General features: G+C 46.5%; 1 protein-coding gene across 3 annotated transcripts; it reads right to left on the bottom strand.

The window, feature by feature from the left end:
- Positions 1-62,360: 62,360 nt before the first annotated feature.
- ERCC6L (ERCC excision repair 6 like, spindle assembly checkpoint helicase) lies at positions 62,361-120,152 on the bottom strand. 3 transcript variants are annotated; one of them, XM_044305894.1, is made up of 4 exons: positions 119,978-120,105; positions 93,415-93,505; positions 79,303-81,862; positions 62,361-63,742 (listed from the first exon to the last, which is right to left on the bottom strand). In XM_044305894.1, exons 1-4 carry the CDS (start codon positions 119,982-119,984, stop codon positions 62,462-62,464), a joined length of 3,939 nt encoding a protein of 1,312 aa, XP_044161829.1. In that variant the 5' UTR covers positions 119,985-120,105; the 3' UTR covers positions 62,361-62,461. The 3 variants fall into 3 exon arrangements, with proteins under 3 accessions (XP_044161829.1, XP_044161830.1, XP_044161831.1); XM_044305895.1 differs by lacking the exon at positions 93,415-93,505 and having other exon boundaries at positions 119,978-120,152; XM_044305896.1 differs by lacking the exons at positions 93,415-93,505; positions 119,978-120,105 and adding an exon at positions 103,446-103,526.
- Positions 120,153-144,179: the final 24,027 nt, after the last annotated feature.

Below are 144,179 nucleotides of genomic sequence, written 5' to 3'. Positions count from 1 at the left end.
CATCAGGCTTCAGTGTGTGTAATCTGTGTATCCACATCTTTCCCTGCTACCTCTCCTTTTGAGTGGGGGGATATGATCTATCACCCTGAATTTAAGGTCCCTTTCTCTGTGCCCTGCCTCAACAAAGTGCTTCGGCACCGGGAGGTCTCTCCTCTTTTGACGGATCGAGTACCTGTGATAGTTCATTCTGGTCTTGACCTCACAGATGGTTTCCCCTACATACAAGAGATTGCAGGGGCAAGACAAAAGATAAATCGCAAATGAATAGGGATGAGCGAACTCGAACTGTATAGTTCGGGTTCGTACCGAATTTTGGGGTGTCCGTGACACGGACCCGAACCCGGACATTTTCGTAAAAGTCCGGGTTCGGGTTCGGTGTTCGTCGCTTTCTTGGCGCTTTTGTGACGCTTTCTTGGCGCTTTTTGAAAGGCTGCAAAGCAGCCAATCAACAAGCGTCATACTACTTGCCCCAAGAGGCCGTCACAGCCATGCCTACTATTGGCATGGCTGATTGGCCAGAGCACCATGTGACCCAGCCTCTATTTAAGCTGGAGTCACATAGTGCCGCCTGTCACTCTGCTCTGATTAGCGTAGGGAGAGGTTGCGGCTGCGACAGTAGGGCGAGATTAGGCAGATTAACTCCTCCAAAGGACTTGATTAATCGATCGATCTGCAGCTGTGCATCATTGAGCTGCTGAAATTCAATTGCTCACTGTTTTTAGGCTGCCCAGACCGTTTGTCAGTCACTTTTTTCTGGGGTGATCGGCAGCCATTGTGTGTCTTGTGGTGCGCCAGCACAAGCTGCGACCAAGTGCATTTAACCCTCAATGGTGTGGTTGTTTTTTGGCTAAAGCCTAAATCAGGGTGAAGCTGTCACACCAAGTGCATTTAACCAGCAATAGTCTGTTTATTTTTTGGCCATATACTACATCAGGAGAAACCAAAAAAGGGGCTCAGTCACATAACAACCGCAGGAGCACATTGCTGGGGCAGGGAAATAACATGAAAGACAGACATGCAATGTGACAATGCACTGCAATATATAGTACAAAAATTGCATGGAAATAAGTGCTACACTATAAGTGCGAGATACTTGGCAAATTATTTTGTACAAAATTATTTGAGCCCGTCTGCCAAGCGTCAAGGCGTTCTCTGTTAGACGGGTTCCTACGCTAAATTCTACCTGTTGGGTGCCATAACGGCTACCATACACTTCAGGGAGTGTAGGTTCCACGTACCTGCATTGTAACCTACCTGTTGGGTGCCACATCAGGGGCAAGCTGCGCCCGTCACCAAGTGCATTTAACCCTCAGTAGTGTGGTTGGTCAAGCTGTCACACCAAGTGCAATTAACCAGCAATAGTCTGTTCATTTTTTGGCCATATACTACATCAGGGGCAAGCTGCGCCCGTCACCAAGTGCATTTAACCCTCAGTAGTGTGGTTGGTGAAGCTGTCACACCAAGTGCAATTAACCAGCAATAGTCTGTTCATTTTTTGGCCATATACTACATCAGGGGCAAGCTGCGCCTGTCACCAAGTGCATTTAACCCTCAATGGTGTGGTTGTTTTTTGGCTAAAGCCTACATCAGGGTGAAGCTGTCACACCAAGTGCATTTAACCAGCAATAGTATGTTTATTGTTTGGCCATATACTACATCAGGGGCAAGCTGCGCCCGTCACCAAGTGCATTTAACCCTCAGTAGTGTGGTTGGTCAAGCTGTCACACCAAGTGCATTTAACCAGCAATAGTCTGTTCATTTTTTGGCCATATACTAAATCAGGGGCAAGCTGCGCCTGTGACCAAGTGCATTTAGCCCTCAGTAGTGTGGTTGGTCAAGCTGTCACACCAAGTGCATTTAACCAGCAATAGTGTGGTTATTTTTTGGCCATATCCCAGTCTAATTCTGTCAGTAAATCCATACCGGTCACCCAGCGCCTAAATACTAGGCCTCAAATTTATATCCCGCTAAATCTGTCGTTACCGCTGTACTGTTCTGGCTGGGCAAGTTATTTAGTGTCCGTCAAAGCACATTTTTTGTTCTGGGTTGAAATACAATTCCCAATTTAGCAATTTCATAATTTAGTGGTTTCTGCTATATCAGAGCTATTTGAAATCTATCCCTAAAAGGGTATATAATATTCAAGGTGCACATAGGGTCATTCAGAATAACTTCACACACACGCTACTGTGCATTTCCAAGTCTAATTCTGTCAGTAAATCCATACCGGTCACCCTGCGCCTAAATACTAGGCATCAAATTTATATTCAGCTGAATTTGAATACAATACATTGGGCCAAATAATATTTTTGTTGTTGCGGTGAACGATAACAATGAGGAAAACATCTAGTAAGGGACGCGGACGCGGACATGGTCGTGGTGGTGTTAGTGGACCCTCTGGTGCTGGGAGAGGACGTGGCCGTTCTGCCACATCCACACGTCCTAGTGTACCAACTACCTCAGGTCACAGTAGCCGCCAGAATTTACAGCGATATATGGTGGGGCCCAATGCTGTTCTAAGGATGGTAAGGCCTGAGCAGGTACAGGCATTAGTCAATTGGGTGGCCGACAGTGGATCCAGCACGTTCACATTATCTCCCACCCAGTCTTCTGCAGAAAGCGCACAGATGGCGCCTGAAAACCAACCCCATCAGTCTGTCACATCACCCCCATGCATACAAGGGAAACTGTCTCAGCCTCAAGTTATGCAGCAGTCTCTTATGCTGTTTGAAGACTCCGCTGGCAGAGTTTCCCAATGGCATCCACCTAGCCCTTCCCCAGCGGTGAAAGACATAGAATGCACTGACGCACAACCACTTATGTTTCCTGATGATGAGGACATGGGAATACCAACTCAGCATGTCTCGGATGATGACGAAACACAGGTGCCAACTGCTGCGTCTTTCTGCAGTGTGCAGACTGAACAGGAGGTCAGGGATCAAGACTGGGTGGAAGACGATGCAGGGGACGATGAGGTCCTAGACCCCACATGGAATGAAGGTCGTGCCACTGACTTTCACAGTTCGGAGGAAGAGGCAGTGGTGAGACCGAGCCAACAGCGTAGCAAAAGAGGGAGCAGTGGGCAAAAGCAGAACACCCGCCGCCAAGAGACTCCGCCTGCTACTGACAGTCGCCATCTGGGACCGAGCACCCCAAAGGCAGCTTCAAGGAGTTCCCTGGCATGGCACTTCTTCAAACAATGTGCTGACGACAAGACCCGAGTGGTTTGCACGCTATGCCATCAGAGCCTGAAGCGAGGCATTAACGTTCTGAACCTTAGCACAACCTGCATGACCAGGAACCTGCATGCAAAGCATGAACTGCAGTGGAGTAAACACCTTAAAACCAAGGAAGTCACTCAGGCTCCCCCTGCTACCTCTTCTGCTGCTGCCTCGGCCTCTTCCTCAGCCTCTGGAGGAACATTGGCACCTGCCGCCCAGCAAACAGGGGATGTACCACCAACACCACCACCACCTCCGTCACCAAGCATCTAAACCATGTCACACGGCAGCGTTCAGCTCTCCATCTCACAAACATTTGAGAGAAAGCGTAAATTCCCACCTAGCCACCCTCGATCCCTGGCCCTGAATGCCAGAATTTCTAAACTACTGGCCTATGAAATGCTGTCATTTAGGCTGGTGAACACAGACAGCTTCAAACAGCTCATGTAGCTTGCTGTCCCACAGTATGTTGTTCCCAGCCGCCACTACTTCTCCAAGAGAGCCGTGCCTTCCCTGCACAACCAAGTATCCGATAAAATCAAGTGTGCACTGCGCAACCCCATCTGTGGCAAGGTCCACCTAACCACAGATACGTGGACCAGTAAGCACGGCCAGGGACGCTATATCTCCCTAACTGCACACTGGGTAAATGTAGTGGCAGCTGGGCCCCAGGCGGAGAGCTGTTTGGCGCACGTCCTTCCGCCGCCAAGGATCACAGGGCAACATTCTTTGCCTCCTGTTGCCACCTCCTCCTACTCGGCTTCCTCCTCCTCTTCTTCCACCTGCTCATCCAGTCAGCCACACACCTTCACCACCAACTTCAGCACAGCCCGGGGTAAACGTCAGCAGGCCATTCTGAAACTCATATGTTTGGGGGACAGGCCCCACACCGCACAGGAGTTGTGGCGGGGTATAGAACAACAGACCGACGAGTGGTTGCTGCTGGTGAGCCTCAAGCCCGGCCTGGTGGTGTGTGATAATGGGCGAAATCTCGTTGCAGCTCTGGGACTAGCCGGTTTGACGCACATCCCTTGCTTGGCGCATGTGCTGAATTTGGTGGTGCAGAAGTTCATTCACAACTACCCCGACATGTCAGAGCTGCTGCATAAAGTGCAGGCCGTCTGTTCGCGCTTCCGGCGTTCACATCCTGCTGCTGCTCGCCTGTCTGCGCTGCAGCGTAACTTCGGCCTTCCCGCTCACCGCCTCATATGTGACGTGCCCACCAGGTGGAACTCCACCTTGCACATGCTGGACAGACTGTGCGAGCAGCAGCAGGCCATAGTGGAGTTTCAGCTGCAGCACGCACGGGTCAGTCGCACTGCAGAACAGCACCACTTCACCACCAATGACTGGGCCTCCATGCGAGACCTGTGTGCCCTGTTGCGCTGTTTCGAGTACTCCACCAACATGGCCAGTGGCGATGACGCCGTTATCAGTGTTACAATACCACTTCTATGTCTCCTTGAGAAAACACTTAGGGCAATGATTGAAGAGGAGGTGGCCCAGGAGGAGGAAGAGGGGTCATTTTTAGCACTTTCAGGCCAGTCTCTTCGAAGTGACTCAGAGGGAGGTTTTTTGCAACAGCAGAGGCCAGGTACAAATGTGGCCAGCCAGGGCCCACTACTGGAGGACGAGGAGGGCGAGGATGAGGAGGAGGTGGAGGAGGATGAGGATGAAGCATGGTCACAGCGGGGTGGCACCCAACGCAGCTCGGGTCCATCACTGGTGCGTGGCTGGGGGGAAAGGCAGGACGATGACGATACGCCTCCCACAGAGGACAGCTTGTCCTTACCCCTGGGCAGCCTGGAACACATAAGCGACTACATGCTGCAGTGCCTGCGCAACAACAGCATAGTTGCCCACATTTTAATGTGTGCGGACTACTGGGTTGCCACCCTGACAGATCCACGCTACAAAGAGAATGTGCCCACCTTACTTCCTGCACTGGAGCGTGCTAGGAAGATGCGCGAGTACAAGCGCACGTTGGTAGACGCGCTACTGAGAGCATTCCCAAATGTCACAGGGGAACAAGTGGAAGCCCAAGGCCAAGGCAGAGGAGGAGCAATAGGTCGCCAAGGCAGCTGTGTCACGGCCAGCTCCTCTGAGGGCAGGGTTAGCATGGCAGAGATGAGGAAAAGTTTTGTCAACACGCCACAGCTAACTGCACCACCACCTAATACGCAACGTGTTAGCAGGAGGCAACATTTCACTAACATGGTGGAACAGTACGTGTGCACACCCCTCCACGTACTGACTGATGGTTCGGCCCCATTCAACTTCTGGGTCTCCAAATTGTCCACGTGGCCATAGCTAGCCTTTTATGCCTTGGAGGTGCTGGCCTGCCCGGCGGCCAGCGTTTTGTCTGAACGTGTATTCAGCACGGCAGGGGGTGTCATTACAGACAAACGCAGCCGCCTGTCTACAGCCAATGTGGACAAGCTGACGTTCATAAAAATGAACCAGGCATGGATCCCACAGGACCTGTCCATCCCTTGTGCAGATTAGACATTAACTACCTCCCCTTAACCATATATTATTGTACTCCAGGGCACTTCCTCATTCAATCCTATTTTTATTTTAATTTTACCATTATATTGCGAGGCTACCCAAAGTTGAATGAACCTCTCCTCTGTCTGGGTGCCAGGGCCTAAATATATGCCAATGGACTGTTCCAATGTTGGGTGACGTGAAGCCCGATTCTCTGCTATGACATGCAGACTGATTCTCTGCTGACATGAAGCCAAATCCTCTGTTACGGGACCTCTCTCCTCTGCCTGGGTGCTGGGCCTAAATATATGCCAATGGACTGTTGCAGTGGTGGCTGATGTGAAGCCTGATTCTCTGCTATGACATGCAGACTGATTCTCTGCTGACATGAAGCCAGATTGTCTGTTACGGGACCTCTCTCCTCTGCCTGGGTGCTGGGCCTAAATATCTGACAATGGACTGTTGCATTGGTGGCTGACGTGAAGCCTGATTCTCTGCTATGATATGAAGACTGATTCTCTGCTGACATGAAGCCAGATTGTCTGTTACGGGACCTCTCTCCTCTGCCTGGGTGCTGGGCCTAAATTTATGAAAATTGACTGTTGCAGTGGTGGGTGACGTGAAGCCTGATTCTCTGCTATGATATGAAGACTGATTCTCTGCTGACATGAAGCCAGATTCTCTGTTACGGGACTTCTCTCCTCTGCCTGGGCCTAAATATCTGAGAATGGACTGTTCCAGTGGTGGGTGACGTGAAACCAGATTCTCTGCTATGGGACCTCTCTCCAATTGATTTTGGTTAATTTTTATTTATTTAATTTTAATTCATTTCCCTATCCACATTTGTTTGCAGGGGATTTACCTACATGTTGCTGCCTTTTGCAGCCCTCTAGCCCTTTCCTGGGCTGTTTTACAGCCTTTTTAGTGCTGAAATGTTTGGGTCCCCATTGACTTCAATGGGGTTCGGGTTGGGGACGAAGTTCGGATCGGGTTCGGATCCCGAACACGAACATTTTCGGGAAGTTCGGCCGAACTTCTCGAACCCGAACATCCAGGTGTTCGCTCAACTCTACTAGTTTTAAATCTGAGTGAAATGAAATTCCCTCAGCATCCAGAGGTGGCTCTTCTTTCCCTTCTACCATCTGTTCTAACCCAGAAGAAGAACCTGATTAGGATTTTATTGGCAGCAGCAAGATTGCTGATCGCCACATTCTGGAAGTCAGAGGATTTACCCTATAAGGCCTCTTTCACACTTGCGTTGTCCGGATCCGGCGTGTACTCCACTTGCCGGAATTACACGCCGGATCCTGAAAAACGCAAGTGTACTGAAAGCATTTGAAGACGGATCCGTCTTCAAAATGCTTTCAGTGTTACTATGGCAGCCAGGACGCTATTAAAGTCCTGGTTGCCATAGTAGGAGCGGGGAGCGGGGGAGCGGTATACTTACAGTCCGCGCGGCTCCCGGGGCGCTCCAGAGTGATGTCAGAGCGCCCCATGCGCATGGATGACGTGCCATGCGATCACGTCATCCATGCGCTTGGGGCGCCGTGACGTCACTCTGGAGCGCCCCGGGAGCCGCACGGATGGTACGTATACTGCTCCCCCGCTCCCCTATACCATGGCTGCCAGGACTTTAGCATCCCGGCAGCCATGGTAACCATTGAGAAAAAGCTAAATGTCGCATCCGGCAATGCGCCGAAACGACGTTTAGCTTAAGGCCGATCCGGATCAATGCCTTTCAATGGGCATTAATTCTGGATCCAGCCTTGCGGCAAGTCTTCTGGATTTTTGGCCGGAGCAAAAAGCGCAGCATGCTGCGGTATTTTCTCCGGCCAAAAAACGTTCCGTTCCGGAACTGAAGACATCCTGATGCATCCTGAACGGATTTTACTCCATTCAGAATGCATTAGGATAAAACTGATCAGGATTCTTCCGGCATAGAGCCCCGACGACGGAACTCTATGCCGGAAGAAAAAGAACGCAGATGTGAAAGAGCCCTTAGGCTGGTTTCACACGGGCGTGACGGATTGGGGCTGGATGCGTTCAGGGTGCGTTCAGTGAAACTCGCACTATTTTGCAAGCAAGTTCAGTCAGTTTTGTCTGCGATTGCGTTTAGTTGTTCAGTTTTTTCCGCGCGGGTGCAATGCATTTTGATGTGTTTTTCACGCGCGTGATAAAAAAACTGAATGTTTACAAACATCTCTTAGCAACCATCAGTGAAAAACGCATCGCACCCGCACTTGCTTGCGGATGCAATGCGTTTTTCACGCAGCCCCATTCACTTCTATGGGGCCAGGGCTTTGTGAAAAACGCTGAATATAGAACATGCTGCGATTTTCACACAACGCAGAACTGACGCGTGAAAAACAACGCTCATGTACACAGACCCATTGAAATGAATGAGTCAGGATTCAATGCGGGTGCTATGCGTTCACTTCACGCATTGCACCCGCGCGGAAAACTCGCTAGTGTGAAAGGGCTCTAAGTCCCAGTGGGTTAGTAAAGTTAATGATATAGCCAGACTGGAGGAACTCTCACATTGTGAACTTATGATGACTTCTAAGTTCCCAATGATTTGGGAACCCTGGAAGAAGAAGCATATGGGATCTCCCACTGATAGCAGCCCTTCATTGCAGACCTAGATAATGTTGAAATCACTTTTTTACTGTTTGACAATTCATCCTGCAAAGGAGTTGCCTGTACCCGCACGGAGCTCTGACTATTAAAGCATGAAGCTGATGAACTAGGTCAAGCTGAGTTATCCCTTTAGAGTACTTTGAGGTAATTGAGTAATGAACACCCCCCTACCCTTTCTCCCATGCCTACCCTTCCCCATACCTCCCTCTACCTACTCCCTATCTCTTCCCTACTTTCTTCCACCCCCCTCGACCCTCTTCCCTCCCCATATTTACCCCTGTTAATCTCACCTTATTCCATTATTTTCTTCTTTATCAACTATACTGTTGTTCGGTCATGTACTTATTTATGATACTGTCGCATTTAGATTGCATTGTGCGTGCTGAACAACGATATGAAGGGTTCTGGCGACTTATATGCTAATATCCACTGCCATGCAGTATCATGCAACATGTTTCACCCACATATATTGCCGGACACAATGTAACGCTATAGATCATATATGTAATGGTACTGTACGTTTACTACCCCTACGTGCTATGATGATATTGTCCATACTTCTCCTGTATGTTCCCCTGTTTGATGATAATAAAAATAATTTTGAAAAGAAAAATAAGGCGACTAGCACTGACAGTCACCGAAACCCACATTCTTTCTTCTGGACTGTAACCCTTCCAATGTACGAGGTACTGAAGGGAACCATGAAGAATACGCAAGTTAATTATTCTGAAGATCTGAAACTCCAGATTACCATCTACCAAGACAGGAGGAGGTGGCATTGGAGATGGTTCAGCAGGTTCGACATAGTTTTTCAACAAAGACCTATGAAAAACATTATGGATCTTTCAAGCCTGCGGAAGTTTGAAACGAAACGCAACTGGAGAATCTTTCCTCTTCAGGTATACCAGAGGACTCAGTCCCAGAAAAGGTACCAAACTGAGGGTGAAACCCATATGCTAATAAGCAAAGTGAGAGCTCTAAAATGTATAGACTCAAACACTCCAATATTCAAGCAAAAGGGGACCCTCAAGGGAAGAGTGTCTATATGTAAAACATAACTTTTTATTGATGATGAAATAAAACACACCACTCTAAAAATGTAAGGGGTCCAAGCCTGGTACCCCAACAATACTGGTAGACAAAGACAAATCCTGCTCAACCCAGTGAAAGGTTTGAGCAGCCTTACCAGACCAATGGATATCTTGGGACCAGGAGAGAATCTGAGGAGGGCGAATCTGATGGACATCAGGTGTAGGTCTAATGGAGGATCACAGTGGTGGACAGGGACAAATGAAGATGGTGGAGCTCTGTGCCCTGATACACCCTAATGAAGGTGAAGTTTAATTCTACCCATCTACACAGAGCACAAGCCCTGAGAGGGGCCACGCCTGATCCCTAAATCTAAAAATAAAAAATATAAGTAGCCAGCTAGTGCACTCCTGTTAGTATCCCGACGTGGCATGTATCTGTCCGTGTCGACATTTCAGGGGAATTCATACAGAACTATACAGACGCCGCAGGTAATAACCTGTGTCGACAACTGGGTAAAAAAAATGCCTCTCAGATGGGAGGGTGCCATTTGTACAAAGGATTGGTAATCCTAGGCTGAATGGTCCAGAGGATATGATAGTCCACCGCTTTACTGAACCCCTATGGTTGAGGGAATCAAAACTACCAGCAGCGGTTGTACACCTAACTAGTGGGTTTTTAAACTTTACCTGTCCGCGCTTCTCAATGAGGAACGCACACCCCCCTGCATACAGCGCTGGCATTTGATGTCAGATGCACGCATTGTGACGAAAGCCTCCAGCGCCGGGGTCATGTGGGTTGGTGTGGTCAGTGGCAGAGTCAGGAGAGGCGGTGCAGGTGGTTACAGTCTCTGAAGACAATAATGGCATTATTGACAAGTATGAGGACAAGAGTAGAGGCAAAGAATAGGCTATACGTACAAAGATGTTAAACAATAGGCAAACAATTATAATGAGCAATTGACCTTGTTGCTTATGCCTAGTGTTAAACAATGAGAGAAATAAAATGCTGGACAGGTTCATATGAAGCAACCATAATTAAGTCCCTCATTAAGTCCCATGGGGGCTGATGTTTTTTTAGGTAGATTCCTATCCCAATCGCCCCCTCTGGGTGGAGATTTGACCGGGTGAATGCCCACGAATCGTAATTGGGCTCTCCCTTCATGTATTAGATGCACATGTTTAGCTACTGGAGTATCTTATGCGAGATGTCCCCCAGATGTTTGCCCACCCTCCTTCGAAATTCACGTATGGTTTTACTGATGTACTCCATGCCACATTCATACAAAATACGGTAGATCACTCCTTTGGATCTACAGTTAATGAACTGTGATATGTAGTAGGTTTTGCCGGTAACCGAGTTGGTAAATCTTTGGTGGTCTGTATATGTTTGCAAGCCACACAATGGCCGCATTTATGACAACCCACAACATTAGACCGCAGCCAAGTTGGTTGTGTTTGAAGGGAAGAAAAATGGCTGTGGACTAGTTTGTCCTGTAAATTGACAGACCTTCCAAACGCTTAAGAAGGTCGGTAGTATTCCTCGCATGACGGAAATTCAGGCGGATCCAGCATGTAAGTGGAACCTGCACTTTCTGAATTGTATGATAGCCGCTATGGCACATAACAGATATATTTAGTGTTAGGAACCCGTCTAACTAGAGATTGCCTTGACGTTCGGCAGACGGGCTCAAATAATTTTGTACAAAACGATTTGCCAAGTATCTCTAACTTATTAGTTCAGCATTTGATATTATGATGCAATTTTGTACTTTATTTGGTTTGCAGTGAGCTGTTGCATTCCTTGTTTTGTTTAACAGTCTTGTTCTCAGCCATAGCAACGTGCCCCTGCGCTTTGGGATGTGCTGACTGACCCCCTTTTTTCTCTGCAGTTTGTGCTGGAGGTGTGGCTGCCTCTTTAGTCGTGCACTCCTGACCAGCTCGTTTGTCCCACAGGTTGATTTTAATTAGTGTTAGTATATAGCCTGGCCCGCTCCCCATCACTCACTGAGGCCACATGGCACCAGGAGAGAGATAGTGTGTGGACTCTCATTGCAGTCCTTGGTGACCATGTGGCGCCGGGGGTGGTGTGGAGTGGGCCCGGCGTGCATGCTGGTGACTGCTTTCCCTGGATATAGTGGAGGCCATTTTGGCACCGAAAATGACGGAAATTCAGGCGGATCCAGCATGTAAGTGGAACCTGCACTTTCTGAATTGTATGATAGCCGCTATGGCACATAACAGATATATTTAGTGTTAGGAACCCGTCTAACTAGAGATTGCCTTGACGTTCGGCAGACGGGCTCAAATAATTTTGTACAAAACGATTTGCCAAGTATCTCTAACTTATTAGTTCAGCATTTGATATTATGATGCAATTTTGTACTTTATTTGGTTTGCAGTGAGCTGTTGCATTCCTTGTTTTGTTTAACAGTATTCCTCGCATAAGACTGTAAAGCCGTGACGAAGGGAGCCAAAATCCGGTCAATGTAAATACCAAGATTTTGACTCCTGTTACCTACGCCGGATACTATTGGTCTCCCTTTGAGGGGTGACAGCCCCTTGTGAATCTTGGAGAGACAGTAAAACATAGCCCTCCAGGGATGGAGAGTAAAAAGAAAAGTGTATTCTTCAGGTGAAATTACCCGAGAATCATTTGCTTCATCCAGAATAGACTTCAATTCGCGCTTATATACATCAGTGGGGTCTCTCTCCAGAGTTTCATAGGTCTCCCCATCGGATAGTAGAGATTGACACATATTCTTATATGACCACAATGTCGCCCCCTTTGTCTGCAGGTTTGATAATAATGGAGGGATCATCAAATAATGTAGAGATAGCAGTGGTCACTGACTCAGTTAGAATAATGTGATGACAATCTCAAATCTTCCAGGTCCTTAGTAACCATATTCAAAAGAAATGTTGCAAGAGCGAGGTGGCATTTTTATACTTTTCACTTTAAGACTGGTGAATTGACCAATGCCTGAAGTGGAGTTATCATCTAAATCCAAGGAGTGCAATAATTACACATCCACTAGTAGATCCACAGGGATCTCCAACTCAAGACATTGGCGTCTGTCCATATATTTAAAATGTTTGTGCGACCTCAACTTTCGAACAAACAAATTAAGATTAGAGTTTAGCGGACACCTGGATGTTCGGGTTCGAGAAGTTCGGCCGAACTTCCCGAAAATGTTCGGGTTCGGGATCCGAACCCGATCCGAACTTCGTCCCGAACTCGAACCCCATTGAAGTCAATGGGGACCCGAACTTTTCGGCACTAAAAAGGCTGTAAAACAGCCCAGGAAATGGCTAGAGGGCTGCAAAAGGCAGCAACATGTAGGTAAATCTGCTGCAAAGAAATTTGGATAGGGAAATGAATTAAAATAAAAATTAAATAAATAAAAATTAACCAAAATCAATTGGACAGAGGTCCCATAGCAGAGAATCTGGCTTCACGTCACCCACCACTGGAACAGTCCATTCTCAGATATTTAGGCCCCGGCACCCAGGCAGAGGAGAGAAGTCCCGTAACAGAGAATCTGTCTTCATGTCAGCAGAGAATCAGTCTGCATGTCATAGCAGAGAATCAGGCTTCACGTCAGCCACCACTGCAACAGTCCATTGTCAGATATTTAGGCCCAGCACCCAGGCACAGGAGAGAGGTCCCGTAACAGAGGATCTGGCTTCATGTCAGCAGAGAATCAGTCTGCATGTCATAGCAGAAAATCAGGCTTCACGTCAGCCACCACTGCAACAGTCCATTGTCAGATATTTAGGCCCAGCACCCAGGCAGAGGAGAGAGGTCCTGTAACAGAGAATCTGGCTTCATGTCAGCAGAGAATTAGTCTGCATGTCATAGCAGAGAATCAGGCTTCACGTCACCCAACATTGGAACAGTCCATTGGCATATATTTAGGCCCCGGCACCCAGACAGAGGAGAGGTTCATTCAACTTTGGGTAGCCTCGCAATATAATGGTAAAATAAAAATAAAAATAGGATTGAATGAGGAAGTGCCCTGGAGTCCAATAATATATGGTTAAGGGGAGGTAGTTAATGTCTAATCTGGACAAGGGATGGACAGGACCTGTGGGATCCATGCCTGGTTCATTTTTATGAACGTCAGCTTGTCCACATTGGCTGTAGACAGGCGGCTGTGTTTGTCTGTAATGACGCCCCCTGCCGTGCTGAATACACGTTCAGACAAAACGCTGGCCGCCGGGCAGGCCAGCACCTCCAAGGCATAAAAGGCTAGCTCTGGCCACGTGGACAATTTAGAGACCCAGAAGTTGAATGGGGCCGAACCATCAGTCAGTACGTGGAGGGGTGTGCACACGTACTGTTCCACCATGTTAATGAAATGATGCCTCCTCCTAACACGTTGCGTATCAGGTGGTGGTGCAGTTAGCTGTGGTGTGTTGACAAAACTTTTCCACATCTCTGCCATGCTAACCCTGCCCTCAGAGGAGCTGGCCGTGACACAGCTGCCTTGGCGACCTCTTGCTCCTCCTCTGCCTTGGCCTTGGGCTTCCACTTGTTCCCCTGTGACATTTGGGAATGCTCTCAGTAGCGCGTCTACCAACGTGTGCTTGTACTCGCGCATCTTCCTATCACGCTCCAGTGCAAGAAGTAAGGTGGGCACATTGTCTTTGTAGCGTGGAACCAGCAGGGTGGCAACCCAGTAGTCCGCACAGGTTAAAATGTGGGCAACTCTGCTGTCGTTGTGCAGGCACTACAGCATGTAGTCGCTCATGTGTGCCAGGCCGCCCAGGGGTAAGGACAAGCTGTCCTCTGTGGGAGGCGTATCGTCATCGTCCTGCCTTTCCCCCCAGCCACGCACCAGTGATGGACCCGAGCTGCGTTGGGTGCCACCCCGCTGTGACCATGCTTCATCCTCACCCTCCTCCACCTCCTCCTCATCCTCGTCCTCCAGTAGTGGGCCCTGGCTGGCCACATTTGTACCTGGCCTCTGCTGTTGCCAAAAACCTCCCTCTGAGTCACTTCGAAGAGACTGGCCTGAAAGTGCTAAAAATGACCCCTCTTCCTCCTCCTCCTCCTCCTGGGCCACCTCCTCTTCCATCATCGCCCTAAGTGTTTTCTCAAGGAGACATAGAAGTGGTATTGTAACGCTGATAACGGCGTCATCGCCACTGGCCATGTTGGTGGAGTACTCGAAACAGCGCAACAGGGCACACAGGTCTCGCATGGAGGCCCAGTCATTGGTGGTGAAGTGGTGCTGTTCTGTAGTGCGACTGACCCGTGCGTGCTGCAGCTGAAACTCCACTATGGCCTGCTGCTGCTCGCACAGTCTGTCCAGCATGTGCAAGGTGGAGTTCCACCTGGTGGGCACGTCGCATATGAGGCGGTGAGCGGGAAGGCCGAAGTTACGCTGTAGCGCAGACAGGCGAGCAGCAGCAGGATGTGAACGCCGGAAGCGCGAACAGACGGCCCGCACTTTATGCAGCAGCTCTGACATGTCGGGGTAGTTGTGAATGAACTTCTGCACCACCAAATTCAGCACATGCGCCAAGCAAGGGATGTGCGTCAAATTGGCTAGTCCCAGAGCTGCAACGAGATTTCGCCCATTATCACACACCACCAGGCCGGGCTTGAGGCTCACCGGCAGCAACCACTCGTCGGTCTGTTGTTCTATACCTCGCCACAACTCCTGTGCGGTGTGGGGCCTGTCCCCCAAACATATGAGTTTCAGAATGGCCTGCTGACGTTTACCCCGGGCTGTGCTGAAGTTGGTGGTGAAGGTGTGTGGCTGACTGGATGAGCAGGTGGAAGAAGAGGAGGAGGAAGCCGAGAAGGAGAGGTGGCAAGAGGAGGCAAAGAATGTTACCCTGCGATCCTTGGCGGCGGAAGGACGTGCGCCAAACAGCTCTCCGCCTGGGGCCCAGCTGCCACTACATTTACCCAGTGTGCAGTTAGGGAGATATAGCGTCCCTGGCCGTGCTTACTGGTCCACGTATCTGTGGTTAGGTGGACCTTGCTACAGATGGCGTTGCGCAGTGCACACTTGATTTTATCGGATACTTGGTTGTGCAGGGAAGGCACGGCTCTCTTGGAGAAGTAGTGCCGGCTGGGAACAACATACTGTGGGACAGCAAGCGACATGAGCTGTTTGAAGCTGTCTGTGTCCACCAGCCTAAATGACAGCATGTCATAGGCCAGTAGTTTAGAAATGCTGGCATTCAGGGCCAGGGATCGAGGGTGGCTAGGTGGGAATTTACGCTTTCTCTCAAATGTTTGTGAGATGGAGAGCTGAACGCTGCCGTGTGACATGGTTGAGACGCTTGGTGATGGAGGTGGTGTTGGTGGTACATCCCCTGTTTGCTGGGCGGCAGGTGCCAACGTTCCTCCAGAAGGAGAGGAAGAGGCCGAGGCGGCAGCAGCAGAAGAGGTAGCAGGGGGAGCCTGAGTGACTTCCTTGGTTTTAGGGTGTTTACTCCACTGCAGTTTATGCTTTGCATGCAGGTGCCTGGTCATGCAGGTTGTGCTCAGGTTCAGAACGTTAATGCCTCGCTTCAGGCTCTGATGGCACAGCGTGCAAACCACTCGGGTCTTGTCGTCAGCACATTGTTTGAAGAAGTGCCATGCCAGGGAACTCCTTGAAGCTGCCTTTGGGGTGCTCGGTCCCAGATGGCGGCGGTCAGTAGCAGGCGGAGTCTCTTGGCGGCGGGTGTTCTGCTTTTGCCCACTGCTCCCTCTTTTGCTACGCTGTTGGCTCGGTCTCACCACTGCCTCTTCCTCCGAACTGTGAAAGTCAGTGGCACGACCTTCATTCCATGTGGGGTCTAGGACCTCATCGTCCCCTGCATCGTCTTCCACCCAGTCTTGATCCCTGACCTCCTGTTCAGTCTGCACACTGCAGAAAGACGCAGCAGTTGGCACCTGTGTTTCGTCATCATCAGAGACATGCTGAGGTGGTATTCCCATGTCCTCATCATCAGGAAACATAAGTGGTTGTGCGTCAGTGCAGTCTATGTCTTCCACCGCTGGGGAAGGGCTAGGTGGATGCACTTGGGAAACCCTGCCAGCGGAGTCTTCAAACAGCATAAGAGACTGCTGCATAACTTGAGGCTCAGTTTCCCTGATATGCATGGGGGTGATGTGACAGACTGATGGGGTTGGTTTTCAGGCGCCATCTGTTCGCTTTCTGCAGAAGACTGGGTGGGAGATAATGTGAACGTGCTGGATCCACTGTCGGCCACCCAATTGACTAATGCCTGTACCTGCTCAGGCCTTACCATCCTTAGAACGGCATTGGGCCCCACCATATATCACTGTAAATTCTGGCGGCTACTGGGACCTGAGGTAGTTGGTACACTAGGACGTGTGGATGTGGCAGAACGGCCACGTCCTCTCCCAGCACCAGAGGGTCCACTAACACCACCACGACCATGTCCACGTCCGCGTCCCTTACTAGATGTTTTTCTCATTGTTATGGTTCACCACAACAACAAAAATATTATTGGGCCCAATGTATTGTATTCAAATTCAGCTGAATATAAATTTGAGGCCTAGTATTTAGGCGCTGGGTGACCGGTATGGATTTACTAACAGAATTAGACTTGGAAATGCACAGTAGCGTGTGTGTGAAGTTATTCTGAATGACCCTATGTGCACCTTGAATATTATATACCCTTTTAGGGATAGATTTCAAATAGCTCTGATATAGCAGAAACCACTAAATTATGAAATTGCTAAATTGGGAATTGTATTTCAACCCAGAACAAAAAATGTGCTTTGACGGACGCTAAATAACTTGCCCAGCCACAACAGTACAGCGGTAACGACAGATTTAGCGGGATATAAATTTGAGGCCTAGTATTTAGGCGCTGGGTGACCGGTATGGATTTAGTGACAGAATTAGACTGGGATATGGCCAAAAAATAACCACACTATTGCTGGTTAAATGCACTTGGTGTGACAGCTTGACCAACCACACTACTGAGGGTTAAATGCACTTGGTGACGGGCGCAGCTTGCCCCTGATGTAGTATATGGCCAAAAGATAAAAAGACTATTGCTGGTTAAATGCACTTGGTGTGACAGCTTCACCCTGATGTAGGCTTTAGCCAAAAAACAACCACACCATTGAGGGTTAAATGCACTTGGTCGCAGCTTGTGCTGGCGCACCACAAGACACAAAATGGCCGCCGATCACCCCAGAAAAAAGTGACTGACAAACGGTCTGGGCAGCCTAAAAACAGTGAGCAATTGAATTTCAGCAGCTCAATGATGCACAGATGCAGATCGATCGATTAATCAAGTCCTTTGGAGGAGTTAATCTGCCTAATCTCGCCCTACTGTCGCAGCCGTAACCTCTCCCTACGCTAATCAGAGCAGAGTGACGGGCGGCGCTATGTGACTCCAGCTTAAATGGAGGCTGGGTCACATGGTGCTCTGGCCAATCACAGCCATGCCAATAGTAGGCATGGCTGTGACGGCCTCTTGGGGCAAGTAGTATGACGCTTGTTGATTGGCTGCTTTGCAGCCTTTCAAAAAGCGCCAAGAAAGCGACGAACACCGAACCCGAACTTTTACGAAAATGTCCGGGTTCGGGTCCGTGTCACGGACACCCCAAAATTCGGTACGAACCCGAACTATACAGTTCGAGTTCGCTCATCCCTAGTCCTAGCCATGACTGTAGCAGCTATGGCCGGGCAAAAGGCTAAGGTAGAGGCCTCCGAGGCACCCCTAAGGAAGGTTTCGGCCTTTTTGTCTAAAGGCTCCTTAAGCATACCCGTATCCTCAAAAGGAAGAGAGGACTTCTTTGACGCTTTAGAGATGGCGACCTCAATTTTAGGGGCTTTCCCCCAAGAGGAGGAAGCTACTTCTTCGAATGGATATTTACGTTTGAAGGCCCTAGAGGCAAATACCCTCCTGCCTGGCTTCTTTCATTCTCTCTGAATTAAAAAGACATGATGCTAGCGTGTACAGGAAAACATCGACCCTTCTTCTCCTGTAATCCTTCAAACAAGGAGTCTGCTACAGACTTCTCCTCCTTAACATCCTCAATGTTCATGGTGGACCTAATGACTTAATAATTTATCCGTGTCTTCAGCGGGAAAAAAGGTGTTGGACATGGACTCATCTTCCGATGAAGAACCAGACGAGGACGACCCTGATATATCACTGCCTTTCGACAGTGGCGTCGCCAGGGGGGGCCCCAGAGGGGGCCACGGCCCCCCCTACATCAAGCTGTGCCCCCCCAACTAAAATGTCTCCCATTCATTTTGGTAATAGTTGGTCTATGCTGCGCTGCTGTGCACTGTGTAGGCACTAGGCAGCCCTACCGGACATCATCTTCACATCTGATTATCTGAGTCTTGGACTCTGTGCAGTTGCGGTCTCACTCTCTAGTCTCCACCCACCGTGCGGCGTCCCTGGCTCCGCCCACAGCTCCGCCCCGGCCACGCCCCCAGCTCCAGGACCTGACCAGATTCATTCATCTACTGGCAGCAGCTGCTTAAAGTCATTTTTTTTTTTTTTCCCAACTTAAATTCCTTATAATGCGATATATTAATATATAGTGTTCTTACTCATTTTGGTTGGGTCGTTTCTTCAAAAAACGGACTTTTATAATATGTAAATGAGCTCTCTATCAGCAAGTAGGGCGGCTACTTGCTGGTAGCAGCCGCATCCTTCTTTCATAAAGACGCCCCCTTCGCATGTTGGTTGACAGGGCCAGCGAACGTGCTCGTCTTCTGGCTGGCCCTGTCTGCATTCAAAATCTGGTGCCTGCGCCGTACTGGTCTTCAGTCGGCGCAGGCGCACTGAGAGGAGGACGCTCGCTCGGCCGCTCCATCCTCAATGCGCCTGCGCCTGCGCCGATGACGTTACATCTACACCCAGCGCAGGCGCACTGAGGAAGGAGCGGCCGAGCGAGCGTCCTCCTCTCAGTGCGCCTGCGCCGACTGAAGACTGGTACAGCGCAGGCGCCAGATTTTGAACGCAGACAGGGCCAGCCAGAAGACGAGCACGTTCGCTGGCCCTGTCAATCAACATGAGGAGGGGGCGTCTTTATGAAAGGAGGATGCGGCCACCCTACCTGCTGGTTTTTTTTTAAGAAACTACCCAACCAAAATATATTAATATATCGCATTATAAGGAATTTAAGAAAAAAATAATATGACTTTAGTGGGGTGACAGAAGCCCTTTAAGCCAGCCAGGCCCAGACTAGAGAACAGACAGTGTGTGGCGTGGCGTGGCCCTACCCTACCGATACCGAACAGACTGGACTGAGTCTGACCTAGTGGAGATGGTGTGTAGCAGGTTAACTTAATAATAATAAGGTACAACTTACAAGTAGTGACTGAGTGGACTGACCTAGGCCTCTTTCACACTTGCGTTGTACGGATCCGGCGTGCACTCTACTTGCCGGAATTACACGCCGGATTCGGAAAAACGCAAGTGAACTGAAAGCATTTGAAGACAGATCCGTCTTCAAAATGCGTTCAGTGTTACTATGGCAGCCAGGACGCTATTAAAGTCCTGGTTGCCATAGTAGGAGCGGGGAGCGGTATACTTACCGTCCGTGCGGCTCCCGGGGCGCTCCAGAATGACGTCAGAGCGCCCCATGCGCATGGATGACGTGCCATGCGATCACGTGATCCATGCGCGTGGGGCGCCCTGACGTCACTCTGGAGCGCCTCGGGAGCCGCACGAACGGTAAGTATACTGCTCCCCCGCTCCCCACTACACTTTACCATGGCTGCCAGGACTTTAGCGTCCCGGCAGCCATGGTAACCATTCAGAAAAAGCTAAACGTCGGATCCGGCAATGCGCCGAAACGACGTTTAGCTTAAGGCCGGATCAGGCATTAATTCCGGATCCGGCCTTGCGGCAAGTCTTCAGGATTTTTGGACGGAGCAAAAAGCGCAGCATGCTGCGGTATTTTCTCCGGCCAAAAAACGTTCCGGTCCTGAACTGAAGACATCCTGATGCATCCTGAACGGATTTCTCTCCATTCAGAATGCATTAGGATAAAACTGATCAGGATTATTCCGGCATAGAGCCCCGACGACGGAACTCTATGCCGGAAAACAAGAACGCAGGTGTGAAAGAGCCCCAAGTCTCTTTCTATTCTAACTAGAGAGATTAGATTCTGCCCCAGAATCTTCCTGATTTAAAAGTTAAAGGGGTTCTGCACTTTAATTTAACTGATTATCTTTACTCTGGATAGATCATCAGCTTCTGATCGGCGGGGGTCAGACACCCGGGACCCCCGCCGATCAGCTGCTTGAGAAGGCACCGGCGCTCCAGTAGCGCCGCGACCTTCTCACTGTTTACCGCCAGCCCACTGACGTCACGACTAGTATCAACTAGCGTGGACGCAGCTAAGCTCCATTCAAGTGAAAGATCTTAGCCGCGCTCAGGCTAGTTGATACTAGTCGTGATGTCAGTCAGTGGGCCGGCGGTAAACAGTGAGAAGGCCGCGGTGCTGCTTGATCGCCGCTGCCTTCTCAAACAGCTGATCGGCGGGGGTACCGGGTGTCTGACCGCTGCCGATCAGAAGCTGAAGATCTATCCAGAGTATAGATCATCTCAGTTAAATGAAAGTGCAGAACCCCTTTAAAGTTACTGTCAGTGCAGCCTGGATGATTACAGTGTTTACTTTACCGTTTAGAGAAATCATGTTCAAATGTGAGCGGTGGGAGGGTGATCTGTGGATGTCATTACACTGGTATAGGGGGGGGAGGGATCTGTGGATGATACTCTTATAGTGTTATAGGGAGGGTGATGTGTGGTCTGTGGATGTCATGAGTCATTACACTGTTATGGGGGGGGGGAGGGGTCTGTGGATGATACTCTTATAGTGTTATAGGGAGGGGGATCGGGGGTCTTTGGATGTCATGACACTGTTACGGGGGGGGGGGGGGAATCTGTAGATTACACTGTTATAGGGAGGGGGATCTGTAAATGACACAGTTATGGGGGGGGGGGGGGTATGTGCCACTCTGTGGATGACACTGTTAGACTCCCTTCAGACGTCCATAACAGCGGCAATGTGCAGGTCTGCATTTTTTTTTTCGGGAACGGAATTGTGGATCCGGAAGTGCGGGACCGCCTTTCCGTATCCGGCAGCACGTCGTGCTGCCCTATAGAAATGAATGGGTCCGCAATTCCGTTACACAAATTTCGGATGTGTGAATGGGGCCTTATAGGGAGAGGGATCCCGATAGGACACTGATATGGGGTGGATCTGTGGATGACACATAGCATGAGATGCTATAAACGGTATGTGTCATCCACAGATCCCCAGGTAGCTAGGACATGTTGAAATCTGAGTGATTGGGGTTTTTCTTCCCTATTGCGGTTTTAGGTATTGGGTAAAGTATCGCAGCATTTCTAAGCATACTTGTGTAAATGTATCGTTGTTATAGCTGCCCCCTACTTTTGTCCTGGCCCCCAGTGTGCCCCCCCAAAATTTGAAAGCTAGAGACGCCACTGCCTTCCGACGAGAAAACTTGGGATGGGCCAGTTTTTGCACCTTTATCCTTAACATAAGTTCTTGCCTTTCTGTCTGACTTCAGCGTTTTCTTAACCTCCGTCTTGTGAGCGACCTGATGTTTTCTAACAAGGACGGTGACTCATCCGAAATGGTCTTGTCAATGCATATCCGACACAGTTTCTTCCCATAAGAAGAGGATAAAGCCGTACCGCATAGCAGACATTCTTAGTTTTTTCTTTTTGCCAGCACTTTCTTCGGTTTAGGCTGGAAAAAAAGAGCACAAAGCGCAATCCTTAATGAAACCAAAGGCCAGATAAATGAGCCACTTACCCCATGAAGATCAAAGAACTACCAGGATGGGATTCACATCACCCTAAGCAGATTCTTGTCTTCTTTCTTCCTCCATAATAACGACCATTCTGGATGGAGGGAATATGGAGTCTATACACTTAAAAAAATAATAAGGAGAAGGGTATTAATATCTTTAAAAGCTATCAGCTAGGGGCACAGAACCGCTGAGAGCTTCCTACATGTTGCCTGGCTCAGACCGTCCTGTATAGGCTCAAAGGACCGGCCTGGCCAGTACTCCTTTAAATAACATGGAGAGAAAAAAAACGAGGGTGTCCGCCTCCTGCCGGTATCCGGAACCGGAAGCCGCCGATCTGCGTTCCACCTTGAATCCGGAAGTGTGTCACCCGCTCGGCACGCACCGGAAGTGTGTCACCCGCTCGGCACGCACCGGAAGTGCGTCACCCGCTCGGCACGCACCGGAAGTGCGTCACCCGCTCGGCACGCACCGGAAGTGCGTCACCCGCTCGGCACGCACCGGAAGTGCGTCACCCGCTCGGCACGCATGCCAGGAAGCGCTGCAGGTTATTGTGATATAAAGCTAAGTGGCAGAGCCCCGAATCCAAGGATGACCACTTAACTGCGCCACCGGAAGGCGCCTCCCATGGGGCAGAGCTCTCCCTGAGAGGTAACCCTCATGACTGCCGCAAGATACGGAGGGCCCCTGGAGCACCTCCGCATCCTAGGGTCCCGACAGCCTGCCCAGCAGCGCGAAGGACCCCGGCAGCAAACCGTTAGCCCTCTAGGAATAACCTAGGAAGCAAGACCAACGGTAGGACCTGAAAGGAAACTGTAGGTCTCCCACTCCAGGGACAGGAAACCACTGAATGGGAATAGAGGCTCCACCCTTTTATTTCTGTAGGTTTCCTGTCCCTGGGGGTGGATCCCTCTCTCTATGGTGCTGTCGTGGGGGAGGGGAAAATAGACTATTCGTCATAACATTTACAAATATACCTGTGTACAGTGGCTCACCCCACCTCTTCCAAGGACCCGGTGCTGACTCCGCGGATTCACCCAAATCCGTTAAGAAAATGCAAATAAATGAAGTAATTGGAGGGCACACAAATATCTGACTACATTCAAGGCAGGATATTAATAATCCTAATTTATTCACATAAAACTAATGTATTGGCATAAAACTCAAACTCTACATACATATAATATAAAACATAAATGTGTACATATGTCCAGGTGGTAATATTCAGTCAGCCCTGTGACCATGTATCATTGCCAGGTCGGCGTCAATCGTAAATGTCCACGCTAAATGTAAATCGCCTGGTGGCGCTTGAGTCACTTATGATTGTCCGCACTAGATCACCCGTTTAGGCGTCTGCATGCAATAGGAATCACTGGTATAATATTTTCAAATGAGCCTCATAGGGCAGAGTACTTTACCCCTCTTCTGTTCCTGTAGGCTCAACCAGCAGCAGCTGCTTAAACTCATCCGGCGTCCCGAGCAGTTAGCAGGTCTCAAACGTGGCGTCCCACATGACCTAGCTGTATCTCATGTATTACACACTGCTCTGTGAAAGGCTGGTGATGCGCTGGGTCCTAGAGTCCAGACCGTATGTTGATCTTTATATCGAATGTCATTTCACAGGGGGTCCGAGGGGTAGGATGCCCGATGCTGTTGGCACCTCAATATTCAATAGTGGAGTCCTGTGCGGTCATGAACCATACACGTTTCGGGGATCAAGCCCCTTCCTCAGCGGCAATGACAGCTACTAGAAATCACTTATCCTTAAATATCCTCCTTGTAGCAAAGCATTCTGGAACTTTGGTTACATTAGGCACCTGATCTGAATCAACTCATTTACAAGCAAACAAATTATTCAACATACTTTACAAAAAGGGGTCACATATCCTCACTTGGACTTCCTAATCGCTTTGTATGTCAAAAAACGCACAGTGTTTGCAAAACACGCACCTATGTTTTCTGTGCGTCCCTTGTCACGACTGCATCCCTAGTAGAGTCTGTTTGATCACTCATTAACTGGATAATGTATCAGAAGACACATGAAAAATAACACATGAAATACTTCAGTCACTCATTTAAAAACGTATTAAATTCTACTCAGGCCAATTAAAACACAAATTTAAATAGTAATTTAGAAAAAACACATGATATTTACAAAAACCGCATGGTGTAAAAACAAAAAACAAAAAAAATAAAAAACTCACTTGTGTTTTTAATGCGTTTTTTGTCAAAAAATGCCCCTTGAGTATTTGCATACATGGTCACTGCTTCTGGTCGATGTACCACATGAAAAATATATAAAAATTTAGAAATATAAAAAAAAAAAATGAAAAAGATTTATTTAAAAAAAAAAAAGTTTAAAAAAAACCATACATGTATTTCATAAACTTCATAAAAACGCATCAATCTCTAATTGGGAACATGATACATACTTTTCAAGCTGGAGTTCAGAAGTATCCGAGGTGCGGTCAGGCGGAGAGAGGGGATCCAATTACCGGTAAGAGTAATTATCTTTTCCGTACGCCTCCCACAACGGCACTTCAGCAGGAGGAATAACAAAGGAATCCATTGGGGGGGGGGGGGGGGGGGGGGGGACTGCCGCTAACAGGACTTTACGTCCGAACGACAAATCCAAATTGGACTGAACGTCCAACCTATAGTGGTTAAAAAAGGTGGACGGATTAGCGGCCTGGCAGATCTGTGACAAGGAGGCGGAGGCAGATTCTGCCCAGGAGGTGGAGATTGCTCTGGTTGAATGGGCTTTTAGACCCCCTGGAGGAGTAAGACCTTTAGCTGTATAGGCCATTCCAATGGTCATTCTTATCCAGCGGGCTATAGTAATTTTTGAAGCTGCCTGCCCCCTATTTTGGCCTGCATACTGGACCAGAAGACGGTCGGATTTTCGTAGTCCTTTTGTGGCCTCCAGATAGCCAAGAATACATCTACGTACATCCAGATGGTGGAAACGTCTTTCCTTCGATGACTTCGCCCCTGCGCAGAAGGAAGGTAAGGAAATCTCCAGTTGGCAGTGGAATTTAGAGAAAACCTTTGGTAAGAAGGAGGGTTCATGTCTCAATACAATCCTATAGTCAAGGATGGTTAGATATGGAGGTCTGCATGTCAGAGCGTGGATCTCCCCCACTCTCCTGGCTGAAGTGATAGCTATGAGAAAAGCGGATTTAAAAAAGGACAGCAACCTGAGGGGGATTGACTCAAGAGGTTCAAAAGGGATGGTCCATAAGGACAGAAAGGACCAAATTAAGGTCCCAAGGCGGAACCGTAGATCTAATAACTGGGTGAAGTCTGCTGGCTCCCTTTATGAACCTCTTCACCACATCCAAATCCGCCAATCTCATATCCAAGAAGGCACTAAGGGCTGAAATCTGGACTTTAATTGTACTGACACAAAGACCTTTTCCTAGCCCTTTCTGAAGGAAGTCCAGGATTACCCTCATATCTGGGGGAAGAGTGCGATTCCAGGATTCCTTGGCAAATGAAAGGAAGGTTTTGCAAGTTATCCAGTAGATATTGGAAGTTACTTGCTTTCTGCTAGAGAGCAATGTGGAAATAACTGCATCCGAGAAGCCCTTGGACTTCAAAATGGAGCGCTCAAATTCCAAGCTGTCAATTTTAGTTGGCCGATTGCTGGATGCCAGGCTGGGCCCTGATGGAGAAGGTCCGGAGACTGAGGAAGGGTCCAAAAGTCCCCCTTGGAGAGGTTCAGAAGGAGGGAGAACGAAGGCCTTTTGGGCCAGTATGGAGCCACTAGGATGACATGGGCTCGTTCCTCTATTATCTTTGCCAGAACCTTTGGTATGACCTGGAAAGGAGGAAACGCATATAGCAGACCCAATGGCCATGGACCCGCTAAGGCATCCACTCTCACCGGGTGGTCCTTCGCCGAGATGGAATAGAAAAGGTCCACCTGTTTGTTCTTCTGGGAAGCTAAGAGGTCTATTCTTGGGACTCCCCATCTGCTGTAGATGTTCTGGAACACCGCTTTTTTGAAGGCTCCACTCCCCTGGCCAAATTCTCTTCCTGCTCAGGAAGTCTGCTAGTGTGTTCTTGCCCCCTTTAGATGGACCGCGGTTATAGACTGGATGTTTGACTCTGCCCAAGAAAAGATTTGAGATGCTATCCGACTGCTTCTTGTGCCCCCTTGCTTGTTGAGATATACCACCGTGGTGGAGTTGTCGGAGAGGATTTTTACGTTTTGTCCTCGGATGACTGGGATTTTAGGGCCAGAAACAGTCAGAAGCTCTTTGGAGTTTGAAGAAAGGGGAAGGGTCTCTGCATTCCAGGAACCCTGTAACAACCGACCTTGACAATGGGCTCCCCAGCCTCCCCCGCTTGCATCTGTTGTTACCACTGTTTGATTGGAGAGCCTCCAAGGGACCCCCTTGACTAGGTTTCTCTGGTTCAGCCACCACTGCAAGGAGAGTCTGACCCCTGGAGGTAAGGTAACTTTTTTCCAGAGAGAAGACGCTTTTGTTGCACTGTTTTAGCAGGAATTCCTGAAGCGGTCTCCCGTGAGCCTGGGCCCATCTCACCGCAGGAATCGTCCATGTCACGAGTCCCAGAATTTTCATAATCCTTCGGAACGGGACCTTTGTCTGGTTTGAAAAGACAGAAATCCTTAACCTGATGTCCCGGATATTTTGTTCTGGAAGAAAAGAGGTCATTTGGGTGGAATCCAGAAGAATACCTAAAAAGATCATCTTTCGGCTGGGTGATAGATTAGATTTTTCTAGATTTAGTTTCCAACCTAGGGATGTTAAGGTCTCCAGGACGAACTTCACCCGTAACTGCAGTTGAGTCTCGGAGGCTGCTGTAATGAGAAAATCGTCCAAATAGGGTATGAAGTTTATCCCCTTCTGCTGAAAAAAGGCTGAGATTTCTGCAATGATCTTTGTGAACACTCTGGGTGCAGAGGCCAGGCCAAAGGGTAACACCTGAAACTGGAGAAGACGCTCCCCCTTGAAAATGGTGAAACGCAGATATTTTTGATGCTTCCGATGGATCGGAACATGGTCATATGCGTCCGCCAGGTCGAGTGTTACCATGGAGCAGCCCTGAGTTAAAAGGTTCACTGTAGATTTTACTGTCTCCATTTTGAACCTTTTGTATTTTATGTACTTGTTGAGGCACTTTAGATAATGATAATTGCTCTGAAAGAGCCATTGGGTTTTTTTACGAGAAAAATTGGGGAGTAGAATCTCCTTCCTTCCTGGTCTGCTGGAACTGAAACCACTGCTCTTTTTTCTAACAAAAGGGAAATCTGAGACTCTAGAAGATTGTGATCTGATTTCAATCTTTTGTTCAAAACAAATCTGTCTGGAGGGAGAGTGCAAAATTCCAGCTGGTATCCCTGACGGATTAAGTCTAGGACCCAGGCTGAATTTGAGATTTTTTCCCAAGCAGGGACAAACTCTTTCAATCTCCCCCCCCCACCGGGCTCCTGGTGTCATTGGGAGGACTGTTTTGTAGACTTATCCTGACTAAAGAGGAAACTTCTACCTCTCCCCTTTGAGGACTGCCAAGAACTAGAGGGATCCTTTTTTCTACGGTCCTGTCTACCCTTTCTTTGGGGGCGAAAGGAACGACGCTGTTGGAAGAACCTGGACTCTGGCGGAAACCCCTTTTTTCTATCAGAGGCCTTTTCCAGAATGTCATCTAAGACAGAACCGAAAAGACGCTCCCCTTCACAAGCGATACTGCAGAGTTAATTTTTTGAAGCAGTATCACCTGACCAAGAGCGTAACCAGACTGACCTCCTTGCTGTATTAGAAAGAGCCGCCGACCTAGCTGATAACTTTACCAGGTCGGCAGATGCGTCTGCCAGGAAATTAGAGGCCTGTTTCAAAATCGGCAAGGAGGCCAGGAGATCCTCTCTGGGGGTGTCAGAGACCAGGTGTTCCTCCAGCTGAGAGAGCCAGAGAGACAGAGATCTAGCAGTATAGGTGGCAGCTATGCCAGGTCTCAACATGGCGGTATTGGATTCCCAAGCTTTTTTAAGTACGGATTCACACTTTTTATCCATAGCATCCTTTAATAAGCAGACGTCTTCAAAAGGTAAGGCTGCCTTTTTAGAAATTCGTGCAACAGGGGCGTCAACCTTTGGTGTTTTATCCCAAAGAGCTGAATCTTCCTCGCTAAAGGGATATTTTCTTTTAAAGACTTTTGAAGTACCAGCCCTTTTCTCTGGGTCCTTCCATTCATCCCGTATAAGCTTTCGGATCCTGTCATGGATCGGGAACACTCTCCTCTTCCTATCACCCAGCCCTTTGAAGATCTGATCCTGGACCGACTGACTGCTTGGATTCTTCAATATTTAGAGTTAATCTTATTGCTTTCAAGAGGCAGTCAGTGTCCTCTACTGAGCATAACGGACCACTGACCTCTTCATTAGAGGAGGATCCCGAGTCAGACAAATTATTAATATCGTCGTCCTCCATATCCCATTCTATCTGGGGCTCCGTGACCATTTTAGAAGGGGAAGGTTTTTGGGAAAGGGATGCCATTTTTGCTTCCACTGCTGAGCTCACTTCTCTTATAATGGATCATAAATTCTCCACAAGAGAAGGGGAATCTTCAGCCATTATTTTGTCCGTACATCTTTGGCAGATAGGTTTTTTACTATGTGCTGCCAGATGCTTTTTGCAAATAGCACACTTTTCTGTGCAGATTCCCCACTCCTTCCGGATTCTCTATTCTGAAAGAACAAAGAAAAGAGCAGGGGCTCCTTTTTATTATAGGGGAAGGAGTGGGGCAACCGTCACCAGGATAAAGACCAAAAAAAATCCCACAGGTGATAGGGTAAAATAAAATCACTCCGGAGGAGGCTTACCGGACTGGGGGCCTTAGGGGCATCAGAAGGCTTCTCCTGCTGCAGAGACATTGCACTGAGCGGCGTTTTTCAGCTTCCCGCCACCAATTTGAATCACTTCCAGGTCACATGACCTGCCGGCGCGTCACATGGCCCAGCCGGGGTCACGTGACCGAATCTCGCGAGATCTCAGCCCAGAGATCCCGCAGGCCTTCTGGCCCTGCAAGCGGCTTCTTCCTGAGCCGGTGCACCGTCCAGGGCTGCCTAAAGTAAGGACTTGCGCCAGAAGCAAGCAGTGGGAGCCGTATCTCGCCCCCAGCGTCCGCCGCTCTGCCACAGCCCTCCTGCAAAGCAGGGAATACTCACCGCAGGCTGGGCGCATGAAACTTCAGCAGGAGGGAGCATGCACGCTTTCCACTCATCCCAAGAGACAGGAAACGACTGGAGAAGGTAATGGGGAGGAGGCATTTAAACTTCTGCTTTCTACGTTGTTTCCTGTCCCTGGGGGCGGGGTACCCTCCTGCTGAAGTGCCGTTGTGGGAGGCGTACGGAAAGTTAGGACTATTGATATCCTGCCTTGAATGTAGTCAGATATTTGTATTCGTCATAACATACATAAGGGCTCTTTCACACTTGCGTTGTCCGGATCCGGCGTGTACTCCATTTGCCGGAATTACACGCCGGATCCGGAAAAACGCAAGTGAACTGAAAGCATTTCAAAATGCGTTCAGTGTTACTATGGCAGCCAGGACGCTATTAAAGTCCTGGTTGCCATAGTAGTAGGGGAGCAGTATACTTACCGTCCGTGCGGCTCCCGGGGCGCTCCAGAATGACGTCAGAGCGTGCCATGTGTTCACGTCATCCATGAGCGTGGGGCGCCCTGACGTCACTCTGGAGCGCCCCGGGAGCCGCACGTACGGTAAGTATACTGCTCCCCACTACACTTTACCATGGCTGCCAGGACACTAGCATCTTGGCAGCCATGGTAACCATTCAGAAAAAGCTAAACGTCGGATCCGGCAATGCGCCGAAACGACGTTTAGCTTAAGGCCAGATCCGGATTAATGCCCTTCAATGGGCATTAATTCCGGATCCGGCCTTGCGGCAAGTGTTCAGGATTTTGGGCCGGAGCAAAAAGCGCAGCATGCTGCAGTATTTTGTCCGGCCAAAAAACGTTCCGGTACGGAACTGAAGACATCCTGAACGGATTTCACTCCATTCAGAATGCATTAGGATAAAACTGATTAGGATTCTTCCGGCATAGAGCCCCGACGACGGAACTCTATGCCGGAAGAAAAGAACGCAAGTGTGAAAGAGCCCTAACATAAGTAAATAAAGGTGACCCCCGCCAAACCTAAACAAATACGAAAACAGACAACCTTGTCTTGTAAATGAAAAACAAGGCAAACTTTGACTTAATACAGATATACAGTGCTGCCAATTATTCATACCCCTGGGAAATTTTGACTTAAAGTTACTTTTATTCAACCAGCAAGTAATTTTTTGGGTGTCTCCCAAAAGATAATAAGACGATGTACAAGAGGCATTATTGTGGGGAAAAATGTGTCTCAGCTTTTATTTACATTTGAGCAAAAAATACAAGATGTTCCGCACTGTGGAAAATCTCAGAGGACATGGTCGGAAGCCAAAAGTGACACCAGTGCTGGCCAGGAGGATAGTTAGAAAGGTGAAAAAGAATCCAAGGATCACCACCAAGGCCATCCTGGTGAATCTGGGCTCTGCTGGTGGCAATGTCTCAAGGCAGACAATCCAATGGACACTGCACACTGCTGGGTTCCACTTCTCCACATAAGGCACACAAAAGCTTGCTTGGCCTTTGCAAAAGCTTATCTGGACAAAGACGACGACTTCTGGTCTTCTGTGTTATGATCAGATTAAACAAAAATGTTATTGTTTGGTCACAATGATGTTTCCTTCATTTGGCGCAAAAAAAAAAAAAAAAGGAGAAGCCTTCAACCCAAAGAACACCATCCTCACTGTCAATCATGGTGGTGGGAACCTAATGCTTTGGGGGTGTTTTTCAGCCAATGGACCAGGGAACCTAATCGCAGAAAACGGCACCATGAAAAAAGCAATATATGAGGATTCTCAAGGACAACATCAGGCAGCCTGCAGAGAAACTTGGCCTTGGGCACCAGTGGACATTTCAGCATGACAATGACCCAAAACACACAGCAAAAGTGGCGAAGAAATGGTTAGTAGACAACATTAACGTTTTGGAGTGGCCCTGCCAGAGTCCAGACTTGAATCCAATTGAGAATCTGTGGAGGAAGCTAAAGATCATGGTGATGGCAAGAAGACCCTCCAACTTGAAAGATTTGGAGCTCATTGCTAAAGATGAATGGGCAAAAATACCTGTGGAGACATGCAAAAACCTGGTCTGCAATTATAAGCAGCGTTTGATTGCTGTAATAGCCTTTTTTTTTTTTCTTTTTAAACCACATATCAAACAGAGAGAACCGCATTTCGGGTCGCACCCGGCCCCTGGGCCGCCCAGGGTCCCGAGCCCCGGGTCCCCGCCCATAGAGCGCACAGTGCCCTGATTTAACCAAAAACTTTGGCCATTGTTCAGTGCCGGAGAGTCCCGCTATCCTCCAGCGTTCCTAGAGTAACTTCACATCCTTCGCCAATTACAATGCATACAGAAAAAAACGGACTAATAAGATCATCCCCGACCCGCCCCCCCTAAGTCCTCTCCTATATAACCACATAGGTGTCACATATATTTTGTGCAGAATATTGAATTGTACAACAGTGTGATTAAAATTCTGTGAAACAAGTTTTAAGCTTTCCCCCATGTTCTCCCATTCTGGAGGACCCACCTCTGGGAATATCGAGGACCAAGATTTCTGTCCTGGAGAAAGAAGACCCGTAAAAAAAAATTTCATTAAGTGTCTATAACAATGTGATATTTTAATTTTCGTGACAGCTTTCTTAGTAATTAAATCGTGTAAAAATTCAGGAGTATCTATAAGAAGAAGGTGACTATTCAGAGTGCTAGAGAGTGCCGACCTCAATTGGAAATATGCATACCAAGCCACCTCACCCAAATCTGCCCTCTGCCCTAGCTTCATCGGGGGCAAAATTTTTCCACCACTAACCACCTGATGTAGGTACTGAACATTCTTAGTCCTCCAATACTGGCAACAGTTCAAATCCCTTAAATTCAAAAGCTTTGGATTATGCCACAATGGGGTACAGATAAGTGATGCCTTAACTCCACACCAACTCCTAATAACCAGCCAGGTCTTTATAGCCATTCTGCAAAAAAGTGTATACCCAGACTGTATGTTTAGTAAGTAATCGGACTCCAATACAGTAAAAAAGTCAGTGAAACCTGAGTCTTTCACCACCCTGTTGCAGAAATGGCTATTTTCCCAGTCATTAAAAAAGCAAAGTCGAGAGGCCATAAAGTAACCCTTAAAATAGGGGAGTGTTAAGACCTCCCAGGTTGTAGGGCATGGAGAAATAGAGCGCCTTCAATCTCACGCGCTTCCTCCCCCATAGTAGGTCGTTAAGCATCCGCTCTATCAATCTAAAATACTTGTCTGCGATCCATACAGGCGAGTTACGCAGGACATAAAGGACCTGGGGCAGCACTACCATTGTTATTAAGGAGATTCTGTCCGCTCTTGCATATACAATTTTTTGCCATATCTTGATTTTAGCCCTCAGCTTTATCAGCAGGGGAATCAAGTTAAGGCTACTTTCACACTAGCGTTCGATCGGATCCGTTCTGAACGGATCCGCTCATATTAATGCAGACGGTGGCTCTGTTCAGAACGGATCCGTCTGCATTATATTGTCAAAAAAGGTCTAAGTGTGAAATTAGCCTGAACGGATCCGTCCAGACTTTTACATTGAAAGTCAATGGGGGACGGATCCGTTTGAAGATTGAGCCATAGTGTGTCATCTTCAAACGGATCCGTCCCCATTGACTTACATTGTAAGTCTGGACGGATCCGCACGCCTCCACACGGCCAGGCGGACATCCGAACGCTGCAAGCAGCGTTCAGGTGTCCACCTGCTGAGCGGAGGCTGAACGCCGTCAGACTGATGCATTCTGAGCAGATCCGTGTCCACTCAGAATGCATTGGGGCTGGACGGAAGCGTTCGGGTCCGCTTGTGAGCCCCTTCAAACGGAGCTCACAAGCGGACAGCCGAACGCTAGTGTGAAAGTAGCCTGAGTTGTAGATATTCCTGAGGTTTGGCAGAAACTGAAATCCCCAGGTACTTTATTGAATCAGAAACTGTTATCTGGTTATCCCAGTCACCTCGCAGCTCGTCTATAGGAAGGAGAACAGTCTTCTCCCAATTGATCTCCAGACCAGACGGCACAGAAAAGGAACCAACCAAATCCATTATGCGAGGGAGAGTGGTTTCCGTTTGATGAACAAAAACCAAGATATCATCTGCATAGAGGGATACACGGTCATGCTTCCCCATTATGCCAAAACCGGCCACCTGCAGATCCTGCCTTATGCTAGCTGCTAGGGGTTCAATGTAGATATTAAACAAGAGAGGGGAAAGAGGGCAGCCTTGACGGGTACCTCTTCCTAAAGTAAAGCTCTCTGTGGTCGTATCATTAATCCTAATCCTAGCAACTGGGGAGCTATATAATAACTGAACCATCGCCATAAATCTAGGGCCAGAGCCCATTTTTTTCATCACCTCCCAAAGAAAGGTCCACTCCACCCTGTCGAAGGCTTTAGTGGCGCCAACGACAGTATGGAGCGGGTACCACATCCCGGCGACTGAATATTCATAAATAGCCTGTGCAGGTTATGATGGGTACCCCTTTTTGGCATAAAGCCATTTTGGTCTGGGTGGATAATAGTGGATATGACCCGTGAAAGCCTCCTAGCCAAAACTTTTGATAGTAACTTAGCGTCTGTATTTAAAAACGAAATTTGTCTATAAGAACTCATTTCTATCGGGTCTTTGTCCTTTTTAGGAATTAGAACAATAAGAGCCTCCATCATAGAACATAGTAGGCTCCCTCCCTGTATTGCCTGGGAAAAAACCTCTAGCAGCTGAGGAAGAATCACATCACTATACTTACGATAGACCTCATATGGAAGGCCATCCATCCCTGGTGACGAATTTCCCGAGACAGATCCCAAAGCCTCCTGGAGCTCCGAAAGAGATAGCTCCTCTTCCAGATATTATATTTGGGCTTCATGCTGTAATAGCCAATAAAGGGTTTTCTATTGATTATTGAGAATGGCATGTATAATTTTGGACTGGACACTTTTTGCTCAAATGTAAATAAAAGCTGAGAAATGTTTTTTTTCCCCGCAATAATGCCTCTTGTACATAGGTGTCTCCCAAAGAGAGAATAAGACTGTCATTTCCCGTCAAAAAATTACATCAGCCCACCACCAGGAACAGTATGACTAGACTTACGGTACGCTAAAAGCAAAGCCTCTCCAGAGGAGAGGGGCCCTACTGGTACCCAGTCTTTTCATACTCAAGAGAACGCACCTTCATCAGGCCACCCAGGATGTTCCTACAAACCTCGTCCACTGGGAGGACTTTCTGCCGCGTAGAGACTAAACACTGCATTCCATGTTTAGAACCTAACAGTTATGCGGATTAGAAAAACTGTGCATGGGTCCCTACTTCCCAGGTCTCTGGGCACTCCATAGGCTCACTCCGCATAGGAGAGGCTGGCTAGCCTAGGCCAGCCAATGGAAGCTCCCACCCGTTTGTAAACCTCTTTATTAAAAGGGACAATAAAGAAGGAAATGCTCCATACTTTCCAGTATGGGGCCACACTCCTCCTGGGGATAATCCCTTTCCTCAGAGTTCCTTTACGTCAAGCTGTCCCTTACATACAGCCTCCTGTGAAAGCAGCGCCAAGCCAAGTCCCAAAATTTCAAGGGGATCCTTGCCAAATTTAGCAACTGTAACCCCTTGTCTAGATCCCGGCTTGGGCAATCCTTGAAGGCCAGGAGATTTTGAAAGTGGGACAACAAGACCCTCTCGTCAAGGGATCTCCTTGACAGAGTCCTGATTTACCCTACTTCCAAACCCCAGCGGCGGATCACCTTCAGAATCGGGGTGACATAAGCCAGAAGATATCTGTGAGGCATACGCAAGTCCTTCACTTCCCCTCCTGTCTCCCATTCCAGGAAGAAAAGGCCAAAATCACCCCCTGCAGGAGACTACCCACAGAGGAGCCCTCTCCAACCAGAGGTTTGCCACATTCACCCTAACAAAGGTGTTCACAAGAAACACCACGGGGTTGACCATAGATAACCCCCCCTGGTCTCCTCGTACGGCAAGTCACTTTCTTGAGCAGGTTCAGCCTATTCCCCCATAAGAGCTGGAAGAACAGGCTATAAATCAGAGTTCAGAGAGGCTCTGGCAAGATATACTCACTGCCCAAATAGATCAACAAAGGGAGAAGGTAAGTCTTGATCAGATTCACCTTTTCCATGAGGGTCAAACACCAACCTTTCCACTGGTCAACCTTCTGAGCGGCCATCTTAAGCCTGCTGTCCCAATTTTGAGGGGATAATCCCCATGGCCAAAAAGGATGCCCAGGACTTTGGCAGATGACTGGGGCCCTGGAAGGGTGTCCGGGAGATTGAAAACTGTATCACCCCCTCCCATCCAGAAACGATCACATTTATCCCGATTGATCATGGACCCAGAAGCCTCCGAGTAGAGGTCCACCTCAGACATCATGTATTCCACCCCTCCTCTCGATGACATCATCAGCATATACTACTGCCCTCAGAGTGGCTTCTGGTGCTGCAGGACCCATCTTGACTCCAACCAACGGCGCACGATTGATCCTCTTAAGAACTGTGATCAATCACAAACACATATAAAAGCGCGCTCAAAAGACAACCCTGGCGAACGCCAGACCCAACCTCAAAGGAGCAGCCAGACCAACAGTTCACAAGCGGGAAAACTCTCCGCCCTTCCTGCATACAAGATCTTTAACCAATCAAAAAACCCACCAGGCAGGCCATACTTCAGAAGGACCGACCAGATGGACTCGTGGTTCATCCGATCAAACGCCTTTGCTTGATCTAAGGACAGCATGTCCCCTTTCCAGTGCCCCGCTCTACTGTGTTTCACTGCCTCTCGGACACAGAGCACAGCACTAAAAGTGCTACGGCCTGGAACCAAGCAATGCTGGGCCACTGAAAGTTGAGGTGCAAATTTCACCAACCTGTTGAATAGTATATTGGCTAAAATCTTTCTGTCCGTATTGAGAAGCGCTATGGGATGCCAGTTCTCAATACGGCTCAGATCTTTACCCTTTGACAGAAGGATCAGGGTTGACCTCCTCATTGACTTCGGCAGAGAGCCCGAGGATAGACACTCAGTCAAGAGGGGACTTAGAGTCCTTAAAAGTCTTATAAAACTCAGATGTTCAGCCATCCAGGCCTGACTACTTCAGAGCTAACCCTTCAATGCCCAGGATTACTTCCTCTTCCCTGATCTCCTCCACCAAAACGCCAAAAGAGAGCTAAGCTCCTGACTGAGGGACAATTTCAGCCAGGAAAGCCGGCATCTTGTCCCGATCCAGATCCCTCTTTCCCAAGAGGCACGAGTAGAAGTGCAGTGTCCCAGGGGGTCAGTAGTGTATGCTGGGCTTTGTAGTGCAGATTGACCACTAACCTGGGATCCACTGTCGTCTTCAATTGGGGCAAATACTGGAACAGGCAGGTATTTAACAGTTCGTGACGCCAGTGTCAATTAAACGGTGACACGCCGTGTATGGTATTGTAGAAGAATGAAGCAAGCATAGGATAGCCAACAAAAACTGGAACTTTTACTGAATATCAGTGGATACAGCTGGTTCTTGGGAGTACAGAATGGCCGGTCTTAGCAAGGCATTATACAGAGTGTTGATTACAGGAGATGCAGTACAGGCGGTTTGCACACTATTCCTGACTGGTCCTGCTACATGTGACTTTCTCTCCAAGGTCTAATGCCCTATAGCTGGCGTACCCTTGAAACTGTCTTTATATAGTACCTCCTCTGTTGTCTTGAGTACCTCTTGCTTTATCTGATCGACCTCTGTGGTATTCTGTGTCTTCGCTGTTTAGCTATGCCCTTCTGACTTCTATGCATAAGGACTCAGGAGGGGAACCCTCTCTGTACTGAGTCTGGAAACTTCTAAAACTTCCTGAGCTAGGCCCTAGCCTATTTATACTGAACTGGGGGCTCCCTCTGCTGGCTGTGATAAGGATTGCCGGTAACCGGCCTGACTGGCTTAAAGGGAACTACACACTCAAATCTAGCAGTGTCGGGTAGCCTACCCGTATGCTGCACACCCCCAGACTTTAACGTGAGTAAGGCCTCGTACTCACACACATGCCTGAACCAACATAAGCTGCTGCATAATTTAAACATTGCATTATAAATATAATAAACTATTTCACACAAAAATATAACATTTGCAATAAATGACGCAAGAAAAAGGGGGAGTCTTCTTTCTTCTTAGACACGGCCGCTGACCTGGCACAGCGGACTTAAGGTGAACCAGGTTAGTCTATTTTTTCCTTGACTGAAGTATAATAAGGAACTACACAGGGTTTCCCCGTGGGTATAGAACAGGCAAGGGCTCTCGTGGAGGAGTCCATTCTTGCGTACAAACGTCAAGCAGGCTATTTCTATTAACAACTGTTCGGGGGGAGACACCACCAGCATAGTCAAAGTCTCCTAAATGGACTGGCGGACGTCCCCTGGTTATCCGGGTGGACCTTCTCAACACAGGGGTCTCCTCTTCCCTTAGCAACGAGGTAGAAGAGAGAGGAGCAACAGGAGGATCTCCATCCGTGAGACCTTGGTCAGGAACAACTGGAACAACAGGAACAACAGGAACAACAGGAACAACAGGAACAACAGGATCCACTAGAGGGGGAGCTGGATCCGGGGCATCTTGAACCGGCTCTTCTGGAAGTGAAGGTACAGTAGGTGCCGGAGCGGGCACCAACAAGTTCAACCATGGTGTCAGAAGCCAATGCATGGGATCAGCGTCATACCTTAGATCACGGACAGCCTGCATAGGATCCTCGGGCCGTATTGATGTCTCTGACACAGGGGGTTCAGAGATAGAACTCTCGGCACTGGGTTCTGGTGTCAGGCAGAGCTTTAACCGGTTTCGGTGTACAATTTGGGATCCCCTGCCTTCCCGGGTGATCGCATAAGTGTGAGTTCCAACATTTGGGATTGCAGTGACAACATAGGGACTTTGTTCCCATTTACTGTCCAGTTTACTGGTGCGGCGGTTATTTTTTAACCATACCACAGCCCCTATCGTCAGGGGGTTCTGCATGGGCTGCTTGGTCATAGTCTCTCTGCTGCCGGTCTCTAGCATAGTCCATACGTTCCTGAACAATAGCTTGGGCCGTATTCAATCGCCTTTGGTGTTCAGCAACCCAGTCGGTATTAGGTAATGGGTTGATGCAATCAGGTACGAGTACGTCCAAGGAGTGGTCAGCAGGCAATAACCCTTGGCGCCCAAACATCAAATAGAAGGGGGTATACCCGGTGGAACAGTGTATGGTATGATTGTATGTGAACATGGACTGTGGCAACAGATTAGGCCAATCTCCCCTGGTTTCAGGAGGCACGGTCCTCAGCATCTCTATCAAGGTCTGATTCATTTTTTCACACAATCCATTACCTTGCGGATGGTAGGCCGTCGTCCGGATCTTCTTACAGTTGTGCAGGCGGCACAGTTCATGGAACAGATGGGACTCAAAAGCAGGACCTTGATCGGTGAGGATCTTTTCTGGACAACCGTAGGGCAGGAGGAAGTGTTTCCAGAACAGTTCGGCTGTAGTCTTGGCCGTCTGGTCTCTCACAGGCACCGCTACAACAAACTTAGTGAAATGGTCAATAATAGTCATAGCGTACACATACCCTGAGCGACTAGGTTCCAGCTTCACATGGTCGATGGCGACAAGTTCAAGAGGACGAGTACTTACAATGGGTCTCAGTGGTGCCCTCTGATCATGGTGTTCACCTCGTTTCAAGGTACAGGCTACACACTCTCGACACCACTTCTCCATGTCTTCTCGCATGCCCACCCAGTAAAACCGCTGGCGGATATTTGCCTCAGTCTTTTGGACCCCAAAGTGACCGGATTGATTGTGGTACATCTCCAACACCATACCTGCATCTCGTCGGGGTATGAGAATCTGATGCACCCTCTCGTTGGACACTGGGTCTAGGCTTCTCCGCAGCCACACACCTATAGTAGTAGGGATAAAACGTCTATAGTAGCCGGCAAAACCAAGGAAACCCCTCACCTCTTTGACGGTAGTGGGGACCGGCCAGTTACGGACAGCCGCTAACTTATCAGGGTCAGGTTGTATGCCCTCTCCGCTTACCACATGCCCCAGGTATTTTACCGCAGGTTTGAGCAAGTGGCACTTGGATGGCTTTACCTTCAGGCCATATTTGATAAGGATTTCAAAGACCTCTGCTAAGTGTTTCAGATGGTCTTCATATGTTTTTGAGTACACAATGACGTAATCTAGATACAGCAGCACTGTTTCAAAGTTTTTGTGACCCAAGCACCGCTCCATTAGTCTCTGGAAAGTTCCTAGGGCATTACATAACCCGAACGGCATACAATTGAATTCGAACAGGCCCATGGGAGTGGTGAAAGCCGTCTTTTCCCTATCTGCCGGGGCCATGGGTACTTGCCAGTAGCCACTGGTCAAGTCCAACGTGGAGAAATAGGCAGCGGAGCCCAGAGCAGTTAGTGACTCCTCAATGCGGGGCAGTGGGTACGCGTCTTTGTGGGTTATTTGATTAATTTTTCTATAGTCCACGCAGAAACGGATACCACCATCCTTCTTTACAAGGACCAGGGGTGCCGCCCACGGGCTACGACTGTCCCGGATTACATTAGAGTCTTTCATCTCTTGGATCATTTCCTTTACAGTCTGATAGGAAGTAGGCGGTAAGGGTCTGTATCTCTCCTTGATAGGAGGATGAGAGCCAGTAGGTATGGTGTGTTGTATGGCACTAACCTCTCCATAATCAGTAGCATGTTTACTGAAGGCCTGGTGGTGCTCTTTGACAAGCTGTAGTATCCCCTCTTGTTGACGTTGGGGGGTAGCCTCGTCCCCGACATGGAGCTCTTCCCACCAGGGCACTTGTGACTGGGGCACCGGCGGACATCCGCTGACTACAGCTGGCGGCTTTTCTGTCACTGGAAGACGGATGATGTCTTGGAAGAACACCTGAGAAAGCTGGGCAACAGGGTCATGCTTAGTAAGCGCAACAGGATGATCACTCAGGTTAATCAGACGGACAGGTACTCTACCTTGGGAGACGTTCACCAGGCACTTGGCAGCTCTCACGTAAGGGTAGTTCTCCATCTGGATTGGCTCCACCAGGGCTGGATAATCTTGGCCTTGGACTCCCAGGACAGCACGACACCATAAGAGAGTTTGGGAATTAGGAGGCAAAGTCACAGGCTTATTATCACGAATCTTGGCAGTACAAATTTCTCCTTTCCCGTTAGCAAACCTCTGCTGGGCACTTAACACAGTGATAGTCTTTTGAATCACCCTCTTGGACGCAGAGGAAGCGGTGGGCAGAGTCTGATGTAATACGGCAAGTATTTCAGCATAACAGTTTTTGAAGACATTGGTGCCTAGAATGACAGGATGTCCTCCTCTGTCGCCAGCCTGTACTACTATCACCCCCTGTTGAGGCAAGGTTACTTCTCCCACCTGCAGGGTGGGTTCCCAGTATCCATGGATCTTTACCGGTTTGCCGTTGCTGGCGATAATCTCTACCCAGGATTCAGGCGGCTGGGTCAATTGATTGGTGTCCCAGAATCTTTCAAAGGCGGGCAGCTGAATAGTAGTGACCTGAGACCCAGTATCTAATAGGGCTTCAAAGGGGACCCCGTTAATCTCCACATTGATTTTAGGATGGGATCCTACATACCGGGGCATCCAATTTGGATCTTTTGGACCTAGTGTTCTACCTCCCGAGGGGTGGTCCTCAGCCTCAGGGGTTGCCCGTTTAACTGCCAGAAAGTGGATTCTGTGTGTCCCATCTTTTTGCAGTATGTACACACGGGCCGCTTGCGACCCCTAGTGCGCCTCCCAGGATCCCTGGGGTGAGTCTCTTGGTATGGAGGTGGGAACGGCTTAGAGGGTGACAGGAACTCCTCTTCTGACATCATAGGTTTTTCCCATTCCTCCATTTTTCTGCACACTCTCTCTAGGCTTTTAGTGAGGTGATTTACTTGCTCTGTCAGCATGGCGATAGTATCGGTAGCTGTAGCCTGAACAGCTTGACCGGCCTCAGCTCGGTTAATGATAAACGGTTTGGACCTGCAGGCTGATAACTCAGGTGGGGTGTTCAACTCTATAGATACTGCTGACCCCAGAATTTTTATAGCCAGTTCTTTAAAGTCCAGAAAGGTACTGTTAGGGTGTTGGGCGGACAGCATCTTTAATTGGGTCCTTATTTGTTCACTAGACACTCCGGTAATAAATTGTTCCCTCAGGGTCTGATCCTGGTTATCAGCTTCCTTGGGATCTATCTGGATTACAGCCCCCAAAGCCTCCTGAAGTGATAGGGCATAGTCACGGAGGGACTCACCGGACTTCTGTTTCTTGCCAAAGAAGTGCATCTTTATCTCTGAGGCAGTCCTCGTTTCAAAAGTGGCCCTGAGGCGGGTGAATATCTGCTCTAGAGTACTCCTTTCAGCAGCAGGCCAGGATAATACCTCTCTGCGGGCAGCCCCCTCCAGTTGCGCTAGCAAGATTTCCATTTGCTGATCGGCATTTATGGGGTACAGTTTGAATAAGGCCAGCAACTTTTCTTTAAAGTCTCTTAGGGTATGGACCTCTCCGTTATAGCGGGGAAACCATGGGGCCCCAAAGTAGTAAGGCATGGTAAAGGGCATCATGCTGGGGGCTATAGGATGATTAGGAGCCGCAAGCTCTCCCGGGTCTGACATGTTAACTTATTACGAGGTGGCCGCTGGTGACTAAAGGGGCCGGAACAATCCCCTTCCCTCCGGATACAAGTTCTTACCGGTATCGCCGGGTTCGCGCAGGCCAAATCTCGTGAGACTCCGGACGTCCTGTGTACGCGGTGACGTTGCTGACGCAGGAAAAGCAGGGCCGCGGCGGTGCGATGATGAAGAGGGGCGGGATTCTCTGTGTCTTTGAAGGGATCCGCCCACGGAGGTCCTCAGCAGCGCGGGAAACTTTACTCCAGGCGGCCGGTGGCCATCTTGATCACGATTCCCTGACAGCAAGCAGGGTGTTGCAAAGTCCAATAAATCACAGTCCACAAGTACGATTTTCTCTCTGGGGGTAGCGCAACACAGTACAGCGTCTCTGATTCCTCCCAGGCACAATTTCAATCCACCGGCTTGGAAATAAAGGGTACAGTCTTTGTAATACGGTGGTGGAGTAATCAAAGCACACAGTTCACACTTCTCTGCACTTCAGAAGCATGCGTATCCTGTTCGTGACGCCAAAAAGAGCGATGCAGTGTCCCAGGGGGTCAGTAGTGTATGCTGGGCTTTGTAGTGCAGATTGACCACTAACCTGGGATCCACTGTAGTCTTCAATTGGGGCAAATACTGGAACAGGCAGGTATTTAACAGTTCGTGACGCCAGTGTCAATTAAACGGTGACACGCCGTGTATGGTATTGTAGAAGAATGAAGCAAGCATAGGATAGCCAACAAAAACTGGAACTTTTACTGAATATCAGTGGATACAGCTGGTTCTTGGGAGTACAGAATGGCCGGTCTTAGCAAGGCATTATACAGAGTGTTGATTACAGGAGATGCAGTACAGGCGGTTTGCACACTATTCCTGACTGGTCCTGCTACATGTGACTTTCTCTCCAAGGTCTAATGCCCTATAGCTGGCGTACCCTTGAAACTGTCTTTATATAGTACCTCCTCTGTTGTCTTGAGTACCTCTTGCTTTATCTGATCGGCCTCTGTGGTATTCTGTGTCTTCGCTGTTTAGCTATGCCCTTCTGACTTCTATGCATAAGGACTCAGGAGGGGAACCCTCTCTGTACTGAGTCTGGAAACTTCTAAAACTTCCTGAGCTAGGCCATAGCCTATTTATATTGAACTGGGGGCTCCCTCTGCTGGCTGTGATAAGGATTGCCGGTAACCGGCCTGACTGGCTTAAAGGGAACTACACACTCAAATCTAGCAGTGTCGGGTAGCCTACCCGTATGCTGCAGAAGGATCTGACGATTTCTAGGACCCCTGATCTGGACCTGTTCAGAGATCCCGTACTATCGACTAGTCCTGTCACCAGCTTACTACTCACCGACATCTTACAGTTTCTGTAGGGGCTGGGCAAGCGGTACTTCCCGAAATCCCTCTCAAAAACCAAAGATGTGTGCGTATCATACTGGCACCTCTTGAGCAAAGATTTCACCCTGCAGATATCCCACCGGCTACCACCAGTCGAGACCAGATGCTCGAGTTTCCTCCTCAGACCCTTATATAGGCGGTACCTGTCCAGGGACCTAAGGCTCGAGAGCTGGCGGAAGAACTTTGCCGCCCAATCTTTGAATATCTCCCACCACTCAGACTTCGTATCACAGAGATCCAGTAAAGCTACCTGACTCTGAAGGAAGTCCTCAAAGGATTGTCTCACCTCTGCGTCCTCCAGGATGCCCAAATTCAGCTTCCAGTAACCTCTTCCCATTTGGGGGAACACTGAAATAGTCAAAAGAAAACATAATCAGACAGTGGTCAGAGAATTCTACCTCTACAACCTTTAAAAAGTGAGAAAGTAGCCTCATCCTTTAAATAAAACCTATCTATTCTAGACCTAATCTGACTACCTCTATAATATGTGAATCCCCGGTGGCCTGGGGTATGCCCGATGTGGACATCCACCAGACAAGCCTCACTAGCTACACTGTTTAGGTAAATGCCATCATAAGCCAGCCCGTCTCTAGCGCCTCACCCATCATGGGACCTTGTGATGGTATTGAAGTCCCCTCCAAAGACCACCTGCGGTCTCGTAAAAAGAAAAGGCTTGATCCTCATAAAGAGTCTTTTACTGTCCCATTTTGACTGGGGACCATAGATGTTGATTAGGCGCAGTTCCTGTCTCTCCATGAGGGCATCAAGCACCTCCCCATTTCTAACTCAATCACTCGTCGGCATTCTACCGGTGAGGTAAAAAGGACCGCCTCTCCACTATACGGCTCAGCTGCAAGAGACCACTAGGAAGGCCCTGATCTCCACTCCTTCTTGGCTTTATAGACTGCTGCCAAATCTGACAGCCTCGGCTCTAGCAAAAACAAAAATTGTCAGCTTAAACTCGGCTGAGAAAATCAAAGGCTGTGAAACGAGCCGCATCAGACTTCATGCTGGCGACATTAATGGTCGCCAGTGTCAACAGAGCAGGCACCACAATACAGAGTGATTGAATTAGATGGCCTTCTTCCCACCCTTCTCAACTCTCTTCCCCTCCTCCTGGACTGTCTTCTAGAGTGGCACAACCTCTCGAGGGAGACAGTGGTGTCCATCTCATTCGCCACCACCGCTTCCCTCTGCGCACCACTCCTGGCTTCATCGGTTTCAGGGCCCGGTTTTCCCACCCCTCCTGAGGACCTTACATCCCCACCAGAGGGGGGCGCCGGGCCTCCTGAAGACCCTACCTCCTTCACCTCCGGTCCCGACCTTCAACCTCCTCCCTAGCAGAAGAGGAGGCGGAGGTCTCATTAAAAGGTGAGAAACTGGTTGGAGAGCTCCAGAGGGGAGCCTGTTACGCCTTCCCTGGAAACTTTGGCTGGGCTAGGTCTATTTTTGAACTCTGTCCCACTATCCTCTGCAGCGCTTTAATAGTGCGAGTCTCCTTGGCATGCTCTAGTCCAGGGCTGGCCAAACTGAGGCTCTCCAGATGTTGCAAAACTACAACTCCCAGCATGCCCAGACTGCCAACAGCTATCGACCTACAGCAGGGCATGGTGGGAATTGTAGTTTTGCAACAGCTGGAGAGCCTCAGGTTGGCCATGCCTGCTCTAGTATCTCTTCTTCCAGCTCCCTGTCCCCTAGGGTCTCAGACTCAGGAGGGGCAGCAGCTTGGGAAGGAGCAGGCATCACCCCAGGATAGGGTTTCTCCTGCCCCCTCTCCTTCCACTGGGCCGGATCATTTCTGTTCTTCACCGACCTTCACTCTACTATCTTTGCCAGCACCCACCTCAGCCGAAGGGACCTCTCGACCTGCTCCTGCCTCATAGACCTCAGAGAGAGGACAGCGACTGAAAGGGTGCCATAACTCACCACACAGGTTGCATCTAATCTCCTCACAAGATGCAGCTAGATGACTTGTCCCCTCCACACAGCGCGCACTTCTACACTTGGCTGCCGCACTTGGGACAAAGCTTAGGCTGCCCCCTGTAAAAGGCCAAGATCCTGTCAAGGCAGATGATGGGATGTGGGAAACCGTACTCCCCAGACGTTTGAGCTTTATGCTAAATGTCAAGGCACCCGACCAAATGCCAAACTCATCCAGGTTCTTGGATAGAACTCCCTGAACCTCTCCATACCTGTCCAGCCAAGTCATGATGTCCATGTATGAGAGTGACTCGTTAAGAGTCAGCACGGTCACTCTCTACTTCACTCTGGCGGGTTATCGCTTTTGCAAGGAAACCACGCCAGTCCGGCTTGTTCTTCGCAAGCTCATATCCGGACCAGACGATCTCTAGGCCCCCTGGCCGGCGAAAACTGACGTCAAACTCCTTGGAGCTATACGGATGGATCAAGGCAAAGATGTCAGTTGCCTTGAAACCCATCCCAAGCAGGAGCTCCGCCACCCTCTTTCTTGTAGGGCATGCATCCTCACTACACCACTTGAGAGACCAAATTCCGCCTGACTGCAGGGCTGGTTATGGGTGAAAACCAGGCGGTATCGCCCCCGCTTTGCTCCCGGAAAGCCCTCATGCCATGCCCGTCTATCCAGAATGACAGATCCACCTTCTTCCCCTCTATGGTGATGGAGCTCTCCCCCTTTTTGAGGGCCTCCAGCAGTCGCCGCTGCAAGTCCCCATCACCGGACTGTGAAAGTGAGGAAGCCAACAAAAACAGCCCCTCCCACCCACGGCCGCAGCCACACTGGCATAACTTTTGCCAGGTACTACGGACGCAAGAGGGGCAGCCAAGGCGGCCCCCTTTCCCCCTACTCTACCTACAGCAGGAGTTGCCCTAGTGTAACCCCTGAAGGGGCTACATGAGGGGTCCCCATCACTTTTACAGCGCCCGGCTGACCCCCCGCTCTCACCCCCCCAATCAGGATCCGGAGCAACATCCAAAACACCATTAGGATCAAAAACACTATTAACATTAATGACCTTAACTTAACTATTACTCTGGGCAACCACTTCTGCAGCGGCCACCTCCATTTCACCATCCCACCCCCAAACACACAGGTGGGCCAGTGGGGACCTTAGCCTCAGCCTACACAGCTGTCTCATTGGCTTCATGATCCTGATTGACCTGAGCCTCTGCCACAATCCTCTCCACCTCCCCCTCTCCTGAGGATAGAGGAGACGCAGCATTTAAACAGCCCTAAAGTTTTGGCAATATTTTTTGCAACACTCTCAGCAATCTTAGCATTCTTCTTGGTATCCTTACCACCATTAGGGCTTCTCTGCTTCACTGCTCCAGGCCGGTGTGCTGTGGAACTACTGCTCTCAGTTATGCACACTCCGGCACCAGCTCCACACAGCAATATGGGTCCCTGCAGAGGGAGAAGCGGTAGCCACATTACACCGCCATAAACCAACGATGCACTTGTCCAGCGCTATGGTGGATGCAGCGGGGGTGGAGTCACGCAATACAAACCCACGCCTCCAGCCATTGGTTACTTCCTGTTTGGCCTCTTGGCCGCCCCTGCTACTACAAACAAACGACATCTGACGCCATTTTGCCTCTTCTAATCTCCCCACACCTGCACTCCCACTGCAGAGACCGGGCTAGGGAGGCTTGAGGAGTTTGCGCTTTGAACCGGCATTTCAGCTGGCCTAGAGCACAACTGATATGCTACATACACCATCTTTGTTTCCACACTAGGTAAGTTTTTCTTCTATTTATCCCTCTTTTTCTTCACAGGCTCATCCCCAAGGAGCTCATCTCCAAACACCAGATCACCCACATGGACCCAGGGGGATTCCAGGTACCTAATCTGCTCTATGAGCTGCCGCCCACCCCACTGCTCTCACCATCTTCTCCCTCTTCCTCAGCAGAGCTCGTGGGGTGCAGACATACCTGTTCAGCTAGTATACCTGATGACACGGGTTGCCCCCCCAGGTCCACCACTGACTTATTTACTGTTTCTTCCTCCTCACTGGAAGAGTCCATTACTTGATGTGTCACTGTCTTCCTGTCCGCCATTTCTGCGAACCTCTGCTCGTTCCTTAACATCTCCTCCAGAGGGCCACTATTTTTAAGGATAGCTGCCTTCCTCATCTCCAGCTTTCTCACATCCTCCTTAAGGCCTCTATTTTTTGCTGATATCTCCGGCCTCCTTGTTCTAGAGGCCCGATCGGCCTTTAGCCTTTCCAAATTTAGCTAATTTCTGAGTCTTTCCAGCCTCCTCAAACTCCCGGAGGTAGGTTGTGATCCGGGAACTATAGATGTCGACAAGCTCCTGGGGCCTCATGCTGCCCCAGTCAGCTTCCATGAACCCGGCCCACCTCCAGGATCACCCTGCATACCTTCTGGAGGGCTACCGACCGCCCTCTTGGACTTGCCAGCGATGTCCACGGCTTCACCCCCAGAGGGTTACAAGGGCCACTTCAGCATGACCCCTGCTCGATCTTCTGGCCCTTGGTGCGGATGATGGTGCAGAGGCCGGTTGCTCACCTCCCCTACCTCCCGCCGACCTACCCCGGGAAGCAGGATCCTGGGTCTTTGCTGGATGCATTGCCCAGGGAAAAGATGGTTAAAACCCTGGAAGCTTGGCTGGGATGCAGGAGCTCACACAGACACAACCTTCCTCTGCAGCTGCTGGCACCATTCCTGAGAGATTCCCCAAAATTGACCCATATTAGCCAATACAAGCCTGCAAGTATTTCTCTTCAAATCCCAACTTCCATAAACCATTTACCCCAGGTTTCCATAACAACCCAGCCATTTTACTTTACTGCTTAAAGGGGCAGGCACTGTGAAGGTCACTTGTTATAGGGGCGGGCGCTATGAAGATCCCTGTTAAAGGGGCGGTCACTGTGGAAGTCTCTGTTAAAGGGGTGGGCACTGTGGAAGTCACTTAAAGGGGCGGGCACTGTGATGGTCAATGCTAAAGCGGTGGTCACTGTTAAAGGGGTGGGCAGTGTGGAGGGCATTTTTAAAGAGGCAGGCACTGTGGAGGTCATTGTTAAAGGGGCAGGTACTGTAGTTGTCATGGTTTTGGAGGAAACTGCCAATATCTTTTTAAGACACATGGAAACATAAAATGAAATAGATGAAATATATCCATGCGAAAGCGGGTCCTTCTGCTAGTTTCTTAGATTATAAAAATTATATATTAAAAATTTGTGTCTGTCTGTGCACACGTCTGTCTGGACGTTCTTTATGCACGACCAAACAGATCTTCACCAAATTTGGCGCACAGGTACATCAGGTGTCCGGGAAGATTTTAGACCTCTCGGACTTGCCGTTCCTGAGATATTCCCCAAAAAATGACCTGCATTAGCGAATACAAAACAACCCAGCTATTTTATTTCACTACTATAAGTCAGCTTTCGGATACATGCCGGCTAATTGCGGAAGGCACACAGGCTGCATCCGTTTTTTGCGGATCTGCAAAAAAAGGATGCAGCCCGTGTGCCTTCTGCAAAATGCGGAATGGAACAGGCGGCCCATTGTAGAAATGCCTATTCTTGTCCGCAAAACAGACAAGAATAGGACATTTGCGAGGCCACGGAACGGTGGAATTATATACATTAAAAAAAGTGTGAAACAACTGAAAATATGTCAGATTCTAGGTTCTTCAAAGTAGCCACCTTTTGCTTTGATTACTGCTTTGCACACTCTTGGCATTCTCTTGATGAGCTTCAAGAGGTAGTCACCTGAAATGGTTTTCACTTCACAGGTGTGCCCTGTCAGGCTTAAAAAGTGGGATTTCTTGCCTTATAAATGGGGTTGAGACCATCAGTTGCCTTGTGGAGAAGGAAGGTGGATACACAGCTGATAGTCCTACTGAATAGACTGTTAGAATTTGTATTATGGCAAGAAAAAAGCAGCCAAGTAAAGAAAAATGAGTGGCCATCATTACTTTAAGAAATGAAGGTCAGTCAGTCCGAAAAATTGGGAAAAACTTTGAAAGTGTCCAAGTGCAGTCACAAAAACCATCAAGCGCTACAAAGAAACTGGCTCACATGCGGACCGCCCCAGGAAAGGAAGACCAAAAGTCACCTCTACTGCGGAGGATAAGTTCATCCGAGTCACCAGCCTCAGAAATCGCAGGTTAACAGCAGCTCAGATTAGAGACCAGGTCAATGCCACACAGAGTTCTAGCAGCAGACACATCTCTAGAACAACTGTTAAGAGGAGACTGTGTGAATCAGGCCTTCATGGTAGAATATCTGCTAGGAAACCACTGCTAAGGACAGGCAAACAGAAGAGACTTGTTTGGGCTAAAGAACACAAGGAATGGACATTAGACCAGTGGAAATCTGTGCTTTGGTCTGATGAGTCCAAATTTGAGATCTTTGGTTCCAACCACCGTGTCTTTGCGCGACGCAGAAAAGGTGAACGGGTGGACTCTACATGCCTGGTTCCCACCATGAAGCATGGAGGAGGAGGTGTGATGGTGTGGGGGGTGCTTTGCTGGTGACACGGTTTTATTCAAAATTGAAGGCATATTGACTACTGGCTACCACAGCATCTTGCAGCGGCATGCTATTCCATACGGTTTGCGTTTAGTTGGACCGTCATTTATTTTTCAACAGGACAATGACCCCAAACACACCTCCAGGCTGTGTAAGGGCTATTTGACCATGAAGGAGAGTGATGGGGTGCTGCGCCAGATGACCTGGCCTCCACAGTCACCGGACCTGAACCCAATCGAGATGGTTTGGGGTGAGCTGGACCGCAGAGTGAAGGCAAAAGGGCCAACAAATGCTAAGCATCTCTGGGAACTCCTCCAAGACTTGTTGGAAGACCATTTTAGGTGACTACCTCTTGAAGCTCATCAAGAGAATGCCAAGAGTGTGCAAAGCAGTAATCAAAGCAAAAGGTGGCTACTTTGAAGACCCTAGAATATGACATATTTTCAGTTGTTTCACACTTTTTTTTATGCATATAATTTCACATGTGTTAATTCATAGTTTTGATGCCTTCAGTGTGAATCTACAATTTTCATAGTCATGAAAATAAAGAAAATTCTTTGAATGAGAAGGTGTGTCCAAACTTTTGGTCTGTACTATATATAAAATTTGTGCCCAATTAGTCATTTTCCCTCCCTAGTGGCATGTGACTTGTTAGTGTTACAAGGTCTCAGGTGTGAATGGGGAGCAGGCATGTTAAATTTGGGGTTCTCACTCTCCCACTCCCTTATACTGGTTACTGGAAGTTCAACATGGCACCTTATGGCAAAGAACTCTGAGGATCTGAAAAAAAAAAAAAAAATGTTGCTCAATATAAAAGTGATATAGGTAGATATAAGAAAATTGCCAACCCTTAGATCTGTAGCACGGTGGCCAAGACCAAAAAGCAGTTTAACAAGACAGGTTCCACTCAGAACAGGCTTCACCATGGTCGACCAAAGAAGTTGGGTGCATGTGCTCGGATTTGTATCCAGAGGTTGTCTTTTAAAAATAGACATACGAGTGCTGCCAGCATTGCTGCAGAGGTTAAAGGGGTAGGGGTAAGGGGTCAGCCTGTCAGTGCTCAGGCCACACGCCACACACTGCACCAAATTGGTCTGCATGGCTGTTGTCCCAGAAGAAAGCCCACAACCTGTTTTCTGAAGAACAGCAGACTAAGCCATGGTATACTGGAACCATGTCCTGTGGTCTGATGAGACCAATATAAACTTATTTGGTTTGGATGGTGTCAAGTGTGTGGTGGGAACTGGGTTAGGAGTACAAAGACAAGTGTGTCTTGCCTACAGTCAAATGTGGGAGTGTCATGGTTTGGATGTGGGGAACTACAGTTCATTGACTGAACCATGAATGCCAAAATATACAGCGAGATCCTGAAGCAGAGGATAATCCCCCTCCCTTCAAAAACTAGTCCGCAGGGCAGTATTTCAACATGATAATGACTCCAAACACACCTCTAAGACAACCACTGCCTTGATAAAGAAAACCCTCAAACAGAAGGTGGAGGAGCTCAAAGTCTAACATTCACCAGCGAAGAGGATTCCAGTGGCAACCTATAAAGCTGTGGTGAACTCCATGCCCAAGAGAGTTAAGGCAGCGCTGGAAAATAATGGTGGCGACAAAACGCGCTGGAAAACGCTCAACAGGCAAGAAAAAAATGATTCCCTATGGGAATGGTTCTCACCTGAGCGTTTTACAGCACGTACGATCGCGCTGTAAAACGCCCGACGCACCAAGAAGTACATAAGCTTCTTTGGGGCGTCTTGTTGCGCGTTCCCGTACATAGACTTCAGCGGGAACGCACGACAATGGGTGTTCACTTGTCTCTGTATGCGCGATTGCAAACGCCCGTACAATCACGCATACAGAGCGCTCCATCGCGAACGCTCAGGTCTGAACCCAGCGTTAGACTTTTCCCTCACATTCATAAGCACAGTGAGCTCTGTGAATGGCATGGGCAGCGCAGAGATGCTGCCTATGCTTGAAATAACCAATAGCAAAGCTCCTCACAGCAAGAAGCTTTGTTATAGGTTATTTTCGGTGGGTGTGGAGAGATACAGGTCCTATAGGAGGGGAAGTCAGCAGGAGCTGGAAGGAGTAGGGGCCGGCTCCAGGGGGTGGCTGCAGCAAGGAATGACGGGCGCGATGCACAAGGACCCTGGCAACCATGGCACTGTTTGGTGCTCAGCATAACATGCTGTGACCTGAAAAAGGAAGATAATGCCACCCCACTCTGAGATAAGATCCAAGCAAGCAGAGCAGCTGATGACGCCCAAGTTACCAGGTAACAGTGTCTTCCACCCACCGCAGCATCCAAGTTTGTGCCATTTAAAGTAGTGGGAAGAGAAGCAATACCAGCACTGGTCCAGAAAAGATCAGCCCCATCTCAAGAAAAGGCTCCTTTCATATTCTAGTAATAAGCAATACTGGACCTAAGTAACACATTCCCTTCAACAACATTCTGTGTTATGGCTTCATTAAATCTAACAGCATCCATAAACCTAACATTTCACTCATACCTCACCATTCTCCTGATCAGGACCTTAGGCTACTTTCACACTTGCATTCGGGGTTCCGCTTGTGGGTTACGTTTGAAGGCTCTCACAAGGGCCCCGAATGGATCCGTACAGTCCCAATGCATTCTGAGTGGATGCGGATCCGCTCAGAATGCATCAGTTTGGCTCTGTTTGGCCTTCGTTCCGCTCAGCAGGCAGACATCCGAACGCAGCTTGCAGCGTTTTTGTGTCCGCCTGGCCGTGCGGAGCCAAACGGATCCGTCCTGACTTACAAGGCAAGTCAATGGGGACGGATCCGTTTGACATTGACACAATACGGTGCAAACGAATCCGTCCCCAATTGACTTTCAATGTAAAGTTAGGAGTCCCTAATAATTTACCATCGGATCGGAGTTGTCTCCAATCCGATGGTATATTTTAACTTGAAGCATCCCCATCACCATGGGAACACCTCTATGTTAGAATATACCATCAGATTTGAGTTAGATCGTGAAAACTCAAATTCAACAGTATATTCTAACATCAGTGCCACTAACATATTTGGGTCTAATAACTAATGTGCGTTCAAATACGCAGATTCAGAAATAAGCTCACTGACATTGCTATTTTAGCAAAAACAAAAAACACTTGAACTGTCTGGAGATGTCCTAAAATTTAAAATGCTACCCTCTGTATTGCAAAACACACATTGTACATTACAATACTCACTCCTAACTATGGTTGAAAGCTTTCCCTGCCTTTCCGCATCCTACACAATTATTCTCCCCCCCCCCCCCCCCCCCCGACACTAAAATAGAAGCTTGATTGTGAATATACACTGTACCCAAGATTGTTTTCTGTCACTTCAGAAACACTTCATAGACCCATCCACCGCCCAACATAGAACGATGTTCAGCTTGTTCTGCAAAGGCACCTCCTTGTCCGCTGCAAATTGGGCATTGGCACTACACATTCATTTCAGTAAACCACTTATGCCATCAGAATGTTCACTACACCCCTTGAAAATTTCCTTGAGGAGTTAGCTTCCAAAATGGGGTCACATATGGGGTGTTGCCATATTAAAGAGAAAAATCGATAAGAAATTGTGGTTTGGGGCTAAAGCAGCATTTTATTGTTTTCTAAATTCTATAGGGGTCCAGGGGTCCATCAGGATATCTTCAAATACCACATGGTGTCCTGAAACCATTCCAGCAAAACCTGCCCTCCGAAAAAACATATTGTGCTTTGTCTGAGCCCTGCCGTGCCCTTACAGAAGTTTACAACCACATATGGGTCTGCACAATTAATGTACCGTATTTTTCACCCCATTTTGGGAGCGCTTCATTAGTACTGCAGGACCGTGAAGCAGTGAAGGCTCTGTTCTCACCGCTTCCTGGTCCTCAGCTGTACACAGTGTGAGGGAGCGCTGTGACCTCACACTGTGTGCTCTGTGTCACAGCACAGCAGACTGTAGAGGAAGACCGAGCGAGGGAGGAGAGGAGCAGCGGTGTCCGGAGCAGGAAAGGTGTTTTTTTTATTTCGTATAAGGCTGATGGATGCTGCTGGGGGCATATATGTGGCTACTGGGGGCTGAAGAGAGACTACTGGGGTCATATATGAGGATACTGGGGGATGAAGAGAGGCTACTGGGGGATGATATGAGGCATGGGATCTTAATTTAGGTCTGATAGGGGGTCATTTACATTGGGGTCTGATCTAAGGTCTTACTAACATTGGGTGTCTGATTGGTGGATTGACCTGAGGTGTCATGAAAAATATTTTTTTCTTATTGTCCCCCTCTAAAACCTTATGTGGCAAAAAATACGGTAATAAAGATGTGGTTTGCTTTCCTGTTAAATCACAGAAAAGCCAGAATTAGACTTACTGGTAATTCAGTTTTCACGAGATCACCGCGACGGCTACGAGGAGATTGACCCCTGACCTCTGTAGGGGCAGGAACAGAGAGAGGGTTTAAATCCCCCCCTTCCACCACCAACACCAGTGTGTCTAAAATTAAAAAAAAAAGTGGTGAGAACAAGCATAACAAATCAAGAGGGTATTACTTCATAACCTCCCAGGAACTTAAGGGGTAGGGAAAATACGTGCCGTCGTGGTGATCTTGTGGAAACTGAATTACCGGTAAGTCTAATTCCGGATTTCCACCTCATCACCACGACAGCTACGAGGCGATATTAAAAAATTATAGCCTGGGGGGGGGCTGAAGAACCTTACGTCCAAAAGACAGGTCTGAACTGGATAGGTCTAACCTATAGTGCTTCGTGAAGGTGTGAATGCTAGACCAGGTAGCAGCTTTACAGATATCGTCTAGGGAAGCTCCTGCCTGCTCTGCTTGGGAGGAGGACATAGCTCGAGTAGAGTGGGCTCTCAAATTTGTGGGGCAAGGAAGGCCCCGAGACTCGTAGGAAATGGAAATTGAATCCCTGATCCACCGAGCTAAGGAGGACCTGGAGGCTTTTAGACCCCTATTCTTACCTGAGAAAAGGATAAAATAGGTTATTAGATCTACGGAAATCTTTAGATACCTCAAGATATCGCAGGACTGAACGTCTCACATCCAGAGAATGGAAGCTAGATTCCCTATCATTAGAGGGATTACTGCAAAAGGAAGGTAAGACTATCTCCTTGTTCCGGTGGAAATCTGATATAGGGCTGAAACGATTATTCGAATAACTCGATTAAATCGAGTCAAAAAATTCATCGATGCAGTTTCCCTGCATCGAGGAATCGTTTACATCACGTGATCACGGAGCGGGAGTGAAATTAAGCGTCTCACTCACCGCTTCCGTGTCCTCCGGAGGTGAGAGAGGCAGGACTGAGCCGGCCGGCACAGCGGAGGGAGGAGGGGGGAGTCTCTCCCTCCCCACTGTGCGCGGCTGCCGCTGAACACCAATGAGGACAGAGTAGGAGGAGGAGGGGAGGGACTGTGGCCACTGCACTACCAATGAATGTGCCGGCCATATCCCACAGGGTCCCCCTCCTCCCCCCCATCATTGGTGGCAGTTTGCAGTTCCGATCGGAGCCCCAGCAGTGTAATGCTGGGGCTCCGTTCGGTTACCATGGCAGCCAGGACGCTACTGAAGTCCTGGCTGTCATGGTATGTTAGTGAGCAGAGAGCAGCGCATTATACTCACGTGCGCTGTGGCCGCCGGTCGCTCCTTCTTCTGTCTGTGCGGCGGACTGATACAACCTTAAGTAGAAACCCTGGATCTAATCTTAGGACAATTCGATCATCAGTGATGCGGAGATAGGGTTCCTGAATGGATAGAGCCTGAATCTCGTTTAACCTTCTTGCGGACGTGATGGCCATTAAAAAGGCTGTTTTTAGAAAAAGGTGTTTGATAGAACAACTGGCCAAGGGCTCAAACGGGGCAAGGGTCAGGCCTGTGAGCACCGTATTGGAGGTCCCAATTGGGGATCCTGGTTTTCAAGGAGGGACGAAGTCGGGAAGCAGCTCTCATAAATCTCCTGATCCAGCGGTGATTGGCTAGGTCTTGATCAAAAAAACAGGCTAGGGCTGAGACCTGTACCTTCAGGGTGGAAGGCCTGAGACCCAATTCAAGTCCCTGCTGGAGGAAATCCAAGATCTTCTGGAAGTTGCGTGGCTCTAGATTCGGGGTAGGACTGCAGCTCCAGGAACAAAAGCGCTTCCAGATTTTCAGATATATAGAGAAGGTAACTTTCTTCCTACTTGCTTTTAGGGTAGAAATCACCTGATCAGAAAGCCCAAGGAATCGTCAGCGCATCTAGAGCCCAAGGGTTGTCTCGAGGGTTCAATGAACAAAACATTGGCACCTTTGCGTTTTTCTTGGAGGCAAACAGGTCCACCTGTGGAGTGCCCTACTTTTCCACCAGAGTCTGGAACACGTCCTGATTCAAAGACCATTCGGTATGGTCTATCAACTGACGACTGAGATAGTCTGCCTCCACGTTTAGTATCCCTTTCAAATGAATTGCGGAGATGGCCCACACGCGGGACTGCCCAGTCGAAGATTTTTCTTGTAATGGACATCAGCTTTTCTGATCTCGTGCCTCCCTGATGAGAAAGGTACGCCACCGTCGTCGTATTGTCGGAAAGTATTGTAACGGACCGTTTCAGCAGACAAGGGGTTAAGATCCGTTTAGGCGATATGCCCCTTTCTGAGAGACAGGCACAGCTACTGCAGAACACCAACCTCCCGAACTGGATACAAAATAGCACTCCAAACTGGAACCTCGCAAATAGCTGTCAGCAGGCGAACAGGAAAAGCGTACACTCAGCTTACACTCCTGGCAATCAGTCTCTAACAGCATACAGGGAATCCCCCCAATAACGAGACAAGGCTCTGTCTTGAGGGTCAGCAGTGATCTGACTGTACTTCAAGTACAGCCTCTTTTATTGATACAAACCAAACATAGTACCGCCCACAGGGTTTTGAAATCCAACCAATCAGTAATTCACAACACACACAATGTAAATACAGCAACCAATCGTTCCCGCCCCCTAGAGGACCAGAAGGGAGACTGCGACACAGAACAGATATACCATTTAAACACACAATGGGACAATAGAACCACACCCAGCATATTCCTCCCAAGCTGACAAGTTACACTTATTATAAGTTGTTATAACTTTGTGAGGTTACATTGTCCATACATATAACTTACATCAGTTTAAACAGTATAACTTGGGGGACAAACCTATCCAAAATTCCCTGGAATAGGTTCAGGGGTTTAAAAGTTACTATGGGCCATAATCCTGAGGCAAGAGGCTAGCAACCAGCCCCCTCCAAAACACTGTGGCGAGGTTGGTTTCGTCACACATCTCCCCCTTCCAGGGAAGACTAACCAGATACCTGACCTCACGGTCAGTACCTGAGTTAGTCTGGCAGTCCAACCACAACCCCATACTGGACCTGTTCAATTTTGGGGCCTGGCTCTGTTCCGTATGTCCCCAGCTGTTGAGTGAGCATCTGCGACTCCTTGCTGCCTTGTGGTTCTCCAGCTTGGAGCTGTAGGTACTTGGTGGGCAGAGGCCGACTGCGCTCTGCCCAGATGCCAGCTCTTCCGCTGGGGTCGCTTGTGGGGAGTCCGGCTCTGAAGAAGAGGATAGGGGAGGGCAGAGGCCGACTGCGCTCTGCCCAGAGGCCAGCTCTTCCGCTGGGGTAGCCTGTGGGAAGTCCGGCTCTGAAGAAGAGGATAGGGGAGGGCAGAGGCCGACTGCGCTCTGCCCAGAGGCCAGCTCTTCCGCTGGGGTAGCCTGTGGGAAGTCCGGCTCTGGAGAAGAGGATAGGGGAGGGCAGAGGCCGACTGCGCTCTGCCCAGAGGCCAGCTCTTCCGCTGGGATGGGATCAGGAAATCCTATCCCCAGGACCTTGTTGCAGATCGGCTGTGGAGAGGAGGAATCGCTTACCTCCTCCTCCAGGCATTCCTGCAGGGTTGGTGGGGGATCTGAACCGGCCGTCCAGTATCCTGGTAAGCCTGGTGCAGAGACCGCGGTCCCATCTGCACTATCGAAGTTAGGGGTGCTGTCCCCCTGTGGTTGGGGATCTGGGCCGGCTACCCAGCATCCCTGTAGGGCCGGTGGAGAGACTTCGGTCCCATCTCTACCTGCCGTCGGGACGTCTTCCCAGACCCAGTCAATGAAGTTCCCTACTTTGGGAGTTGGTAGGGAAGCAGGGGGCATCGCCGGCAAGTCTTCCCAGTTGTAGGAGGGCAGATCTGGCTCTACTTGTCGAGTAGGTTGGGGATGAACAGAGCTGAGCAGGTGTTGGTAGGTCTGCTCCAGCTCCCACTCCCTTGTTACCAGGTGGATCATGTCTTTGCTCACCTCCCTTTCGTCAGCATAATCATGAATGCCCATCCGGTAGTCGTAGATGTCCCAAAACCTAGACTCCTCCGTGCTGCCAAGATCAATGTCCTCCTCCAAGGCATCCCATAGTAACCCAGGTCCATCATAATCCTCACCCTCGGGCAAAATTTCCTCTCTGACTCTGAGAAGAGTTTCTTGCGATAATCGTCCGGAAGCCGTTTGAGGCAGGACACGCATTTGGCCTTTTTCCTGACCTTTTTCTGGGCCTCCTTAGGAACCTGGGGGAAATAATCCCTATCAGCCATGAAATAAATGCAATGGAGATAAAGCCCTAAGCCTGAGAAGTGGAGGAGGAGAAGACAACCTGGTACAGTGTTTGAGAACAAGTAGCAGAGTAACAAGCGCTTCCCCACAGGGGACTTACAGTAGGCAGCACAGGAGGGTCTCCAGGGGAGCAGGGTTCAGCCGACATGACCGCACACAGCTCCAGGTATGCCGTACAGGAGGCATTCAGCGCTTGCTGGCGCCAGAATTTGAAGCTGGAGACGCTTCCTGGATGACGTCACTTCCCTCGTCCACCCAAGTGACGCCGGCCGCCCTCAGAAGCGCTTCGGTGCGCACCCGGCGAACGCCCCAAGGGCTCAGCGGGAGATCGCAGTCGGGAGCAGCTTCAGGTCTAATAATGGAGTGGGGCCTCCCTCCTTCACCCCTGCCCAGCATTAGTATGCCGACCGCAGGAGGGCAGGGGGAACACCGGTAGGTGCCTGGAAAAAAAAAAACATCATCTCCCCACAGGGAGACTCTCTCTCTCTGCCCCTGTCTTTGTAGGGACAGAAAACACTGGTGTTGGTGGTGGGCATTTAAACCCTCTCTCTGTTCTTGCCCCTACAGAGGTCAGGGGTCAATCTCCTCGTAGCTGTCGTGGTGATGAGGTGGAAATAATGCATTCATACATAAGATAAAAAAACATATGGACTAAGCCCTCACTCTGATATGATAAAAATCAGACTCTCTGCCAATGTATTTTGATCAAAACACATCTGTGCCTGCTTAGCAGAGTCAAGGTGGTCTCAGTCAGGCAGATCCTACTCTAAACCTACCTATGCTGTTGGGCATCTACATTCAGGAGAACAGACCCTGCACATAGTGTGCTGCTCCAAGTTAGCTCTGTGGGCAAAAAGTGCACAAGAATGCTGCTCCCAAAATAAAACAGGAGCGCATTCACACATGAAGGTGACACTCCTTCAAGAACAAACTTAACAAAAATCACAGGAAAAAAAAAAAATACAAAACATTCTGTACAATATGACAACCAAATATGTGGATGTTCCTTCCACTGCACTTTTTGTTCAGCCTATCCACCATGCAACCTTGATTAGGTGGTTCATAAAGCTGTGTGTGATCCTCCTCATTTGATGCACACAGAGGTAACTAGAAGCAGCACACTATATGTGCAGGGTCTGCTCTCCTGAATGTAGATGCGCAACAGCATAGGTAGGTTTAGAGTAGGAACTGCCTGACAGACCACATTGGCACCGATATGTTAAAATCTGAGACTGACTCTCAGCCAATATATTTTGATCAAAACATGATGTTTGCATCTCTTAGTGCATTATTTTCTGTGATTTTTATAAACGTAGCCATGCACATTTACATATTTGGATATCATTTCGTGCAGGATGATTTCTATCTTTCTCGTTATTTTAGCTTTGCTGTTAACCCTTGCTGTGTTGCAGGAAAAAAAATTGATGAACTTTGTTGCAGTCTTTCATTTTAAATTTCACCTCTATTTTGCTTTAATCCTTGTTGAACACCTAAAGGGTTAACAATGTTCCTAAATCCATGTTTTAAATAAAACTTAAGGGTGCAGGTTTTTAAAATGGTGTAATTTATGGGTTGCTTCTCTTAACCACCTCCCAACCGATGTACGCACATATGCGTCCGGGAGGTGGTTGCTTTACTCCTCCTGGACGCATATACGCGTCCTCTCGCGAGACGCGAGGATTCCTGTGAACACGCGCTCACAGGAACGGCAGGTAAGCGAGTGGATCTCCAGCCTGCCAGCGGCGATCGTTCGCTGGCAGGCTGGAGATCTGATTTTTTTTAACCCCTAACAGGTATATTAGACGCTGTTTTGATAACAGCGTCTAATATACCTGCTACCTGGTCCTCTGGTGGTCCCTTTTGTTTGGATCGACCACCAGAGGACACAGGCAGCTCTGTAAAGTACCACAAAACACTACACTACACCCCCCCCCCGTCACTTATTAACCCTTTATGAACCACTGATCACCCCCCTGTAAGGCTCCATTCAGAGGTCCGTATGATTTTTACAGATCCACTGATACATGGATTGGATCCGCAAAACACATGCAGACCTCTAAATGGAGCCTTACAGGGGGGTGATCAATGACAGAGGGGTGATCACCCATATAGACTCCCTGATCACCTCAGTCATTGATCACCCCCCTGTAAGGCTCCATTCAGACGTCCATATGATTTTTACGGATCCACTGATGCATGGATCGGATCCGCAAAACACATGCGGACGTCTGAATGGAGCCTTACAGGGGGGTGATCACGCATATAGACTTCCTGATCACCCCCCTGTCATGCTCCATTCAGACGTCCGTATGATTTTTACGGATCCACTGATACATGGATCGGATCCGCAAAACACATGCGGACGTCTGAATGGAGCCTTACAGGGGGGTGATCAATGACGGAGGTGATCAGGGAGTCTATATGGGTGATCACCCCCCTGTAAGGCTCCATTCAGAGGTCCGCATGTGTTTTGCGGATCCGATTCATGTATCAGTGGATCCGTAAAAATCATACGGACGTCTGAATAGAGCCTTACAGGGGGGTGATCAATGACAGGGAAGTGATCAGGAAGTCTATATGCGTGATCACCCCCTTGTCATTGATCACCCCCCTGTAAGGCTCCATTCAGAGGTTCGCATGTGTTTTGCGGATCCGATCCATGTATCAGTGGATCCGTAAAAAAATCATACGGACGTCTGAATGGAGCATTACAGGGGGGTGATCAATGACAGGGGGGTTATCACCCCATATAGACTCCCTGATCACCCCCCTGTCATTGATCACCCCCTGTAAGGCTACATTCAGACATTTTTGTTGGGCCCAAGTTAGCGGAAATTTTGTTTGTTTTTGTTTTTTCTCTACCAAGTCTCATATTCCACTAACTTGTGTCAAAAAATTAAATCTCACATGAACTCACCATACCCCTCACGGAATCCAAATGCGTAAAAATTTAGACATTTATATTCCAGACTTCTCACGCTTTAGGGTCCCACATTCCAAAGTGCACCTTTCGGATTTCACCGGTCATTTTTTACAGATTTTGATTTCAAAGTACTTCTCACATATTTGGGCCCCTAAATTGCCAGGGCAGTATAACTACGCCACAAGTGACCCCATTTTGGAAAGAAGACACCCCAAGGTATTCCGTGAGGGGCATGGCGAGTTCCTAGAATTTTTTATTTTTTGTCGCAAGTTAGTGGAATATGAGACTTTGTAAGAAAAAAAATAAAATAAAAATCAATCATCATTTTCCGCTAACTTGTGACAAAAAATAAAAAGTTCTATGAACTCACTATGCCCATCAGTGAATACCTTAGGGTGTCTACTTTCCGAAATGGGGTCATTTGTGGGGTTTTTCTACTGTTTGGGCATTGTAGAACCTCAGGAATCATGACAGGTGCTCAGAAAGTCAGAGCTGTTTCAAAAAGCGGAAATTCACATTTTTGTACCATAGTGTGTAAACGCTATAACTTTTACCCAAACCATTTTTTTTTGCCCAAACATTTTTTTTTTATCAAAGACATGTAGAACAATAAATTTGGAGAAAAATTTATATATGGATGTCTTTTTTTGCAAAATTTTACAGCTGAAAGTGAAAAATTATTTTTTTGCAAAAAAATCGTTACATTTTGATTAATAACAAAAAATGTAAAAATGTCAGCAGCAATAAAATACCACCAAATGAAAGCTCTATTAGTGAGTAGAAAAGGAGGTAAAATTCATTTGGGTGGTAAGTTGCATGACCGAGCAATAAACGGTGAAAGTAGTGTAGTGCAGAAGTGTAAAAAGTGGCCTGGTCATGAAGGCGGTTTCAGCTAGCAGGGTTGAAGTGGTTAAGAAAGCAACTCCGTCACTTCAGAACTGAAGGTCCTAAACATAAAAACTGGCAATGGATTGTACGGTTTCAGAATTTTTATTATATTCTATTTACAAGGAAAACACAGACCATATTATTACAATTAGATTTCTCTTTTACTGGTAACTGGATAAAAAAAAATAAAAAATCTTAACATAGTTGTCTGTACAAACTCAAAGTAATCATCATAAGTTCAGGGTCTCCAGATTTAATATTAAGTGCTTTCTCAAAACAGTGTAAAGCTTCTTTCACATGTCCGCCATCTTTAAGCTCCTTACCACGTTTCACCAGAATGGAGTAGTCATCTTCTTGACTAGACCCTTTACTTTGATACATTTCTGCAGCCAAGTAGTCAACTTGCTCATCAGAGAGCAGTTCCACTTCACCAGTAGACTCTCTTATCTCTTCATTTGAAGAGAATTTTATAGCAAAGCTATCATGTTCATAATCCTCTTCTGATGTTAGTAAACTGTCCTCCAGGACGAAAATTTCTCCCATTGGCTTCTCTTCTGTATGTTCATGTTCTTCATCATCTCCCTCTTGCACTTCATTTGCTAGCAATTCTTCCTCCTCCCCTTGGTCACTGACTTCGTCATCTCCATCATTAATATCTTCTCGAATGTCTGTAGCTTCTTCTACAGCTACATGAACTAGAGACCTTCTTGATGCAATAGATTTGCGCCTTCCTAAACTGCTCCTTTGGGGAAACAGGTTGTCGGACCAACATTTCTCTAACTTTGGAGTTGACACACTCATCACTTTGGCAGAAGGGCTATTGAAAGGTGAAAACTCTCGCTCATTTTCTTCATTTAGAAACACTGAGCTCTCTGTTTCACTTTCAGAACAGATTCTCCTGGTACCTTTACGATTGGTGGCAAAAAGAATCTCCTCTTCATCACTCTCCTCTGCATCAATTCTACTAACTTCTCCAGTGCTATTTTCCAGACAAGAGTTTAATATATCCATTTCATTCTGAAAAGTTTCTGCAACTTCAGCACAACCTTCAAGTTTGTACTTTGAATCCTCCTCATTTACACTTATATTTCTACTTTTTCTTTCAAGTTCCATAGAACATTCAAAGCAGTTATCTTTTTGGCTCATATTTTCCAAAGAATCATCCAGTATTAGTAGAACTTCCTTTGCTGGAACAATGGAGGTTTCCATTTCATGCACTGATGCAGAATGATCATCCATTGAATCTTCTAGAACTAAATTAAAGTCACATTGAAATTGGGAATTTGATAGAGGGGAACGGGTGTCTTCATTGAGACTTACATTTTCTTTAATGCATGGTTGTTCACGTTCTGCTGCTTTGATAACACAAGATGGCAAACTGTTTGAACTTTTGATGCCCAAACTGTTAACCGGTAAAGCTGCTGAAACCATTTTTTCCATTCCAGAATATCCATTTATTAGAGAACTTCCAAAAGCCTGCAAAAAAAAAAAATAATTTTTTTTTTTTAGTAAGGACAGTGATTAAATATTTAACAGGTGTCTACTTTTAAAGATTGGAGTCTGGAAGGAAGTCTCACAAAAAGGTACAATTGAATCCATTTCTAAAACACATATCTTGCCTGAGATGCCATAAGAACCGTTCTAAAGGTTTGCTGTAGAGCAGGAACTTATATTTAAGAAGCCCGGGTCACTTTTAGTATGATCCCATCTGTAGATCATTGTAATCTTAAAGAGGACCTTTCACCTGTAAAAAGAATGTGAACTAAGTATGCTGACATGGAGAGCGGCGCCCGGGGATCTCGCTGCACTTACTATTATCCCTGGACGCTGCGCCTTTCTCCCGTTATGCCCTCCGGTATCTTCGCTCTAAGTTATAGTAGGCGGTGTCTGCACTTGTCCTGTGGGCATCTCTTTCTCCTAGGCTGCAGTGCTGGCCAATTGCAGCGCACAGCTCACAGCCTGGGAGGTTTTTTCTCCTAGGCTGTGAGCTGTGCTCTGCGATTGGCCAGTACTGCAGCCTAGGAGAAGGAGTTGCCCAGAGGACAAGTGCAGACACCGCCTACTATAACTTTCAGAAGGAAGATACCGGAGGGCATAGCAGGAGAATGGAGCGGCGCCCGGGTAAAATAGTACGTGCAGCGTGATCCCCGGGCGCCGCTCTCCATGTCAGCATACTTAGTTCACATTCATTTTACAGGTGAAAGGTCCTCTTTAAGATCCTTGTACAGGAGCAGTTGACTGAGCGAAGAGCCCGCAGCAAGTGCTAAAAGAGAATGCAGCTTCAGGGGCGCAAAGGAGCGCAAGTGCTCTGCAAAAGTGCTTCCCTCCACAGGTTAGCGCCATACATACGAGACAAAATGACTGAAAATACATGTCGAGCGAAGCTAAAACACACAAAAGTACCCACAGTGGTTTCCAGCGGCATATGTCCGGGAACTGGACCAAAAAAAAACAAAAGAAAAACACAAGTAATATCTTGGTGCAGTCACCGCTATATACCGCAGCTGCATGAAAAGAAGCAACAGCCTTCCATTGAAAACAACGGGAGGCAGATTCCATGTGGTTACCAGTGGATTTTTGGCATAAAATCCATGCCAAATTATGCCAGCAAAAAAAAAAAAAAAAAAAAAAAAAGGGTGAATGTGCCTAAGGGTGATCACACATAGTTCTTTGTGAAAGTTTTTGTTTTTAAGAGAAAAATCCAGAAGAGGGTTGGAAAGGAATCAGAAATATAAAGAAAGTTTATGCCAATTTATCCTGGATCCAATTTTGACTTTCGCTTAAAAAACTGCATTAAAAACAGACATAAAAAACTGTGTGACACTAGCCTTAAACCAGGAACACCATCTTGTAGGGCAAAGGGTCACACTTGCGGCAGGACGGATCAGACAGGCTGTTCACCCTGTCGGATCCATCATTCTGCCGTGCCGCAGCTCAGTCCCCATTGACTAATTGGGACGGGCGGAGCTCCGGTGCAGTATGGCAGTTTGCGTGCTCTGCCGTGCTGCGCCGGAGTTCAGCCCCCGTCCATTAGAATCAATGGGGATGGAGCGGCGGTCCTGCGAAAGGACAGATCCAACAGGGTTAACAGCCTGACGAATCCGTCCTGCCTCAAGTGTGAAAGTACCCTAACTAAGCTGAATGTTAAGTGCACTGAGAGTAGGCCCATGGCAGTCTGTGCACACTTGCTCATCCTGCTTAATATGCCAGCCCCTCCTTTATTCACTGACAAGGACAGATGAGATGCCTATGCAGGAATATGGCTTGGTAAATCAAGGAGAGGGAGGAGCTCAAGTGTACACAGTGGCATGAGCCTGAAGTTGGTGCACATAACTGGTCATATGCATATGATATAAACCCAGAACGAAGCCGATTGTCAAAAGATATTTAGCTGAGCTAGCCCTACAAAGCAATGGTTTGTTTAACAGTGAATTTTCTGGTGACCTGTTCCCTTTAAGACCAACTTCACACAAGCATATTTAATCCAAGAATGAAATTCCCTACATGTTTGGTATCGCCGCGTCCGTAACGACCTGATCTATAAAACGGTCATGTTACTTTACCCAAACTGTGAACGCCATAAAAATTAAAAACTAGGATGAAATTGAAATTTTGCCCACCTTACTTCCCAAAAAAGTTAATAAAAGTGATCAAAAAAGTTGTATGTACTCCAAAATTGTAACAATCAAACAGTCATCTCATCCCGCAAAAATCATACCCTACCCAAGATAATCACCCCAAAACTGAAAAAAACTATGGCTCTTAGACTATGGAAACACTAAAACATGATTTTTTTTGTTTCAAAAATGAAATCATTGTGTAAAACTTACATAAAAAAAAAAAAAAAAAAAAAAAAAAAAAGGGATACATATTAGGTATCGCCGCGTCCGTATCGACCGGCTCTATAAAAATATCACATGACCTAACCCCTCAGGTGACCACCGTGAAAAAAAAAAAAAAAGTGTAAAAAAAGCTATTTTTTGTCGTCATCTTACTTCACAAAAAGTGTAACAGCAAGCGATCAAAAAGTCATATGCACCCCAAAATAGTGCTAATAAAACCGTAATCTCATCCCGCAAAAAATAAGACCCTACTTGAGATAATCGCCTAAAAACTGAAAAAACTATGGCTCTTAGACTATGGAGACACAAACTTTTTTTTGTTTTAAAAATTAATTCATTGTGTAAAACTTAAATAAAAAAAATTGTATACATATTAGGTATCGCCGCGTCCGTGACAACCTGCTCTATAAAATTACCACATGATCTAACCTTTCAGATGAAAAAAAAAAAAAACGGTGCCAAAAAAGCTATTTCTTGTTACCTTGCCGCACAAAAAGTGTAATATAGAGCAACCAAAAATCATATGTACCCTAAACTAGTACCAACAAAACTGCCACCCTATCCCGTAGTTTCTAAAATGGGGTCACTTTTTTGGAGTTTCTACTCTAGGGGTGCATCAGGGGGGCTTCAAATGGGACATGGTGTCAATAAAACCAGTCCAGCAAAATCTGCCTTCCAAAAACCGTATGGCATTCCTTTCCTTCTGCGCCCTGTCGTGTGCCCGTACAGCAGTTTACGACCACATATGGGGTGTTTCTGTAAACTACAGAATCAGGGCCATAAATAATGAGTTTTGTTTGGCTGTTAACCCTTGCTTTGTAGCTGGAAAAAAAAATATTACAGTGGAAAATCTGCCCAAAAAGTGAAATTTTGAAATTGTATCTCTATTTTCCATTAAATCTTGTGCAACACCTAAAGGGTCAACAAACTTTGTAAAATCAGTTTTGAATACCTTGAGGGGTGTAGTTTCTTAGATGGGGTCACTTTTATGGAGTTTCTACTCTAGGGGTGCATCAGGGGGCTTCAAATGGTCCAGCAAAACCTGCCTTCCAAAAACCATATGGCGCACCTTTCACTCTACGCCCCGCTGTGTGGCCGTACAGTAGTTTACGGCCACATATGGGGTGTTTCTGTAAACGGCAGAGTCAGGGCAATAAAGATAGTCTTGTTTGGCTGTTAACCCCTTGCTTTGTTAGTGGAAAAAATGGGTTAACATTGAAAATTTGGCAAAATAATGAAATTCTCAAATTTCATCCCCATTTGACAATAACTCTTGTGCAACACCTAAAGGGTTAACGAAGTTTGTAAAATCAGTTTTGAATACCTTCAGGGGTGTAGTTTATAGAATGGGGTCATTTTTGGGTGGTTTCTATTATGTAAGCCTCGCAAAGTGACTTCAGAGCTGTAGTGGTCCCTAAAAATTGGGTTATTGTAAATTTCAGAAAAATTTCAAGATTTGCTTCTAAACTTCTAAGCCTTGTAACATCCCCCAAAAATAAAATATCATTCCCAAAATAATTCAAACATGAAGTAGACATATGGGGAATGTAAAGACATCACAATTTTTAGGGGTATTACTATGTATTACAGAAGTAGAGAAACTGAAACTTTGAAATTTACAAATTTTTCAAAATTTTTGTTAAATTAGTTTTTTTTTTTAACTTCATTTTACCAGTGTCATGAAGTACAATATGTGACGAAAAAACAATCTCAGAACGGCCTGGATAAGTCAAAGCGTTTTAAAGTTATCAGCACTTAAAGGGACACTGGTCAGATTTGCAAAAAATGGCCTGGTCCTAAGGTGTAAAAAGGCTGTGTCCTTAAGGGGTTAAGGAACAAAAAGAAACCAATGTGGATAAACAGAACTGTAAAGAAAGCAATAAATGAAAAAAGGAAAGCATATAAAAACACTAAAAAACAGGAAGGTAGCATGGAAGCACTGAAAAACCACAAGGAAAAAAAATAGAACATGTAAAAAACAAATAAAAGCGGGCAAACTAGAGACAGAGACTAATTGCCAAAGAGTAAAACCAACCCTAAAATTTTCTTCAATTATATAAATGTGAAGTATAAATCTGAAGGTGTCGGCCCTTTAAAGAGTAATTGGGGGGAGGGGGGGGGGCAGGGGGTCGTCGCAGAGAGCGATGAGGAGAAAGCAAAGCTGTTAAATTTCTCTTCTCTCCAATGTATTCACTGAGGAAAAGAAACTGTCAGATAACATGCTGAATGTAAAAATAAATTCCCCATCAAGTGTCCTGTCTGATCCAGGAAGAAGTATAACAGCGACTTAAAAAGATTAAAATAGACAAATCGCCAGGACCGGATGGCATACACCCCCGTATCCTAAGGGAATTAAGTAATGTCATAGCCAGACCCTTATTTCGGATATTTGCAGACTCTATACTGACAGGAAATGTCCCACAGGATTGGCAGGTGGCAAATGTGGTGCCAATATTCAAAATGGGTCCAAAAACAGAGCCTGGAAACTATAGGCCGGTAAGTTTAACATCTGTTGTGGGTAAACAGTTTGAAGGTTTTCTGAGGAATGCTATGTTAGAGCATCTTAGCAGAAATAAGCAAATAACACCATATCAGCATGGCTTCATGAGGGATCAGTCATGGCAAACTAATTTAATCAGTTTCTATAAAGGAGGCAAGTTCTAGATTTGACAGCGGTGATGTCGTATATCTGGACTTCTCCAAAGCATTTGACACTGTACCACATAAAAGTAGTATATAAAAGGAGAATGTTCGGACTGGGAGAAAACGTCTGTATGTGGGTAAGTAACTGGCTCAGTGATAGAAAACAGAGGGTGGTTATTGGTGGTACACACTCAGATTGGGACACTGCCACTAGTGGAGTATCTCAGGGGTCAGTATTGGGCCCTATTCTCTTCAATATATTTATTAGTGATCTTGTAGAAGGGTTGCACAGTAAAATATAAATTTTTGCAGATGACCCTAAACTGTGTAAAGTAATTTACACTGAAGAGGACAGTATACTACTACAGAGCGATCTGGATAGACTGGAGGCTTGGGAAGATAAGTGGCAGATGAGGTTTAACACTGAAATGTAAAGTTATGCACATGGGAAGGAATAATGCAAGTCACCTGTACATACTAAATGATAAAACACTCGATAACACCGACATTGAAAAGGATCTAGGAATTTTAATAAACAGCAAACCAAGCTGCAAAAACCAGTGTCAGGCAGCTGCTGCCAAGGCCAATAAGATAATGGGTTGCATCAGTAGGGGCATAGATGCCCGTGATGAGAACATAGTCCTACCACTTTACAAATCATTAGACCACACATGGAGTACTGTGTACAGTTCTGGGCTCCTGTGAACAAGGCAGACAGAGCTGTAGAGGGCAACTAAAGTAATAACTGGAATGGGGCAACTACAGTACCCTGAAAGTAGGGATCGACCGATATTGATTTTTTAGGGCAGATACCGATAATTTGTGAACTTTCAGGCAGATAGCCGATAATTTATACAGATATTCTGGGAATTTTTATTTTTGAAAAAAATAAAAATCCCACAAATCTGCTGAAAATGTATGTTTATTGTAAAATGTGTAGGGTTTTTTTTTGTAAATCTTTCTTTTTCATTTATACTTAATATTTTGGTGTTTTATTTTTGTAATTTTTTTTTTTTTTTTTTTACTTACTAACTTTTAGCCCCCTTAGGGACTAGAACCCTTGTCCTATTCACCCTGATAGAGATCCATCAGGGTGAATAGGAGCTCACACTGTCCCTGCTGCCCTGTGCTTTGTGCACACAGCAGCATGGAGCTTACCATGGCAGCCAGGGCTTCAGTAGCGTCCTGGCTGCCATGGTAACCGATCGGAGCCCCAGCATTACACTGCTGGGGCTCCGATCGGAGGAGGATGGGATCCTGTGGAGGGGCGCACTGCGCCACCAATGTTTTTAATACTGGGGTGGGGGGGACGCACTGGGGTTGTCCAAGTTATATTTATTGATGACCTATCCTCAGGATAGGTCATCAATATTAGATCGGAGGGGGTCCGACACCCCCTCCGATCAGCTGTTTGAAGAGGAGACTCGCACGGTGTCAGCGCTGCCTCCTCTTCACTGTTTTCATTCTAGCCGTTGCATCTGCAGTGGTGAGCAGGTGTAATTACACCCAAGCTTTCCTATTGAAATGAATGGGACGGCTTGGGTGTAATTACACCTGCTCACCACTGCAGATGCAACGGCTAGAATGAAAACAGTGAAGAGGAGGCAGCGCTGACACAGTGCGAGTCTCCTCTTCAAACAGCTGATCGGAGGGGGTGCCGGGTGTTGGACCCCAGCCGATCTGATATTGGTGACCTATCCTGGGGATAGGTCATCAATAAATATAACTTGGACAACCCCTCTCATTTATTCATATACAGGAGGCGGGAGCTGGCTGCAGAATCACATAGCCGGCTCCCGACCTCTATGAGCAATAGCTGCGATCCACGGCACCTGAGGGGTTAACTACCGCAGATCGCAGCTACAGCTCATAGAGGTCGGGAGCCGGCTATGTGATTCTGCAGCTCCCGCCTCCTGTTGTATATGAATAAATGAGAGATTAAGCTTCATTGGTGGCGCAGTGGCCATAGCTCCTCCCCTCCTCTTGTCCCCTGTCCTTTCATTGGCGGCAGTGGCAGCAGCACAGGGGGAGGAGACACTGCTTCCTTCTCCCCTGTGCTGCTAAGGGGAACACGGAGAGCGCTGACAGCAGCGCGATCTGTGTTCCCCATACGCTATCGGAATATCAGCAAAATAAATGCCGATACAGATAGCGTTCAAAATCCTGAATATCGGCCGATAATATCGGTAAATCCGATAATCGGTCGATCCCTACCTGAAAGATCAAAATTAGGGTTATTCACTTTAGAAAAAAAAAAACACGACTGAGGGGAGATCCAATTACAATGTATAAATATATCAGGGGTCAGTACAGAGATCTCTCCCATCAGCTATTTATCCCCAGGACTGTGACTGACGAGGGGACATCATCTGAGTCTGGAGAAAAGAAGGTTTGTACACAAACATAGAAGAGGATTCTTTATGGTAAGAGCAGTGAGACTATGGAACTCTCTGCCTGAGGAGGTGGTGATGGTGAGTACAATAAAAGAATTCAAGAGGGGCCTGGATGTATTTCTGGAGTGTAATATTACAGGCCATAGCTACTAGAGAGGGGTCGTTGATCCAGAGAGTTATTCTGATTGCCTGATTAGTGGAATAAAAAATTTCTTCCCGACTCCAAAGTGAGGAAAATTGGCCTCTACCTCACAGGGTTTTGTTTGTTTTTTCCCCTTCTTCCTTCTGCCTTCCTCTGGATCAACTTGCAGGATGACAGGCCAACCTGGATGGACAAATGTCTTTTCGTCATTGTGTTACTAAAAATCCCAAATTTTGAAAAATTTGCAATCTTCAAAATATTAATTTCTCTGCTTTTAAAACAGAAACTGATAACCCAAAAAAAAAAAAAAAATGATAAATGAAAATTTCCAAAACCCACTTTTTAAAAGGACCAGTTGAAGTCTTAAGTCACTTTGTGGGGCTTACATAGTGGATACCCCCATAAATGACCCCATTGTAGAAACTACACCCCTCAAGTTACTCAAAACTGATTTTTACAAACTCTTAACCCTTTAGGTGTTCCACAAGAATTAAAGGGAAATGAATATGAAATTACTGAATTTCACTTTAGGCAGATTTTCCATTTTAATACATTTTTTTCTTTAACAGATGGAGGGTTAACAGCCAAACAAAACATTAATTACCCTGATTCTGAGGTTTACAGAAACACCCGTCATGTTGTCGTAAACTGATGAAAGGGCGCACGGCAGGGAAGGAAATGACTGCCGCATGGTTTTTGGAAGGCAGATTTTGCTGAACTGATTTTTAGAAGGCATGGTTTTTTGAAGCCCCGCTGATGCACCCCTACAGTAGAAACTTCCAAAAGTGACCCCATTTTGGAAACTAGAGGATAAGGTGCCAGTTTTATTGGTACTATTTTGGGGTATATATGATTTTTAATCACTATATTCGTTTTTTATGAGGCAAGGTAACCAAAAAAATGGCTGTTCTGGCACTATTTTTTTTTTTTTACAAGATTCATCTGACAGGTTAGAGCATGCACTATTTTTATAGAGCAGGTTGTTACGGACGCGGTGATATAAAATATGCCTACTTTGTTTATTTCAGTTTTACATGATAAAGCATTTTTGAATTTATATATATATATATATATATATATATATATATATATATATATATATATATATATATATATATATATATATTACACTTTATAGGGCAAGGTGACCCCAAAAAAAAAAAAATTACTTTTTTAAACCATTTCTGTCCCACTCTGGGACTTTACTTTTGGGGGTATGATCCCCTCTGCAATGCATTACAATACATCTGTATTGTAATGCATTGCCTGTTAGAGTATTAGACTGCGTAATACACTAACAGGTTGCCTAGGAGACCCAGCTATCAGGGACTGCCGAGCCCATGCAGTGATCGGGCGCGCACCGCTCCGGTTCCTGCCAGATCACCATGACGTAGTAGTACATCAAATGCGGTAACGCACCTGCCACCATGATGTACTATTACGTCATGTCGGAAAGGGGTTAAAGGGGTTTTCCCATTTTGCTAAATCAGCCTGAGCTGCAGTTACAGCAGAATTCACTCCCTGCTTTTCTGCTTCTAAAGCTGGGCTGGCTTAGGCAGCTAAAGTGAAGGCTGGCCACGCCTCCTTATGACCTCACACTGAGAGCTGAGTCCTGCGTGCTCGTTCATGTGAATAGTATGAGTCATCAGGCTGACTAGCTCCCAGCAGTGTCTGAAGCTTATCTCTCCTGGTGTGGATTGCTATCACTCAGCAAAGATATATAGATATATACACACACACACACACAAGATGGGGAAGCACATGTTACTGATCCCATATTGTGCGAGTATAGTGATGGATAAGGTGTTCCCTGGTTCCTCGCTGATGACTGCACCCCATGACTCGTGCAGTCCATCTACAGCCAAGCACAACCAACCAGGGGCACCGACAAAGCGCCATGCCACTGCCCCCTACTAGAGGACCTTTCACTAGTTTAAAAACGAACAAAACTAACTATATCTGCGGGCAGAGCGGCGCCCGGGGATCCCCCTGCACTTACTAGTATGTCTGGGCACCGCTCCGTTCGCCCGGTATCTGCAGCTCCCTCTGTTGTACTGGGCGGAGTTTTTGTATTAGGGTTGTCCCTTGCTGCAGCACTGGCCAATCGCAGCACACAGCGCATAGCCTGGGACTCCCAGGCTATGAGCTGTGTGCTGCGATTGGCCAGTGCTGCAGCAAGGGACAACCCTAATACAAAAACTCCGCCCAGTACAACAGAGGGAGCTGCAGACACCAGAGCCTATACCGGGCGAACGGAGCGGTGCCCAGACATACTAGTAAGTGCAGGGGGACCCCAAGCTATTAGTATAGCATGTAGCGGAGCTCTGTGTGTACAGGTCCGAACTTCCCATCTCTACTTCCGCTGACTGGCCGCCCGATACTGCTAAAGACGTGCACGTTCGCGTTTTACAGCATAGGCCGGCGAGATGTGGCCGTATCTATGGGATACCAGCATAAACACAGGGGAGTGAAAGGAGCATTTTTATGCCGAATGGCATGTTTTTTTTAAATTACATGTATAAGAAATGTTCAGTGGGGGGCAATGATTTAATGTAACCCTATTTAATGAAGTGGGAATACCCCTTTAAGTCTGCTTCCTAGAGTCATAAATAAACATTAGCATCGCTGCATCCAAAACACCCAAGGTAGTCACCCTTTCAGCCCAAGAGGTTGTTTTCTTCATTTTTGCATATTAGTTTCTCACTCACTCCTTACCTTTTTTTATTTTTCTGTTTATATTACCGTATGGGGGCTTGTTTTTAGCAGGAAAAGTTGCACTTTCTAATTCCACCATTTAATAAGGCAATTTTCAAATGGGGTAATACCCCATTTTCCAAATGGGGTAAAAAATAAAATAAATTTTTTTTAAATTCCGCAACAGTTTTGAATGGGAGCAGCCTTAAAAAACAAAACTCATTTAAAGAGCATCAATATAAACCCACTGCAAACCTTTTTAAGGGGGTAAAGGTGTTGTTAAAGTCATTTTTATTGATGATCAGGATATGACATCAATGTTAGATTGGCAGACACCCATGCCGATCAGCTGGTTGAAGAGAAGCCGCGCTGTGCCAGCACTGACTGCTCTTCGGTGTTTACCTGCTTCTGAGGATAGGTAATCAATAAAAACCTGAACTATGTGGGTTTATATTAGGCCTGCACACTATCGCCAAAGCAATCGCAATAAATCGCCATATCGCAATTGCCCGACCAAAAAATGCTGCAATTGTATTACCATATTTTTCGCTTTATAAAACAAACATTTTTCCCCCCCTAAAAGTGTGTGTGTGGGGGGGGAATGGCAGTGCATCTTATAAAGCGATGGTTGACACGGAAGTATCGCCGGTCACTATGTTGCACAGCGTGGCGAGCGATACATTAGTTACAGTGCAGGGAGGGAGGAGGGGCTGGAGGCAAGTTATTTTAATGAACAAATGTTCTATTCATTCTGTTTATCTGTTCTGTGCAGTGCTATTAAGAAAATGGCAAGTTTTGTATTTTGTACTTTTGCAGTAATGCAAATATGTTATTTAATTTAGTAAAAGATGTTTTATTTTGAAAAACACTCTGCATTTCAGTTCTTCAGTTAAGCATAACTACATTTCAGTATTATCAGTAATTTCTGTGCTTTTGCCTTGAAAATCCAAGCAAATAGACCTCTAGCACAATTCCCTTAACCCCTTAAGGACACAGCCTTTTTACACCTTAGGACCAGGCCATTTTTTGCAAATCTGACCAGAGTCACTTTAAGTGCTGATAACTTTAAAACGCTTTGACTTATCCAGGCCGTTCTGAGATTGTTTTTTTGTCACATATTGTACTTCATGACACTGGTAAAATGAAGTAAAAAAAAATATTTTTTTTGCACCAAAAAATACCTAATTTAACAAAAATTTGGAAAAATTTGTAAATTTCAAAGTTTCAGTTTCTCTACTTTTGTAATACATAGTAATACCCCTAAAAATTGTGATGCCTTTACATTCCCCATATGTCTACTTCATGTTTGAATTATTTTGGGAATGATATTTTATTTTTTGGGGATGTTACAAGGCTTAGAAGTTTAGAAGCAAATCTTGAAATTTTTCGGAAATTTACAAAAACCAAATTTTTAGGGACCACTACAGCTCTGAAGTCACTTTGCGAGGCTTACATAATAGAAACCACCCAAAAATGCCCCCATTCTATAAACTACACCCCTCAAGGTATTCAAAACTGATTTTACAAACTTCGTTAACCCTTTAGGTGTTGCACAAGAGTTATTGGCAAATGGGGATGAAATTTGAGAATTTCATTTTTTTGGCTAATTTTCCATTTTAACCCATTTTTTCCACTAACAAAGCAAGGGTTAACAGCCAAACAAGACTGTATCTTTATTGCCCTGACTCTGCCGTTTACAGAAACACCCTATATGTGGCCGTAAACTACTGTACGGCCACACAGCGGGGCGTAGAGTGAAAGGTGCGCCATATGGTTTTTGGAAGGCAGGTTTTGCTGGACTGTTTTTTTGACACCATGTCCCATTTGAAGCCCCCTGATGCACCCCTAGAGTAGAAACTCCATAAAAGTGACCCCATCTAAGAAACTACACCCCTCAAGGTATTCAAAACTGATTTTACAAAGTTTGTTAACCCTTTAGGTGTTGCACAAGATTTAATGGAAAATAGAGATACAATTTCAAAATTTCACTTTTTTGGCAGATTTTCCATTTTAATATTTTTTTTCCAGTTACAAAGCAAGGGTTAACAGCAAAACAAAACTCATTATTTATGGCCCTGATTCTGTAGTTTACAGAAACACCCCATATGTGGTCGTAAACTGCTGTACGGGCACACGGCAGGGCGCAGAAGGAAAGGAATGCCATACGTTTTTTGGAAGGCAGATTTTGCTGGACTGGTTTTATTGACACCATGTCCCATTTGAAGCCCCCCTGATGCACCCCTAGAGTAGAAACTCCAAAAAAGTGACCCCATTTTAGAAACTACGGGATAAGGTGGCAGTTTTGTTGGTACTAGTTTAGGGTACATATGATTTTTGGTTGCTCTATATTACACTTTTTGTGCGGCAAGGTAACAAGAAATAGCTTTTTTGGCACCTTTTTTTTTTTGTTATTTACAACATTCATCTGACCGGTTAGATCATGTGGTAATTTTATAGAGCAGGTTGTCACGCATGCGGCGATACCTAATATGTATACAAATTTTTTTATTTATGTAAGTTTTACACAATGAATTAATTTTTAAAACAAAAAAAAGTTTTAGTGTCTCCATAGTCTAAGAGCCATAGTTTTTTCAGTTTTTGGGCGATTATCTCAAGTAGGGTCTCATTTTTTGCGGGATGAGATTACGGTTTTATTGGCACTATTTTGGGGTGCATATGACTTTTTGATCGCTTGCTGTTACACTTTTTGTGAAGTAAGATGACAAAAAATTGCTTTTTTTACACCGTTTTTTTTTTTTTTTTTTACGGTGGTCACCTGAGGGGTTAGATCATGTGATATTTTTATAGAGCCGGTCGATACGGACGCGGCGATACCTAATATGTATACTTTTTTTTATTTATGTAAGTTTTACACAATGATTTCATTTTTGAAACAAAAAAAATCATGTTTTAGTGTTTCCATAGTCTAAGAGCCATAGTTTTTTCAGTTTTGGGGCGATTATCTTGGGTAGGGTATGATTTTTGCGGGATGAGATGACGGTTTGATTGTTACAATTTTGGAGTACATACAACTTTTTTGATCACTTTTATTAACTTTTTTGGGAAGTAAGGTGGGCAAAATTTCAATTTCATCATAGTTTTTAATTTTTTATTTTTATGGCGTTCACCGTTTGGGTAAAGTAACATGACCGTTTTATAGATCAGGTCGTTACGGACGCGGCGATACCAAACATGTGTAGGGAATTTTTTTTTTTTTTAATCAGTGATAAATGTGTTTTTTGATTTTTACTTTATTTTCACTTTTTTTCACTTTCTTTTTGACCCAGACCCACTTGGTTCTTGAAGATCCAGTGGGTCTGATGTCTGTATAATACAGTACAGTACAATATATAGTACTTTACTGTATTTTACACTTTGTCTGAACAGATCTATGCCTTTCAGCACAGATCTGTTCAGCACCATGGACAGCAGGACGCCTGAGAGGCGTCCTGTTGCCATGGGAACCTTCCCCGTCTGCTCAGTTATGGTCAGAACTGCGCAGACGGGGAAGGGTAAGGACGGGGCTCTGGGGGGGCTGCCTGGGAGCTCTCTCCCTCTCCATTCGGGGGGCTGCAAAGGCACAGCAGCCCCCCGATGGGAGAGGGAGGGAGCTCCCTGCGCTGTTAACCTTTTCCATACAGCGGTCCGTACGGACCGCGGTATGGAAAGGGTTAAACGGCTGACATCGCAGCACAGATGTCAGCCGTTTATACCAGGGTGCCAGCAATGTGCTGGCACCCTGGTATACCCAATAGAAACCAACGATTATTCAAGGGGAGGCGGGCGGGGGATCGCGATCCCACCTACCGCACCGCCCGCCTCCCGCAACCCTCCCCCTGCACCTCCCACCGTGCTCAAATAACTTAGGGGTGCAGGGGGGAGGGATGCAGGAACATTTTTGGAATCCTAAAGTTTCTGATCCCCGCGGTCAGGGACCGCGGGGATCAGAAACTGCAGAAATCGCAGCAAACCGCAGGTCTGAATTGACCTGCGGTTTGCCGCGATCGCCGACATGGGGGGGTCACGGGACCCCCCCGCGCATTTAGCCTAGGTGCCTGCTCAATGATTTGAGCAGGCACCGGGTTCCGATCACTGCCAGCCGCACGGCAGTGATCAGAAATACACAGGGCGTACATGTACGCCCTGTGTCCTTAAGTACCAGGGCACAAGGGCGTACCTGTACGCCCTATGTCCTTAAGAGGTTAAAATATCACATATAGTTATCGCAAACTTTAGGGCCCTAATCGCAATCGCACAAAATTCCCATATGGTGCACCCCTAGTTTATATTGATGAGTCACTTGTAATTACACTGCACTATTGCTGCAAGCAAGATGACACTATTCTTGACAGGAAAGCAGCACACAAAGGAGATCAGCGATTGGGATGGCCAGGAATCATAACCTCCCTGCCAATCTGATACTGGCATATTTATATCTGAAATATAAACCCACAACCAAACTCCTTTAAGGATGCAGCCCAATTTGGTACTTAAGGCTTGGCAATTATTTATTTCAAAAGCCATACCTTTTAAATTTTTCCTTAGACATAGCCATGTGAGGGCTTGTTTTATGTGGGTTAAGTCTTTGGGTCAAGTTCACCATGCAAGTTAAATAAGATTAATATACACATACACCTATATAGATATACACAGTATATATTAAGTGAAATTAGCTAAAGGGATTTTTTTATTTGTCACGCTAAGGCCATTTTCACACTGGTGTTTATCTTTTCGGCAGACTGTTTCGGTAGGGGAACAGCCCGCCGGATTCATACTACAGTGTTCACATGTTCGCTGCCGAAAGTCCGCCTTGGCCCCATTCACTATACTGGGGAGCGGCGAGATCTGGCCGCAGCACGGCAAATGTGCTGAGGCAGCCAGACAAATACCACTGCCAAAAAAGAAACGCCGGTATGAAACTGGCCTAACAATATATTACATCCTACCAGAGGCAGGATGCATTAGTAGCTAGGACATGGCAGGCCTGGGTCCCTTCTGAAGGCTCCTGGTTGCCATACCAAGTACTCAGAAGCCTGCGATTGCATTTATGTGGAGCTAAACGGAAGACAGAGGGAGCTCCCTCCTTTTAACTGCTCAGATGTTGCATTCACTATTGACTGAGGCCTTTGAAGACACTGCGTACTTACAGCACAGGTCCAGCTCCTGAGCCTGTTCATTACTGTGAAATAGTATTACGGCAACAGAGCCTTAACTACCACAGCGTTAAAGTGCTAGAGTACAGGGACACTCTGAAGATTGCAAAAATTATCAAGTTACTTTTCAAAACAGTGTGCTGCAGTAGCACAGCATTTGGGTGCTTACAATGTTTGAAGACGCTTTCGTAAATGTGACTGGATCTGAAATGTCGTCCTCACTGCATTCTTCAGTTATCAAGTGGTTTGTCTGGTCCACTGTCTCTTTTGGCAATTCATTTCTGTATGGAACATGGGTCAAATTCTCATCAAAAGGCTCAATCACCAAACTGGTAGAGTGACTGTTTCCATTCTTTGAGGTTTCACAATTTAGAGGAGCTGGAGGTAGACTGTCATCTTCAATGGCTAAACTGCTTATGTGAGAATTTGGTTGCTCCTTTTTAAATGAAACACTGGGAAGCGTTTCATCATCTGAATCTTCTATCACCAAACTAATCATCTGACAACTGACATTTGCAATTTCATGTTCAGTAGTATCTATAATTTCAGGAAAGGCTTGTGGTTTATCATTAGAAATACTTCTGCGTTTAGGTTTTTCAGGGAAAATATTTGGTCTCAGCCAGACCCCTTCCGAGTCCCTTTTTAAGTTTTCCATTAGCTGTTCATTCAGTTGAGACTCCATCTGTACTAGTTCGTGAGCCTTCTGAACTCTTTCTTTAATGTACTGACCATCATGTTCATTTTCATATTCGTTTTCCTCCTCTTGGGAGGAAATCTCATGTGAATAGAGGAGGTCATGATCAGAGATTCCAAAAATTGGTAAAGTATGAAGATAAGCTATGTGTTCATCTAGATTTATATCAGTTTTCCTTTGAGAAGAATGCATGTTTTGGAGCTGAATCTGAGTGGAAGAGGTTTGAGTGTCTTCTAGAGAAAACAGCTCCTTTAATTCCTGCTTTGAGAAGTAACGGAAGGGGTTTTTCTTGTCACCAGTTGTTTGTCTTATCAATGAGTCCTTAAAGATTTGCCTCCTATATATTTTTTCTTCTACTGTGCCACAGGTTATGAGTCGATAGATTACAACATTTGCTTGTTGTCCTATTCTGTAGGCTCTATCAACAGCTTGTGCATCAGTGGCTGGATTCCAGCTGGGGTCAAAAATAACAACCCGGTCAGCTGAAGTTAATGTTAATCCAACACCCCCAACTTGTGTTGTCAGCAGCAATACAGAGTAGCTGCTGTTAGTTTGGAAAATACTTATTCTTTTCTCACGATCTAAAAGAGAAACTGTCCCATCAATACGCATTATTTTAAATCCTCTGTTATTCAAGATGCGATCAATCATATCAAGCATTTTTCTTGACTGCGAGAAAACAAGAGTCCTGTGACCTTCTTCTTTCAGTCTATTAAGGAGCTCAATCAAAAGCACCAACTTTCCAGACTCATTTATAAGAGCCTCATCCGAAAGGTGATCAAATTTTGTAACAACTTTAATGTCATGCTCTTCAGTGCCATCTCCTTCCAAGCCAAGCTGAACACAGGCTCTAGCAGAAAGTAGTCTCGGATGATCACAAAGCTTCTTCAAAATGGTCAGCTCTGCTAGAGGGGACCTGGTTGTCATTAGCAATTCCTTAATTTGATCTAAAGATATAAATTTTCTATACACATCTTCCTGAATCGATGATAAATAGACCCATATTATGAAGTCATTCTTTCTTGTAAGGGAAGGCATTGTACATACTGTTCTATTTCGCTCAATTGTTGCCTGTTGCTCAAAAACCTTCTTATGCTGAACGTCACTCTTTGTACGCCTAAGAAAGTAAGGCTGAATAATTTTCATTAGGTTTTCGGATATTTTAAGACCAAGGGCTTTTTCACCTGGTGTTGCATCTTTCTCTCTAGCCCTAATTATTGGGTTTTCATATTCCATTTTAAAAGTCTTAGCTGTTCCCAGCAGTGTTCCTTGACATGCAAAATCATACAAGGCCCACATCTCACGTAGATTGTTTTGGATTGGCGTGCCTGTCAGAAGAATGCGATTCTTAGCAGGAATTGCAGAACAAGATTTTGCAGTCTTTGTTGATGAGGATTTAATTTTATGAGCTTCATCTAAAATGATGTAATCCCATACAAACTCTCGTCCATTGCATGTGGCAAGCTGTTGCCAATTATTAATCAACATTTGATAAGTGGTGATGAGAACCCCACCCTTTCTCTGGATTTTTTCTAGGTTTCTGCTTCGTTCCTTTTTGCTAGTGCCATGAAATTCACTCACTCTCATGCCTGGAGTCCACTTTTCAAATTCTTTAACCCAATTACTAATTAGAGTTGTTGGCATTATTAATAGTACGCTATTGGTCAATTCAGCATCAAACATTCCAGAAAGGAAGGCAATAACTTGGATAGTCTTTCCCAGCCCCATGTCATCTGCCAAAATACCGCCTTTTCTTCCATCTCTGTGAAGTCTGTACATAAATGCAACACCTTCTTTTTGGTGTTCGAATAGCTTGTTGTATAGTTCTTTATAGAGCATTAGCCCACTGCCTAACACATCTATAAATTCATCATCTTGCTCATTTTGGATATCAAGCTGCTGGAGAGCTTCTTCAAGCTTTGCTATGCGACCTTTAAGCTTTTCACTGGGGTGTATGGAGTCTGCTTTTTGAAAGTATTCTATTGACTTTAACAGGTTCCCATTTTTGGCTTCTTGCTTTGCTTTTTGAACACATCTGCAAAAAAATAAAAAATGAAAACAGTTAATCATTTTAGAAATTCATTATAAATAGAACTGGTACATTCTGCTCATTACAAACCACATTATATGGAAGAGCTGGTACTTAGTTTTTTTTTTGGGGGGGGGGGGGGGGGGGTAGGGGAAGGAAGAGAGCAGCGCTGTACTACGGTAATGCAGGCTGGCGGCACTATATGGCATACTAGATGCTGCTAGCCTGCAGACAGTTACGGTACCAGTCCGGACACTCCAGGACCAGCTCACATGGAGATCGAGCGCAGCACTTGGTCATCAGTGAAACCGCCAGCCCGCTGCTTAGTGCCACAATGTATGCACAGGCTTCAATGAAGGGTACCGAGAGTGCTGCACGCCCGGTCTCCCGTCCAATCTCCCATTGTTTTATGGCAGCTCAGGAGCAGTTAGTGAGAGCTCCTGAGCTGCATTATGTTACACATTTGGGCCACATTCATTTTATAAGACGCACTAACTTTTCCCCTCCACTTTGGAGGGGGAAAAAGTGCATCTTATAAAGCGAAAAATATGGTAGTTATTAAAGTAAAAAAATAAATAAAAAAACGTATTACGTGTAAACTACCCCTTTTCCCAATTTTACGGATAAAATATATAAACAATCAATAAATCACATATTGCCACGTGCGAAAACTCCAAACTTAAAATATAAAATAAAAATCTCCTATGCAGTGAGCGCCGTAACAAAAAAAAATAAAAAATTAAATGATTCCCCATTTTTTTTTGTCACCTTGTGAAAGGATATCTACTATCTTCATTTAGCATAACCCGCGCTTACGTCACCACGCTCACCACGTGGTGAGTGAGTTTACGTCAAAAGGTCCTTTTGCAGGTCCTGAAAGAAGAAGGACTACGATACCAGCTGCGCGATCAAGTGGATAAGGGGAGCTAATTTTTTTTTAACCACTCAATCAACATTCTAGTAAGCATTCTGTATTACAACCATGCAGAGTGGATTTGAATTAAATCAAACTTATTTAAAAATCACGATTTAAATCACTAGTCAGTAAGGCTTGATTTAAATCATAGTTTTCTACATAAAGACTAATTCTTGCTAGCACAACTTATAATATGCAAGTAGATGAAGATTTTTAGAATAAGAACTTTTCCTATTAGTTTGATTAGGTAGATTCTGTATTCATAGGTTTGTAGAAGTTAGGATTAATGTCTTTTTCTCAACTCTGTTCATGTTATAACATTTTTGCTGTGATCTCTGCTGAGTCAAATTCAGTTTTGAGAACTGCAAAAGTAAACCAAGCATCTGTGATATCTTACAAAAACCTCTGAAAGAGCATGACATTGTGAATGGATTAATGGAATTTATTTACCAAATAAAATTAAACATATACAGCCTTATTCTACACAATAAAAAAAAAAACTTTATTTCATGATGTTATTCCATCTTTTGGATGGTAATATATTTTTTTACCTCAAAAAGCATTTTATATAAAAAAATTTAATCAAATCCACCCTGCAACCATGTTGTAAGGGGAAATAAAATCTACAGAACTAACCAAAATCCGAACTTAAGTAAAGAAGTCTGGGTATCACATTCAGTTGTTTTTTATCACTCACGTGCAAAATGAACGCAATCAAAGTCAAAACTGACAAATTTTGTGTGCACTTACGCAAGTTTCACACACAACGCATTCTGAGCAAATGTGGGACACCTGTGTGAAAGAGGCCTCAGTACTTTCCCTAACAGGGGTGTAAATAAAAAGTGAAAAATAAAAACTTACCATAATCTGCTTCACCTCCCAGCACAGGGAGGCCTCTCTGTGCACTGACCCTGTAGGAACAGGAAACCGTGATGGGAAGGAGTGGGGAGCAATTTAAACTGTCTGTATTCCTGCACCGACAGAGGTCAAGGGTCAATCTCATTGTGGCCATCATGGTGAATGAAATGGAAAATTATGATTACTCTTACCAGTATTTGGATTTTCCAGACACCACGACAGTGCCACAGAGATGGCTCCGCCTCCCAGGACAGGAAACCTGCAGTATAAAAAGGTGGAGCCTCTCTCCCCTCAGTGAGTTTACAGAGCATGAGAGTGACTCCAACCTAAGATTATATATAAATATAATATATAATATGGGGGGGGGAAAGAGATAAGGAAGGGTGCTGTTCTGGGGTCTGGAAAATCTGATTATCGGTAAGTATCATTTTTCCGTTCCCCCACGACAGCACCACAGAGAGATTACAGAGAAAACACCTTCCTTAAGGGTGGAAAACCACTTCAAAAACCTTCTTACCAAAGAGAAGATCAGAGACAGAATTAAGCTGCATCCTATAGTGACGGTAGAAAGTAGAGGTAGAAGACCACGTGGCCGCCTTACATATTTGTTCAAATAGATACATTAGCAGTCGCCGCCCAAGAAGTTGACTGCCCGAGTGGAATGAGCCTTCAGCAATAGAGGAGAACATCCAGAAAGGGAGTATGCTAGAGAAATGACCGTTCTAATCTGACAATGGAACTTTGAGGCAGTTTTACCCTTATTAACCACCTCCCGACCGCTGTACGCACCGATGCGTCCGGGAGGTGGTTGATTTGTTCCTCCTGGACGCATCGGCGCGTCATCTCGCGAGACGCGAGATTACGTCACAGCCGGCATGCGCATCGCGGGCCGGCATTTCGAAGCACAGTATTTCGTCAGCAGCCTGCCGGCCACGATCATTGGCTGGCAGGTTGCTGATTTTTAAAAAATCCAATCAGCAGCCATTTAACCCCACATATTAGTAAATATGATGGGGTTATATGGCTGCTGTGCTCCTCTGCTCCTTCTTTTGGTCGGTTGGTTCCAGCATAGGAGCAGAGGAGCACACATCACTGTGAGTACCCACTACACCACACTTAGCCCCCAGATCACCCCAATTAACCCTTTGATCACCCCTTTGATCGCCCCTGTCAATCACTAGTGAAAGGAAAAAAGTGATCAGTGCAAACTGTCACTTTTTTTTTCACTGGTATTGACCGTTAGGTTTCAGTATAGTTTAGGCCCCTTGGTTAGGTAGTTTAGGTATCGGTTAGCGGCCAGCCCACCGCACCGCAGTCAGTTATTCGCTGATTAGCGTATCGCTAATCAGCATTTGTACTTTTATAGTATCTGGAAGTGATCAAAACTGATCACGGTCAGATCTATAATAGTACTAGTGTCACTTTAGTTCTCCCTCCACCCAAAACGCAGTGTTTGCCCGATCAGGCCTGATCGGTCGCCCACACGTGCGTACACCCACGCCCGCCCCACCGCAGTGACAAAAAAAAAATTTTTTTTTTTTGATCGCTGCACATTCACTTTACACGCACTGCGGCGATAAAAAAAAATCAGTTTTGATATTTTTTATCAACCGCAGCAGCCTCCGGTACTTCGCTAGCCTCCCATTTGTAAGACAGGCTTGCTTTTTTTTTCTTGGGTAGTCTCAGGGAATACCCCGAAATTTAGTTGCCCACATGTCTAACAGGGGGTATTCTTCTGAAGAAAGCAGTGGCTCTCTGACCCAAAGTTCGGACGAGGAGGCTGAGGTCCCTGATAGCACCAGGCGTACCCGGCCCCGTGTCGCTAGACTGCAGGTTGCGCAGGATCCGCTTCAAGAGCAGCAGAGTGGGGCTGGTGCTGTCGGATTACGTGGTGAGGCATACACCAGCAGCCCAGCCCTTCCTGGACCTAGTACCAGCACTGCCGTACAACCTGGTGAAGTAGCGAGCACCAGAAGGGCAGTTGAAGCTGGTACGGTGGCACGTGCAGTAGTGACCCCGTCGCAGCCACCGCAAAGACGTGCCCGTAGAGCCCCTAGAATCCCAGAGGTGCTGGCAAACCCCGATTGGCAGTCCCCAACTTCAGCTGCACCCGTAGTTTTCCCTTTCACCGCCCAGTCTGGAGTTCGGGTTGAGACAGCTCAGATCGATTCGGCCCTGGGATTTTTTGAGCTGTTCTTGACTGCGGAGCTTTTAGACTTAGTCGTGGCAGAGACAAACCGGTATGCCACACAATTTATCACCGCTAACCCGGGAAGCTTTTATGCCCAGCCTTTCCGGTGGAAACCAGTCCAAGTTTCCGAATTTAAAACTTTTCTGGGCCTCCTCCTCAACATGGGCCTGACAAAAAAGCATGAATTGCGGTCATATTGGTCCACGAACCCGATTCATCACATGCCCATGTTCTCTGCTGCTATGTCCAGGACACGATTTGAGGTCATCCTGCGTTTCCTGCACTTTAGTGACAACACCGCCTCCCGTCCCAGGGGCCACCCTGCTTTTGACCGGCTCCACAAAATTCGGCCCCTCATAGACCATTTCAACCTGAAATTTGCAGATTTGTATACCCCTGAGCAAAACATCTGCATAGACGAGTCCCTGATACATTTTACCGGGCGCCTTGGCTTCAAACAATACATCCCAAGCAAGCGCGCCCGGTATGGGGTCAAATTGTATAAGCTCTGTGAAAGGGCCACAGGCTATACCCACAAATTTCGGGTCTATGAGGGAAAAGATCAGACCCTGGAGCCGGTCGGTTGCCCTGACTACCTGGGGAGCAGTGGGAAGACAGTTTGGGACTTGGTGTCACCCTTATTCGGCAAGGGGTACCATCTTTATGTGGACAATTTCTACACAAGTGTGGCCCTCTTTAGGCATTTGTTTCTAGAACGGATTGGCGCCTGTGGTACCGCGCGAACTAGTCGCGCGGGCTTCCCCCAACGGCTCGTTAGCACCCGTCTTGCAAGGGGGCAGAGGGCCGCACTGTGTAACGAAGAACTGCTCGCGGTGAAATGGAGAGACAAGCGTGACGTTTACATGCTCTCCTCCATTCACGCAGACACGACAATACAAATTGAGCGAGCAACCCGTGTCATTGAAAAGCCCCTCTCAGTCCACGACTATAACCTCCACATGGGAGGGGTCGACTTCAATGACCAGATGTTGGCTCCGTATTTAGTTTCCCGACGCACCAGACGCTGGTATAAGAAGGTGTCTGTATATTTAATTCAATTGGCTCTGTACAATAGTTTTGTTCTCTACAGTAAGGCTGGGAGAACTGGATCCTTCCTCAAATTTCAGGAAGAGATCATCGCGAACCTCCTGTATCCAGGAGGTTCCGTGGCCCCATCCACCAGTGTAGTTAGCCATCTACACGAGCGACACTTCCCCAGTGTCGTTGCTGGTACCTCAAACCGACCGCCACCCCGAAAAAAATGTCGTGTCTGTAGCAGGAGTGGAATAAGGCGTGACACCCGCTATTTCTGTCCTGACTGTCCCGACCACCCTGCCCTATGCTTAGGGGAGTGTTTACGAAAGTACCACACACAGGTACACCTAGCATAGGGATCATCTCACCAGGATAGGCACACAGGGCTATTAGGGCCCATTCACTCACAGCTGCTGCAAACGTCTCCTTTCACATGGGACAAAGTGCATAACGCACTTCGCCACATCTTTGGGCGATTTGCACTTTGCACATTGACCCATGGGGAAGGAGAGGTTTGTTCTATAAAGGTAAAAAAATAAAAAAAAAATAAATAAAACACACCAGTAAGCAAACTGGTTAATGTTTAGTTCCAAAAGTTAAAGTTACATGTTCTGTTCCAAAGTTAATAAAATTATTGCGTTGTGGCCTGGTTTTTTCTTTTTTTACCTTCCAGGTGGACCAACCGATCTACTAGCTGCAGCACCGATGTGCATTCTGACAGAAGCATTGCGCTGCTGTCAGATTACACGCAAGTCGGTGTATGCGGCGCTGCAAGACGGGATTATATATATATATATATATATATATATATATATATATATATATATATATATATATATATATATATATATATATATATATATATATATATATATATATAAAAAATCCCGGCAATGATTTATTCATCCACATCGATTGATGCGAATGGAGAAATCTGGTTTGCCAGGGCATACGAGCTAAGTGGGTATGGATGTAGGGCGGAGCTCCTATGTCCTGGCAGACGCCTTTCCCCTCCATTTTTTTTTTTTGGGCAGAGATTTTTTCATCCACATTGATCGATGCGAATGAAGAAATCTGTGCCGTTCATTTTTTTCTTTCAGCCCAGAGGCTGAACGGAAAAAAAAAATCTCATTACCTGTATGCTCAATATAAGGAGAATAGCAGAAACTCCTAATGCTGGCCATACATGTAATGATTGCGGAGACCCTCAAATGCCAGGGCAGTACAAACACCCCACAACTGACCCCATTTTGGAAAGAAGACACCCCAAGGTATTTGCTGAGGGGCATATTGAGTCCATGAAAGATTGAAATTTTTGTCCTAAGTTAGCGGAAAGTGAGACTTTGTGAGAAAAAACCAAAAAAAAAAAAAACAATTTCCGCTAACTTATGCGAAAAAAAAAAAAAAAATTCTATGAACTTGCCAGGCCCCTCATTGGATACCTTGGGGTGTCTTTCCAAAGTGGGGTCACATGTGGGGTATTTATACTGCCCTGGCTTTTTAGGGGCCCTAAGGCGTGAGAAGAAGTCTGGGATCCAAATGTCTAAAAATGCCCTCCTAAAAGGAATTTGGGCACCTTTGCGCATCTAGGCTGCAAAAAAGTGTGACACATCTGGTATCGCCGTACTCAGGAGAAGTTGGGGAATGTGTTTTGGGGTGCCATTTTACATATACCTATGCTGGGCGAGATAAATATCTTGGTCAAATGCCAACTTTGTATAAAAAAAATGGGAAAAGTTGTCTTTTGCCAACATATTTCTCTCACCCAGCATGGGTATATGTAAAATGGCACCCCAAAACACATTCCCCAACTTCTCCTGAGTACGGCGATACCAAATGTGTCACACTTTTGATGCCAAGGTGGGCAAAGGGGCACATATTCCAAAGTGCACCTTTCGGATTTTGCAGGCCATTTTTTACACATTTTGATTGCAAAGTACTTCTCACACATATGGGGCCCTAAATTGCCAGGGCAGTATAACTACGCCACAAGTGACCCCATTTTGGAAAGAAGACACCCCAAGGTATTCTGTGAGGGGCACTGCGAGTTCCTAGAATTTTTTATTTTTTGTCGCAAGTTAGTGGAATATGAGACTTTGTAAGAAAAAAAAAAAAAATCATCATCATTTTCCGCTAACTTGTGACAAAAAATAAAAAGTTCTATGAACTCACTATGCCCATCAGCGAATACCTGGGGTGTCTACTTTCCGAAATGGGGTCATTTGTGGGGTTTTTCTACTGTTTGGGCATTGTAGAACCTCAGGAAACATGACAGGTGCTCAGAAAATCAGAGCCGTTTCAAAAAGCGGAAATTCACATTTTTGTACCATAGTTTGTAAACGCTATAACTTTTACCCAAACCATTTTTTTTTTGCCCAAATATTTTTTTTTATCAAAGACATGTAGAACTATAAATTTAGCGAAAAATTTATATATGGATGTCGTTTTTTTTGCAAAATTTCACAGCTGAAAGTGAAAAATGTCATTTTTTTGCAAAAAAATCGTTACATTTTGATTAATAACAAAAAAAGTTAAAATGTCAGCAGCAATAAAATACCACCAAATGAAAGCTCTATTAGTGAGAAGAAAAGGAGGTAAAATTCATTTGGGTGGTAAGTTGCATGACCGAGCGATAAACGGTGAAAGGAGTGTAGTGCCGAAGTGTAAAAAGTGGCCTGGTCATGAAGGGGGTTTCACCTAGCGGGGCTGAAGTGGTTAACACCTGAAAAAAGAACAAAAAGCAGGACTTCCTGCAGTCCTTGGTCACTTCTAGGTAACAGATAATTCTTCTCACATCTAAAGAGCGATAAACCCTCTCTCCATCTTTGGGCTCTGCAAAAAGGACGGGTGAACCATTTCCTGGAGTCTATAAGGCCTGGATGGAACTTTTGGTAAAAATTTTGGGTCTGGCCTAAGTACCACGCTATCTTCTAATATTGACAAAGGGATGATTATGATTAATAGAGATAGATTGAATCTCGCCAACCCTTCTAGCAGAGGTTAGAACTACCAACAAGACTAGCTTAAGGGTAAGCATCTTTACTGAACAAGACTCCAAAGGCTCAAAGGGTTCTCTAGTTAACGCAGTCAACACTAGGTTCAAATCCCACAGGGGAAAATTTGAACCTCTCAGAGGGACAATCCTATACCACTTTGAAAAATCTCACTATCCAAGGTTTCATAGCAAAAAAAAATTCCAGAAAGGGCTGAAACTTGCACTTTATGGGGTTAGCTAAGAGCACTCTTAGATACCCCTTTGAAGAAACTCTAAAATTTGTACAATAGAAATTTCACAGGGCCATAAATCTGCCTCTACTCCCGCAAAGGCTAAGAATCATTTTCAAATCCTAGCATAAATATCATTTGTTACTGCTTTCCTACTCCTTAGTAATTTGGCTGTTAAGACTTTTGAAAAACCCTGGCCGGGTAGGAATGACCTCTCAAGTTCCATATGGTGAGATGCAGCCTCGCCACATCTGGATGATGTATGGGACCCTGGACCAGAAGGTTCGGAACTTCCGGGAGGATCCAAGAAGAGAACATCATGCCTTTTTGGCCAAAACAAGCGATCATGATCATTCTTGCACCCTCGTTCCTGATTTTTTTTTTTTTATAGAACAAGAGGGCGTAACCCAGTGGATAGTACCATCTCTGGAGCAAAGCATCCACCACCTTCGGGAATTCTCGGATTGAGAGAGCAAAATTCCTCTACCTTCCTGTTCTTTCTGGTGGAGAATAGATCTATTGAAGGACAGCCGCAGAGACTCACTACCTTTGCGAAAATTAGGGGGTTTAGGGACCACTCCCCCTGCGACTGCTCAAAAAGTCAGCTTGGAGGGAGGTTTTCTTATCCCTTTGTGTGTAGGGCCGAGAGAGGAGCAATCTTTTTCATCTCTTGGAATAACAAATCTGCTTCCCTAATGAGAGACTTATCTGGTCCCCCCACTGACTATTTAAATACGCCACCGTAGCGCGATTGTCGGACATTATCCTGACATGCCTTTGTTGAATAAAGGGTAAAGCTGTTTTTAGAGCTAATCTTACTGCCATTAGCTCCTTTCTGTTTAATGAGAATGTCTTCTGCATTGGAGAGCACTGACCCTAAACGACCTGATTCAAGAAATGGGCTCCCCATCCATAAGGGCTGGCATCCATTATTATTACCACAGGGTCTGGGTAACACCAAGGAATCCCCTGGCTTAGGTTTGCATGATCTTTTCACCAGGAAAGGGATTAGGTGTCTTTTTGGAAATCATCATCTTCGAGTCTAAAGATTCTCCCTATTTTCTTTAGAGATAGAAGGATCTCTCTTTAAAGCTGTCAAGGATGGAAATTGGCCCACTGTACAGCCGGGATACAGGAAGTCAGACCATAGAATCAACATTGCTTTCTGAACTGTCAACTTCGGGTCTGATCGAATCCACTTCATTTTTGCCTGGATATGAAAGACCTTCTCCCGAGTCAGAAAGATCTTTTGAGCTACATATAGTCTAGGAGCAGACCCAGGAATAATTGTCTAGTTTGTGGTAACATTCTGGATTTTTCTAAACTTATGATCCAACCTAAGCCCTCCAAGATGTTCCTCACTTTCTGTACCGCTGTCACACAACTCTTGAGATCCTGCTATGATTAGAAAATTGTCAAGGTAGGGTAGAAATGTAATGTGTTTTCCGATAAATGAAGCTATATCTGCCACCACTTTCGCAAAGATCCTCGGTGCCATGGAGAGGCCAAATGGAAGAGGAATGGTTGATGAGTCAGGTGAGTTGGTATGTGATAAGCATCTCTTAAGTCTCCAACAGCCATAAAACATCCAGGAAACAGAAAATGAACCGCTGATTTCACAGTCTCCATCTTGAATTTCCTGAAAAGTAGGAATTTGTTCAGTTGTTTCAAATTTATAACCATGCGAAAATATTTTTTTTTTTTTTACTAAACACAGGGTTGAATAGAATCATTTTCCTTGTTTTTCCGCTGGAATTGGGACCAATACTCGTTTGCTTACAATTTTTTTAATCACTGGCAACCTCCTGCCCAATATTTCAACCTTTAGTTTGTTTACCTGGCTGGGAGGAAGAACCCCCAAACATGAAACCTTTGCTTCTTGTAACTCTACATTTAGGATTCTGGTCTTTATCCCCCAATTGCCTTCTACTCTGAAATCTGGAAGATGTACGAAAGGCTCATCTATATCTTGACGGGAGCAAAGGAGGATTCCTGATAAAAATCTTTTCCCATCTGTTGCCTTCTTCAAGAGAGTCTCGTTCTGAACCAAATAGAAACTGACCCCGACAAGAAATACTGCACAATCTTTTTGTAGCGGATAAGTTTCCCGACCCCCCCCCCCCCCGCGCTCCAATTCTTCAACAACAGAGCTCAGAGGTCGGAATTTGAGAGGGAAGAAGCTCTAGCTGCCAGCTTAACCCCATCTACAGAAGCATCGGCAATGAAATCAACCACCTTTTGGAAGGTGGACAAGGAAGCTAGAATCTGTTCTCTTGGACATTTATCTTTAATTTGACATTCTAGTCTCTCTAACCAAACAGCCATGGATCTAGATGTAACCATGGCAGCAATATTAGGTCTGGAAGCGGAGGCAGCCGCCACCCAAGTGTTTCTAAGGCAAGCAATCTTTTGGGGCTTTATCCCAAGAAGACAATTCTTCTTCAAATGGATACTTCCCTTTAAATCCGCTGGTATTGAAGGCCTTATCAGTTTTTTTTTCACTCTGTCAATGGCTGACATACTTTTATGCAAGGGAAAACATCTGTGCCTTTTTCTCTCTCTAAGGCGCTCAAATACCGAATCAGCCACCAACTTATCTTCTTTTTCGTTCTCCAATTCCAAGGTGGATCATATCGCTTTTAGCAACTTGTCAGTGTCTTCCACTGGAAATAAGGGTTCATCCTCTAACCCTGGGTTCACACCTAAGCGTTCCTCAAACGCGCGTTTTACGCGCGTTTCTTGTAATAGTAAACGCGCGTTTGACGCACGTTTGTGTCATTGACTGCAGTGTCCTATGGCCACAAACGCGCGTCAAAACGCCCCAAAGAAGCTCAAGTACTTGTTTGAGCGTCGGGCGTTTTACAGCGCGTTCGTACGCGCTGTAAAACGCCCAGGTGTGAACCCTTCCCATAGGGAAGCATTGGTTTTCATGTCTTAAGCGTTTTACAGCGCGTTTGAACGCGCTGTAAAACGCTCAGGTGTGAACCCAGGGTAAGTTATCCGCTGAAGAGGAATTTCCAGAGTCGTCCCCTTTAAAGGCTTCCTCACTATCTGCTGAAGAACCTAATTCCGACCCCCACTGCTCCACTTCTTTTGTCTCTGTTTTTTAGGGAGTCCTTCACCTCCAACCCAATGAGAGATCTGATAATTCTTATAAAGCTAGGCGACTCTTCAGCAACAGTTTTCTACACTGTACACAGCTTTATTGTATAAGAGGATGATAGAGGACATCTACATACAGCACACTCATTCTTTCTCTTTGTCAGGACTTTAGGCACAACCTAGAGAAAGAATAACCATATTACAGTATGGTATCAAATACTGAGCCCTTACCCCCTCAAAGTTTGCCAAGTATAGGCGCCGGCATCTCTCCTTCCACTGGATCTGATCTTTTTTTCCTCCTCCATTCTAAAAACCAGGACATCTGGTGAAAAATGAAGTACCTCAGTATGACTTCTATAAGGAGGGATAGAACTCCTCACCGGAGGGTTTTAATATACGAGGAGGACACGGAACCATATGTTAGAAAAGATGTGTACATACATACATACAGGCAGAGGAACGAAGGGAACACCACTGGAATCTGCAGCCTTACTTGTGAAGCTGCCAACGCTACACTAGAATGCTTCCGGCATCCTGCTCTTATGGAGCGGCGGAATACAACACCCACCTTACGCCATTTCCCTGTTCTTTGGAATCTCCAGCATGGTCTCACTCCCATCGAAGAATACACACGCCCTGCCATCTGAGCACCATAGCAGCCCCAGACTACTACTAGCTCCCCGTGTCCTGCCAGCCCAACATCTGGGCGCTAGACCCCTGCAGGTATGTGCCGCATAACCCTCCAGGGCCTCTCTGGGATTCCTGGTCATAAAGGGAAGACTGACTGTCTCCCACTCCAGGGACAGGAAACCTTTTTATACTGCAGGTTTCCTGTCCTGGGAGGCGGAGCCATATCTCTGTGGTGCTGTCGTGGGGGGGGGGGGGGGGGGGGGGATGAATGCAGCCAGCAAAGGAAGCAATATGGATAATATATTAGTAAGTGCTTTGTATCAACTTTCTCTACATGTTAAATGCCACTTACTGAAGTAAAACAACCGCTTTAACTTGTGGTGCCGATTTTGAATTGCACAGCATGTCAATTGTGCAGATTTTCAGTTAATTTCTCACCCTTTAAAATGCAAAGGGTAGGTTCACACTAGCGTAAGAGATTCCTCCCTCCTGTACCAATAACTTCACAGGAAGTAGAGATCTAAATGACAAATTTTACTGAACCTTATCCCACAAAATATACATTAATCTGCTCAGCTCCTCCTGCTCTATAAAATGGTGCTTTCAGATCGAATTGCATTTTGTGGTGACAGCAGGTCCTCTTTAAAGAGCATCTGTCATCCAGATCAACCCTAACAAACCAGGTGTATTGCCTGGTAGAGTTGATCATGCTGGGTAAAATAATATTTCTCTTGTCTGTAGGATTAACTGCTGCAGAGCTATCTTCCCTTTTATATTTATGCACTTAAACAATTTTGAGCATCAAGGCACTGGCCAGAGCACTTGGAGCACCGCTAACACAATGCCTCAAGGCACTGGCCAGTGCCCTTGGAGCACCGCTAACAATGCAACTGTGGACTGTTCCCTTCCCCATAGCTTAAACCCCCTTAAAGGGATTCTGTCACCAGTTATTGACCCCCACATTCAAAAATATGGTTATGTTCATGGTGCCCTTGTGATTCCTAATGTGGTCTTATAAGCTAAATCTGTAGGCTCATTTAGTGTAAAAAACGTTTTGTCTAACCTGTCATTCATCAGATTAAGGTGCCCAGGAGGACGCTCATGTCTCCAAGATGCCGCCCGCCACCGTTCGTGCCCAGCTCCTCCTTTGCAGTCATCAGCGATGTGCCCAGCTCCTCCTTTGCAGTCATCAGCGATGTGCCCAGCTCCTCCTTTGCAGTCATCAGCGATGTGCCCAGCTCCTCCTTTGCAGTCATCAGCACCGCCTTAGAATCCTTTTCAACGCCTCCGGCTGTCCCTCACTCCCCCCTCCTTCTCTAAGATCCCGCGCACAGGCCTGTGCCTGATGTGCCCGTGCGGACTTCTCCGTTCAGTTTCATTGAGCTAAGTGCGCATGCGCCGGCACTTCGCTCAACCTCCCGATGACCTGAACGCTGGCGCACTCGTGGGATCTTAGGGGAGTGAGGGAGAGCCGGAGGCGTTGCAAAGTATTCTCAGGCGGCGCTGATGACAGCAAAGGAGGAGCTGGGCACATCGCTGATGACAGCAAAGGAGGAGCTGGGCACATCGCTGATGACAGCAAAGGAGGAGCTGGGCACATCGCTGATGACAGCAAAGGAGGAGCTGGGCACATCGCTGATGACAGCAAAGGAGGAGCTGGGCACATCGCTGATGACAGCAAAGGAGGAGCTGGGCACATCGCTGATGACAGCAAAGGAGGAGCTGGGCACATCGCTGATGACAGCAAAGGAGGAGCTGGGCACATCGCTGATGACAGCAAAGGAGGAGCTGGGCACATCGCTGATGACAGCAAAGGAGGAGCTGGGCACATCGCTGATGACAGCAAAGGAGGAGCTGGGCACATCGCTGATGAAAGCAAAGGAGGAGCTGGGCACATCGCTGATGAAAGCAAAGGAGGAGCTGGGCACGAACGGCGGCGGGCGGCATCTTGGAGACATGAGCGTCCTCCTGGGCACCTTAATCTGATGAATGACAGGTTAGCTAAAACGTTTTTTACACTAAATGAGCCTACAGATTTAGCTTATAAGACCACATTAGGAATCACAAGGGCTCCATGCACATAACCATATTTTTGAATGTGGGGGTCAAAAACTGGTGACAGAATCTCTTTAATGACCAGGCCACTATTTACACTTCTGCACTACACTACTTTCACCGTTTATTGCTCGGTCATGCAACTTACCACCCAAATGAATTTTACCTCCTTTTCTTCTCACTAATAGAGGTTTGGGTCAAAGTTATAGCGCTTACAAACTATGGTACAAAAATGTGAATTTCCGCTTTTTGAAGCAGCTCTGACTTTCTGAGCACCCGTCATGTTTCCTGAGGTTCTACAATGCCCAGACAGTAGAAAACCCCCACAAATGACACCATTTCGGAAAGTAGACACCCCAAGGTATTCGCTGATGGGCATAGTGAGTTCATAGAACTATTTATTTTTTGTCACAAGTTAGCGGAAAATTATGATTTTTTTTATTTTTTTTTCCCCCTTACAAAGTCTCATATTCCACTAACTTGTGACAAAAAATAAAAACTTCCATGAACTCCCTATGCCCATCATGAAATACCTTAGGGTGTCTTCTTTCCAAAATGGGGTCACTTGTGGGGCAGTTCTACTGCCCTGGAATTTTAGGGGCCCAAATGCGAGCAAAGTAGTTTGAAATCAAAATGTGTAAAAAATGGCCTGTGAAATCCAAAAGGTGCTCTTTGGAATGTGGGCCCCTTTGCCCACCTAGGCTGCAAAAAAGTGTCACACATCTGGTATCGCCGTACTCAGAAGAAGTAGGGCAATGTGTTTTGGGGTGTCTTTTTACATATACCCATGCTGGCTGAGAGAAATATCTCGGCAAAAGACAACTTTTCCCATTTTTTTATACAAAGTTGGCATTTGACCAAGATATTTCTCTCACCCAGCAAGGGTATATGTAAAATGACACCCCAAAAAACATTCCCCAACTTCTCCTGAGCAAGGCGATACCACATGTGTGACACTTTTTTGCAGCCTAGATGCGCAAAGGTGCCCAAATTCCTTTTAGGAGGGCATTTTTAGACATTTGGATCCCAGACTTCTTCTCACGCTTTAGAGCCCCTAAAAAGCCAGGGCAGTATAAATACCCCACATGTGACCCCATTTTGGAAAGAAGACACCACAAGGTATTCAATGTTGGCGGAAATTGATATATATATTTTTTTTCTCACAAAGTCTCCCTTTCCGCTAACTTGAGACAAAAATGTCAATCTTTCATGGACTCAATATGCCCCTCAGCGAATACCTTATGGTGTCTTCTTTCCAAAATGGGGTTTTTGTACTGCCCTGGCATTTGAGGGTCTCCGCAATCATTACATGTATGGCCAGCATTAGGAGTTTCTGCTATTCTCCTTATATTGAGCATACGGGTAATGAGATTTTTTTTCCATTCAGCCTCTGGGCTGAAAGAAAAAATGAACGGCACAGATTTCTTCATTCGCATCGATCAATGTGGATGAAAAAATCTCTGCCAAAATAAAAATTAAAGGAGGGGAAAGGAGTCTGCCAGGACATAGGAGCTCCGCCCAACATCCATACCCACTTAGCTCATATGCCCTGGCAAACCCGATTTCTCCATTCACATCAATCGATGTGGATGAATAAATCAAAGCGCAAATCGCCCAAAGATGTGGCGAAATACATTATGCACTTTGTCCCAGGTGAAAGGAGAGGTTTGCAGCAGCTGTGTGTGAATGGGCCCTAATAGCCCTGTGAGATGTGATCCCTATGCTAAGTGTACCTGTGTGTGGTACTTCCGGAAACACTCCCTTAAGAATTGGCAGGGTGGTCAGGGCAGTCAGGACAGAAATAGCAGGTGTCACGCCTTATTCCACAACTGCTACAGACACGACGTCTTTTACGGGGTGACGGTTGGGTTGAGGTACCGGCAACGACACTGAGGAAATGTCGCTCGTGTAGACGGCTCACTACACTGGTGGATGGGGCCACGGAACCTCCTGGATACAGGAGGTTCTCGATGATCTCACCCTGAAATTTGAGGAAGGATCCTGTTCTCCCAGCCTTACTGTAGAGAACAAAACTATTATATGCAGCCAATTGAATTAAATATACAGACACCTTCTTATACAAGCGTCTGGTACGTCGGGAAACTAAAAAAGGAGCCAACATCTGGTCATTGAAGTCCAACCCTCCCATGAGCAAATTATAGTCGTGGACACAGAGGGGCTTTTCAATGACACTGGTTACTCGTTTAATTTGTATTGTCGTGTCTGCGTGAATAGAGGAGAGCATGTAAACGTCACGCTTGTCTCTCCATTTCACCGCGAGCAGTTCTTCATTACACAAGGCAGCCCTCTCCCCTCTTGCAAGACAGGTGGTAACAAGCCGTTGGGGGGGTAGCCCGTGCGACTAGTTCGCGCGGTGCCACAGCAGCCAATCTGTTCTAGGAACAAATGCCTGAAGAGGGGCACACTTGTGTAGAAATTGTCCACATAAAGATGGTACCCCTTGCCAAATAAGGGTGACACCAAGTCCCAGACTGTCTTCCCACTGCTCCCCAGGTAGTCAGAGCAACCGACCGGCTCCAGGGTCTGATTTTACCCCCATAGATCCGAAATTTGTGGGTATAGCCTGTGGCCCTTTCACAGAGCTTATACAATTTGAACCCATACCGGGCGCGCTTGCTTGGGATGTATTGTTTGAAGCCAAGGCGCCCGGCAAAATGTATAAGGGACTCGTCTACGCAGAGGTTTTACTCAGGGGTATACAAATCTGCAAATTTCTGGTTGAAGTGGGGCTGAATTTTGTGGAGCCGGTCAAAAGCTGGGTGGCCTCTGGGACGAGAGGTGCTATTGTCACTAAAGTGCAGGAAACGCAGGATGGCCTCAAATTGTGCCCTGGACATGGCAGCAGAGAACATGGGCATGTGATGAATTGGGTTTGTGGACCAATATGACCGCAATTCATGCTTTTTGGTTTGACCCATGTTGAGGAGAAGGCCCAGAAATTTATTTTATTCGGAAACTTGGACGGGTTTTCACCGGAAAGGCTGGGCATAAAAGCTTCCTGGGTTGGCGAATATAAATGGAGTGGCATACCGGTTTGTTTCTGCCACGACTATGTCCAAGAGTTCCACAGTCAAGAACAGCTCAAAAAATCCCAGGGCCGAACCGATCTGAGCTGTCTCAACCCGAACTCCAGACTGGGCGGTGAAAGGGGGAACTAATGGTGCGGCTGAAGTTGGGGGCTGCCAATCAGGGTTTGCCAGCACCTATGGGACTCTAGGGGGTCTACGGGCCTGTCTGTGCGGTGGCTGCGACGGGGTAACTATTGCACGTGCCACCGTACCAGCTTCAACTGCCCTTCTGGTGCTCGCCACTTCATGTTGTACGGCAGTGCTGGTACTAGGTCCAGGATGGGCTGCGCTGCTGGCATATGCCTCACCACGTAACCTGACATCGCCAGCCCCACTCTGCTGCCCTTCTGGTGCTTGCCACTTCACCATGTTTAACGGCAGTGCTGGTATTAGGTCCAGGGAGGGCTGCGCTGCTGATGTATGCCTCACCACGTAATCCGACAGCGCCAGCCCCACTCTGCTGCCCTTGAAGCGGATCTTGCGCAACATGTGGTCTAGCAACACAGGGCCGGGTACGCCTGGTGGTATCAGGGACCTCAACCTCCTCGTCCGAACTTTGGGTCAGACTGCCACTGCTTTCTACAGGTTCATATTCTGACCCGCTAGATTCGTCAGATGAGGGTTCCCATTTCTCATCCGACTGGGTCAGAATCCTGTAGGCCTCTTCAGAAGAATACCCCTTGTTTGACATTTGGACTACTAAATTTAGGGGGTATTCCCCGAGACTACCCAAGAAAAAAAAAAAAAGCAAGCCTGTCTTACAAATGGGAGGCTAACGAAGTACCGGAGGCCACTGCGATTGATAAAAAAAATGTCAAAACTGATTTTTTTTTTTTTATCGCCGCAGTGCTTGTAAAGTGATTGTGCAGTGATCCCCCCCAAATTGTTTTTGTCACTGTGGCCGGGCGGGCGTGGGTGAACGCACTGCGTTTTGGGAGGAGGGAGAGCTAAGGTGACACTAATACTATTATAGATCTGACTGATCAGTTTTGATCACTTACAGATACTATAAAAGTACAAAAGCTGATTAACGAACCGGAGGCGGTTAAGGGCTCATGCACACGAAAGTATTTTTTGTCTCTAACCATTACGGACAAGGATAGGACAATTCTATTATAGGCCCACTGTTCTGCAAAATGCAGAACACATACATGAAACGGTTGCATACAGGAGCCCTGAGGCCGCATTCATCTGTCAGATGTTCCAACAGCTTGGGCCGGCATAATTGTCATCTGTTAGGTGACAAAAAAATGCTGCATGCAGTGTTTTTTGTCCGGTCAAACCAGACATTTATGCCGGGCGGATCACCACTGGATCCTATTATAGTCAATAGGGATCTGGTGGTGATCTGTTGAATCTGGCAAGGCCAGGTCAGGTGAAGCCGGTAGGCTGTTCTCTGCTGGAAATGTTCAACGGAGATGCTAGCTCTCACAGCTCAGTGCTTGTGCAGCGTATCAGATGCTGCTTTCCCAGCTTGGGAAGCAGCAGCACATCCACTGTGCAAGCACCGAGTCGGCTCAGTACTTGGTGCTTGCACAACGATCCCGATTAGCTTGGAAAGCAGCATTAGATCCTTCGTTCAAGTGCCAAAACACAGGTAAGGCCTCTTTCACACTAACGTATGGTTATTTCAGGGTTTTGCTGTCCGTTGTTCTGATTTTCCGTATAGCATATACAGTAATTACATAGAAAAAATTGGGCTGGGCATAACATTTTCAATAGATGGTTCCGCAAAAACAGAACAGATACATTTCCGTATGTGTTCTGTTTTTTTTTTTTTTTGCAGACCCATTGACTTGAATGGAGCCATAGAACGTGATTTGCGGGCAATAATCGGACATGTTCTATCTTTCAACGGAACGGAAAAACGGAATGCATACGGAGTACATTCCGTTTTTTTTTTTTGCGGAATCATTGAAATGAATGGTTCCGAATACGGAATGCAAAAAACGGTAGTACGAAAGAAGCCTAAAATCAGATGCCTAGGCCTGTCAAAGGGGAGGGGGAGTGCACAGAGGCACACCAAATTCCTTGGTGTTCGAAATTGTGAACCTGAATAAATATAAAAAGGAAGAGCTATCTGCAGCAGTTCACCCTACAGACATGAGAAAAGCATCATTTTACTCAGCATAATCAACACTACCAGGCAGTAAACCTTGCTTAATAGGTTCCATCAAGCAGATAGATGCTCTTTAACCACCTCCCGACTGCCTAACACAGGGATGCGTCCTGCAAGCGGCCAGGTTATTCCTCCTCGACGCATCATCTCACGAGATGCGAGATGACGCGCATATCCGGCCCGCACATGAGCAGTGCGGGTCGGCAAAAGGCGCACAAGGAGTTGGTCACCAGCCTGCCAGCCAATGATCAGCGCTGGCAGGTTGGTGACTTAAAATAACGAACCACCAGCCATAAGACACATTCTATTTATAAATATAATGTGTTAAATGGCTTCTGTGCTCTCTGCTGGGTCCTTTTCGTCGGTTGGTCCCAGCAGAGAGCACAGATCACAGCGAGTACACCAAGCACTACATATTTAGCCCCAGATTTCCCCCCCACACACCCAATAACCCCCTTGATCACCCCCTGTCAATCACTAGTGAAAGGGAAAAAAGTGATCTGTGTAAACTGTCACTTTTTTTTCACCAGTATTGACTGTTAGGTTTAGGTTAGTTTAGGCCCCTTTGGTAGGTAGTTAGCACCCAGCCCACTGCACCGCAGTCACTGATTCGCTAATTAGCGTATCACTAATCAGCATTGGCACTTTATAGCATCTGTAAGTGATCAGAACTCACCACAGTCAGATCTATAATAGTATTCGTGTCACCTTAGCTCGCCCTCCACCCAAAACGCAGTGTTTGCCCAATCGGTCGCCCACACGTACGTTCACCCACACCCTGCCCGCCGCAGTGACCAAAAAAAATTCTCATCACTGCACAATCACTACACAAGCGCTGCGGCAATAAAAAAAAAAGCTGCGAAGTACAGGAAGCCGCTGCAATTGATAAATAAAAAAATCAGTATGTGTATATGGATAGTATGGATAATGTGGCAAAAAGAAGGCAGCACTCCAGATGATTGTGAAAAAGTGGACGGTTTATTCACTCATCAGCGACGTTTCAGCTCTCACCATGGAGCCTTTTCCAGCTGAGAAAGGCTGCTTTCACACTAGCGTTCGGGTGTCCGCTCGTGAGCTCCGTTTGAAGGGGCTCACGAGCGGACCCGAACGCAGCCGTCCAGCCCTGATGCAGTCTGAATGGAGCGGATCCGCTCAGACTGCATCAGTCTGGCGGCGTTCAGCCTCCGCTCGCCTCCGCACGGACAGGCGGACAGCTGAACGCTGCTTGCAGCGTTCAGGTGTCCGCCTGGCCGTGCGGAGGCGTACGGATCCGTCCAGACTTACAATGTAAGTCAATGGGGACGGATCCGTTTGAAGATGCCACAATATGGCTCAATCTTCAGGCGGATACGTCCCCCATTGACTTTACATTGAAAGTCTGGACGGATCCGTACGAGGCTATTTTCACACTTAGCTTTTATATGCTAAAATAATGCAGACGGATCCGTTCTGAACGGAGCCTCCGTCTGCATTATTACGATCGGATCCGTTCAGAACGGATCCGATCGAACGCTAGTGTGAAAGTAGCCTAACGTGCCAAATTACATCTATAAATAGTGCAAGTAATTGACTAGATACAAATTGATACATCATATAATAAAGTGCAAATGCATAAATATTACAGCCATATTACAAAATTGGTCAGTGTAACAACGTGATTCAAGATAGCAGCATTGTCAATATGTTCATAAAAATGATACAGAATCACAAAAACTCCATAATTATTAATCACAGGTGACAAGTGAACAAATGTGTTAAACATAATATAAATTAAAAACCTTTGAATGGATCACTTCAGGCAAAGTGGACATGATGGGAACTTGTTGGCGTCCGGAAAGGAGAACGGCGCATGCGCCGCTCCAACCGCTATCGCGAGATTCACAGTGGTAATACAAGACGTGCAAACCACATCAAAGATGGCCACTTTAGAGCATTGCTTCAGGGCGCATGCGTGTGCCAAAACACCGCCCATGTAGCTTTGACAGGCACTCGTATAGTGCCTGAGCGCCGCAGCATCCAGCAGACAGAGCTGACCAAGCATCGGGGGCCGGCGGGTCAACGTCGGTCACCAATGGGATATCTGTATCTACGTGGCGGTACGGTAGTCACACAGTCATCACCCAGTAGTCCAGAATTACAGCACATCCGCTCCATGTCCCTCACAGCCGTAAAGTGGGATCTGTGTCCAAAAACCACTGTCCGCTGGAGGGGCACGGACCAAACTGCATCGGGGCTCATACTGTATCAATATGATATTTATGTTAAATGGGACAGCAACCGTCTGTGTGGATGCAACCCAAGTCCCAAAAGGGGCTGGAGTTGCACCAACCCACAGACAGCGACTGTCCTCAAACATTAGTTGTACATACTGTAAAGTGCAAAAGATAGGAGTAAAGAAGGGTCGCCAACAAGATTCCTACAGTCATCGCCATATGTGAACATTCGTATGCTGTATTTCAAAGTCATATCCTACGGAAAAAAGGAAGAAAAGAAAGTATTTTCTATTATTGTATAGCACATGTTGTTTTCCACATACGTCATCGAACCAGAAGAGAAGACACACAAACAATGACTAGACAATCCTAAACTCTACATTTAAACCATGTGGTCTGGCTTCGGACCGCAACCTCACCATCATGTCTGCTGACAAAGGTGGTGGGGTTGTTGTCATGGACACCAGATCCTATGTAGCCGAAATCAAACAACAGCTTTCAGATACTAAAGTGTATGAAAAGATTTACAATGATCCGAAATTTGTACTCTTGAGAGAGCTCAAGGAAATACTAATTGAAGCTAAAGAAAAAGATATTATTGATGAGAGAATTTTTGCCTACTTGTATTGTGATAAACCTGCCACACCCATTCTGTATACCCTACCCAAAATACACAAATCTCTGACTTCACCCCCTGGACGTCCTATCGTCGCGGGGATGGACTCATTGTTTTGTAGGGTAGCTATTTTCCTTGACAAGATTTTGTGTCCCTTTGCTAAATCCGCAAAATCATACGTTAGAGACACTAGCGACTTTTTAACTAAAATTGACGGTCTGTGTATTCCAAAGGGGGCAGTATTGGCTTCTTTTGACGTGATAAGCCTATATACTTCTATAGAACAAACTGGGCATACAGGCTATTGAACAGGTCCTACATAAAACAGATTATAGTATTACCTGTCAACGTTTTTTGATTTCCTTGTTGAGGTTCATCCTGACTAGGAATTATTTCCTGTTTCAGGATGATTTCTTTTTACAGTTACGTGGGACTGCGATGGGGTCCAACGTGGTGCCGACCTATGCAAATCTTTACATGTCACATCTTGAGGAGTCTATCGTCTATGTGAGCCACCACTTCAGCCATGTGCTGGCGTTCCATTGATGATATTTTCCTGGTTTGGGTCGGCGCCACGGAGGACCTCATCGCTTTCCATAGTTTTTGGAACTCTATTAATCCCAGTGTCAAGTTTACATTGGCACACTCAGTGACTTCTTTGCAATTTTTGGACACTCAAGTCAGTATTCACAATGACAAATTAGTGACGGACTAATATGTGAAACCGAAAGACAAAAACACTGTATTACGTTATGATAGTCACCACCCAAAACCTATGATAAGGTCGCTTCCTTTTAGTCAGCTCCTGAGGGTCAAAAAAATTGTCCAAGATACGGTAATAGCAGAGAAAAGATTGCAGGAAATGGGGTCCAAATTCCAGACACGTGGGTACCCCAAAAAATTGATTCATGAACAGATCAATAGAGTCAAACCGCTCACTACAGAAGTCATCAGAGAGGGATTAGGTAACCATAAATGTTCCCAGGCTTGAATTCCCTTTGTGTCGGAGTTTAGCACAAATAGTGGCAGGATTGCTGCTATAATTAAAAAGCATTGGCAAATTCTCACCAGCAACTTTGATAAAGTGCAGGAGTTTAAACTGCCACCCTTATGCTCTTATCGACGCAGTCCCAACTTAGGTGATAGATTAGTTAAATCCGATATTGGCTCTAACAGGGAGACATGTGAAAGCTACTTTGGTTCTACCCGTAAAGGGTGTTATCCCTGTTACAACTGCATCAATTGTAAATTGATGCTGAGAGGCGACTCTTGTGCATCCCACTTCGGGACAGAGGTTCAAGATCAGACAGTACTTAACATGTGATTCCTCCTATGTTATTTATCTGCTGATGTGCCCATGTGGCCTCCTATATGTTGGGGAGACCACATGGGACGTCAAGACTCGTCTCAATCAACATAGGTTTTCTATCAGAAAACAAAAAATGGATCTCCCTGTATCCAAACATTTTACTGAAGCTAAACATACACAGAATGACCTGCGCTTTAGAATTTTGGAGCAAATATCTCTCTCAAGGCGAGGCGGTGACCGAGTAAAACTTGTGAGCTCTACTGGATTTACACACTTGGTACCCTTAAGCCACATGGTTTAAATGTAGAGTTTAGGATTGTCTAGTCATTGTTTGTGTGTCTTCTCTTCTGGTTCGATGACGTATGTGGAATAGAATACAATAATAGAAAATACTTTCTTTTCTTCCTTTTTTCCATAGGATATGACTTTGAAATACAGCATACGAATGTTCACATATGGCGATGACTGTAGGAATCTTGTTGGCGACCCTTCTTTACTCCTCTATCTTTTGCACTTTACAGTATGTACAACTAATGTTTGAGGACAGTCGCTGTCTGTGGGTTGGTGCAATTCCAGCCCCTTTTTGGGCTTGGGTTGCATCCACACAGACGGTTGCTGTCCCATTTAACATAAATATCATATTTATACAGTATGAGCCCCGATGCAGTTTGGTCCGTGCCCCTCCAGCGGACAGTGGTTTTTGGACACACAGATCCCACTTTACGGCTGTGAGGGACATGGAGCGGATGTGCTGTAATGACGGTGTGACTACCGTACCGCCACGTAGATACAGATATCCCATTGGTGACCGACGTTGACCCGCCGGCCCCCGATGCTTGGTCAGCTCTGTCTGCTGGATGCTGCGGCGCTCAGGCACTATACGAGTGCCTGTCAAAGCTACATGGGCAGTGTTTTGGCACACGCATGCGCCCTGAAGCAATGCTCTAAAGTGGCCATCTTTGATGTGGTTTGCACGTCTTGTATTACCACTGTGAATCTCGCGATAGCGGTTGGAGCGGCGCATGCGCCGTTCTCCTTTCCGGACGCCAACAAGCTCCCATCATGTCCACTTTGCCTGAAGTGATCCATTCAAAGGTTTTTAATTTATATTATGTTTAACACATTTGTTCACTTGTCACCTGTGATTAATAATTATGGAGTTTTTGTGATTCTGTATCGTTTTCATGACACTATGAAATTTTTATGAACATATTGACAATGCTGCTATCTTGAATCACGTTGTTACACTGACCAATTTTGTAATATGGCTGTAATATTTATGCATTTGCACTTTATTATATGATGTATCAATTTGTATCTAGTCAATTACTTGCACTATTTATAGATGTAATTTGGCACATGTTACTCAGCTGGAAAAAGGCTCCATGGTGAGAGCTGAAACGTCGCTGATGACTGAATAAGGCTCCTTTCACACTAGCGTTCGTCGGTCCGCTCGTGAGCTCCGTTTGAAGGGGCTCACGAGCGGACCCGAACGCTTCCGTCCAGCCCTGATGCAGTCTGAATGGATGCGGATCCGCTCAGACTGCATCAGTCTGGCGGCGTTCAGCCTCCGCACGGACAGGCGGACAGCTGAACGATGCTTGCAGCGTTCGGGTGTCCGCCTGGCCGTGCGGATCCGTCCAGACTTTCAATGTAAGTCAATGGGGACGGATCCGTTTGAAGATGCCACAATATGGCTCAATCTTCAAGCGGATCCGTCCCCCATTGACTTTACATTGAAAGTCTGGACGGATCCGTCCGAGGCTATTTTCACACTTAGCTTTTATATGCCAATATAATGCAGACGGATCCGTTCTGAACGGAGCCTCCGTCTGCATTATTATGATCGGATCCGTTCAGAACGGATCCGATCGAACGCTAGTGTGAAAGTAGCCTAAACCATCCACAATCATCTGGAGTGCTGCCTTCTTTTTGCCACATTATCCATACTTGGGACCTTGGTCTCAGGTCCCTTAGGGTACTTTCACACTAGCGTTTTTCTTTTCCGGCATAGAGTTCCGTCTCAGGGGCTCTATACCGGAAAAGAACTGATCAGGCATATCCCCATGCATTCTGAATGGAGAGTAATCCGTTCAGTTTGCATCAGGATGTCTTCAGTTCAGTCGTTTTGACTGATCAGGCAAAAGAGAAAACCGTAGCATGCTACGGTTTTTTCTCCGGCGAAAAAAACTGAAGACATGCTTGAACGCCGGATCCGGCATTTTTTCCCATAGGAATGTATTAGCGCCGGATCCGGCATTCAGAATACCGGATCCGTCGTTCCGGCATGCGCAGATCGGTAAAAATGCGAAAAATGTACAAGACGGATCTGTCGGTCCGCATGACAAGCCGTCCTTGCAATGCATTTGTGAGACGGATCCGCATCCGGATCAGTCTCACAAATGCTTTCAGGCAGCAGCAGATCGGCGGATCCGGCGGCCAGTTCCGACGACGGAACTGCCCGCCGGATCACACTGCCGCAAGTGTGAAAGTAGCCTTAGGAGGATTTTTTGCACCCACATCTTTGTGTGCTGAGATATAGATATACAGACGTGGACAAAATTGTTGGTACCCTTTGGTCAATGAAAGAAAAAGTCACAATGGTCACAGAAATAACTTTAATCTGACAAAAGTAATAATAAATTAAAATTCTATAAATGTTAACCAATGAAAGTCAGACATTGTTTTTCAACCATGCTTCAACAGAATTATGTAAAAAAATAAACTCATGAAACAGGCATGGACAAAAATGATGGTACCCCTAGAAAACACAGAACATAATGTGACCAAAGGGACATGTTAATTCAAGGTGTGTCCACTAATTAGCATCACAGGTGTCTACAACCTTGTAATCAGCCATTGGGCCTATATATATGGCTCCAGGTAATCACTGTGTTGTTTGGTGATATGGTGTGTACCACACTCGACATGGACCAGAGGAAGCAAAGGAAAGAGCTGTCTCAAGAGATCAGAAAGAAAATTATAGACAAGCATGTTAAAGGTAAAGGCTATAAGACCATCTCCAAGCAACTAGATGTTCCTGTGAGTACAGTTGCACATATTATTCATAAGTTTAAGATCCATGGGACTGTAGCCAACCTCCCTGGACGTGGCCGCAGGAGGAAAATTGATGACAAATCTAAGAGACGGATAATCCGAATGGTAACAAAAGAGCCTAGAAAGACTTCTAAAGAGATTCAAGGTGAACTTCATGCTCAAGGAACATCAGTGTCAGATCGCACCATCCGTCGTTGTTTGAGCCAAAGTGGACTACATGGGAGACGACCAAGGAGGACACCATTGTTGAAAACGAATCATAAAAAAGCAAGACTGGAATATGCCAAACTACATGTTGACAAGCCACAAAGCTTCTGGGAGAATGTCCTGTGGACAGATGAGACAAAAATCGAAGTTTTTGCCAAGGCACATCAGCTGTATGTTCACAGACGAAAAAATGAAGCATATCAAGAAAAGAACACTGTCCCTACTGTGAAACATGGAGGAGGCTCTGTTATGTTCTGGGGCTGCTTTGCTGCGTCTGGCACAGGGTGTCTTGAATCTGTGCAGGGTACAATGAAATCTCAAGACTATCAAGGAATTCTAGAGAGAAATGTACTAGCCAGTGTCAGAAAGCTTGGTCTCAGTCGCAGGTCATGGGTCTTGCAACAGGACAATGACCCAAAACACACCGCTAAAAACACCCAAGAATGGCTAAGAGGAAAAAATTGGACTATTCTAAAGTGGCCTTCTATGAGCCCTGACCTCAATCCTATTGAGCATCTTTGGAAGGAGCTGAAACATGCAGTCTGGAAAAGGCACCCTTCAAACCGGACACAACTGGAGCAGTTTGCTCATGAGGAGTGGGCCAAAATACCTGCTGAGAGGTGCAGATGTCTCATTGACAGTTACAGGAAGCGTTTGATTGCAGTGATTGCCTCAAAAGGTTGCGCAACAAAATATTAAGTTAGGGGTACCATCATTTTTGTCCATGCCTGTTTCATGAGTTTATTTTTTTACATAATTCTGTTGAAGCATGGTTGAAAAACAATGTCTGACTTTCATTGGTTAACATTTATAGAATTTTAATTTATTATTACTTTTGTCAGATTAAAGTTATTTCTGTGACCATTGTGACTTTTTCTTTCATTGACCAAAGGGTACCAACAATTTTGTCCACGTCTGTATATATCTACATCTATATATAGCGGCTTTTGACAGATTGAACTTTTTGTCACAAGTTAGCAAAGGGAGACTTTGTGAAGGAAATATAAAAATAAAAATAATTTCCTATGAACTCGCCATGCCCCTCACGGAATACCTTGGGGCGTCTTTTTCCCAAAATGGGGTCATATGTGGGGTATTTATACTGCCATTTTAGGGGCCCTAAAGCGTGAGAAGAAGTCTGGAATCCAAATGCCTAAAAATGCCCTGTGAAATCCTAAAAAGGTACTCATTGGAATTTGGGCCCCTTTGCACACCTAGGCTGCAAAAAAGTGTCACATGTGGTATCGCCGTACTCAGGAGAAGTAGGGCAATGTGGTTTGGGGTGTATTTTTACATATACCCATGCTGGGTGAGAGAAATATCTCTGTAAATTGACAACTTTGTATACATTTAAAGAGCCAATAAAGAGAGAAGGGCAGGGGGGGGGGCTTTTCATGGGTCCGGACTTTAAGTAGCAGGCTACATAGAGCGGAGCCCAGGGATGTCCCTGCACTTTCTATTATTCCTGGGCGCCGCTCCGTTCGCCCGCTGTGGCCCAGTTACCGTCTGCTGCTCTTTATACTAATTACTACTATCAGAGCAATGGAGAGCAGACATCAGCCTCTCTCCCTGGGAGTTCCTTCTCCCTGGCTGTGACGCTCTGCACTGCGATTAGACAGCGCTACAGCCAGGGAGAAGGAAGTGAGAGAAGTCGATGATGTCTTCTCCCCATTGCTCCGATAGTACTAATTAGCATACGGAGCGGCGCCCAGATATAATAGTAAGTGGAGGGAGATGCCTGGGTGCCGCTCTATGTGGCCTGCCACGTACCCATGAAAGGTCCTCTTTAACCTTTAATACAGGAGGCAGGTGCCAGCAGCAGAATCACATAGCCAGCACCCTGCCTCTGACAGGGAGCTGCAATCCGCGGCAGTTAACGCCTCAGGTGCGGCACCCGAGAGGTTAACTGCTGCTGATCTGCTGCCCGCACCAGCCTCCAGTATTAAAGGTTAATCATTGGTGGCACAGTGCGCCCCCCTCAACCCCCCCAGTATTAAAATCATTGGTGGCAGTAGCAACAGTGTCCCCTCCCCCCTCGTTGGTGGTGCAGTGGCAGCTTCTGATCAGAGCCCCAGCAGTGTAATCGCGGGGCTCCAATCGGTTGCCAGGGCGCTACTGAAGCCCTGGCTGCCATAGTCTGCTCCCTGCTGCTGTGTGTACTATGCACAGGGCAGCAGGTAGAGTGTGAAGTCCTATTCACCCTAGTAGAGATCTATTAAGGTGAATAAGACAAGGGATTAAAAGATCCCAAGTTCTAGCCCCTAAGGGGGGGGGGGGGGAATAGCTATTAAATAAAAAAACTTAAATCCTCAATTTCACCTTCAGGACCAGGCCATTTTTTGCAAATCTGACCAGTGTAAGGCTACTTTCACACTAGCGTTCGATCGGATTCGTTCTGAACGGATCCGATCATAATAATGCAGACGGAGGCTCCGTTCAGAACGGATCCGTCTGCATTATTTTTAGCATATAACAGCTAAGTGTGAAAATAGCCTCGTACGGATCCGTCCAGACTTTCAATGTAAAGTCAATGGGGGACGGATCCGCCTGAAGATTGAGCCATATTGTGGCATCTTCAAACGGATCCATCCCCATTGACTTACATTGTAAGTCTGGGCGGATCCGCACGCCTCCGCACGGCCAGGCGGACACCCGAACGCTGCAAGCAGCGTTCAGCTGTCCGCCTGTCCGTGCGGAGGCGAGCGGAGCGGAGGCTGAACGCCGCCAGACTGATGCAGTCTGAGCGGATCCGCTCCATTCAGACTGCATCAGGGCTGGACGGCTGCGTTCGGGTCCGCTCGTGAGCTCCTTCAAACGGAGCGCACGAGCGGACCGACGAACGCTAGTGTGAAAGTAGCCTAAGGCTACTTTCACACTTGCGTTCGGAGCGGATCCGTCTGGTTTCTGCACAGACGGATCTGCTCCTATAATGCAAACACTTAGATCCGTTCAGAACGGATCCGTTTGCATTACCATGAACAAAAAAAAAAATTTTTTCAAACGGATCCGTTTTGACTTTAAATTGAAAGTCAATGGGGGACGGATCAGTTTGAAAATTGAGCCATACCGTGTCAACTTCAAACGGATCCGTCCCCATTGACTTATATTGCAAGTCTGGACGGATCCGTTTGCCTCCAGACGGCCAGGCGGACACCCGAACGCTGCAAGCAGCGTTCAGGTGTCCGCCAGCGGAGCGGAGGACAAACGGTGCCAGACTGATGCATTCTGAGCGTATCCGTATCCACTCAGAATGCATTAGGGCTGGACGGATCTGTTCGGGGCCGCTTGTGAGCCACTACAAACGGAACTCACAAGCGAAGCCACGAACGCAAGTGTGAAAGTAGCCTTACTTTATGTGGCGAACGCTTTGACTTATCCAGGCCATTCTGAGATTGTTTTTTCGTCACATATTGTACTTTATGACACTGGTAAAAAAAAAGGGAGTAAAAAAAAAAAATGCTTTTTATTTATAAAAAATAAAAATAAATTCCAAAAATTTTGAAAAATTGGGAAATTTCCAAGTTTCAATTTCTCTACTTCTATAATACACAGTAATACCTACAAAAATAGTTATTACTTTACATTTCCCATATGTCTACTTCATGTTAGGATCATTTTGGGAAGGATTTTATTTTTGGGGGATGTTAAAAGGCTTAGAAGTAAATCTTGAAATTTCTCTGAATTTTTCAAAAACCAACTTTTTAAGGACTAGTTAAGGTCTGAAGTCACTTTACGAGGCTTACATTATAGAAACCACCCAAAAATGACCCCATTCTAGAAACTACACCCCTCAAGGTATTCAAAACTGATTTTTACAAACTTTGCTAACCCTTTAGGTGTTCCACAATAATTAATGGAAAATAGAGATAATTTCAAAATTTCACTTTTTTGCCAGATTTTCCATTTTATTTCATTTTTTCCAGTTACAAAGCAAGGGTTAACAGCCAAACAAAACAGTATTTATGGCCCTAATTCTGTGGTCGTAAACCTCTGTATGGGCACACGGCAGGGCGCAGAACGAAAGGAATGCCATACGGTTTTTGGAAGGCAGGTTTTGCTGGACTGGTTTTTTGACACCATGTCCCATTTGAAGCCCCCCTGATGCACCCCTAGAGTAGAAACTCCAAAAAAGTTACCACATTTTAGAAACATTTTAGGGTGGCAGTATTGTTGGTACTATTTTAGGATACATATGATTTTTGGTTGCTCTATAGTACACTTTTTGTGAGGCAAGGTAACAAGAAATAGCTGCTTTGGCACACTTTTTTGTTATTTACAACATTCATCTGAAAGGTTAGATCATGTGGTATTTTTATAGAGCAGGTTGTCACTGACGCGGTGATACCTAATATGTATACAATTTTTTTATTTAAGTTTTACACAACGATTTCATTTTTTAAACAAAAAAAAGAAAGTTTTAGTGTCAGAACCATAGTTTTTTCAGTTTTGGAGCGATTATCTTAGGTACGGTATGATTTTTGCGGGATGAGATGACTGTTTGATTGGCACCATTTTGGGGTGCATATGACTTTTTAATCGCTTGCGATTACACTTTTTGTGATGTAAGGTGACAAAAAAATTGTTTATTTAGCACAGTTTATTGTTTACGGTGTTCATCTGAGGGGTTAGGTCATGTGATATTTGTATAGAGCCGGTCGATACGGACGCGGCGATACCCAATATGCAGGGCTCCAGATGGCGACCAAAATTTGCAGATGGCGACAAGACTTTTTAGTCTTGTCGCCATTTGCGACTGTACCGCCGCAATCCTGCGCAGCCCAAGTTCTCTTCAGTAGCACAGTCAGTGGAGAAGGAAGGAGTCCCTCCCTCTCCACTGTGACGCGGCGGCCACTACCACCAATGGCGAGATAGCAGGGAGGAGGAGGGGAGGAGCTGTCGCCACTGCGCCACCAATGAATGTAAAACATAAGTATAGGCAGCGGTATCACAGACCCGGCACCCGGCCTCAATAACAGGGCATGACGCGGCACCCCTCAGGTGCCACAGATCGCATGCCCTGTTATTGAGGCCGGGTCTGTGATACCGCTGCAGACAATTGTATAAAGGAGGTAAAGAGGACCTTTCATGGGTCCAAAGAATATGAACTTAGTAGCAGGCTGCATAGAGCGGCGCCCAGGGATCTAAGTGCACTTACTATTAGTCCTGGGCGCCGCTCCGTTCGTCCGCTGTGAAAATACCAGGGGCCACAGCGGACGAACAGAGCGGCGCCCAGGACTAATAGTAAGTGCACTTAGATCCCTGGGCGCCGCTCTATGCAGCCTACTACTAAGTTCATATTCTTTCGACCCACGAAAGGTCCTCTTTAATTACATTAATTGCTGATGCAGTACGCCCTCCCAAAGCCTCATCACCCCCCATTATCACTGGCCACAAGTCCCGTGCCTCCCCCCCCCCCCCCCCCAATTGTATTATGGTGGCTACAGGGTCCCATCCCCTCCATTGGTGGCAGTGGCAGATTACACTGCTGGGGCTCAGATCGTTACCATGGCAGCCAGGACACTACTGAATCCCTGGCTGCCATGTGCACAAAGCACAGGGAGATGTGAGATCCTATTCACCCTGATAGATCTCTATCAGGGTAAATAGCATAAGGGATGAAAAGATCCAGGTTCTAGTCCCTAAGGGTAGAAATGGTTATTAAATACAAAGTTAAAAAAAACTAAAAAAAATACCAAAATACTAAAAAAGTTTAAATGGCCCCCTTCCCAGTTTTACATATAAAATTTACAAACAATAAAGAATAAACATATTACATATCGCCACGTCCCAAAAAGTGTGAGCTATTAAAATATAAAAAAATATTTCCGCTCGGTGAAGGCCGTAACAGGAAGAAAAAAAAAAAAAAAAAACACCTCTAAACCACGCAATTCGACATTTTTTGTCACCTTGTCCCCTAGAAGATGTCCCTGGATGTGAGAGCTCTGTGGTTTTCTCCTATATGTAGTGCTGGCTCACTACTGTGACCTGCGTCTCCTTCTCAAAGTCCTTTTTTTTTTTTTATTATATGCATTTTAAATTTGGCGACTAAAAAATGTAATTTGGCCCCTAAATTTTTTAGTTAAGGCATTGGCTCCTGGTCATTTTTTTTTGTCTGGAGCACTGATATGTATACTTTTTTTAATTTATGCAAGTGTTACACAATAATATCATTTTTTAAATAAAAAAAATATATATATAAAAAGCATGTTTTAGTGTTTCCATATCCTGAGCCATATTTTTTGGTCTATGGTCTCAGGTAGGGGCTCATTTTTTGCGGGATGAGGTGACTGTTAGATTGATACTATTTTGGTGGGCATACGCCTTTTTGATCGCTTGCTGTTGTACTTTTTGTGGCGGAAGTGACATCAGCCGCCTTCAGAAGCGCTTCGGTCAGTGCTCCAGACTAAAAAAAATATGAAGGAGCCATTGGCTCCTAACCTGAAAAATTTAGGAGCCAAATGAAATTTTTAGTCGCCAAATTTAAAATATATATAATATAGCTGGGATGCTTAGGAGCATATAAGCCATCTGCCTCATGCACACGAACGTGTATATTCTTTCCATGTCCATTCCGTTTTTGTATTTTTTGCAGGCCGAATACGGAACCATTCATTTCAATGGGTCTGCAAAATAAACGGAAGTTACTCCGTGTGCTTTCTGTTTCTGTATGTCCGTACTTCTGTTCCGCAAAAAAATAGAACAAGTCCTATTATTGTCTGCATTACAGACAAGGATAGGACTGTTCTATTAGGGGCCAGCTGTTACGTTCCGCAAAATACAGAATACACACGGACGTCATCCGTATTTTATGCAGAACCATTTTTTGCAGACCGCAAAATGCATACGGTCGTGTGCAAGAGGCCTAAGTCTGAGAGGACACAATAAGCCCTTTAAGCAGTGCATGTTGATTAAGTCAGCTGGCACATGCCCAATGAGGCAGGTCTGTGAACAGTACCGTACCATGAGCTTTTAATTTACTTTTTTACTAGGCCATCAGCACCTGCAATGAATAAAAATAATCTAACACAGCAATCTAACTCCTGTTATAGGTGTCAAGGCTGTCCATCATTAGTGCATGGACAGCTTAAACCAGGAACACACTAGAAATCACTAGTACATACGTCATTTAGTGCTGATTTGGAAAAATATTAAAGGAGTTGACAAGGGAGGCAAAAAATTTTGTACAGTGCTCAGGGTGGTTTAAAAAGGATCAATACTCACCACCACTGATCCCCTGCCACTCCTATTTCAATGCTTAATGGGTCCCCACTGGTCTCTGCACATAGGAAATGCCAGCTCAGTCAATCACTGGCCAAGAAAAGTATAGCGCCATGGCTAGTGATTGGCTGAGCAGGCTTCTCCTGGCATTTTTCTGCTTGTGGAGACTGGACCATTAAGTAGAGACCAGTGGAAACCCAGTTGGAACGGGAACATCAGGGATTGAGGGATGGCGAGTTTTGATTCTTTAATATAAAACCACTCCAAACACTTTACTAAAATTTTGCACTGCACTGGACAATCCCTTTAAACATTTTGTACTCAGTACTTAAAAGGGACAGCAATAGGTTAGATAATAAAAAAAAATAAAAAAAACTCTCACTAGTTGAATCCCACATTACTCCTGCACTGATCCTTCCTTATTTTCTGGTGCTGTACATTCACATGATGCGAGTCTACGGTCACCTGCTGCATATGCTGGCATCACCAATGACGGCAGTAATTGTCTGCAATGGTCACATGGACATATTCCATGTCATGACTTCAGGAAAGAAAAAACTGCTGGGGACAACAGCATCAGTGCTGGAGTGGCCGGGAATTAACCGGCGAGCGAGTTTTTTTTTTTTTTTTTCATATTTCCTGCGCTTAATTTCTTTTGAATTAAAGTTCTTGAAAATCCCTTTAATTACTAATTAACCTTATTTATGCAGTAATGATGGTCCTGAGTACTAATAATGTGCAATCAGCACTGTAGAAACTGGGGAATATGGACAAGAACAAATGCAGAATACATACCCATGTTTCAGGCTCCTTAAAGTTTATGAGATTAGGGAAGCCATTAAACGTTTGAGACTTGTTAGTCACATCAGTTTGTTGTGAGGGAAAACTGGAGTCCAAGGTCTGCTGGGAGCTTGATGGGATTTGCGATGTAGGAGTGCTGAAATCACACGTCTGTGAGATCCCGGCCCGGAGTCCTGCTGAGTGCAGGAGCGCACGGCGTCATTGGTTGCTATGACGCCGTGCGCTTCCTGCTGCCGCCGCACTACAGTAATACACTGGGATCATACCAGTGTAACACTGTACAGCGGCGGCAGCAGGAAGCGCACGGCGTCATAGCAACCAATGACGCCGTGCGCTCCTGCACTCAGCAGGACTCCGGGCCGGGATCTCACAGACGTGTGAATTCAGAAGCAGACTGCTGGAAGCGGAAGCACAAGATGCGGGAACCCAAGCCACGCCCACCCTCTATGCCGAGTAGTGTGAGGGGGCGGATCTTCAGCCAGCAGACGGCTGCAGCGTGTCTGGATGAAAGCCTATTTTTCTTAGACAGAGCGGCGGAGGGTTTAGGCGCAAATGGCGACAAGACTACAAAGTCTTGTCGCCATTTTGCAATTCCAAGTCGCATTGGCGACCATTTTGGTCGCCATCTGGAGCCCTGTTCGGTGCGCACCCGGCAAACGCCACGGAGGCTCGGCGGGAGATCGCGTCCGGGAGCAGTCTCATATAATAATTGAGCGAGGCCTCCCTCCTTCACCCCTGCCCAGCATTAGTACGCCGACCGCAGGAGGGCAGGGGGAACACCGGTAGGTGTCATGAAAAAGATCCGTCTTCATCTCCCCACAGGGAGACTATCTCTGCCCCTGTCCTCTGTAGGGCCAGGAAACACTGGTGTTGGGGGTGGGATTTAAACCCTCTCTGTTCCTGCCCCTACAGAGGTCAGGGGTCAATCTCCTCGTACCATGAGGTGGAAAAAAAATTGTTTATTTAGCTTTTTTTTTTAGGGTGTTCATCTGAGTGGTTAGGTCATGTGATATGTTTATAGAGCCGGTTGATACGGGCGCGGCAATACCAAATATGTCAACTTTACCCCCCCTATTTACCAAGGAGCCTGCTCAATGATTTCACCAGGCACCTTGTTCCGATCACCGCCCGCCGGTGATCAGAAATACACAGGAGGCACAGATACGCCCTGTGTCCTTAAAGGGAACCTGTAACCTGGATTTTAGGTATAGAGCTGAGGACATGGGTTGCTAGCACATCCGCAATACCCAATCCCCATAGTTCTGTGTACTTTTATTCTGTAAAAAAACGGATCCATATGCAAATTAGCCTGAGATGAGTCCTGTACCTGACTCATTTCATGTACAGGACTCAACTCAAGGTTAATTTGTATATGTACACACACACACACACACACACACACACAATAAAAGCACACAGAGCTATGGTGATATTGCAGATGTTCTAGCAGCCATCTAGCAACCCATGTCCTCAGCTCTATACACAAAATCCCGGTGAGATAGAAACAGAATGTGTCGGCAGATAAGAACCATTTGGCCCATCTAGTCTGCCCAATATACTGAATACTATGAATAGCCCCTGGCCCTATCTTATATGAAGGACGGCCTTATGCCTATCCCATGCATGCTTAAACTCTTTCCCAATTTTACATATAAAATATATGAACAATAAATAAATATACATATCACATATTGCCACGTCTGAAAAGTCAAAACTATAAAAATATTTTAAAAAATATATAAAAATCTCTGCAGTGAATGCCGGTGACATCACTCTCAGCCACATGAATTATTCAAAGTGCCTGGTTGGGCAGTAACAAGGCGGCAACCAACCGCGCTAAGGCTACTTTTACACTAGCGTTCGGGTGTCCGCTTGTGAGTTCCGTTTGAAGGCTCTCACAAGCGGCCCCGAACGGATCCGTCCATCCCTAATGCATTCTGAGTGGATGCGGATCCGCTCAGAATGCATCAGTCTGGCAGCGTTCAGCCTCCGCTCAGCAGGCGGACACCTGAACGCTGCTTGCAGCGTTCGGGTGTCCGCCTGGCCGTGCGGATCCGTTTTAAGATGACACTATGGCTCAATCTCCAAATGGATCCGTCCCCCATTGACTTAATGTAAAAGTCTGGACGGATCCGTTCAGGCTACTTTCACACTTAGAATTTTTTTTACAATATAATGCAGACGGATCCGTTCTGAACAGAGCCACCGTCTGCATTATATGAGCGGATCCGTCTCAGACGGATCCGCTCTGAACGCTAGTGTGAAAGTAGCCTAAGGCAACACTATGGCTCAATCTTCAAATGGATCCGTCCCCCATTGACTTTCAATGTAAAGTCTGGACGGATCCGTCTGAGGCTACTTTCACACTTAGGGCTCTTTCACATCTGCGTTATTGTCTTCCGGCATAGAGTTCCGTCGGGGCTCTATGCCGGAAGAATACTGATCAGGATTATCCTAATGCATTCTGAATGGACAGTCCGTCCTTCAGGATGCATCAGGATGTCTTCCGTTCCGGAACGGAACGTTTTTTGGCCGCAGCAAATAGCGCAGCATGCTGCGCTTTTGGCTCCGGCCAAAAATCCGGAACACTTGCCGCAAGGCCGGATCCGGAATGAATGCCCATTGAAAGGCATTGATCCGGATCCGGCCTTAAGCTAAACGTCGTTTCGGCGCATTGCCGGATACGACGTTTAGCTTTTTCTCAATGGTTACCGGGACGCTAAAGTCCTGGCAGCCATGGTAAAGTGTAGCGGGGAGCAGCATACTTACCGTCCGTGCGGCTCCCGGCGCGCTCCAGAGTGACGTCAGGGCACCCCACGCACATGGATGACGTGATCGCATGGCACATCATCCGTGCGCATGGGGCGCTCTGACGTCATTCTGGAGCGCCCCGGGAGCCGCACGGACTGTAAGTATGCTGCTCCCACTATGGCAACCAGGACTTTAATAGCGTCCTGGGTGCCATAGTAACACTGAAAGCATTTTGAAGACGGATCCGTCTTCAAATGCTTTCAGTACACTTGCGTTTTTCCGGATCCGGCGTGTAATTCCGGCAAGTGGAGTACACGCCGGATCCGGACAACGCAAGTGTGAAAGAGGCCTTAGAAATTTTAACAATATAATGCAGACAGATCCGTTCTGAACACAAGTGTGAAAGTAGCCTAAGCCACACACCTCTGGGCATGGCACTTTATTATGAAGGTGGCAGAGCAAAGATTAATGAGGGGGCAGAGATAGTGAAAGCACAGTGCAGTGCAGCAGGAAGATGGGCAGAAATAAACAGATGTAAACAATGTGCGGGAGCCGTGGTGAAAATAACCTAAAAACATAGGGGGACCTTGATTCAGCTGTTAATAGTGAGAAAACTTTAAAAAAAATAATAATAATTTGATCCCAAACAACCCCTTTAAAGAAGGCCACTCATTTATCCAAAATGTCCCCACGGCCTCCTCCGTGACACACACAAACACCTCAGCTTACCGCTCATACTGGCTGGCTAACTCCGGGTCTGCTCGGGCCTGGGACACAGGACTATCGTCACCGGAGCCCCGGAACCTTCTTTCGGGGGACTCCATCGTGTAAAAAATAAAATAAAAAAGCAATCGGAAAACCCGGCACCACAGAGCACAGCACACCAGACCGAGGCGCCCGCCGCTATTTGAAACCTCCTTCCCAGAAAGCACTGCGAGGGGAGGGGCTACCGGCCGCGGTCTCCACCCTCTCTGGCGGAGGTGTGGCATGTGGGACGGCGGAAGTCTCCGGGCATGTCCGCAGAGCCCACCGGTCCTGTGAAGTCCTACACCGCCCTCGTCCTTACTTTGACATGAAGCGAGCACCAGAATACCTGGCGGGGGATTCAAGGGAAGGACTTGATGGGGAAACCTGTAGGCCAGTTATGCGCCGCTTATTGGACGTATGTCAATTTGTTTCCAAAATATGTTTTGATCCAAGTGGTAAAAGCTGGAAATATTTTAAAATAAAAAGTTTTAGGCTATCCTGTGTTCTCCTGACATTCCAGCTGTAAGGCACTGTTCAGACAGGATCTTTTGCCAGCAGAAGGGTTAAAAAGAGAGAAACCCCTGGGTTGTACATATGGAGTCTGAAGCATGTCCCCTTTTTTGTTCCAGTTGCCTACGGGAAAAAACCAACCACATCAGGGCTCGTTCACGTATGATTTCAATGGTTCTGTTCCATTGTGCTCCTTTAGAGCAGAGGAATTTTTGTGGCAGTTTTCTGAGGCAAACCCAAAAGTGGATCCAACAGGAAAGAGCCCCTTTCACACGAGCGTGACAGATGAGGTCCAGGTACGTTCAGGGTGCGTTCAGTGAAACTCGCACCATTTAGCAAGCAAGTTCAGTCTGTTTTTTTCTACGCGGGTGCAATGAGTTTGGATGCGTTTTTCACGCACATGATAAAAAACGGAAGGTTTACAAACATCTAGCAACAATTAGTGAAAAACGCATTGCATCCGCACTTGCTTCCAGGTGCAATGTATTTTTCACTGAAGCCCCATTCACTTCTATGGGGCCAGGGCTCTGTGAAAAACGCAGAATATAGAACATGCTACGATTTTCACGCGACGCAGATCTGATGCATGAAAAACAACGCTCATTTACACAGACCCATTGAAATGAATGATTCAGGATTCAGTGTGGGTGCTATGCATTAACGTCACGCATTGCACCCGCGCGGAAAACACGCTCATGTGAAAGGGGCCTAAGGTTATTTTCACACTTGCGTTAGATGATTCCATCAGGCAGTTCCGTTGCCGGAACTGCCTGCCAGATCCAGAAAACCGTATGCAAACGGATAGTCTGACAAATGCATTGAAATACCAGATCCGTCTCCGGTGTCATCCGAAAAAACGGATCAAGTATAAATTTTTTTTGCATTTTTAAAGATCTGCGCATGCACAGACTGGGAAGCTGGATCCGTTTCTGGAATACTTGGTACCGAATCCAGTATTAATACATTTCAATGGTAATTAATGTGTGATCCAGCATTCTGGCAAATGTACTGGAACTTTGGCCGGAGAAAATACTGCAGCATGCGTAAAAGTGACTGAACTGAAGACATCCTGATGCATATTTAATGGATTGCTCTCCATTCAGAATGCATTAGGATAAGGCCTCATGCACACGACCGTGCCATTTTTTGCGGTCCGCGGATCCGTTTTTTGCGGGGCTACGGAACAGAGTACGCATCTTTTGCGGCCCCATTGAAGTGATTGGGTCCGCATCCGAGCCGCAGTTTATGTGGACCAAAACAACGGTCTTGTGCATGAGGCCTAAAACTGAAGCTTTTTTTTCCGGTATTGAGCCCCTGTCACGGAACTCAATACCGGAAAACTAACGCTAGCAGCAACAAAGTATCGTAAGGCTAGTTTAACACCAGCACCTGCCGGCCCTGTTAACTATAATGTGGAGCTGCAGCCCAGCTAGGATTGTTGCGGATATCAACATTTCGATGCCCAATCGATACTTTTGTCCCGGTATCGATACGATACCGGGATTTCCATTTTATCTATACTGGCCTTCTGCGCAGTCTAGTATCACAGAACATGAGTGCGCTGCTGTCGGCACTCTCATGTTCCCTCAGCAGCACCAATGGGGAGAGAGGGGCGGAGGAGGGGAGGGCGCACTGCGCCACCAATGATAGTACTTTTCATGGGTCCTGACTTTAACCACTACAGGACCGCCGCACGCAGGGATGCATCCTGGCGGCGGCCCTGTTATTTCTCCTGGACGTGCCGGTGCGTCATCTCGCGAGACGCGAGATTTCGGGCAGAGCCGGCCCGCGCATGCGCATTGCGGGCCAGCAAAAGTTAAAGAAGTATTTCGTCACCAGCCTGCCAGCCAATGATCAGTGCTGGCAGGCTGGTGATTTTCAGAAAAACTAATCAGAAGCCATTTAACACCTTATATTTATAAATATAAAGGTGTTAAATGGCTGCTGTGCTCCTCTGCTGGTCCTTTTCGTCGGTTGGTCCCAGCAGAGGAGCACAGTTCACAGTGAGTACACCAAACAGCACACTTAGCCCCCAGATCACCCCCCATCACCCCAATTAACCCCTTGATCGTCCCTGTCAATCACCTAGTGAAAGGGAAAAAAGTAATCAGTGTAAACTGTCACTTTTTTTTTCCACTAGTATTGACGGTTAGGTTTAGGATAGTTTAGGTTAATATGTAGAGAGAATCTAAATCGCACATCCTCATTCCTATACTTCTGATATGACAACTGTTCACAATTTGCAGCATTTCTTTTGATAAAACATGGCTATACAGCACTAGTATCAATCATTTGCTGTGCACTATTAGGAGGCATTAGTATACAGTTTGATCAAAGAGCATAGGCCCACTTACTGCGACAAGGTTGCCTCTTTTTTAAGTGGGGACCTACTCTAACCATGGCGCGGCGCCGTGCGGCGACCACCGCGCCTCAACACCGCTCCAGCAGGCAATGGGATCCGCTTAGCAGAAGTCTGCAAAGGGTCCCTGAAGCCACACAGCGGCCCCACTGTGCGGCAAAGCCACCTAGGCCCCAGATCCCATCACTCCACCAGCACAGCACAGAAGCAGCGACGGCCACCGTCCAGCGCCACATGTGAACTGTGCAAAGGGATCCCCTGTTCACAGCTTCTCAGGAACTCCGACTGAGATGTGGTAGGAATTATTAGACCCTTTGCTAAGCGGATCCCATTTCCTGCTGGAGCGGTGTGGAGGCGCGGTGGTCGCCGCACGGCGCCGCGCCATGGTTAGGATAGTTTAAGCCCCTTTGTTAGGCAGTTAGCATCGATTAGCGCCCAGCCCACCGCACCGCAGTCAATGATTTGCTGATTAGCGTATCGCTAATCAGCTTTTGTACTTTTATAGTATCTGTAAGTGATCAGAACTGATCACAGTCAGATCTATAATAGTATTAGTGTCACCTTAGCTCGCCCTCCACCCAAAACGCAGTGTTTGTCCGATCAGGCCTGATCGGTCGCCCTCACGTGCGTTCACCCACGCCCGCCCTGCCGCAGTGACAATTTTTATAAATTTTTTTATCATTGCACAATCACTTTACAAGCGCTGCGGCGATAAAAAAAAAAATCAGTTTTGATATTTTTTATCAATCGCAGCATCTTCCGGTACTTTGCTAGCCGCCCATTTGTAAGACAGGCTTGCTTTTTTTTCTTGGGTAGTCTCAGGGAATACACCCTAAATTTAGTTGTCCAAATGGCAAATAAGGGGTATTCTTCTGAAGAGGCCTACAGGCTTCTGACCCAGTCGGATGAGGAATGGGAACCCTCATCTGACGAATCCAGCGGATCCAGTCAGAATATGAACCTGTAGAAAGCAGTGGCAGTCTGACCCAAAGTTCGGACGATGAGGTTGAGGTCCCTGATACCACCAGGCGTACCCGGCCCCGTGTTGGTAGACCACAGGTTGCGCAGGATCCGCTTCAAGGGCAGCAGAGCGGGGCTGGCGCTGTCGGATTACGTGGTGAGGCATACACCAGCAGCGCAGCCCATCCTGGACCTAGTACCAGCACTGCCGTACAACATGGTGAAGTGGCGAGCACCAGAAGTGCAGTTGAAGCTGGTACGGTGGCACGTGCATTAGTTCCCCCGTCGCAGCCACCGCACAGACAGGCCCGTAGAGCTCTTAGAGTCCCTGAGGTGCTGGCAAACCCTGATAAGGCAGCCCCCAACTTCAGCTGCACCAGTAGTTCCCCCTTTCACCGCCCAGTCTGGAGTTCGGTTAAGACAGCTCAGATCGGATCGGCACTGTTTTATTTTTTTTAGCTGTTCTTGACTGCGGAGCTGTTGGACTTAGTCGTGGCAGAAACAAATCGATATGCCACTCAATTTATAGCCGCCAACCCGGGAAGCTTTTATGTCCAGTCTTTCCGGTGGAAACCCGTCCAAGTTTCCGAAATTAAAACTTTTCTGGGCCTTCTCCTCAATATGTGCCTAACAAAAAAGCATGAATTGCGGTCATATTGGTCCACAAACCCAATTCATCACATGCCCATGTTCTCTGCTGCCATTTCCAGGACACGATTTGAGACCATCTTGTGTTTTCTGCACTTTAGTGACCTCTCGTCCCAGAGGCCACCCAGCTTTTGACCGGCTAAAAAAAAAAATCGGCCCCTTATAGACCACTTTAACACCAAATTTGCAGATTTGTATACCCCTGAGCAAAACATCTGTGTAGACGAGTCCCTTATACATTTTACCGGGCGCTTTCAAACAATACATCCCAAGCAAGCGCGCCCGGTATGGGGTCAAATTGTATAAGCTCTGTGAAAGGGCCACAAATTTTGTGTCTATGAGGGTAAAGATCAGACCCTGGAGCCGGTCGGTTGCCCTGACTACCTGGGGAGCAGTGGGAAGACAATCTGGGACTTGGTGTCATCCTTATTTGGCAAGGGGTACCATCTTTATGTGGACAATTTTCACACAAGTGTGGCCCTCTTCAGGCATTTGTTTCTAGAACAGATTGGCTGCTGTGGCACCACGCGACCTAGTCGCCGGGGCTTCCCCCAACGGCTCATTACCACCCGTCTTGCAAGAGGGGAGAGGGCTGCCTTGTGTAACGAAGAACTGCTCGCAGTGAAATGGAGAGACAAGCGTGACGGTTACATGCTCTCCTCCATTCATGCAGACACAACAATCCAAATTGAACGAGCAACCAGTGTCATTGAAAAGCCCCTCGGTGTCCATGACTATAATTCGCTCATGGGAGAGGTGGACTTCAATGACCAGATGTTGGCTACCTATTTACTTTCCCGCAGAACCAGATGCTGGTATAAGAAGGTGTCTGTATATTTGATTCAATTGGCTGTATATAATAGTTTTGTTCTCTACAGTAAGGCTGGGAGAAGAAGATCCTTCCTCAAATTTCAGGAAGAAATCATCGAAAACCTCCTGTATCCAGGAAGTTCCGTGGCCCCAACCACCAGTATAGTGAGCCGTCTACACAAGCGATATTTCCCCAGTGTCGTTGCTGGTGCCTCAAACCAACCGCCACCCCGAAAAAATATTTGTGTCTGTAGCAGGAGTGGAATAAGGCGTGACACCCGCTATTTCTGTCCTGACTGCCCTGACCACCCTGCCCTATGCTTAGGGGAGTGTTTCCGGAAGTACCACACACAGGTACACTATTAGCATAGGGATTGCATCTCACAGGACATGCACACAGGGCTCTTAGGGCCCTTTCACACAGAGCTGATGCAAACCTCTCCTTTCAGGACAAAGTGCATAATGTACTGTAATTTGCGCTTTGAAAATTGTCCCATGGGGAAGGAGAGGTTTGTCCTATAAAGGTAAAAAAAAGCAAAACAAAAAAAAAATCACCGGTAGGCAAAAAAGTTAATGTTCTGTTTCCAAAGTTCATAAAAGTTAATGTTCTGTTCATGTTAATAAATTTATTGCGTTGCGGCCTGGTTTTTTCTTTTTTTTACCTTCCAGGTGGACCAACCGATCGACTAGCTGCAGCACTGATGTGCATTCTGACAGAAGCATTGCGCTGCTGTCAGATTGCACAAAAGTCGGTGTATGCGGCGCTGCAAGACAAGATTTCTCCTCTGCAGTAAAAAAGATACGTTTGCCGAGGCTTATGAGCTGAGGGGGCGGCGGTGTTCATATGCTTTGGCAAACACTTTGTATATATAAAAAAAAAAAACGGCAATGATTTATTCATCCACATCGATTGATGTGAATGGAGAAATCGGGTTTGCCAGGGCATACGAGCTAAGTGGGTATGGATGTTGGGCGGAGCTCCTATGTCCTGGCAGACGCCTTTCCCCTCCTTTTTTTTTGGCAGAAATTTTTTCATCCACATTGATCAATGCGAATGAAGAAATCTGTGCCGTTCATTTTTTTCATTCAGCCCGGAGGCTGAACGGAAAAAGAAAATCTAATTACCTGTATGCTCAATATAAGGAGAATTCCTAATGCTGGCCATACATGTAATGATTGCGGAGACCCTCAAATGCCAGGGCAGTACAAACACCCCACAAATGACCCTATTTTGGAAAGAAGACACCCTAAGGTGTTGGGCATAGTGAGTTCATAGAAGTTTTTATTTTTTGTCACAAGTTAGCGGAAAATGATGGGGTTTTTTTTCTTACAAAGTCTTATATTCCACTAACTTGTGACAAAAAATTAAAACTTCCATGAACTCACTATGCCCATCACGAAATACCTTGGGGTGTCTTCTTTCCAAAATGGGGTCACATGTGGGGTATTTATACTGCCCTGGCATTTTAGGGGCCCTAAAGCGTGAGAAGAAGTCTGGATTCCAAATATCTAAAAATGCCCTCCTAAAAGGAATTTGTGCCCCTTTGCGCACCTAGGCTGCAAAAAAGTGTCACACATGTGGTATCGCCGTACTCAGAAGTAGTTGGGCAATGTGTTTTGGGGTGTCTTTTTACATATACCCATGCTGGTTGAGCGAAATATCTCTCTAAAATGACAACTTTGTATAAAAAAAATGTGAAAAGTTGACTTTTAGAGAGATATTTCTCTCACCCAGCATGGGTATATGTAAAAATACACCACAAAACACGTTGCCCTACTTCTTCTGAGTACGGCGATACTACATGTGTGACACTTTTTTGCAGCCTAGGTGGGCAAAGGGGCACAAATTCTAAAGAGTGCCTTGAGGATTTCACAGGGCATTTTTTACACATTTGGATTTCAAACTACTTCTCGCGCATTAGGGCCCCTAAAATGCCAGGGCAGTATAACTACCCCACAAGTGACCCCATTTTGGAAAGAAGACACCCTAAGGTATTTCATGATGGGCATACTGAGTTCATGGAAGTTTTTATTTTTTGTCACAAGTTAGTGAAATATGAGACTTTGTAAGAAAAAACTAAACAAAAAAAAAACCATTTTCCGCTAACTTGTGACAAAAAATAAAAACTTCTATGAACTCACTATGCCCATCAGCGAATACCTTAGGGTGTCTTCTAAATTGTGAGCAACCCTGTAAAGCCTAAGGCCTCTTTCACACAGGTGTTGCGGGAAAATGTGCGGGTGCGTTGCGGGAACACGCGCGATTTTTCGCGCGACTGCAAAACATTAACAGGGGTTAAAAAATAATAATAATAATTTAACTCGCCTTAATCCACTTGTGCCGTGTGCAGCAACAGGTCCTGTTGCTGCACAGAAGACAGACAGAAGAGAAGCCGGGCTGCGCGATCAAGTGGATTAAGGTGAGTAAAATTTTTATATATTTTTTTACCCCTCCAGCGCAATTTTACTATGCATTCTGTATTCAGAATGCTATTATTTTCCATTATAACCATGTTATAAGGGAAAATAATAATGATCGGGTCTCCATCCCGATCGTCTCCTAGCAACCGTGCGTGAAAATCGCACCGCATCCGCACTTGGTCGCGGATGCTTGCGATTTTCACGCAACCCCATTAACTTCTATGGGGCCTGCGTTACGTGAAAAACGCACAAAATAGAGCATGCTGCGATTTTCACGCAACGCACAAGTGATGCGTGAAAATCACCGCTCATGCGAACAGCCCCATAGAAATGAATGGGTCAGTATTCAGTGCGGGTGCAATGCATTCAACTCACACATCGCATCCACGAGGAATGCTCATCTGTGTGAAAGGGGCCTAAAGGTACTTGTGTCACACATGTGGTATCGCTGTACTCAGAAGAAGTAGGGCAATGAGTTTATGGGGTGTATTTTTACATATATTTCTCTCACCTAGCATGGGTATCTCTGTAAATTGACAACTTTGTATAAAAAAAATTAAATAGTTGTCATTTACAGAGATATTTCTCTCACACAGTATGGGTATATGTAAAAATACACCCCAAAACACATTGCCCTACTTCTTCTGAGTACGGCGTTACCACATGTATGACACATTTTTGGAGCCTAGGTGCACAAAGGGGCCCAAATTCCAATGAGTACCTTTAGGCTTTCACAGGGCATTTTAACGCATTTGGATTCCCAACTACTTCTCACGCTTTAGGGCCCCTAAAATGCCAGGGCAGTATAACTACCCCACAAGTGACCCCATTTTGGAAAGAAGACACCCCAAGGTATTCCGTGAGGGGCATGGCGAGTTCATAGAAGATATTTTTTTTTTGGCACAAGTTAGCGGAAATTGATTTTTATTTTTATTTTTTTATTACAAAGTCTCATATTCCACTAACTTGTGACAAAAAATAACATTTTACATGAACTCGCCATGCCCCTCACAGAATACCTTGGGATGTCTTCTTTGCAAAATGGGGTCACTTGTGGGGTAGTTATACTGCCCTGGCATTTTAGGGACCCTAAAGTGTGACAAGTAGTTTGGAAGCCAAATGCGTAAAAATGCCCTGTGAAATCCTAAAAGTACTCATTGGAATTTGGGCCCCTTTGCGCATCTTGGCTGCAAAAAAGTGTCACTCATGTGGTATCACCGTAATCAGGAGAAGTAGGGCAATGTGTTTTGGGGTGTATTTTTACATATACCCATGCTTTGTGAGGGAAATATCTCTGTAAATTGACAACTTTGTATTAAAAAAAAAGGAAAAAGTAGTCATTTACAGAGATATTTCTCACACACAGGATGGGTATGTGTGAAAAGACACCCCAAAACACATTGCCCTACTTCTGAGTACGGCGATACCACATGTGTGACACTTTTTTGCAGCCTAGGTGCGCAAAGGGGCCCAAATTCCAATGAGTACCTTTTAGAAGGGCATTTTTAGACATTTGGATTCCAGACTTCTTCTCACGCTTTAGGGCCCCTAAAATGCCATGGCAGTATAAATACCCCACATGTGACCCCATTTTGGAAAGAAGACACCCCAAGGTACTCCATAAGGGGCATGGCGAGTTCATAGAAGATATATATTTTTTGGCACAAGTTAGCTTAAATTGATTTTTTTTTGTTTTTTCTCACAAAGTCTCCCTTTTTGCTAACTTGTGACAAAAAGTTAAATCTTTCATGGACTCAATATGCCCCTCAGCGAATACCTTGGGGTGTCTTCTTTCCAAAATGGGATCATTTGTGGGGTGTTTGTACTGCCCTGGCATTTGAGGGTCTCCACAATCATTACATGTATGGCCAGCATTAGGAGTTTCTGCTATTCTCCTTATATTGAGCATACGGTTAATAAGATTTTCTTTTCCTTTCAGCCTCTGGGCTGAAAGAAAAAATGAACAGCACAGATTTCTTCATTCGCATCGATCAATGTGGATGAAAAAAATCTCTGCCAAAAAATGTGCCAAAAAATAAAATAAATAAAAAGAGGGGTAAGGCGTCTGCCAGGACATAGGAGCTCCGCCCAACATCCAAACCCAGTCAGCTCGTATGCCCTGGCAAATCCGATTTCTCCATTCACATCAATCGATGTGGATGGATAAATCATTGCCGGGATTTTTTTATTTTTTTATATACAAAGAGTTTGCCAAAGCATATGAACACCGCCCCTCAGCTCATAAGCCTCTGCAAACGTATCTTTTTTACTGCAGAGGAGAAATCTCGTTTTGCAGCGCTGCATACACCGACTTTGTGTAATCTGACAGCAGCGCAATGCTTCTGTCAGAATGCACATCAGTGCTGCAGCTGGTTGATCGCTTGGTCCACCTAGAAGCTAAAAAACATTAACTTTTTTGCTTACCTGTGATTTATTTATTTTTTTACCTTTAAAGGACAAACCTCTCCTTCCCCATGGGACAATGTGCAAAGCGTAAATCGCCCAGAGATGTGGTGAAGTACATTATGCACTTTGTCCCAGGTGAAAGGAGAGATTTGCAGCAGCTCTGTGTGAAAGGGCCCTAAGACCCGTGTGCCTGTCCTGTGTCACGCGATCCCTAGACTAATAGTGTACCTGTGTGTGGTACTTGCGGAAACACTCTCCTATGCATAGGGCAGGCTGGTCAGGACAAAAAGCTGTGGTCTCACGCCGTTGGGGAACGGTGAGTTGGGGTACCAGGATAGACACTTGGGAAGTGTCTGTCATGTAGCCGGCTAATTACATCAGGGACTTGGGGCACGGACCCTCCTGAATACAGGAGTTCCTGAAATGATCTCTTCCTGGAATTTTAGGAAGAATCCCGTTCTCCCAGCCACCAACAGACACCTTCTTATACCAGCGTCTGGTGCGGCGGGACACTAAATAGGGAGCCAACATCTGGTCATTGAAGTCCACCCCTCCCATGTGAAGGTTATAGTCGTGGACAGAGAGGGGTTTCTCAATGACTCCAGTTGCCCTTTCAATTTGTACAGTCGTGTCTGCGTGAATGGTGGACAGAAGGTAAACAACCGTCTTGTCCCTCCACTTCACCGCAAGCAGTTCTTGGTCGCACAAGGCAGCCCTCTCCCCCCAGGCAAGTCAGGTATTAACAAGCCGTTGGGGGAAGCCCCGGCGACTAGTTCGCGCGGTGCCACAGCATTGAATTCTGACTATATGTAAGTGCCAAAAGAGGGCCACGCTTGTGTAAAAATTGTCCACGTATAAGTGGTACCCCTTGTGGAGTAAGGGTGACACCAAGTCCCAGACAATCTTGCCACTGCTCCCCAGGTAGTCAGGGCATCCGACCGGCTCCAGTTTTGAGTCTTTTCCCTCATAGACCCTAAAACGATATGTATAGCCTGTGGCCCTTTCACAGAGCTTATACAGTTTGACCCCATACGGATTGGCGGTTATATACTGTGTGGCGTAGAGGTTGGTTTCTGCCACAACAAAGTCATAGAGATCCGCGGTGAAGAATAGCTAAAAAAAACTCAAGGGCTGATCCTAAATGAGCTGTCTCCACGCAAACTCCAGACTGGGCGGTGAAAGGGGGCAATACGGGTGGGGTGGAAGCAGGGGATTGCCAATTTGGGTTTGCCAGCACCTCTGGGAGACTAAGGGCTCTACGGGCCTGTGAACGTGGTGGCTGCGACGGGGGAGTTTCGCACGTGCCACCGTACCAGCTTGAACTGCCCTTCTGGTGCTCGCCACTTTACCAGGTAATACGGCAGTGCTGGTAGAAGGTCCAGGATGTGCTGCGCTGCTGGTGTATGCCGCACCATAAAAATGATCAGCGCCAGCACCACTCTGCTGCAAATGAGGCTCATCACGCGGGGTATGCAGAACACTGACATGGGGTCGGGTACGCCTGACCATAGCAGTGACCTCAACCTCGTCATCTTCACTAGCGGTTAGAGTGCCACTGCTGTCTACAGGTTCATATTCTGGATTCAGGCGTCCCCATCGCTTTCATCAATCAGGGCCAGAATCCTGTAAGCCTCTTCAGCGGAATACCCCTTTTATGACATTTTGGGCTAACTAAATTTAGGGGGTATTCCTCTGAGACTACCCAGGAAAAAGAGCACACCTGCCTAGTAAAAAGGAGTGCTTGCGAAGTAAAGCTGCGATCGCTAATAAAGATCCAGAAAGATCAAAAGTGATCTTTATGTGCAGTCATCAGAAAAAATATATATTCTGTCACTGCAGTGGGGCGGACTGAACGCAAGTGTGTGCACAAGATCAGGCCTGATCGGGCGAACACAAAATTTTTTGTAGAGCCTAAGGTGATCCTAATGTACTCATATAGATCTGATTGCGATCAGTCTTGATCACTTACAGATACTATATAGTACTAGTGCTGATTAGCGACCGCGATTACGCTAATCAGCGACTAATAAATGACTGCGTTGCGGTGGGCTGGGCGCTAACTAACTAACAAGTAGCTAAGTAACTGGCGGTGATAAGGGACCCTTACAGGGGGGTGATCAATGACAGGGGGGTGATCAGGGAGTCTATATGGGGTGATCAGGGGGGGGGTGTAATGTGTGTGTGGTGTTTGGTGCTACTTACAGAGTGTCCTCTGGTGGTCGATCCAAGCAAAAGGCACCACCAGAAGAGCAGGTAGCAGGTATATCAGACGCTATTTACAAAATAGCGTCTGATATACCTATTTGGTTATTTTAAAAATCTACAGTCTGACAGTCAATGATCGCTGCCGGCAGGCTGTAGTTAAACTTGTGTACTGCACAATCTCAAAGGAAATCTCAGGTCTCATGAGATGACGCCAATAGGCATCACTGAGAGCGATGCCTTCCAGACGCCTATTGGTGTTACCGTGACGGCAAGTGGTTAAGGGTTAATTATCATTGGTGGCGCAGTGCCCCCTCAACCCCCCCAGTATTATAATCATTGGTGGCAGTGGCCACAGGGTCCCCTCCTCCTCATTGGTGGTTCAGTGGCAGCTTCTGATCGTAGCCCCAGCAGTGTAATCCTGGGGCTCTGATCAGTTACCATGGCAGCCAGGACGCTACTGAAGCCCTGGCTGCCATAGTCGGCTCCCTGCTGCTGTGTGTACTATGCACAGGACAGCAGGTAGTGTGAAGTCCTATTCACCCTAATAGAGCTCTATTAGGGTGACTAGGACAATGCGCTATTCGCCATTTTTTAACCCCTTAGGGACCCATGACGTACCGGTACGTCAGGAGTTTAAATTGAGATTGTGGCGCCCCAGGGGTTAATCCGCACAGGATGCCGGCTGAAATCATTCAGCCGGCATCCTGTCACAACGCCTGGGGGGGTCATATGACCCCCCCGTATCGGCGATCGCAGCAAACCGCAGGTCAATTCAGACCTGCGGTTTGTTGCTATTTCTGCTGTTTCCCCGCGGCGATCAGAAACTTTAGTGTGGCACAAATCTATAGTGATCACCCCCCCTGCACCCCTGCATGATTTTAGCCTGGTGGGAGGTGCAGGGGGGGTGTTGCGGGAGGCGGGCGGTGCGGCAGGCGGGATCGCGATCCCCCGCCCGCCTCCCGCCGAATAATCGTTGGCTTCTAGTGGGTCCGTACGGACCGCTGTATGGAAAGAGTTAACAGTAAGATGCGGCTCCCTCCCACTCCCATCGGGGGGCTGCTGTGCCTTTGCAGCCCCCCGATGGGAGAGGACGAGAGCCCCCAGACAGCCCCCCGAAGCCCCAGTCCTTACCCTTCCCCGTCTGCGAAGTTGTGGCAGACGGGGAAGGTTCCCATGGCAACAGGACGCCTGCTCAGGCGTCCTGCTGTCCATGGTGCTGAACAGATCTGTGCTGAAAGCATAGATCTGTTCAGTGTAAGTAAAATACAGTACAGAAACCTATATAGGTTCTGTACTGTATTATGCAGACACCAGATCCACTGGATCTTCAAGAACCAAGTGGGTCTGGGTCAAAAAAAAAGTAAGAAAAAGTGAAAAAAAGTGAAAATCAAAAAACACATTTATCACTAATTAAAAATGAAAAAATAAAATTCCCTACACATGTTTGGTATCGCCGCGTCCGTAACGACCTGATCTATAAAACGGTCATGTTACTTTCCCCGCACGGTGAACGCCATAAAAATGAAAAAAATAAAAACTATGAGAAAATTTAAATTTTGCCCACCTTACTTCCCAAAAAAGGTAATAAAAGTGATCAAAAAAGTCGCATGTACGCCAAAATAGTGCCAATCAAACCGGCATCTCATCCTGCAAAAAATGAGACCCTACCCAAGATTATCGCCCAAAAACTGAAAAAACTATGGCTCTTAGACTATGGAAACACTAAAACATAATTTTTTTGTTTCAAAAATTAAATCATTGTGTAAAACTTACATAAATAAAAAAAAGTATACATATTAGGTATCGCCGTGTCCGTATCAACCGGCTCTATAAAAATATCACATGAGTTAACCCCTCAGGTGACCACCGTAAAAAAATAAAAATAAAAACGGTTTAAAAAAAAGCAATTTTTTGTCATCTTACGTCACAAAAAGTGCAATAGCAAGCAATCAAAAAGCCATATGCACCCCAAAATAGTGCCAATAAAACAGCCATCTCATCCCGCAAAAAATGAGACCCTACATAAGATAATCGCCCAAAAACTGAAAAAACTATGGCTCTTAGACTATGGAGAAACTAAAACTTTTTTTGTTTTAACAATGAAATCATTGTGTAAAACTTACATAAATAAAAAAAAAGTATACATATTAGGTATAGCCGCGTCTGTGACAACCTGCTCTATAAAATTACCACATGATCTAACCTTTCAGATGAATGTTGTAAATAACAAAAAAAAAACGTGCCAAAAAAGCTATTTCTTGTTACCTTGCCGCACAAAAAGTGTAATATAGAGCAACCAAAAATCATATGTACCCTAAACTAGTACCAAGAAAACTGCCACCTTATCCCGTAGTTTCTAAAATGGGGTCACTTTTTTGGAGTTTCTACTCTAGGGGTGCATCAGGGGGGCTTCAAATGGGACATGGTGTAAAAAAAACAGTCCAGCAAAATCTGCCTTCCAAAAAACGGATGGCATTCCTTACCTTCTGCGCCCTGCCGTGTGCCCGTACAGCAGTTTACGACCACATATGGGGTGTTTCTGTAAACTACAGAATTAGGGCCATAAATAATGAGTTTTGTTTGGCTGTTAACCCTTGCTTTGTTACTTGAAAAAATATATTAAAATGGAAAATCTGCCAAAAAAGTGAAATTTTGAAATTGTATCTCTATTTTCCATTATATCTTGTGCAACACCTAAAGGGTTAACAAAGTTTTTAAAATCAGTTTTGAATACCTTGAGGGGTGTAGTTTCTTAGATGGGGTCACTTTTAGGGAGTTTCTACTCTAGGGGTGCATCAGGGGGCTTCAAATGGGACATGGTGTCAAAAAACCAGTCCAGCAAAATCTGGCTTCCAAAAACCATACTGCGCACCTTTCCCTCTACGCCCTACTGTGTGGCCGTTCAGTAGTTTACGGCCACATATGGGGTGTTTCTGTAAACGGCAGAGTCAGGGCAATAAAGATACAGTCTTGTTTGGCTGTTAACCCTTGCTTTGTTAGTGGAAAAAATGGGTTAAAATGGAAAATTAGGCAAAAAAATGAAATTCTCAAATTTCATCCCCATTTGCCAATAACTCTTGTGCAACACCTAAAGGGTTAACAAAGTTAGTAAAATCAGTTTTGAATACCTTGAGGGGTGTAGTTTATAGAATGGGGTCATTTTTGGGTGGTTTCTATTATGTAAGCCTCGCAAAGTGACTTCAGAGCTGTAGTGGTCCCTAAAAATTGGGTTTTTGTAAATTTCTGAAAAATTTCAATATTTGCTTCTAAAGTTCTAAACCTTGTAACATCCCCAAAAAATAAAATATCATTCCCAAAATAATTCCAACCTGAAGTAGACATATGGGGAATGTAAAGTCATCACAATTTTTGGGGGTATTACTATGTATTACAGAAGTAGAGAAACTGAAACTTTGAAATTTGCTAATTTTTCCCAATTTTTTGTAAATTAGGTATTTTTTTATGCAAAAAAAATAATTTTTTTTACTTCATTTTACCAGTGTCATGAAGTACAATATGTGACAAAAAAACAATCTCAGAATGGCCTGGATAAGTCAAAGTGTTTTAAAGTTATGAGCACTTAAAGGGACACTGGTCAGATTTGCAAAAAATGGCCAAGTCCTTAAGGTGAAATAGGGCTGAGTCCTTAAGGGGTTAAAATGCGGAACGCACGTGGCTTTTTTTTTTTTTTTTTGCATGGTATCGAGTATCGCAAGAATTTTTTATGGCATCGAAACCGAATCAAAATTTTGGTATCGAAACAACTCTAAGCTCAGCAGATATGCTGAGAATCGGCCAAACAAATACCGCTATCCGCATTTTTGCATGGTTGCGGTAGAATCTTTACTGGTCCCTATTATAGTTATTGGGGCTGGTGGGGATTCAGGTAGTGACTGGCAACGCTGGACCCAGAGAGCTAGTGTGAAACTATCCCAAGTCCTTTCCTTTATATTTCCCATTCCCTTCCAACACACTACTGGCTTTGGCTCCAAAACTGCCACAAAATGCTGACACCACCCTCATAGATGTAGAACAATGAAAATGACAGGTAGCCGGGCTGGTGCTACCTTCAGATGCAGCTGGTGGTATTAACAGATGTCATCAGATGTTGATGACCCCACATATGCAGTAATATTAATCTGCCACTCGCTCTACTATTCAACATTAAGGTTCACTTATTATGGGATATATTTCTTTGTGACCTTTGAGCTGCAGATGTGGAGAGAGGTTACTACATTATGGAGATAGAGGTTATTGTTGTTTTTATTTTCTTCTAAATAAATGGAAACATATATCCTGCGGATTGTTTGCCTGAAAGTGCAGGACCTGAGTCATGTGATGGTTGCTGTGACAACGTATACAAACATGCCCCTTGTGATTCTAGCATTCCGGTCACCTGATCTTCTGGTCATCTGACACATCCGCTCATAGAAGACTGCTTACACCGGAATGATTGCAGAAGTAGTGCCGCACAAGCACAGCTATCTCCGCACCACGCCAGCTCTCCATGTGCCGCTTGGATCCGAATCAGGTTGCAAAAGTTCAACTATTGGTTTTAATCATGTTTTTTATTATAGCACCTGGGTTTTAATGAGTGGTCTAATTAGTATGAAATATGACTTATACTCTCTTATGTATATGTATTTTTTTAGGATGCATTCATTTATATCACTGATTTGGTTCTATATGGGTCTGTAATCATGTATAATTGCATTTTGATATACACTTATGAATATTATCACAATTTTCACTTAATTATGTTATTGATTGATTGACATTGAATATGCTATATATCTGCTGTGTGCACTCCCCTTTTGTATCACTGCTTGAGAAAGGTTCCAGTGTGTGAACCAAAACGTTGCTATTGGTGAATAAAACTGCACATTTTACTGAAGGAAGTATCGTGGATTTTCTGGGATTATTGATATTGGAAGTCTGGTTCGCTTCATCAGCCGCTGGCACCCGTTATCACAAAATACCGCTATGCTAACGTTTCGGTCCAGAACCTAGACCCTTTCTCAAGCAGTGACGTCACTGCTTGAGAAAGGTTCCAGTGTGTGGACTGAAACGTTGCGTTGGTGAATTAAAGTCACATTCATTTTTACTTCTTCTGGAGTGCCTTGGAATATTTATATTTTCTACAATTTTTGGGAGATTGGATCGCTACAAAATCTGCTGGCACCCTATTTTACTCTGGCGCTGCAGTGCTGCTTATGTTATTAACTCTGCTATATATATATATAACAATGACCCCCAATCATGGGTGCCCAACCCCTAGCTGATTAATCCCCCTGCAGGCTTGTAGTTGACAAGCTTTGTATTAACGAACAGACACTATTGAATAAGGCAACCAAATGGCTTCAGATGCTAGCCAAACATACATACAGCATACATTTGAGGATAGCATCTACAAGCCTGAGCATGTTGCACTGGTGTCTCAGTCAACAGAGAAAATTCCTCCGAACATTCATTGCCAGTGCTGTACCAGTAATTCGATCCAGGTTTCGGCATTACGGGCACAGCTGGCGGAGAATGTACAATCTACGGTTGACTGAGATACGCATGTGGCTAGATTAGAGTGACAGTTAGTAGAGCTGCAGAGGCAGAAGGAGGAAATTGAGGCTCAGTTGACTCGCATGCTGAGATCAAGGTCTTCAAGGAACTAACGTGATAGTAGCCAAATTAAATGACGGGGTTGCTGTTAGGTCTCGCACAATAAAATGGAGAGCTCACCAGGGTAGAGCCTGACCTGCTATCAACCAATAGCTCTTGCAATAAATAGAATAATGGTTGGCTCACAAGCAATCAATACAGTATTTATTACTAACGGTCCATAGGCATGTGCACTGGGTGTGCCGGGTGTGCCTGGGCACACCCTAATAGGTTTGTCACCTCCGTGCGCACTGCCCCCAGCTGATTCCCCTTGTCTGTTTTGCTGGCTGCCGCCACCCGCCACTCTGTCAATTCATTTACAATACCTGGCTGTGGGCTGCCGGCGGGCGGTGGCTAGTATTCAAATAGGGGGGCGGAGTCCCGGACGAGGCAGAGAGGGAGTGCATGCTGTGCAGCGCGGCGCAGGCTGAGTTGACGTCATGTCACACCACTTCACGCTGCATCTGAGAACTCTGCGCGCCTGGCCGCCTGCTAGCTGGTGAGTTGAGGGCATATAAAAAAAGTAGTATGTTATGTACCCCCCCTGTCCCACAGTGCTACGAATCCTCTGTTGTCGCCTGTATTACCCCGATATCCCTCAGTTATATAATATATCTGAGGGATATCAGGGTAAATTATACAGGGGGTAATATAACTAGGGGTATCAGGGATCAGGGTACATGAGGGGCAATATAACTGAGGAGGGCTAGGCTACTATCAGACATTTTAAAAGGGGTAATATAACTTGTGCTAGGATCGGCTCTGTGAGGAACTACCTAACCATACCTACCTGAAGCAGTAGAGTTATGCCGGAACTGCTGTATGAGGGTAGCCTGAAGGGGGCTACCCCAGTGTGGATTATATGTAGAAAAGGGGGGGTTGGGTGGGCAGAACTGCCGGCGATCGTGCAGCAGGTAACGGCAGCTGCCTTTTAACCCTGTGTGGCCCCGCCTCCCCCAGCACAAATACAATGCTTTAACCATTGCTTAACACTTGTGCTAGAATCGGCTCTGTGAGGAACTACCAAACCATACCTACCTGAAGCAGTAGAGTTATGCCGAAACTGCTGTATGAGGGTAGCCTGAAGGGGCCAAAAACCACACGGCTGCAGGAAAGGTTTGAATCTATATATTTCTGAGTCATGTTCACAAGAGCAAATGATTAAAGGCAAGGGACATTTCCTGTTGAGGGTCAGGAACATAACGGGCGTAACACGCACATTTCCATCTGCCCAATTTCTGGATGACATGTGTCGGCATATTATTTTTGGAGGCTGCGGAGGCGGCACCTATCCGGAATGAATGACCTGTGATTGCCAATGGGTTGACCCCTGAAGAGGAGACTAGTAGGCGAACATACTTGAGAAAAGTCTGAATGTTCAAGGGAAACCCATCCAGTTTGAACAAGGGGGACTCCGCAGGCTCGTCCCCGGTGCACTGCAACCACTCCTGTAGCACTGTTACTGGGCACCATTTGTTATTAGTGGCAAAGTATTTGACCCGCACGGATTCCCCAGGTCGGCCTGTCTTGCTGGAGTCCAAGCTGAGGATGATGTGCGTGCCGTCCCAAAGCAATTGGTTCCTCCGCAAGAACTTGCTCGATGATTTAGCACAAGTGAACTCGCCAGGCCTGAGGAAACCGTAGAACGCCAGATACATTGCCGCTTTGACGAGTGAGCTGATGTACTGACCGAACGGGTTATTGGCCAGTGCATCGGAAACGGTCCTGACCATGTTACCGGTGAAAGGCCGCCTAGTGGGTCTTCTTTTGATGGATTGTTTCTGGATGCCTCTCAACAAGGATTTGATAGGATGGGCAGTGAATAGTGATGGTTGATACGGAAACTGAATATACCAATGATGCTGTATGCCAGCCAGGTACAGCTTGATGGTGCTATGGGACAGGTTTAGATGTGAGTGGCAAAAAGCTGTAAACGCCATCAGATATGTGATAGGACCTTCACCGGCCGGAGGGTATGTGAATTTAAACTTGTCGAACAATCGCCAGGCCGTCTTATATGCCTTTTGTGTGTTGCCGGACAGAGACTCGGACATGAGGCTCTTAGCCATCTTGAGAAATGGCGCTACTCCAGGGACGGTCTTTGGGGTGTGCGGGCTGTGCGGCCGCACAGGGCGCCATAGCAACAGGGGCGCCGGGCGGCCGACAGCTCGCAGTGTAATGGCGGCGGCTGGGCACAGGGGGATGAGCGCTTCCATTGTGGAAGCGCTCATCTCCAGTCATCTGTATCGCCGTCCTCAGGACAGCGATACAGATGCCTGCCTGTGCTGCGATAGGGGAGGGAGAGGCGTGTCCCTTTCCCTTCCTCTGATAGGCTACCGGCCTAGTGCCTGCAGCCCATCAGAGGCCGGCGCAGGCGGCGCAATGACGTCATCACGCTGCCTGAGCCATACAGCGTGGGACACAGGCCAGAAGAGGCCTGCATCGCATCACTGACATGGAGGTAAGTATGTGTTTTTTTTTTTTTTTTTTATTATGTACAATACTTTTACTGGCGGGGGCTGTTATTACTGGCAAAGAGGGGGCTGTTATTACTGGCAAAGGGGGGGCTGTTATTAATGGCAAAGGGGGGGCTGTTATTAATGGCAAAGGGGGGGCTATTATTACTGGCAAAGGGGGGGCTGTTATTACTGGCAAAGGGGGGGGCTGTTATTACTGGCAAAGGGGGGGGCTGTTATTACTGGCAAAGGGGGGGGCTATTATTACTGGCAAAGGGGGGGGCTATTATTACTGGCGGGGGCTGTTATTACTGGCGCAGAGGGGCTCTTATTACTGGGGGCTGTTATTACTGGCACAGAGGGGCTGTTATTACTGGCACCACGCTTAGTCACCCACGCTTAGTCACGCTGGGCCTTGATTTTTCTGAGGGCATGCTACGCGTGGATGGGCTCTGAAACAGATCGCACACAGGTGTAGCGACCTGCACTGATTGTAATGAAAGATAGCGTAATTGTAATTGTTACATATCTGGCTGCTCCCAAGGTATTTTATGGGATGTCCTTATCGACCCCGGATGAAGATTTGATACTTGATGGACCTGGGGCTGAACTAGGCTGCGCTGATTCTGCTACGTGGCCCGTATTGGAACACCAGCCCGCCATGTGGGAGTATGAATTGCAGACGGTGCAAGTCGTGGCTTTGAGCCCTGCAAAATGGCGACATAATAATTTGGTGTCTATGTTAGACCAATCCAGGATGTGTTGGCACTGCGTCAGGGCGGCTGCTGCTTTAGCTGAGAATGACCGGTGGTAGTCAAAGAACGCTCTGCCGCTATACTTATATCTTAATTCCACTACCTTGTACATGTACAAATCTAGCTCAGCCCTCCTATGCGGGTTGGCTGTGCAAATGACGTCCCGGTATAGGCTAAATGCTAGCACAAATTCAGTGATGTTCAATTTCCTGTTCAGCCTGACATCCTTAGACTTCAGGATGACAGAAACCTCCCCACATGCAATGGTTTTATTGTCCGGGGCCTCATGTGTAGCAATGAGCAGGGATGCCAGGTTGACGTCCCTACCCTCCAATATGTCCTGCCTGATATTAGCCGGAATGAAATGAGACGGGGCGATCGTGGGAATCTGGGATGACCCACCAGAAGTACTGGACTGCCCTGCCACAGCTACCGCTGGTGTTGGTGCCGCCAATGATGCCGTAGCAGACCTGGCCTCCACTGATTCCATTCTGGCCTGTAAGTCTGTCATGGATGATGCCATGCTGTTGATCACGGCGTGTAGCTGGGTGAGTGACGTCTGAATGGTTCCCATGGATACCTCATCTTGGCTCATGGGTGGTGCGTCTGACATCAGAAGACGATATAATTCCGCTTTTCTCACAGAGGCTGGAAAGGAGATGCCCCTCCAGCGCAGCACAGCGGACAACTTCGGGATGGTCCAGGAACGTAAGGAAGGCCCCGCGCTTCATTCAGACTGGGTGTCCCCACTGTCCCGCGACGCGGAAGAGCCTCCTGGCGTGAACTCTTGCGACATCTTCCTACTGGTCAGTAATTGAGAGCCATTAGTACCCCCTCGCCCGAACTATGAACAGCGACATCGTGCCCATGTGCCCGACTGCCGTGACCACCAGTGGTTCCCATCTGCCCCGCGTTTGCAGTGGCAGACGTTCCGTGCCACCGCCACCTGCGTAATTGTGCCCATGTGGGCTCCCATGCCTGTGAAGCCTGAAGACGTGACAGGTCTTGTGTCTAGTCGTGATAGGGTTGACCAGGCGGCACCTGTGGTGTGACCATTAATGTGTGGACGTCCAGGTGCACCTGTAGTCGTGACAGGACTTCGTGCTAGTGTGTGGACGTGCTAACGAGCAGGTGGTGTGCCTGTAGTCGTGACAGGACTTTAAGCCGGGCCTGTTGACGCGACAGACGTATTTACCAAGACTGCCTTTAGTCGTGACAGGACTTTATGCCGAGTCTGTGGACGTGACAGACGCTTGAACATAACTGCCTGTAGTCATGACAGGGTTTATTTTTTTTATTATTATTTATCGAATGCCTGTAGTCGTGACAGGATTGTATGCCAAGTCTGTGGACGTGACAGACGCGTTTTGGAATGCCCGTAGTCGTGACAGGACTTATGTTAGTCTGAGGTCGTGACAGACTTATTTTTTTTTCACAGAATAGTTAGTGGGCACCCTTTCACCGCTGGCCTGAAAGTAATGGATGTCTGACTGCTTGTAGAGCTAAGTCTGGCAATGATACCCTTGTATTTGCCTGTGGTGCCACGGAACGTGACACGAACTGCGGAAACATAAAAATTGAATTTTAATATATTTTTTTGCGACCCCTCCCCCTGCACGAGACCAGCAGATTGCGTCCGCACCCCGCAGCACAGAATCGGTAGTCGGCGGGCATGGGCGCCCTCCGGCCCCTTAAGTGTCCACCACAAGTACCCTGTCCTGTCCCCAGCCTGCCTGGCAAGAGTGGCTGGTGACAGGACCAGGTCGGTAAAAATGCGCCCCTGCTCGTTGCCTCCGTGCATGACCGCAGTTGTCTTGACTACCAATCTGTGTTTTGCAACAGCCTAGAACAGACATGATAAAGGGACAGGTTTATGAACAAGCGAACGGGGTGTTGCATGAACCCTGGACCGCCTGGTGCACCAATGGTTGTGGATGCTGTGATGCTGCCGCTAACAATGGGGGTAGGCAGGAAGGGGTTAATGAAAAAGCGAACACAGTAATGCACCTGTACCCGGAGGGTTCTGGTGAGTATGAGTGACAGTTTGGCAGACAGTGGTGTATAAACAACTTCCCAGCATTGTAATTAATATCATGCATCTGCTGATGTCCACATATATAACTCTGCCGCAGGTAAGTAACATTGCACCGCTTATCCCTTCCCTGCCGCCGGACCACAGAGCCTGATGCCGCCAGTGGCCACCAGGTGGCGCAGTGCGGCGCAAGTCCAGCCAGCATGAGCAGTGCGGCCGGGGACTGCAACAAGCTTGCACTCCTCAACCACCGCCGCCCGTGGATCGGACCGGAGCTGCGCCTGCTGGCTTCCCCTCCCCTTGTTCGGCACCCCGCAACCCCAGTGGGTCTTGTGCCACAGCCCTCATCTTACTTTGAAGTTGCGATGACCCGATCAGCCCTCACGCTGCCCGACCTGTGCCGAATAACCCAGAAGTGCTGGACTGCCTCCTGACCCCCAGAACTGCCGGCGATCATGCAGCAGGTAACGGCTGCTGCCTTTTAACCCTGTGTGGCCCCGCCTCCCCCAGCACAAATACAGCAATGCTTTAACCATTGCTTAACACTTATCTTACCCCCTCACCCCTGTATTATGTCCCTGATAGCCCTGCTCACTTATATTACCCCTGTATAATGTACCGCCTTAGTTATATTACCCCGCCCTGTATAATGTACCCGGATACCCCTCAGTTATATAATATAACTGAGGGGTATCAGGTTAAATTATACAGGGCGGTGTAATATAACTAAGGGGTATCAGTGTACATTATTATACAGGGGTAATATAACTAAGGGGTATCAGTGTACATTATTATACAGGGGTAATATAACTAAGGCTACTTTCACATTTGCGTTCTGAGCGGATCCGTCTGGTGTCTGCACAGACGGATCCGCTCCTATAATGCAGATGTTGGGATCCGTTCAGAACGGATCCGTCTGCATTATAGTTTAGAAAAAATTCTACGTGTGAAAGTTAGTCAGACGGATCGG

The sequence above is a fragment of the Bufo gargarizans genome, chromosome 9, assembly GCF_014858855.1.
Source record: "Bufo gargarizans isolate SCDJY-AF-19 chromosome 9, ASM1485885v1, whole genome shotgun sequence".
In the NCBI taxonomy this organism is placed as follows: domain Eukaryota; kingdom Metazoa; phylum Chordata; class Amphibia; order Anura; family Bufonidae; genus Bufo; species Bufo gargarizans.
This window is presented reverse-complemented; position numbering and strand designations above follow the sequence as displayed.

Bases quoted from the DNA above. Each gene is read 5' to 3' on its own strand.
- ERCC6L (XM_044305894.1), bottom strand. The intron at 81,863-93,414 runs GTAAGGGCTCAG...ATTTTTTTGCAG, and splicing joins ACTTGGCAAACTTTGAGGGG to ATGTGTTCAAAAAGCAAAGC. The intron at 63,743-79,302 runs GTAAGCACCCAA...TTTTTTTTGCAG, and splicing joins CGAAAGCGTCTTCAAACATT to GCTTTTGGAAGTTCTCTAAT.